The sequence below is a fragment of the Pelecanus crispus genome, chromosome 2 (genome assembly GCF_030463565.1).
Source record: "Pelecanus crispus isolate bPelCri1 chromosome 2, bPelCri1.pri, whole genome shotgun sequence".
Lineage (NCBI taxonomy): Eukaryota > Metazoa > Chordata > Aves > Pelecaniformes > Pelecanidae > Pelecanus > Pelecanus crispus.
The window spans coordinates 41,433,945-41,578,123 of NC_134644.1; the positions used below are offsets into that span (position 1 = coordinate 41,433,945).

The 144,179-nt window shown below is 40.9% G+C and overlaps 1 protein-coding gene across 3 annotated transcripts; it reads right to left on the bottom strand.

Moving 5' to 3' along the window:
- Positions 1-46,491: 46,491 nt before the first annotated feature.
- On the bottom strand, positions 46,492-116,829 carry SATB1 (SATB homeobox 1). 3 transcript variants are annotated; one of them, XM_075705347.1, is made up of 11 exons: positions 116,619-116,829; positions 112,647-112,823; positions 111,716-111,842; positions 110,865-110,988; positions 92,812-92,923; positions 89,680-90,134; positions 80,517-80,729; positions 71,931-72,086; positions 50,217-50,420; positions 47,875-47,877; positions 46,492-46,994 (listed from the first exon to the last, which is right to left on the bottom strand). In XM_075705347.1, exons 1-11 carry the CDS (start codon positions 116,827-116,829, stop codon positions 46,512-46,514), a joined length of 2,265 nt encoding a protein of 754 aa, XP_075561462.1. In that variant the 3' UTR covers positions 46,492-46,511. The 3 variants fall into 3 exon arrangements, with proteins under 3 accessions (XP_075561462.1, XP_009480892.2, XP_075561461.1); XM_009482617.2 differs by lacking the exon at positions 47,875-47,877 and adding an exon at positions 49,618-49,713; XM_075705346.1 differs by lacking the exon at positions 47,875-47,877.
- Between the last annotated feature and the right edge of the window lie 27,350 nt (positions 116,830-144,179).

Consider the following 144,179-nt stretch of genomic DNA (forward strand, 5'->3'; position numbering starts at 1 on the left):
GCAGGTTTTGTCCCATAATTTGTGTGCTTTTCCTCTGCTATCTGAAGGTTTTCCTAGGTTTCACTGTATACCACAGAACAAAGTGTATGTTTGCGGCTAGGAACCAGAGCAAAATCAGCATTTGGGAGAAAGTACAATTGAGCTCCTTATTTTACAGGGAAGAGCTGCAAATAGCCCTGTCTTTCCAAGTGTTGCAAAATCCCCAGAAGAAAAGGCCTTTACTACAAGAGCACCTATTAGACTTGAAAAACTCACTACTCTTTCTGGAACAGCCTCTACTTTCAACCATACCTGTTTTTTTCTCTAGTTGGTAGACAGGAAAACTTACTTAACAAAGTTGAGGCTTCATCCAGTGACTCCTTACATCAGTGGGGATCTTTCTACTGCCTTCAATGGGAGCTGTGTGCAGCTCCTGAATTGCTATCTTTTTCCAACTAGTGAAGACACTTGAGCATCTGGTGCTGCTCTAGCAAGCTTCTTACACAGCTTTGGTGAGAATTTTGAAGCTGACATAGAAAGAATTTTCCAGGGCTCACAAGCTCTTTGTATCTTCTTTTCTTTTTAGAAACACTCCTGACACGCTTGTGATACTGTTTGAATATGAAAAAATAGAAGAGAAAGCTAAACTGAGCATTGTAAAACATTCTGGGCAAGCGTTTGCTTGAGTTTAAAAATGGACTTGCTTCTCTGTGCTTATACAATTTTTTAGCACTTTGGAAGAACTGAGATATGTGATTGCTCTTGGAACGTGGAGTTCACCCCCCCACCCCCCCACCAGACTCTGCAGGCGATATGGGTCTGGGTTGTGAAGAAATAGCCATGCTGAAAGCAGTACTGGCACAGGCCTCCTGGGGTTGCTTCTTCCTGAGTTTGGGTAGGCAGTTTCTCTACCTCCCACTGTAATGACTGATTTCTTTCATGTGGGCTGAGGGACACCAGTGACAATCATACCATGTAGCTCAATGATGTCGTAAGTAAGGTTGGGGTGCCCAGGAAAAACATACACATCTAATGCAAGTCTAATCCTATTCATCTGTACTTCCCCTTTGAAAACAAATCTCCCAATTTTTTCTGTCCTATGAAAAAAACTTATTATTTTTTACTATGATGGTATTGATGACCTAGAAACAGGGAAAACACCGTGTGATCTGCATGGTCAGTAACAGTGAAGGGGCACAACCAGAATTTGCATATCCAGTGTCAAATATTCACACTAAACTACCTGTGCTCTCACTATACAGTAAAAACCTACTCAAATTATGTGGAATGAAAATCACATTTAGGAAAAAGCAGTCTGCTCACGTATGTGCCATTAGTAGAAAGACTGGCAAATAAATTATCTACTGTGAATTACGCACTAATACAAGTGCCTATGTGATGTGTGTCTGCGTGAATTCATTTACACATGTCGAGGTATATGTATGCATATGAACATAAGTGTATCTCCTCTCTCTTTACCTCTCTTTCATACATTGGTACAGTAAGCGTAACAAGTGCCATGTTACTTCTCAGTCACCAAGAGTCCCATCTTCTGTACAGGTCTGAGTATACTTGCTTTTTTCCTCTGTTTTTAATCATTTCAGTAAAGAGGCTCTCTCCTTGATACCCACTCCCCAAACTCCCACTCACTTACTTCAGAATAAATCCAGCTTTGCTTGTACATGTGCACGTGTTGAACAAGCCCTCATAAAATGCCTATCACATCATTATTTTGTTTAAACATTTTTATTTCTCCAGAGAATTTAAAATACACAAACATGTGATTCCATGAGGAAATGATCCAAAAGAGATTATAAATACAGCTATAAATGTCAAAGTTCTCAAAACATTTCACTGGCTCTATCTTCAGAAGAGACTGTTTACAGAGAAAACCCACGTCAGTGTGTTTTATTATTGTTATTGTGTGTTAAATGTTACAAAGGCAATCTGTTTGCCTTACACGTAAACCATAGTCTCCAAATATCTTTAAGAATCACCTCTAATAGTTGTACTCAGAGACAGGAGTATAATTTAGTAGGATATTAAGCAATATCTTCAGAGCAGGAAAGTTTTTTGGGTTTCATACAACTCTCATCAGAGGCACCTATCCTTAATCTCCCCAGAAATAAGTATTTTGCAGTGGATCGTCACTCTGGGATCCATGTTTGCGAGAGGGATGGGAACACAGAAAGCTCAAAATGGAGACATTTCAAAACTTGAGTTCTTGCAGACTTGGGATCAAGCCATTTTTATTTAATAAGAAGAACCATCAGAGGCTTTTTTTTTTTCCTATGTAATTTTAAATTTCTTTCTGCATCTATCTTCAAAGTAATGTCTAAGAGACCCTTACTACAAAAAGTTCATGCTCCTTTCCTTCTTTGACAGAAGAGGCTATCTCCAGAAATGAATGAGTCTGAGTTAGAAGAATGAAGCAAAGAAGCACCAAACCTCTTCTAAAATACAATATGCCTAAACTTGGCAGTGTAAGTTTAAAATCCACCGCATGGAATGAATTCTAATACAGAGGACTGGAGTAGCACATATCTGAAATTTGTCATGGATGTTTAACTTGTTAGGAAAAATGTTAAGACTGGAAGATCTTTTTCTTTGGTCTACTTGCATGTTGATCACAGCTGTTTGCTGCAATTATGGAAGACAAAGTATTATTTAAATCTCAAAATTTCTTTTTAAAAGCTGTATAGGAATGTTGGACATAATTTCCCCATAGTCACAGGAACCTATGGGAAACATTTTGTCTGGAGGGTGGTCACAGAACATCCATTTTATGTTTCATAAGCTGCAAAGTCTTTCCCTATATCCTCTACGCTTATTTAAAAGCAACATCCACAAAATTAGAATGTGCCACAAGGGGACAGCAGGAGAGGACAGGGACATCACCTGTGCACTAGCCAGTTGTGAGTGCATTTATTAAGAGAAAATACCTCTGGAAGAAGCTGTATCTTACTACCAGAGAAAGCAAAATTCCTCCCTATTCTCTAACAATCTTAAATAGGAAAAAGAAAAAATTCCTTCCTGACCGCATATCAAATTCAAATTCCAAATTATGTAAATAGTAAATTATGTAAATACAGGCTTGTGTGTCCCTTGTCTTCTTAATGTTATTGTCCTTCACCTTTCTTTACAACAAGCAGCAGAAAGGATTTGAAGCACACAGTATTTCAGCATGCTTCATTTCAGTATTGTCTGGAATGCGAGTTGTGCTCATGGTTTGGAATGAGATTGTGCTCCTAGACCCTTGAATTTCATCAGTAGCTACAGGGTAAAGTTTCACTCTTAAGCATTCATCCTGACTATGCTCTAAAATATCAGGACCTCTGAGGAGAATAAATAGAATATGGGAACAATCTGACCACAGCCCCCTCCAGACCTAGGGCCCTATGGGAATAGTGCACAAAAGGGAGAAAATCTGACAGCTCAGTGGGGCCAAATAATTTGCTTTTAATTTTTAGTAGTGAAATTTATTTATTGGCTATGGCTCACTGGCCCAATAGTCCAGGGTTAGAGGTTTATCTCCTGAAAGTGGAATGTTTAATTCTAGTTTTGATTTTACCCCAAAACAAAGTCTCTATAATTCTAGTTTTATGATTTATTGGCTGCAGTTTTCCCGAGATGAAAGTAGGAGTTCAGCAATCTGTTCTTGGAAATCCAGCATTTTGCAAGGATTCTCTGTCAGCAAACATGTGATAAGCAAAGACATTTTCTTGAGTTTCAGGCCAGTGGCTTATTCACAAGATATTTTCCTCTTTGAAAACAGGTCTTTGCTCTTACTGTGTTGCTCTATTGATCAATCTGTTTTGAGAGAGAGCGAGAACTCAGAAGAAGGAAGTTTCTTTTTACCACATTAAATCCGCTGAATTTGCCTGAGCCAGACATGATTATCCTCCAAATGGAAAGGGTTTTACCCTAAGTATCTTGTAAGCTTTTCTGGATTCTCCTGCAACACACAGGGAAAGGAATCAGCTAAGCTACCAGAGACTAACAACTTTGCAGAACAACTCCCCGTGGCAGAGGGAATGAACACATTGCCTCCTGACACAAGTCCTTACCTACATTAGTGACTATTTGGTGTGTGTACTGGGAAGGGAAGCAATGAAAATTTTTGATTGGGTTTTGCCAAGCCTGAAGTGAAGGGAGTATGTGCAATACACAGCCTTCAGAGCGATCCCAGTGCTACTGCAGCCTATGCTGCCGGTGTACATGGGCACGCTTATTCCCACAGGGCTCAGAGTAAGTGCTTACTCTTCAGCAGGGCAGGAAGAGGCCTGGAAGTTTTGTCTTTATTTTTCCCAAGGAAATGACTTCGTAAAGGATTTTCAAGTCCTTGAGGCCATCCATGGATAACTGATCCACATAGGGAAATTTCCTGCAGGAATGTGGTACATGGCAATGGTGAAAGAACATTTTCATCTCTGATTTGTCCTCAGCTTCTTCTGGACTTCTCTAAAAGCTCATCTTTTTGTGTCTTACTTGTCCACATAGAATTAAAGCTATATTAATTTTTCATCCTGTTTATGCCCATTTGGCCTCTCTGGGGCTAAGGATTGAGAACTTTGAATAAATCTGTTCTTTGTTCTAGTTTAAAGAATTACTTGATAGCTAGTCTGTGACTGAAAACATAAGAGCTTTGGTCTGTGGACTCTAGCAGAGGTGCATATCATTTAAATTCTGGTAAAAAAAAAATCCACTCATGGCAACATTGCAAACCAAATAATTTTGTTTCCTACCTTACTGTTCAGTGAGTCTGGTGTTTGGTATCACAGGCAAAAATCTTGCTAGTAATAGAGAAAAATCAGAAAATTTTGATGCTTACAGAAGCCAGAGGCCCATTACCAAAACCTACCTGATCTTCAGAATAGTAATAGAAATTTGTCATGAACAGGATGCTTTTATGAGACCGGAAGGAGTTCTTTCTGCCCTCTGGGCTGAAAACACTAAACCAGTCATACCACTTTCCAGACAGCATACCACTGGACAGCTACAGAAACTCCAGACACTTTCTGGGAGAAAGAATGAGGTGGAAAAAGCATGCTTTTAATCTTTCCTCCCCATTGCCACTCACAGCCCCTGGAATAACTAAAACTAAACCAAACTTTTCTAATTCAAAATTTTGTGTCCCATTTTCCCATATTACATTTTATCAACCAAAGATTTTTAGATTTTTTTTTTTCTCCAAATTCCCAAGATGGAAGATGTTGGAGAGAATTGAATGCACTTGAATATGTTTTTTTGCTTCAGCTTGCAATCCTGAACAGATTATTCCATTTGCTGTACTTCAACTTTCACTCTTGTGAAAATCGGAAAGAAGAGCTATTTACTGCAATTATTTCCCTACCCTCCATTCATGTCTAAAACAGTGACAAAAACATAATGGATCACTTTGTTCATTGAATAAACAACCCACAAATGCAACTTTATAAGGTACATTCCCAGGAAACAGATCTATAAACCTGGTAAATGCACCAAGACCCCATCAGGGATGTTTGAACTAAATCTTAATTTGTCATTCATGAACACTTCACATGCCCCTCTAAATGAGTTATGTACTGCATCATCGACAGGAAATATAACAGACTGCACATTGGAGATACCAAAAAGGGCTTGTGGGAGTGTTTTATTGAGCATTGCACAGGTGTTAACAATAGAGTGGGTAACACAGATCAAAGGATTGTGCAGAAGCCACTTGATAGGTTATAAACTGTTCTTCTTCTACCTTGTCTGATAATAAACTGCATGTCCACTCTGGCTCCTCTGCTCACCCCGTGAGTGCTACCTCAACAGAATAGAGGTGAACAGCAATGATATCATTGCTAACTTGACTCTACAGCTTCAATCCCAGATGTTTTTTATGACAACATAGAGTAAGTTTGAGGCTGACCTAAATTGTGATGGTAAGTCTGGCAAAAAAATGAGCCTGCTCTAAAACAGACTCAATTTTCTAATCTTATCAGGCCTTCTGCATGGTAGGGATGGCACAGTGCTGGCTGGCAGATAGCCCAAATGAACAATGTCTCAGCATCATGGTGAGACTGCATACTCAGATATCTGGAGGATCTCCTCAGCAGTAGAAGCCCGCTCGGACAGAGGAGTAAGGAGGGAGTTACTCAGTTTAGGAGGGTTGCTTCCAGGCCTCCAAAGAACATCCTGTGGAAAAACTGGGCAGTAGTAAGTTAGTTTTCAGATATGGACTTTTCTTCATAACAGGCACTGATTTATAGGAGGAGAGAGATTTGAGGTTACTAGGTGATTGACACGAGGCAGTGGTACCCTAATAGCTGTACAACCACTTTCTTTATCTTCCCTCCCTCCTTTTCCATCCACACTGGAGCTGTATTATCTGTCCTGATTATCAGATGAGGGTGTGAAAGACAAAATGACTGGGGTCATAGCATCAGCTCGGTAAGTTTTGTTAGAACCCTAATTTAATCTGCTCTGCTTTTGTTTCGGTTTGCAGGCTCTCTCCCCAGTTTTCTGTATGCTTGAGAACTTTGCTTCAGATCAGTAGTCATGGTGGCAAGTGCTGGGCAGTGGGCTGAAACAATTTTATCTTGATGTGATAAAATAAAAGTGCATTACAAATGGCAGTGACAAGGTTTTCGTATTGGCAGTCTCGCTGAAAAAAAGGATGTGAAAAATGTCTGCCCACTGGGCCCAGAAGTTGTTACTGTACTGACTATGCTACAGAGGCACTTGTGTTTTTTGAGACCAAAGAAACAGATGGAGACAGAAACACTGATTTCCATGTATACATTCTGTTAACATCTTCTCAGCTTAAAGTTCGCTTCACGTCCTTGAGCCTTCCAAATAGCACAGTAATGAATATGGAAGAAAAGTGCATGGTTTTGACTCAGCGTCAACAGAGTACAACTCAGTACTCTGTGAAAAGAAAAGTACAGTGAAAGAGCCATCCTCCTAAAGGTTATTATTATTTTTGTCTGAAGAACAGAGTCACATAGCAGGCAAGGCACACTCTCCAGTGTGCTAAACATTGTGTTGACAAACATTAGGGGCAATTCTTACTCCGAAGACCTTGCAGACAACTTGGGATTCTTTTGCTTGCTTTATAAATGAGCAACAGAGGGAAACAATGATTGAGGGTCTGCATCTTGTTCCAGTGTCCAAACCACAGGAATCGTCCTCTCTCTCACAGCTCCCCCATGTAGGAAGTATCTGCTGATTGTTGATGCCCAGTATCTGAGCTGGAAAGAGAGGTGCTTCATTTGGAAAAGCCCAACCTACTAACAGACAGGTCAAGAAAAAGGAAATGTTGCATCCAGACACTTGCATTTTGAAGTTTTGAAAGAGGATTTTTTTTTTTTTTTTCTGGTCTATTAATTTGTTCTTCCAATCAGTCAGTCCCACAAAGACGCAGCTCCCCAGGCACACACCCTGCTAGCAAACCTGCATCTGCAGAAGGTCCCTCCTTACACTATATGCAAATCCTTCTGGAAGCTCGGAATCATTTGACTTATGAGATTCCTGTCTCCTATACCCAAGTCATTCATCTAATTTACATGTATTCAGAGGCTTTTTTGTTTGCTTAGCATGCTAAGCATCAGTTTTTAGAGATTCACCATCTATATATGCTCTTTACAGGATGTGCTCACGTGTTACACAAAGGCTGTTTCACTGTTTATCTCCTGCTGACTCCCTGGAGAGGATTGTGATGGGGTCTCCTATGCACCATGTGAAGAATATTTCCATGCTATATAGAATGTATGATAGCGTGCTTCTTTATCCACCCTTGCTGTTGGCTGATGCCTTTGTTCTGTGGTCTTCTCTCTCTTCTTTTCTTGGCAAATGAGACACTGACATTGTTTTGCATTCTTTATGTTCACCAAAATAAACAAAAATTATGAGCAGTACACACCACAGCAGGATGAGTGGGTCAGAGAATGGTCTTACACACTGTTAGAAATCACCGTAAGAATGGCTTCGTAAATTCTTCCAGGGAAATTTGGTCTCTAGCCAGAGCTGAGGCATAACCCTTGGTGACATATAATATTAAAAGTCAAGTTCAGTCAAACAGAAAGTTGCCCTTAAAAAAAAATACCCACCATCTAGAGGGAAATTAAACAAGAGACAGTTTCCTCTTTCTTTTCATAAAGAATATTTTTCAAATTTTCAAACATGGTGTATGAAGAACATGTATTTGTACTTGGGCACCTTGAAAAAAGCAGCTAGATTTTCAGAGATGCTGACTCAACTTTCCACTGATGATAATGGGTTTTGGATCAGGCCCTCTGTTTGTACATGCTTTGTAGGTAAACAGAAACTTTAACATCTCTTGCTTGTAATCCTCTCATACATGCAGAGAACAAAATTCACCATGTGAAGTAAGGAAGGAATAAAATAAACATACAGGTCATGCTTGCCAACAAAAGCAAACAGCAGGCCCTCCAAAGCAGCCTAAAAAACCTGCCTGTGAACAGTTCTGGAGTCTCAGTGCCGTTTTAACATAACAAACCCCTTCTGGGACTACCGTGGTAATTGCTGCAAGAAAAATCATTTTCATCTGGTAGCTAACTATGCTGTATTTCAAGCCAGTGCCTAGATTATTCTTAAATACCTTTGACCCCAGGGAAATTTAAATTTAACCTTTTGTAACATTGCATTTGCCAGTTCCAAATTACCATTACCATTATTTTAAGTTATATGTCTGATAGACTATGCAACCTAGTGTAGATAAGATATAATTGAGACTGGTCAAAAGTAAACGATTGTTTCACAAGCTGCTCTGGGAACTGATCAATGTGTTAATGTCATATCTTGCAGAGTTGATTGATCAAGTGAAAAAAAAGAAGAACAAGAGACATTTTCATCCATCTGCTTTCACAGCTCACCATTTCAGCCTGTAGCCCTGACTCCCTCCCTATTTACAGCTGCAGCTAACTCCTGGCTGACAAGAGAGGGGCAAAAGGCTTTCTTCTGAAGAAAAGTTGCTCCACATATTGGACTGTAGCATATTCAAGATGAAAAAGACATTGTCCACTCAAACCACCTTGAGATCCAGAAGGCACAAATGAAGGGTTCATATGGTGCCTCTCTAGCTACTGCATAGCATCTCTGTAAGAATGTTGTCCACAGGGTAGATGTTATTTCTCACAATGCTTTTCAGAAAGCTGTAGCATAAACACCAGAGTAAGTTCAGTAACTCTCATATTGAGGGCAATGTGAACTGGGAGAAAAAGTCCTACAGCTTACAAAAGCCTGGAGAAAAACCTAAGAGTTGTGTAAAAAAATGCTAGAATTAGTAAGAATCTCTATTTGCCCTTCAGCTGTCCTCTCTTTTTTCTATTAAAGCTTTGGGAAAAAAAATGACAACAGTTCATCTATTTTATTAACATCTTTTCTTCCCAGGAGAATTAGATGGGTGCAGACAGAAAGGATGGAGAGGATTATTTTAGGCTAGTACCTAGGGTATTAATTATATACCTAGGGTATAATTAGGGTATAGCTAGGAGTCTTGGGATAATTATAGGAAATGGAAAACCAAGGCTGAATATTTGAAAAAAATTCTTTCTGTCTGTACTGAGCTGTAGAATAGTTGCCCAAGAGAAATGTTCATTGTTTTGCATATGTAAAAAGTGATGGACTATAAATTGGGAAATATGTCTTATAAATGCCTTTGCTTTCAAAACATGCTTCTCATTTTAAGTTCCAGATGATCCACATCTGTTGATGTCCTCTGGTTTTCACTTGTGCCTTGTTTATGTCAGAAATAAGAGATCATGGGATTGAGGTTAAAGAGCTGTTCCTGTGCTTGAAATCCTGAATCATTTGATTTTCCATGCATCCCTTCTGCTATTGTTACTGTTTCAATGACAATCGCTCAGCTCTTTTCCCCATATGGTGTCTAACCTGTTGCTCAGGGAAAATGCAAGCTCTTCTGGGAACTACGTCACAAGGAGCAACCTTTCCACAGAAGGAAGATGGACAGGATGCAGGAACAAACTCTCCTAACTCTAACCTTGGGGATTAGCTGAAAATTATAAGAAAAATTCAAGAGGAGGTACAGGAGGAGGAAAGGAATGAGTCCCCCTACTGCTAGCATAAAAAGGTCAGCCAGAATGAAGCCACCACTCATTTGGCTGTGAAAGAGGTTGTATCTGGCATGCCATCTATCATCTTGCTCAGCCAGCAGCATGGACACGAGCAGAAACTCTTCCAACTGCATTAGCCACAGGAGGGAGGACTTACAGGAGCAATACCATGGTAGCTTGGCTAAGTGCTTCAGTGCCTCCTTTTGCTGAACACTAACTCCACCAGTAAACTTCGCAATCCACTGATCTGTCTGAACATCTCTGAGGGCTTTCTGCAGCATCTGCAATCATCCCTTGAAGGTGCTCAGGAGCTTGCAGGCTCTGATCTGCCCCAGCGTGTGAACCAGGGTATGCAGGTGAAGCAGAGGCAAAAACATTATTTGAAATGTCCTTTTAATGACCATGGGGCTTTGGCCTGTGCCACTAGTATTGACCAAGACTGGATTATTTGCATACCTTTTCCTCTGGTGGTACCTGGTAGTGCATGCCACTTGCTTAATCTGAGCGTCTTGAGGGCATAGAAAAGGGAAGACTGAAAATTAGAACTAGTATTTTGAACTGCAGGAGAGTGTCCTTGTTTTTCTCTTGTTCTTTGCAGGAAGCTAATTGCTGTCATCTTTCTAGGAGAAAGTGCCCATACAATTGAATCTCGGGAGTTTTATAACATGTCTTAAAAATGGTTTGTTTATTATTTTGGGTTTTTCCTGTTGTTCCTCCCCTCTCTCCACTGATTTGCTTCAGAGAAGCGAAGTGTACCGTACATAAACAGCTACAGCAAAAACTACTTTCTGTTGTTTCTCCAGATTTTTACATACGTTTTTAATGACTTTCAATCGGAGACAATCTGTAGTTGTAATAAAGCAATGGATGTTTACTATTATTGCTATTACATTATTATTATTATACTGTACACTATTATTATTGAATTGCAAACTTGAACTCTGTGGTGCATTTTTACAATTTTCTGTGATTTGCAAGTGTTTGGGGGTTCATTTACATAAAATGCAGAACTGATGGAGTTTTCATGCATCCTACAGTGAATTTCGCTTTGTAGATTTAAGACTAATGTCACTCATTTTTGATTTCCTTAGTAATTTGCTCTGCCTCTAGTTGGTCACAATTTTAATTTAAGGAAAGGATTCGATGTCTCAGAGACACTGGTGGATCCTGCCAGTGAATCCCACTGCCTGTGGGAAGTGCTGATTGATATTCAGAGCTTTAACACTTCCCATTTTGCTGAAGGAGGAGCTTTATCACAGACATTCTAGCTCTTTGGGCCCTATTTTTCACTTTTTTACATCCCAACCACATGTCTCGTGCCGTGCCACAGCTACAGTACTGAATTCCTCATCAAAGAGCTCTCCGAAAGCAAGATAATACTCCCACAGTCTCAGCAGTTACAGTGTCCTCCAGGAGGTAAAATATCAGTTGTGGGGATCAACAGGACCTGCCTTCTCCTTGTTTTCCTGTTTTCCTTGGTGCAACAAAAAAAACTTTTCAAAAAAAACTTTTCTTGAAGACAGGGCATTTGTTTAAGGTTGTACCTGTTGCCATGCCCTGAGACAAATACTAGTTACCAAATAGACAGAGTTCAAAGCCATCTGGACATCTGTATGGGTTACTACATGGAGGGCAGCAATCGTCCCTGCTGCAGTCCCGGGCTGATAATGGTTTTGAAGGGCTTGCAGGCACACCCACACGTCTGTAGGGTATAGCAAGTCACAAGACACGTAGGTATGAACTGGAGCTGAGCAAAGGCAAAGGTTATGGCTCTAGATGTGAAGCTGACGGTCCTGTTCTTTCAGCTCTGGGTGACAGATAATCCATTTTATAGGCATTTGCTGAACGGGATCAGTCAAGGGGATGTTTGAACACCTGGGATGGTTTGACCTGTGATTGTGTCACCCCTGTGAGGAAGCTTGTCACTCTCATCTGCTCTTTTGCTGCTTTATCCACCAGCTCTTTCTCACATATCCTTTTTTGCTGGGTGAAGTTTATCTGTTTTAACCATATGGTAACCAGCCATTGCTTAACTTAAAGTCTTACTGCTGAGCAGAAAGCAATGCACGGACTCTGCTTTTCCCTTCAGCACCACATAGAGATGTTAGAAACGTCTCTTTCATGCTCACAATTTCAGCAGCTTCCCCCAGCCAGCTAAAGGCTTAACCTCACGCTTCCTTCTGAATATGGCTGACACGGACGACGATGAATGTGGCGCTGGAGCCATGACAGTTTCTGATAATCTCAGCTTTTTTTTTTTTTTTTCTCAAGAAAGACATTTATTTGTATTTTATCTGCTTTTGGCAAAAGCAAGCAAACAAACAGACAAAACAGCTACTGTGGAAAGGTGGGGCCCAAGGCCTGAAGGAAGGCAGCAGCTTCTGGCAAAGAGCTTCAGAAAAACCCCAGGGGTGGAAGCGCTCTTTCAGCATTTTTTGGAGATTTGAAAAGGAAAGGACAATGGATTTAATCTCCAGGCGGGTTATTTCTATTAAAGCTCACAAGACAGTAAAGGCAGGGGTGGCTCCATAAAAAGCTTGGGCAGCTTTGCTCCCCCAGAGTTCCCAAGAGGAGATGCCACCACAGCCTGATGCCACACGTGTGCAGCCTTGAGGGGTGGGGAGGCAAAGGCAGCCCTGAAACCGAGCTCGTGTGAGTTAAAGCAGTAAAGTGGAGAACTGCAGTCCCCAGGGCGAATGCCTGGTGGAGGACGTGCTGGCAGCACAGGGCTCCCAGGGAGCCGTATGGCGGACCTTATGGTCAGAGCAACAGGTAGCAAATAAGACCAGCAGCCATAGTGGGGTGAGCAATGGGATCATGACCAGCGGTTTCTCAGCTGAGGCAGTGAAGCCTGACATCCAGAGCTGCGGTAGCTGTGGAAATGTCGCACCTCCACGAGGGTCAGTGGGCTGGAGGAGGAAAGCAGTGACTTGTCACGTGTGCTGTCACTCATCCTTGCCGAGGGAAGGCTTGGACTATGGCCAGTGTGCGCTGGAGGCTGGTAGTTAGCCCTAGGGGATTATTAACACGTTCTTATTTTCCTTCTATTTTCTGTTCCCCTCTCCCTTTTGCAATAGATGTTCTGCCGTTTAAGTCCATGTGCTTAACTCATTGCGTGTGAAAGTGCTCCATGTGCACCCAAGCCACAGGTTTTCTTAGATTTCTGGGTTTGGAGTTTATGCCAGGGTTTAAACATTTCAGGAAGAATTCCCTAGAGGCCCCTCGCGGCTGCCAAAAAGCATCCTGGCAGATGGGTTGCAACTCCATGACTTGATGCAAGCGAGTGGGAGGACATGCCTGCTCAGCATGTCACGGCCCTGACGCCTCCCTGCATTCACGCTGCTCTTCAGCAGCAGCCGTGCTGCTGGGCCCACCCTGCCCGGCAAGGGGAACGCTCCCAGAGAAACTCTCCTTGCGTGCAGCTATTGATCTCACCAAGAGCTGCTGTAAATGATCCCTTACGGCGTGGTCTGTAATCAGGATGAAGCTGAGATTTATTGAAGTGTCCCTCCTCAAGGGCCAGGGGTATTTATCTGAATTCAGTGGGTCCTCATTTGCCCGGCGACAGGACTGTGCAGGTTCTCAATCACAGCCTTTTTATTTTCGCAGCAGCAGACTCTTTTCTTCTTGAAGACTAGAAGGGCAAAGCCCTTCGAAACAAAAAAACCTCGTCAGAGGTTAAAAAAGCCCCAAACACTAATTAAAATAAATAACTAGGGACATAGTGAGAATGTTTGCCCACAAGGCAGGTTCTTGCAGGCTGTATTTTCCAACATTCCAGAAAATAACCACTGAAAATTTTTCTTTTTTTCTTTTTTTTTTTTTTTTTTGCAAGCATCTACTTGCAACGTCCTTTCAGTAGCATGGTAGTTTCTCTTAAACATTTAGCATGTTGCTGTTTGCAAAAAAGGAATGAATATTTTCTTAGCACATTCTAAATTATTTTAAGCTTTTTGCTAAAATAACAAATTAGTGCTCACCTTAGCCAAACCCACAAATATTTGTACAATTAAACAGCAAGCTTTGTAGTCAGAGTAGGATAAGCATTCTCTTGTATTTTGTGGCGCCAAGCAGATTTTTTTTGTCCCACTAGATTAAGTTAGATTAACCAATCAGATAAAAAGAGCAACATTGAATGTATGAAACAATAAATTAAAGCCTTCTTTTTTAGGAATGCTTGATTCATTAGCTTTGATATTTGGAAAGACTGAAATGCTGTGGACGTGGGATGGAGATAAGGTCTTATCTGGCAATCACACCTATGGGTTTTAGCGGATTAGAGAGGGTAACTGTAGCATGCAGGTGGGTCAAAACCAAGGAAGTAGAAAGAAAGCAAGGTGGCATGCTACCTTCAACTATGCTTCTTAGAAATATCTTTTTTAGGCCTTATGTAAGTTATTGTTATGTAAGTGACCTGCACTTGGTTTTGCCTCCTGTCCATTGTAGGCAGCTGGGAAAAAGGTAGAGGTGAGAATAGAACAGGTTAAAAAGGGAAAGGAGAAAGATGAACTATTTCCTCAACCCAGAGCAGACCCAAGAAGAGCTCTGAAGGTGGGGGCACTGTGCCAGCCGGAGATTTCAGGAGACGACTGGCATGCCAAGAAGGGAGACACTTTTCTGTGTGAGGAAGCAGGGAGCCTCTGCTGTAGGCAGAGGGCAATGTGTGTGTGGATCCTCCTCCCCTGGTCTGCAGGACACCCCTTTGGCAAAGACCCTCCTTGCTGGAGCAGGACAGCTTTGGGATTTAGGTTGTGTGTCAGAGCCTGCTTAATTTACTATTTCCTGTGATGACTGAGAGGTGGGAAGTGGGAGTCACTGACCATCAGAAGTGAATGTGCTATTTTATGTACGATACATGATCCCTTTATTGTTAGATAAAACTCGCTCACTCTCTCTGCAATTCACTAAGGACAAGTGAAGGCCAAATATTTCAAAAGTAGTTTTAAAGTGATGCACGTAGCTCATAAAAAGGGTGTAACCCCTCTTCTCCAAACTCCCGCCCCTGCCCAAAGAAACACTGCTATTTTGTGGAAAGAGTTGACATACTGGAAACTGTTCCATTGCTTTAATATAGAATTTCAGCCTTTCTGTTTCCAGGGATATTTTCATAAAGACATGGTCTTTATTGCTTGAGAGATCATCTGCTCCTGCTGCTTATTCATCACTTGCAGCCATATAACACACAGTCCTCTGTGACATCATAATCATCTCCAGAGCAACTAATTATGATGCCACAATCACAGGAGTGACTTCAAGTGAGGAATAAGCAGCAGGAGCAAATGAACTTGCTAAGTAACAAATAGTCTGTTTTCAGGCAAATGTCCCTAGTAATAAAATAGGAGAAGGGGGAAAACCTACAGAAAACATGACACATGGCCAGAAATGTTCGTAAATAGAACATTTAACAAAGTTTTTTGCAAACGCCTCTGATGTCACATGCTGTAGCTAGCTTCTCTGGGCCAAATTCTGAAAAACTGGAATACCTCCAAGGATTTGAGTCACCTGTATTGGCAAGGAAACAAAATGCACCAGATTACTTCACATTTACCCCAGTGCAACTGTACCTACTATGGAAATAGAATTAAAGCAACTTCACAAAGGGCTTTTACGTTCAGATTAGGCAAAATACAGGAAATTTGTCATAATTCTCAAACAACAATGTCTTTAAACAGATTTAGTTAGAATTTGGCTTTGTAGAGTCAATGGTTATGCATACATAAGCATGAAATAGAAACCACCCTTTCACCTGTGTTACAAGGTTACCATAATCTTGAAAAGATGGCCCTGAATAAGAAGATTAAAATGGTAATGGCGACTCTGGTGAGAAAACACCATGGCAAACCTCAGGTTTGCTGTGAATCAGCTTGGTTTCAAATACAGGGAAAAAAAAAAAAGAAAAAGATTTTTTGGAAACTGGAAACTGAAGACTGAGTGAAGAAGTAGTGCTTTTTTTTTTTTTTTAATTTACAGAAAGTATACTCTATATTGAACAACAACAGATGTCCTAGGAGTGAATGCGGGGCCATAATTCACTCTCAAGGCTCTGCTGCTGTTCATAAACTGCTCAGGCGCTGTCTGACATCGGCAGAGTCCCGCAAGTGAATTACAGTCCCTTACCCACACTGGGGCCATACATTATTGGATGCAACGGGCAGCCAAGACACAGTTGGCTCATGTCACCAACTGGTTTGCAGGCAGACTGGTAGTGAAGGAAAAATTTTTATTAATCAGAAGTATTTTTTCTAAACACCTTTGTTACTTACAGGATATGTTCTGAAGCAAGTGTTGGTATTGCAGAGTTGTCTGCATTAACTTAGGGACTTGCTGCTAGAGTAGGAGCAAGAAGCTTTGAGGAGCATGTTAAACCTCCAGGAGAACATGATGTCTGAATTTCATTCATTTCTGCCTGTGCGACACCATGAGAGTAGGAAAGGACATTAGTGCCCACAAAATGGTCTGGGGAACAGGTGTTACAGCCGATGGCAGGTTAAAATAGACCTGGAGGCTCCAAGAAATAGCCATTTCCCAACTACTAGAGAATAGCCCAGATGGTAGATATTCTGATATCAGTGAATCTTTAATACTATCTCATAAAGATTTAAAATGCAGTTCAATTTCAGCACAGTTATAAACCCACATCTTACAGTCATACCGAAAGCTCCCTTAATACAATATGGCTGCTTACACTAAAAGCAACTTAAGCTAAGGATCACTAGTAAATCATTTGTTTTATGCTCAATTTCTCTGAAAAAGTATTTCCCAGATGTAGTAACTTTGTTCCCAGCATTTTTCTTCTGGGATTTAAGTAACCCACAGTCCCTTCTCATCTTACTAGATACCTAAAATGCTACATATTGGAAGAAAATTTGGCCAGAATTCTTCACTTGAAAGGAATATTCGGTATATTTTAGAACCCTTAATAACTACAGAAAACCTCCCCAACCCCTCAAAAAAGCCTTTACTACCACTCCTGTCCCCAGGTCCCATTGCCACACCTTCCATAATTACCAACCCCCAGAGGCTGATTTTGAAGCCATCTATCTGGAACAGGCGCAGCTGAAAGGAGTGGGAGGAGAGCAGTGACTCAGCACTACAGACTATAGTGCAGTTTGCTTTCTTTTTATTTCCACTTCACCATGAAGAATTTAGCCAGAAAGGTTAAAATAAGGGACATGGCAAGAGTCAGGGCAAAAGTCAGAACTGTAAAGAAAATTAATATTTTTTGTGTTTACGTATTTTGCTGGGTTTTTTTTTTTTTTTTTTGCAAAGCGTTGGGAAAGGATTGGGCTATAAAAGCCTACCTTTTAGGTGAACCTATTAATATGGGCCAGGTAGTTGCTAGGAATAAATTAGGGAAATCCTGTATCATCGATGTGTTGAAGAGTTATATTTTAACTACTTCTTTGTTTTCCACACAAAGGAGCTGGTGTTAGGCATCAAATTTGGAAGAGGAAAGAAATAGTATGCTAATGTAATTCATGGTCAGATGATACAAAGTCAAAAGAAGTTGCAAATCTGAGTGAAGATAGAAAAACTACAATAGGCTATAGAGAGGCTTGAAGCATCGGCAAAAACAGCATAAAGGGATTCAGTGTGGGGAAAAACAGTAGCTCAGATAGAACAATAGAGGCAAGTGATCCAGAACATTGAAATTCAATGGAAAGCAAAAATATGGAAAGCAATTGCTCTGTAAAAAAGGAAATGTTGTTACTGGGCAGTAATTAGATATGGGTTTGAATTGCAAATAAATCAGCCAAACAAAAAAAAAAGAAGGACAAGTGCAATATCAGGCTGTATATGTCAAAGTGCAACAAGAGCAGAGACAGTGGTTCTTAAGCAACTGTGTTTGGGTTGACTCTTCCTTTCTGAATGTCACACTAGGAAAGGAAAAAAAAATCCTAGCAAGTCATTAACTTCTTTGAGTCTTTTGTGAGGAACTTCAGATTCGGTTTATCTTTTATCCTCCAATGCCTTACAATCAGTGAAGGACTATTCCACTCTGATTTGAAAAATGCTCTTGCCCAAATTGAGTGCAAGAGAGGAAAATTTGTTGGACTACCCCGAGGCCTGACTCTCCCCACCCACATGCAAGCACCGAGTGTTCTTCCAGGTGCCTCTGTTATTAAATAGCCTCTCTGCTGACATCCCCATACAAACCATTACTGTGGGTTTTTTCTGTCTTGAAGAAATACACTAGTCTCAAACCAGTCATCTGCATGTTAAGCTGTATTTAGAACAAATCATTTTAAAACAAAACAACAACAAAAACAACAAAAGAGCCATGCTGATTTTTTTCTAGATTTTTAACAAAATGTTTGATGTTGTAGAGATTTCCAAACAATTAATGTGAAATTGGGGATTGTTGTTCCCATGATTTATTTACCATCTATAGAGAACTCAGCTGTGGTGCTGCTGCTATTGCTACTTTTCCCTCTGCATTTAGAATTGAAAACTGGTAAGCAATTTGTTGGGGCACGTTTCCATTGACTTAAAGTGTGCTGGAATTGCAAGGTTCAAGTAATAGCAGTGTGAAACTGTCATTTCAACAAGACACATGCAGAAGAGGCTGGCTTGGGGTCTTTTTTGCCTCTTTCTCTCCCTGATACACTGTGTAACCTTGGAAAGGCCTGAAGAGTCATGTTTTTAAACATGACTTGCTTTTGTGGTAAGGAAGGTAGTGCTGTTCCCACATGAGGAACAGGCAGATCACCTGTATCCAAGGGCTGTTGCTTGGGGACACTGTTCTCCCTGCCTGTTGTATGCTCCCCCCTTGCAGTTAAACAACTCATCCTCAAGGGCCATCTCCTCTTGTAGGCTTCACAACCCCCTCTAGAAAACTGCAGTAGTGAACTTGTGACATGCTCCATTTGTGTCTAAAGAGTGCAAAACAAAAAAAGCAAGGCAAATACCCAATTTTCCTTGGAGCACTGTGGGCTTGCTGTCAGAAAAGGTGCTTTTCCACAGACGAAGAAAATGTCCAGGTTGCAGCAGATGCAAGGAATAACTTGCAGGATGCCCTGAATTTTTGTTCTGTACAGCTTAACAGGAAAAGAGTTGTGCCATCAATGACGCATTTAAAGTGAGCTTAAGTAGTGGCGAATATTTTCACGTCCCACCTTACCTGAATTGCTCTAATTTTGCTCCAGTAAACCCATCTCAGTGGAGGGAGGGAGACACGCAAGCAGGCTGGTTGCAGGTTCGTTGCAGACCACACCGACCGTCCACCCTCACCTCCAGCAGATCACTCTGAGCCACTTTAGGGAGAAAATCTTTGTCCTGGCCTAAGAGACTTCTTCAGTTACTAGTTTCCTTACAACATGATTCATCTGGAGCTGCAAATGTTGAGCAGGGCTCAACAAATGCAAATGTTCACTGGGCTTTCTTTTCAAAAAGGCAAATCTCAGAGGGCAGGGGTAGCCGCCGGGCCCCGGCTGCTTTCTGCTTGCTCCAGCCGGAGTCAGTCCTTCCCTGTCCACACGCTTGATAAGCACCTAAATTACCAGATTTAGTTCCCCCTACACTTTGCCGGTCCCCCGAGTTGACTGACTTGTTTCTATCTATATATACGATAGAGGCAAGTGATGCAGAGATTTGTGGCAGAACTCGGGGGGGAGGAGGATATTTTGTTTGTCTGTGCTTTCCTCAGCTAGAAAAACTTTTTTTTTTTTTTTTTAACCACTGCTACTAAGAATCCTATTTCCCCTGTCTCTTGTTTTAATACTGTAGGGCTGCTTTTAATGGTGGCAATGTAGCCAGAATTAGATCTAATAACAGCCATTGTATAGAGAATCCTAGATGCAGCGCCATATAAATAAACCAGACTGGGTATTCTACAAAACTGTAAAAATGAAATAAGGAAGGTGTGAAGTTAGGGGGTTGATTTATATGTGGAAAACTAGTGCCAAGAATATTGTTATGGGCCTGGCTCCTAGAGGCAAGATTTGTTAGCAGAAACTGTCTCTAAATATTTATGCTCAGCTAAATAATTGCTAAATAATACCAGTTCTCAGCTGAAAATTCAGGATCAGGCCTAGCCTGAATGGGTGGCTGAGTAGGATGGTATATTGGTATTTTATATAGCAGTCCTCTTACTCAATGACACTTGTAACTTTCAGGATATAATTAATCTCCTTTTATAAAGTGCTCTTCATGGTCTGTCATTGGAACACTTCTTTTAGGAGTATTTCTTTAAAATAAATGAAGCACTTAAAAGCAATATATTCGGTGTTATTTATTTGGGAATTAGTGAAGAAAGTTGTGCTTTTCTGCTCTGATTGTGTACCCTGCTTTGCATGAACTCTATTTTTGTCAGTTAACAACTTTGTGTGTGAGAGTGAGATTATGCTATTACTGCCATTATTTAGGCTTCCGCAGCTTAGGGACAAGATTCTTTTTAATGTTCTTTTTACCATGTTGGCTAATACTTACTGTGCTCAAGATTAATGGTGGGCTCCCTGTAAGGAGTTTTTTATGGAGAGACTCTAGAAGAAATTACCTCTTATGAACATACAGGGAAGAGAGAGCCTCATCACTCAATGCAGCTGGGAGACAGACATCTACAGTACAATATTCTTGTATTTTCCTCATCTCAGAGCAGTGTTACAGTGATGTGGCAAAGGGGACTATTTTGAGTTTATGATCATGAAACAAAGAAACATTTTAAAGGGACCTTGTCAAGATTGGGAATTCTGATATTGGTACAGGCCCTCCAATGGACCGGCTTTTCGTTACCTCTGTTCTCTCCCCCAGACCATCCTCTCCTCCCCACAAGACCCCTTCTGTAAATCTGTTGAAATAACCCACTGTTGGGATTTATAAAAAACCTGAACCCAGCAAAAGGGAGAAGAATTGCTTCCGGGCAGTTAGCATAGGACCGCCAAGGCCTGGGAAAGAGCAGCGGGCACTGTGGGCTATCCTACACATGTGTTGTGGGATCTGAGGGCTACGGATACCAAATGGTGTGCTCCTGACATTAATGAGTCAATGGCTTAACATTTTCAAAAACTGAGCCCTTATCCTCAGAGGTGAAATGGCATTGATCTCTCTTGAAAATCAGATGCTAGGAAGAAGATATATTTTTCCCAAATAGAGTCTGGGGGATTTGTCCAGGCTTTCACATGCTTTGATCTGTAACTCACTGACACCACCAGACTTTTGGACAAACCTGCCATGGGTTGCCACAGCAGAATCAAAATCCTCATCTTCCCTTCTCTCAGATCCCTTTTCTAAAGCACTGGACTGTCAGAAGCACTCCCTCTCCAAAGGAGGGAGAGACACTTCTGCGACATTAACAAATGACTGATCAAAAAATGCACCCTAAAAACTTAAGACTCTCAATCTTCTGGACTCTAAGACTTTATTGGATTTATGGAAGACAAGGTGTCTTGTATCACTTGCATGTACAAAGCAGCACCTATCTTCTGAACCAGATATATTTTGAATATTTATGCAGAAACAGCTCCTTTATGCATTTTCAAATGTTCCTGATCTAGTTTAATCAATTAAAACAACATTAAATGCATTTGAATATCTCAGCTCTTTCTCTTATCAATATAATTCTCAAATGTTTTCTTTTCAGAGCCCAAGGTGATGAAAAATAGATTCATTTACTCTATTACTTCTTATAATTGTGGCTCCAAGAATTTTTTTCCCTAATTTTGAAGCCACAAGAAGACTTTATGTGGCTCTAAAACTGCTGTTGGTTTTCATACCACAATACTCAAGGGCATATCTCTCCTTCAGGCTGCTATTGTTTGCAATCTGGAGATAAAGGCACACTTGATAAAACTCTTTTAATGATGTTAATATTAATACTTTGGTGGAATACTCTATCCTCTAGTAATAGCTTTAAAGAGTTTGTTGAGATTTTGTCATCTCATACATTTTAATAGAAAATTAGGTTTGTGATTAACAAGAAAAATTTATCTACCTGTTACTTTATTTTACTTACAGTGTCATATAACGGCTGCCAGTGGAATAATGTATACCTTGCACCATATGTAGTTCGGCACTCATGGTGAATACTTGATGCTTCAGAGAGAAAGCGAGGTGCAAACTAGTTATGAGCATTAGCATAGGCCATGCTGTTCAGTGTCAGTCCCTTGGGAAGCTCTGCACGGAGGTAACCTGCTCTGAGGGCAGGGTGTGAAGCACTTTTGTCTGAAGGAGGGTAAGCTCCCAATTTCATAGGTAACCCAGCTGCTCCGATACTCGCTTTGCAGGGAGAAGGTCATTTTCTTACCTGTAATCCAGCAGCTCTGTGTAGGCTCTGGAGCTAAGCCAGAAACTCATAGTTTGTCTCTCTCTGCTCCTTTGGAAAGTTTTTATGCTCGAGGAAGTAGGACCGGTGGCTTGACAAAATTTAACTGCAGGGCCATGGTGAGGAGGGCAGAAAAGTCCCCAGCAGTGGAGGGCTTTGTTGGCTGGAAACACTGCTGCTAACTGTGGGTGATTGAAGTTGCTGAAGCTGTGCAGTGCCCCCATGGAAGAAAGCTCAGGTTAGTCTCAGGGCAGGGAGATCCCACACTGGCTTCAGTGCCTGAGGAGCAGTGGGGTCCACTCTCATAAAAGCCCAGAGAAAGAAACAGTTCAGGGGATGCTCAGTGCTTTAGAGACATGCCTTCACTGCTGCATGTCTAACAGCCATGATCCACACTCTGCTGACTCCTTTGGTTCCCACTTCTAACCCACTTTTGCCATATTTGTCATGGATCTCCTGAGTTTCAGCCAAACCAGCCATCCTCTGGGCTTTAGGTTCAGGTATCACAGTCACATTTCACTACGCTTCCTGCTTTAGAGATAGGAATACTGATGAAATTAGCTATTGAATCTGCATCCAGTTCTCCAGAAAGTACACAAGGAGGCTGAAGTAAAGGCTTCACTAAAGGGACTTAAGACCCTACAAAAGAAGTCCTCCTATGGACTGTAGCACTGCTTACTAACAGGGTTTCTTAAGAAACGTGAAAGCAGACCTGCTTAAGGGAAATCTTATCGGGACAGAGTCACTGGTATCCAGTGCTATTGCTACATAACAAGACAGAGGCAGCGTTCGCCAAATAGGCTAGATTTACTTGCATGTGGGAGAGCAGGGGACCAACCTCCGGTCCCCTTGGCAGAGGGGAGCACTGCTCTGCCCGGCATGGGGTTCCATCACAGTGATGTGAGCAATATCACTATCCTTGCACGGGTCAATCACTTCAGATGCTGTTGCATTCCCACCTGCATAATTTATTGTAGCTGCCACGTGAGGGCTAGTGAAGACAGCCAGAATGAAGTGCTGTGCCAGTAACAGCCTTGGTAAATTAAGTAGTGATGGGCCTGAGCAGTAAGATTTTGATATGGATCTGAATTTTGAACAGCTCGAGTTCAAGGGAGCTGGGATCCTGGTTTTGGGCTCTGTCCCATTTAGAATTACAGCAAATGAACCCATCACCATTTTGAACCCAATGTTTCACACTGTGATAGTGGCTGTGGGAACACTTGATCAGCTGCTGTCAGTCAGAGCAATAAATTGGCCAGCTTTGTGTCAGCTGATGAAAATGCTGCAGGAAAAAGTGCAGGCTTTAAACATCCTTTGGTCTTTTTACTCTCAGGCCAAAAACCAAAAGATCTTCATAATAATATAAACAAGAATGAATTCCCCAGATTCCCCTCTCTTTCAAGCTGGTAAAACAATCATCTTCTTTTCTTGCAATGCTCATCAGAGCTCAATTCTTTGTGTTGCAGCCAAGTATAGCAAAGCCACTGCAAATTAGGGAAAATAAACATTCTCTTCTTGCTTGTCATTTGAGGTTATCTTAACCTGATTCTAGCTGAATGCCACTTTTCAGGGCCTTATTACAAAGCCCAACTATTTCTTCACCTGAAGGAACTTGCCTTCTCCTGAAAAACTTCTCAGAGAGGAAGAAGTTTGCATCCCTCACATATGGAAGGATTTTAATCTTGTTACTAGACAGTGTGCAGGATTCATGCCTCATAATGAGCTTCCACCGTGAATCAGAATGGGACTTTAAAACTGTTAGGTGTGGTGTGATGTGTCAATAAAATATAATCCTGCTTGGAGTTCCCTAAAAAGACCTAACAACTGTTGGGCAAACCAGTAGGACTGACTGTGCTGGTAGTTCAGCAAGCTCAGTCTGTACGAGTCTTTGTTTGGGCAGTTCCGAGTGTGCCTTTTTATCTTCCAGGTACATTATCCAGTGTGTTACTTCCAGGTATACTTAACCTGAGAATAAAGCTTCATTGAAAAATTCAGTATATGTTGGTTACCTTGCAGGAGCTGCAGAGAAATTCTGCCAGGGAGTATAGCATGACAGGAAGCCTTCAACTTGCATTAAGAAAATACGATATAGACTACATGGTAGCCTTCTTTTATTTAGTGAGGAGCTGGACTATGATTTCCACTAAGCTCAACAATCTCAAGTATTAACAGTCTCCTTGGCCCATGTTAGATGTCCTATAGTTATGTGCATGAGTACTAGAAACACAGAGCTAGCGAAAAATGAGTGATTTCTTGCTGAATGCCCAGTATTCATGACACTAACTTTTTCCTTTCTTTTCTGCTGCCCCAGGATTAATTAATACTATTTTCTAGACCTCTGTGGCCAGGGAAACTATTTATCAGTTCATTTATTGTTTCATTTTGCTATTCTAGATGTAATTGTTATTTCTGGGATTTTTTCTTTCTTTTCAGTTTTTCTTCCAGCATCATTTCTCTTCCAGATAGTTCACATTGCCCAGTGTAACCTTGCTATCAACGATAATGGACTTTCTGAAAGACTCTTTAAGTCCCTTCTTCTTATGAATAATCCTAATTGCCTAAACAGCCCATATGGCTTCCATGAGATTACTTGTTCAACTAATGGTTTCTCTCTCTTGCCTTACTGTCTCTTTCAATCCATCTGGTAATCCAAGGTTATAATTGGTCACAAATACTTTGTTAATTTGTTTTTGCAATTAAAAAAGAAAAAAAAAACACTAAATAAATGGTTCTTCTTTGCTCACCTTGTCAGGCTTTCAGTCTTTGACAATACAAAATTCTAATGAAAAGCTCTAGCAAAATTTTGAAATATTTTCATCTTCTTGGCTCTTCTGACTAGATTTTTAAACTCCATTTTCCCTATTATAAATCTACTGGACTTATCTAATGTGTATGCATGACAGTAAGTCTGGCAATATCAGCCTACAAATATGATTTAGTAAACATGGTTATTCTGAGGAGGGTATTTCTGTCTTGACAGTACCATCATGTATTGTGGTCCTTCACTGTCCTACAGTACCTTTTAAGCAGTCGCCTTTTTCCAGTCTCAGGAGAACTTTTCAAGTGTGACGAGGTGATAATCTATAATAGGATTTCTGCCTACAGAGTATTCACAGGGTTTTGAAGCTAATAACTTTAACTAAAGATATTAAGCATTCTTGAAGGAAGCATGCCCAAGGAAAGAGTAATCTCAATTCTAGTGTAGAACAATAGATCACCAACTTAAAGGCTAACTGATGAGTGCAGATGTTCAGGGATCATAGCTAATTACATCAAAAGCTGGCAACCACTGGATTCTAAGTACCATATGTTGTTTCTCAAAAATAAGTGATGCTGCTCCTATCCAAGAGGCTGCCACCACTGTCAAGAAGCTAATAAAAGAGTTTGGGGTCTCAGTGGATCTGCACTGGAGCCAACAATGTAACTTTGAAGCTGCCACTTTACAGATACAGCCTAATGTTTGTGTGCCCGAGACATAGACAGTAGTGCTCCAGTCACAAGTGTGAGAGTTGCTGTCTGTTCCTCTTGGGAACAATTTTGCTTGCTAGTATTTGATGGGAAATTTGGTAGGGAAATAGGGTGCCTATGGTAACGATAAAATGTTACAAGTTTATTACAGGTATTCTGCAAATACTTTAACAGTCCACCATTTTGTTCTGTGAATCGTATCACCAATCAAACCTTGGAAGAGTTTTATCTGTTTATTCCATTATGCATGAATATTCAGGATATAAGTCTTCCTCCCACAGCAGCAAGGAGTGGATTGACTCTGTTGAGCTCTGTACTCTTAGCTGTGCCTGTCTGCAGGCAGGAGTTGCTCCTCCGTGTAGTCTGAAACAGTTGTACCTGCCCCACTGCATACTCATGGCTGATGTTTCAACTCAGTCCAATTTTCTGCCCTCTACAGGGGTGAGGTTCCCCAGGCACAAGGGTGGTTTGTCTCAGCCAGGGAGTTAGGCAGGCTGGGCAGGTGGAGACTCTGAGCTGGAGCACTGAGCCGGCAGGACAGCGTAGGTCTGTCCATGCTGGCTGAATTCCCTTTTCTTTCAGTGAATCTTGGAATGGACCCCTGGAGACCTATGCAGATAGAGGCCCATGGGTATTAGCTGTGAAGGAAAGAAAATATTCCGCAGTAATTTTACGCTAATTTTTTCAAGTAGCCCAGTCACAACCATCTGTATTCTGAGACAATATTTGTGCAAGAAAAATTGCATATTTGATGCAAAACAGTGACCTTTTTTATTGTTGGGTGGATGTTCTGATTTTCCATACTCACTGGTTTTGCCTCTTACATTGAAAGCCGATCACAGAAATTAAACACCTAGCAACTGTAGTGAAAAAAACTTAGGGGGGAAAAAGAGTGAGTGCTGAAGGCTCTGAAGTATCAGTTCCTAAACATAAGACCTCATCTTCTGTTTCATTACAGTAAATGGCAACTTGACCAGCAATTTGGGGAATACAGTCCTTATGAAATGCAATGTTAAACATCCATTTTTTAAAAGTCCATTCTGTGTGGTTTTTATGATACATTATTTTCTCTGAATTTCATGTATCAGCTGTCTTATGAAGGAAACACTTTCTTTGAAATAGATATAAATGGAGGATAAAAATATGGGGTTTTAGCCAAGACCAGACACTGTAGAAGTAACTATACTTCAAGCAGGGGGAACTCTAAAAGGGCAACATGGAAAGTTACTATAATAAATACCATCAGAAAGTTTCAATGAAACAATATGGAATTTAGTACTTAAAAAGGCAAACCCTTTACCTGTTATAAATTATGACAGTAATTTCTAGCTCATAACACCTCACATAGTGATTCCTATCAAGAAAATCTTCATTTGGAGTGAGAGATGCCTCATCAGGTGTGCTGGAGCACTTGCTACACTTGCACCTTCCTGAAATTGCCTATAACCATGACACTTACTATCCTGCTGTTTACTCACATTTAAGATTAAGAAATTATTCATTGTTTAATACAGCATGTAATGCCTCCCCTAGAAAACACCTCCTCTGTGCAAACACACCATGTATTTATTATGAATGAAACTCATTAATAAGTAGTGCAATCAATATTTGAGCTCTCGCAAATATCAAATGCTAGAGGTTGCTGTTTGGCTGCTATTCGTCTTAATGTCAGGATTTGGAGAACAGGTTGTACTTCAGCGGAGGTATCAATTTCCATAAGTCAGAATCAGAAGTCATGTCACCTGTTTTGCCATCTATCTGCTAAATCTTTCATCTGTCTCTTACACACACACGCTGCAGTCACTGGTTATGGCTGCAATACTTACTGGCTTCACTTTTACAGGACTTTTCCCCACCACTGGGTTTATGCCCAAGTCAGGAAGATCTTGTTCAAATGACTCCCCATTCAATTCTCTTCTACTCAGATTGGTTTCCTCATTCTTAACCAGACTCTCATTGCCATCCACACTTCATCATGTGCCAGGCACTTCAGTCTAGTCCAACTCTCAAAAACTTAGAAAAAGTTGAAAATGTAAGTAGGACTGATCAAATTTTTCAGTGTAAACCTCTGTGTATTCTTCTGTTGGCTGTTTTTCTTACTGTATTTTTCTATTGTGAACTCAGTGCATGGAGTCTGCCTTTTACATCCAGACAAACCCAGACCTGATGAACAAGCAGGTCTGTAATGTGAGAGGTGAGTGAAGCGAGTATGAGTAAATGACTAAATCTGTAAGAAATGAGAAATGATCCCACTGGCTGAGCTATTGGCAAGGTGTGTGATTTAGGATGATTAGAGAACGACTGTCTTTAGACCAGCTAAAGCCTTCTCTGAATGTGGCTGGAGGTCTCACAGAGAAGCAGCTCTGGGCGTCCTCAGATCGCACCTGGTCTTTGCAGGTCACTGCACAGATTTTGGTCCTGGACACATGCCCTGCACCATAGGGCGAGCAGCTCCTATGGTGAGCAGTCCTCTACCTTCCCCGTCTTCTGTCCCTACCTCATCCTGGCAGGGATGCTCACCGCCCTGCTCTGCAGGGCATGCTCACTACCCCCTGCAAGAGCCCATCCTCTGATGGGCTCACCACAAAGAGCAGGTGCCTCCTCCAAAGGTTTGTGCTGTGCTGTTTTTTCTGGTGTAACCTTTCATGAAGAAATACTCGCCTAAATAAATAAGCTGTACACTTTGCAGAATGTTTCCCAAGTACAGCTTTCTTTACTACGGTCAGGACAAGAAATACTGAATTCCATGCAAAATTAATTCAGCTGTTTTTCAGTGTTTCTTGCATTTCTGCTGACAGGTCTTTAGACTTTGAGTGATGTCCTTTTGAGTGATGTCCTTTTGGGACCCTAAAAGACTCCTTTTTGTAACTTCTTAACCTTTATAAGCTCAAATTTCTTCTTTTGAACATGAAATGACACATATTCTGTTCCTTTTTTGTTCTTTACCCTTACATGAATTCTTTTTAAATGTCTGCTCTACATGTCTTGTCTTTGTCTTTTTTTCTGAGAGAAGAAAACCCACTGCACCAAACCTTATTCTACATAAAGCTGGGCTGGAGCCATCCTACTATTTGTTAAGGCTGGTCTGTTCAGATTATTTATTTTATTCAGTTTATGAGCAATGTAATACCTGACCCATTCACAGACAGACATCCAGGCATCAGGCTTCATAGCCTCACCACAAGTAAATGTACAATACAGCAAAAACTAAGAATGTAGCAAGGTCAAGAGTGTAAACAGAGTTCATAATGTCCAACTGAACTCATTAGTTGTATGAAGACAGATATCCCAAACCATCACAGGAATATATATGCATGCAGTTTAATTCTGTTATACAAATATTTTAAAATGTCATTGTGGCACTTTCTAAATTGAAATTTCAGTCTTTTATTCTGGGGCTGTTAAGCAATCAAATACCTATGTGTTCCTATAGGAAACATAGGTAGAGATTTCCTGGCTCATTTTCTGCTATAGACATAGAAACCTTCCCCCACTCCTTATTTTTTCACATTTTTTTTTTCTTTAGGTGTGTAAGAAGCACATTTGAACAGCAGTCCAATACAGGCTGTGTAAATCAGTGTCACTCCATGCAAATAGGCAGAGTTATACTGATTTACACCAGCTGAGGCACCAGCTGAAGATGGTCATAAATTTTGTGGTGGTTTTTTACTTCAGGCTTCCTCCTTTCTCAAGGATATGTGTGATGAGATCTCACATGTAGACCATGGACAAGCACACTATGCCTGTCCTTTTGAGAAGCTGTGTGGGTCTGTAGCTGTGCTACATGTAACTCCTAAAGGTGTTTTTCACTGTTCTTGATTGTTCTTCTACTAAGTCGGCAGTTAAGCATACCTCTGCAGAGACACAGTTTTCTTACTCTGACTATAGTTTTCCATGCTTTATCTTTTTGAATATTGACATCCTTAATGCACGACATGTTAATCGAATAAATACTACTTCAAGCAGTGCATATCTGAACTTAATTTTTAAGGAAGAATATTCTCCTCCCTTAAGCATCACTGAAAGCTTATACATGGAAAAAAAAACAGTTATCTGCTGAACTGTATCAGCGTCCTCTGATATAGCCATCTTTAAAGCACTCCTTTGGGTAATAGTACTAATTAAATCCTGCAATGCTTATTCAGTCTTCTGTCCATAAAAACTCCCACTGATGGGATCTGAGAGTCCTCTGAAAAGCAGGGCTAACTTTATTTACGTGTATAGATATGGATTCAAATGCCTAATATTACACAATCTGTTGGAAAATGTTGGCCTCCATGCTCAAGGACCACAGAGTAAGAGACTTCAGAGCTGGACTGACAATCAAATCAGGTCTTTCTCAGCCTCCTACCAGTATAAAGATGCACAGTAAACTACAGTGTATACTGCTGGGTAGAACTGCTTTCTTTCAAGGAAAAGAAAAAAAGAAGCATTGAAATGATAGAAAAGGAAATCAATAGTGACTGATTCCATGGTGTAGAAGGAATTTGCGGGACATGAGTTCAAGGTAATGCACAATTACAAGACTAAACTATTTCAACTACTCATACATAATGCTCTGTTCCAAAACATTTGTAACTGCTCTGTAGAAAAGCTTTGCACAAAGCTATCAGTACCAGAAAAAGTGTCTTGTTGAAACATTGTTTTGATGAAAAAAACCACAGAAAAGTGAGCTATACCATAATGTGAGCTGGTCCTATTGTATATGGATAAGTCCTTCTTGAAATTTTGTCACAGTTGGCTGAATGGCACATCACACAATGGTGATTCTTCTATTAACTGTGGTTTGTTATCTCATGTCTTGTCCTGTCCAGATTTCTGTGGTTTGAGCAGTGGAGCATTTTTCCTGGCTGAAATAGATCTTGTTAGGAAGTGTATTGTGGTCTGCCTGGATCTTACCAGTTTTTGGGGCTAAGTCCTATATTCTCCATTGCTCTTTACATGCCAGGTCATTGTGAATGTGACGTTCTTCAAAATGTCTTGGTAATTCCACTTAACCTTGCCAGATCCTGGCACCCCTGTTTTTAAAAGCCTGATGGAAAGTCAGTGGGACTGTGACTCCTAAGACACAGATTTTCAAAGCTGCCTGTTTACATTTTGATGACTTGGATTTCTAAGTCCTGAATGTTAAGCATCTAAATCCCTTTGGCCTTGCAGAGCTAAGAGGACTGAAGAGAAATGGGGATGGTTTCTGTATAGCACTTGGAAGAATATCAGGTAGTTTATTTTTGCCTGTTCATCCAGCTGCTCAGCCATTTACCATCCTAATAAGTCTAAGTAGGCAACCTTCTGTTTCCCTAAGGAGTCTAGATTGCCTGTGGCTACGTGGATTGGTCTCTAATAGACAAAATATCCTATATGCAGAGGAGGTCGTGCTGGTGCATTGACATTTGCTCGAGGAGGGGAATTTGCGATCGTTGTCCATCTCCTCAGCTGTTTTGCAGGTCATTTGTGTCCCTGCTGCAAAGGCAGTGGATCGCACATGGTAGCCCCCCTACCTCCCGCAGAGGTAAGCCTTTCACCTCTGCATGTGTCCTGGCACTGTCCTGTCCTGGGATGTGGGAACTCTGCACCCCGATGAGGGATCGGGGCCCCGATGTAGCTCAGGCATCGCCCCAGAAAGCTGCTTGGCATGCAGTGTGCCTGCTGCGCTTGGCAGCCCGGTGTTTCATGGCTAATCAGCATGTGCTGGAGCGCAGACAGCACAGTTTAGAGTGGAACTGACCCCCAAATGTCCCTTTTTGGAAAAAAGCAAGGGTCAGATTAAAGTAAATCTCATGACTGAGGTGGCTAGGCTGGAAGTTCTCTTGAGTCTTGCTCCTGGCTCCAGGCAGCCCCTAACACGGCAAAGGCCAGCTGGGAGACCGCCCAAAGAGAAAGACAAGACCATCTTTGGCCCCCCCCAGCAGCTGGCCCCCATGGCCACGCCACCCCTGTCGACAGCCCCTCTAGGCTAGTCGGTGGGCTGGCATGCCCACGGAATAACCGTGTTCACCCCTTGGCCTGCCACAGCTTTGTCTCTGGGGACAGTAGATGTTTATCTGATGTCAGCTAGATCAGTTTGACATTAATATCTCCAGCAATTAGTGCTTTTACAAATCAGTCATGAACTGCACTTTTAAACTGATTTTAACAAGCAGAGCACACTGCCACTAAGAAATGAAAGCAAGTTTTTTGACAGCAATATTTTAATGAATAGGAAAGAGAAACTGACTGTACCTGCTGTACCTGCTGCCGAGTACTTTGTATCGTGTTTTAAAGAAAACAAGACTTTTGTTGCATTTCTCTTTTTTTTTTTTTCTTAGTAGTACAAGATCAATTTTTCTGGCTGGACACAACACAAGAGAGAAACTCTCAGGCTTGTAATTCCCTCGAACAGGTAGTGAGCTTGCAAAGCAATTATGGGCTTCTGTGGATTAGGATAAATAACCTCTCTGAACTATGGTGTTGCTACATACAAAACCAAAGTATATCCTACAGCAATCTCTGCTGTGCTTTGGTCTAGCTTGAACCTCCCAAAGACTAACTTGATAGATGACTTTCTCATAAGCTTAGCAATAAGTAGATATTTTTACGAAATTTCTAGACTAAAGAAATGCTTGCTCTTCCTCACTCCTATGGCACAAAGAAGCTCAGTGGCACTGTTTTTTCCTGCAAGAGGGTCCAAGGAGATACTGTTTTAGCTTGATGTTATGTTCTCATGAGAACTCAGAAGGACCTGGACCTGTGTCTGGGGATGGCAGGAGACTGGCGAGAGCAAAGCAAGAGGACATGAAGAATTCCTTTTCCCAATGAAATTTTGAAGGAATTTTAGGAAAACAAAAAACAGTCTCAATATTTCTGGGAAGATGCCAGGGTATGTGATTGACTGAAGGTCTGCTTGGATCTTAGTAATGCGTGGGTACCCAGATGTCACATCCTTGATTCCTCTTTATGCATCTATCATGACATTGCTTTTATTCCATGGCAGAGAAAGAGATGTGCCAATATCCTCTTTCAGGCTTTTGGGGGATCTCAGTTGTAGGGCTAGGAGGAAGGAGCAGATCCTGTGTTTCAGTAGTCTTCAGGGAACCCTGGCCTCCAGACAGTGAAATAAGGAAGCGGGAGAGCTAAAGAAGGCAGAGGACAGGGAGCAGCAGAGTGTTCCTTAATGCACAGCTTTTCTCCCAGGATCAGGCTCCAGCCCATGGCTGGAGCTGCTGGAGGTGTGTGGGAGTCCTGCTGCCAGACCAGGGTGCTTCATCTGAGCCCTCGTCCACTTACCATCATTAAAGAAACCACAATCTTTTAAATGAGACATGACTTAGCCATTACTTTCTGGTTATGTTCCAAATGAGTAATCATATTTTACACAGGTTGCACACTCTTCAGGGAGAGTTTTTGATCTATACTTAGGATACTCACTATTAATAATGGGGACCTTTGCAGAGGTAGGTGATAGCTCATTAACATTCTTCCTGGGACCTTCTATGTTTAGATGTTGTGTTGATAATGCTGTCTTTAGTATAAGTGCTCAGAAATAAAACTCTAATATAATCGGCAAATTAGCTGCAGAATAATAAGCTTCATTACAGCTAGCCAGCTACTCCAGCCTTCTGCTTTTATCAATGAATTAAAAGCTCTTCATCTGCAGTTATTACTGTAACATGACACGGCAGCAACGCTGAACAGTTGAGAAGGCGATTTTGCTGCGATAAGCATGGTCCCCCACAGACTCTGTGGTTCTGTAGCATGCATCCCTAGCCATGGGATTGTTCTCCATAATCAAAGATTTCATTTAAAAATAAAACTGCATTACATCCAGTGTGCCTGTAAAGGCAGCTTTTAAAATAGCCCTCCAGTGTAGGACAGCATCAGGATGTCAGTCTGAGTCTGCAGGCAGACAGGAAATTATCAAGCCTAATTCAGTCACTGCAATCCTCCATGTATTTTGTGCAGGGGACAATGAGAAAGTGCTCAGGTCCCTGCACAAAGAGTAACCATAGCAGTTGAATGTTTAGAGAAACCCCAATTTCTCTTTGGACTTCTGGATTTCCCAGTGGCTCTTTGTGGAGCATGGGGTCTTCATTGTTGTCAGTGTCCTTTTCTGAGGTATTTGTATTTGTCCTAGGTAAAGACTGTAACTTTCAATCCTTCTCCTTTCTGAGATTTAGAGAGCTTTATGCTGATACTTTCTTTCCATGATGGATTTCCCATTATGTCTGCTTGAGTCCTTTCTGGCCTTTTAGGGTTCATATGACTAAATAGATATACAATGAAAAACAGTTTGAAAAATATTTTGAAGAATAATTTAAAAGTAGTTGTCAGCTCAAAATCTGATTGGAAATCCCTACTGATTTCAGCAGAAGTTACCCTGGGCTTACGTCTCCCAGGTACCTAACTACAACTTTGCTTATTTTGAAAGGGATCTTGTCACTCCTGGGTTTTGGCAATAGCCAAAACCTCTCTTTTCCAGAGGAAAGTCCTTTGAATGGCGGTCACCAGACACAAGGACACAAGGGCCTTGTGGGAGTGCTGGCAGAATGGATGTGTTGTGTGCTTGATGCCCAGGCCTGAGAAACTCTATCTGAGGCAAGAAGTCCGCAGAAAATTCTACTACATTTCTCCTATAGGAAGTCCTCCTGCATTTCTTCTGCTCTGGGCAATGGTAGCAGTGATATGGCATTGTGCTGGGTCTTCTTAAGGTTGGGAACTGCTGTGAGAAATGGGAGGACAAGGCAAACCCAGAAGAAGACAAGAGAGAGTTGTTATGCTCAGGGCAGACTGCAGGCACCCTCTCCCCACAGAAACTTTTCTCAGGTTTAAAAAAAAAAAAATGCTGAGCAGTGTAATAGCACACTAAGCAAGCGGGCATACCAAATCTTTTTCTGAGGAGGAATTTCTCTTAAAAACCTCATTCTCCCAAGCTATCTCCAATAAATCTAGTGACAATATTTTTGTTAGTCTTCTCTGCCTTCTTTCTTAAACTCTTCTGAAAACGTTCCTGCATGGTACGTTAGCTGAGGCACTGGAAGTAGCCTATGTTAGCTAAGTACAACTTAATACTCCTTGCTGGCACAAATAAAGGGCTGACATGAAGGTGCGAATGAATATCCAGCAGATGCTCTTTAGGCTGCATTAGAGTTCAGGAAAAGTTGTATGTACTCATATGTTAAGAATTTAAAACTGTGAAAAAGCCCATTCCTTCAACATCTAGAAAGTCCTTCTTCCTTTTTGGAAGTTTCTAGCCTTTAAGCTTCTTTCTGCAAGGATAAGCATATGCACTGAGCGCACCCTACGGAGTCAAGAACTTGGAAGATTTTTACAAAGACCTTAAATCTTTTTTAAAATGAAAAACCTGAAAGGAATCTCAGCCTGAGTCTCAATGGCTTTTGAATGCTTTAGACACGACTACACAGTTCCGTATCTGGAAAAGAATAGCTGCTTTTTTTTTTTTTTTTTTAAACTGAAAATTGTATTCTGAAATCAATGCTTTTGCTGCATTTGACTTTATGTGTGTGAGAAAAAGCAACATTTTTCCAGTGAAAAAGTTCAGCTCCTGCACAAGAATGCTTGAAGAAAAAGAATTTTTAGTTTGCATGACTTTTTTTTTTGTGCATGTATTTTGAAATACCAGTTCAAAAATGAAGTGCAATTTTTAATTTTTTCCAGACTTGCCCTGAGAAAACAGAATTTTTCTAATAAAACCATTATTTTTCCACTGGTTTGGTTTTTTTGGTTTTTTGGGGGTTTTTTTTAGGAGAAAATATATGCGGCTTTTGTTGCACTGTGTTTTGTTTTGTTTTAATCAGCTTTAATAATGATTAATACCAGACATCATTTTATACCAGGTCTTTTTTGGCACATGCCACAGATAGCACGTACATTATATGCTGGCTTCAGAAATAACCAGTCCAATCCAGGTAACATTAGCCTTTGCAGGTGCTGATGGAAGGTAGGACAGGAAACGCTCTGCTCCTCGGACAACTCGGCTGCTCAGTGCCAAAGAGCTGGTGCAGAGGGGGCCTGGCGTTGCCAACTAGCCAAACTTCTCATCTGAATCAGTAACACTGCTGATATGCCAGCATTTGTGGGCTTCCAGGTTTTTGGTGGCCTTCCTGGTCACTGATATCCTGTGCTGGACAAAAGCCAGCTATTTTCATCCAGGCCAGGGCAATAGTTTTCCAAGTGATGGTCTATTCAAGAGCCAGTTAATATCTATTGTATTAACTCCTTCAAGAAATTTTTATTCGGCTTCATTGGGGCTGAATGTTGGTTTGATTTCTGCTGCACATTCGTCTCTGTGTAAAGATGAGGCAGGACTATTTCTGCGCCAAGGAGAGGCCCATCATTGCAGGAGACAAGAGAACAAACATTCTCACAGTATAATCAATCTTATAGAGCAGATGGATACAGTAATTAGAGCAAAAACAATTTTGCCAAGAATATTAACATTTCAACAGTTTATCAGAAAGGGGGTGTTGACACCGGTCAATAATTTTCTGATTATTGCAAAAACATCTTAAGTTGTTGACTATTTTGTGCAAAATAGGACAGACTAATTTTGGCCTCCTGACCTTGTTTACAGCAATGGGAGGTAGCATTGCCACCAAAATCTTTTTTGAACAAACAAACAAACAAACATGTGTTTTTCCATGATTTGAAGGTATTGTAGGCCATGAAGACGTATGGGGTTTCCAAAGAGCATATTTATTTATATTTTACTCAGTCTCATGATACTTGGGTGCATGTTGCAAAAAAATTAAACAACTGTTGCCAACAGTTAGCACAAGTCAAGCCTACCCATTCTTCCCCCTCTTCCCGTGCATGGATGAGATAAACATCATACCTATGAGCCCAAAAGAAAGAATAATAATAATAAAAAAGAACTTAGAAGAATCCAAGTCCATCAAAGTTTAAAAGACTCCCTTCACTAGGGAGGAAATAGCTTCTGTTTGGTTTCTGCCAGCTGAGAGAAAAACTGGCAAATCTTTGTGAGATGTCGGAGGAAATACTGGAATAAAATGAGTATAGATGAGGGGTGAGACAGTTTATTGCCATTAGTGTATATTTCAGTCATCTATTTGTCTTTTATTTCCTTTTTTCCCCTCCTCTCTTTATTGTTTCTTCCATTTTTTCAGTATCAAGGCAATCCTTCCCATTTACATGTTTTCTCCCCTGTGCTGTTCCTCACTTGTCTCTGACACTGTTTTCCTAGCTCACCTTCACTGGTGGGCCACTAACACGCTGTTACACATCCCCAGTGGATCAGAGCATTAGGCTGTGCTGAAGGACCCTTTCATTTGCCCACTGGAAGGGATCCCTCCATGGGGCAGCATGGTGCCTTGATATAACTGGAGATTACACAGCTGGATGGGAACATTTGAGAGAAGTCAGCACAAATCCCCTGAAACAATTTGCTGCCCCAATAGCCAGCCCTACAGCTCACATTCGGGTATTGTGAAAAGACTGAAGGCGTGGATATGAATTCACTTTGTGTCTTGCTTTCCATTAATGAATCGCATGACTCGGGTTCTGGCAGAGCCCAGGAAGGAGAAATCAGCAGAAGCAGGGAATTTCCTCGACGTTGGGAATGCCCTCCAGCCTACCTGCCAGACCCCAGTGCTGAAGAAGTGGATAAAAGACCACATGGCCAGGCAGAAATCTGCAGTTACAGCTGCTCATCTTGCATGTTGCATGCAGCTTCTTACTAGCAGCAGTAACACTTTGCAGCGATAACTTCATAGCCTTAAACTATGGCAGCACAGATGGTTTGATAGTGATGAGCAGTGCTTGCAGCAAAACCAAAGAGGTGTGGGGTAGTACGGCCTTAAATCATTTTTTTTTAGCCCCAGGCTCAGTCTCAGGTGAATATAAGGCCAATTCCTACCATAAGTCAGAGCAACACAAAGATTCTTTCAAGTTTTGCTTGGTGGCCCATGACCTTTGTGAGGCCACAGCAGAATTGAGGGCTCAAGTGGCTGACCCAATGTGTTGGCCACACACTTTTTCTCCCCGAACACAATCTTATCCTTGGGAAGTGAGGTGAGGAGGTACAGTCCAGTGGCCATGAGTATGTCTTGGAAAGGGTGAAGGTTAGTATCAAATTGTTTGATTCTCCTCAGTAGAATACCTATTTATGACATGTGGCACGTTTGCTCCTTTGTTTTTCTTCTTGACGTTATTCCAGTGGGTTTGGCGAAGCCATGCCCCAAGGCAGCCAATGAAGTTCAGGAGGCAGGTCTGAAAGAGCCTGCCACAGAGCCTTGCTCAGCAGATAAGTTGGAAGCCAGGAGCTGTAGGATCCTGACTCTGAGATTGCTCCAGGTATCTTTAGATTGTAGGAATATCTGCCCCAATGCCTCTTTAAGAACAAGCTGAAGTGTGAAAACCAACAGGCAGGAAGAGCTTTCCTGTTGTATCTTGCACCTCTTACTCATTTGCTGGCTGGGTGCAAAGTAGAGCTGCCCTAGGCTCCTTTACATCACGACCACACTGGGTGGAAGCTGGCTGTGGCGTTTCACTTTCTTTTTTACAGCAGCACTGAGTTAAGCCTTTATATTATGTCTAGAAAAGAAAGGAGTTTTTCCTCGTGCCCTAGCGAAGTAGGCAGAGACCATCAGGAGAGCGGCTCAGCAGCTGCAGTAGAAAAGGGGCAGCTGCTACTCAGAGATCTTGCAGCTGCTCCATGCTGGACCCGGTGGGTTAGAAGTCTGGACTTAAAAGTCCTTGTGAGAATAATTGTCCCATCTACTAGCTGTCTGGCAGTGGCTGTGATCAACAGCTGACATATTGATTAAACAGGGGAGACAATGGGCAAGCAGATAGACTTATATTTGCAAAAATAAGAGCACATGAAACTGAAGCTAAATCACTGGAAATCTGCCCCTCTGAATCTTTAAAGGTCAGGAGTGTGAATCAAAGATCAAGTAGTGCAGGAAGTGGCGGGGGAATAAATGCCCTGAAGGGCCTGAAACAGCCTGAGTTTTGGCCTTCAAACTTTGAGCAAAGCATCTCCCAAAAGGAGGTGGGAAGGAGGAGGGCAGTCTGAAGCCAAGCCCTAGGGCAGATGGTGGCAGATGCTGCACGCTGGAGCAGTGCTCCATGGGACACGATGCCAGCCCGAGGGTCTGCCTGCACAGGAATGATACATTGGATTAGGCTATTCACCCTGGCTTCAGGAATGAGCTGTATCAAATGTGAAATGCAATCACATTGCTTTGATCTGCTTTCCCACGGTGCTTTTTTCATCCAGCAGTGTGCTTGCAAGCAGCGTCGTGCTCACGTGCTTCGCAGCACCCTGGGGAGGTACCCCCAGCTGCAGTGACTGTCCCTCTGCTCGTGGCTCCCAGACTGTGTTGCAGAAAGCCCAGTGACAGCTGGAGAAGACCTGGGATCAAACCAGTGCAATCCCCTGATTCTTCTCCCAGCCATCTCATAAGGCACCCTAAAAAGCTTAGGAGCGATGTCTCATGAGGGGATGATGCAAATATATACATCGATTTTTTCTCCAGTCATCCTGGAAACCCTCACTTGTACTTCCCTGGTGTGAACCTTTCCAGTGGGCTTTTGAAGAAGAGAAAGGAACAGGTCAACTAAACCTGAATGAAAGTGGGATGCGCACAGGGGAGCCTCAAAGAAAGGTGGTACCACTTGATAAAAAATATCCCAGTTTTGTAGACAAACAGGGTCAAAGGAGCCTTACTTTACTCTTGCTGCAGTTAGAGCATAGTTGCGAATAGTGACTGCACTGGTACCATAGCAATGACCAAAATGATTTGGGTATAAATTTTTATGCTGGCGCGTGTGGGAGGGAATGTTTTGTAAATATGAGGTGAGCTGCTCCTCAATGAAATTATTCAGATCAGTTGTTTTAAAATCTGGTTACGAACAAGATAGGAAATAAAGTGCACAAACTGCATTTAGCATACCTGACCAAGAACGCAGAGCAAATTTCAGCCCACTCAAATTCATCTCACTTGTGACTGTTAGAGGACTCAAAGTAACCATGTCCCTGGCTGGATGCTGGGCATTGTCCACATGGATGCCATCACTGGGCCACAGAAAAAAACAGTATAGCATAATCTTCACATGTTGTCCAGCACTACGGAGTGGAAAGCAGTCCTTGGCCTCTTTAAAAGAAGGTCAGATCAACCCTTTGCTTTCACAAATTCTTTGAACTTTTTTTTAAGCTATTTGTGCTTTGTATGAAGGGGTGTATATAGCAGTGAGTTCAGCAGTTAAATGTGCAGAAAACTGCTCCCTTTTGCTGTTTTTTAATCCTGATAGTTGATAATTTCAAACATTGCCTCTAGTTGTGTTACAAGAAATTTTGAATTTTCTTTCTGTATTCACCCTCCATGCACCACTTATGATTTTGCAGGTATTTGCTAAAGAAGAAAGCTGCCGCTACCTTTTTGCAAGCCTTCTCTATTTAATCGTCCCTCTGAAACAACTCTGTTACTCTGTTCACGCTTTCGGCACTTTTGCAGGACATCCAGTATGTCAACCACAAAGTGCTCCTCACTGAGTTTTTCCTGGTGGCTAACTCAGATCTCCTTCAATTTAAACTAGTCTTGCAATTCTCCAGTCATCTCTAGGCATGACTGCCCCCAATAAGTTTTTATCTAGATATTTCTTCTCACCTTTCCTCCTTTTCTGTCTCCTTCAGTCTCTCAGCTAATATTAAATCCTTATTAGGCTGGGGATATAGCATTTTGCCTACTAAGGCAAGCCAACAACACCACCTGTACTTATTTCCCGGTCCAAGCTGTCATGCTGATAATGATAAAGAATCGCTTTTCCTACATTTCCGAAAGGACATCCTTGTTTACGTTTCCCTGCCATGGTTTGCTTTAAGATAAGTTGTTTTCTAGATTGCTTTCCCCAGGTAAAAATGTTGACTATGGATGAAGGGCCATGTTTAGGTTGATGATGGGAGGGTAAAGAAGAGTTAAGCCGTTTGGGGTCATGCTACATACAGGGGAGCCCCCTCAAGACGGGGCAAGAAGGGACGCACAGCCGCAGGCAGTGCTGCTACTTATCAGGATGGTGTCCTGCTTTAACGTGGATGTGGAAGGGCAACAACATCTGTAAGGTTGTTCCTGCAAAGGCTGTTTATTTTGTAATGCGAATAACAAAACAGCGCTCCTAGCTTTAAATTCTGTTCTGGGAAGAAGTCCCCTGCAAAGTTAGTAGGACTCTGCATGAATTTTTCTGGTCCCAACAATTTCAAATCATTGCAACTGATGTTTTAAGAGGACTACAGCAGTACGAAATCTCTCTCTGAAGCCTCTTGGGGCAACTTATTTGCCCCAAAACTTAAGAACTGTGCGTGTTTATATAACTCTATGTGCTCACAGAAGTAATGCTTTTTCTGTTCTCTTGCACTGATAAACACCTGGGCCATACAACATACTTGAGTTTTTTAACTGCTGTGGCACATCTGGTCTGAGGAAGAGCAGGGCTGTAGGAGACAACTCAGAAAGCTAGGTTCAAGGCTGAAAACACGCTGCTTGTGGTTGGATGTGATCCTGGAGGAAAATGAGAGGTTTTACAGCCTGGATGTTGCTTTAGCATATTGTGTGGGTAAACAAGTAATCTGGAAAGAGAGTCCTAACTGCAGCTGCCATGGTAGCTGTCAGTCTGCAGCTGATGAAAAGAATCCTGCGTGTCCTACACGCAGGGACAGTACCAGAGGACAAACTGTTAGGGGACCTCTTTTGCCCTGGACAGCTGAAGAGGCTTTTGTGTTATCCTGGATCTTGCCTGCCAAGGCAAGTCCCATGATTGGAGACCATTGTACATTTCAGGTCAGGAACATTTTCTGTGGAGTCTTGGCAGTCCTTTGAAGTATTTCTGGGTATCACTGTAGCACAGCTTGCAAAACGAGCCCGTTCCTCCATGCAAGGGTAGCTGCTGTGGCTTTACTGATGCTCCCATCCTTCTCTGGCACCTTCCTATTTCCTTTTCCTGCTCCACTCTGTGATGCATGTCCCCCTGCTCCCTCTACTCCATCAGCTCAGAAACTACTTGCCTGCCGGTGGGTTTGCTCCAGACGGCACTCTCTTTCCCATGGAAGTGGCCTATTCTAGCAACTCTGCAGGGCTCACAGCGGGAACGGTGATGATAAAGGGTAGGTGACATCAGATATATACAGCCCTCACTGCCTCATATTAAAATGTGGCACATATACCTGAGTGCTGTCATGTAACAGGAGAGATGACATTTGGGCAAGATGACCCAGAGCACGAAGGGCGCCTGGGCCAGGCCAGTGTGAAACAATGCGGCGCGGGACAGTGGGAGGACTGCCAGCAGCAGAGCGGGCGGGAAGGCTCCCGTATGAACCTGAAAGCAAACAAACTCGCTGCCAAGTAGCGCTACTCCTGCTCCAAGGAGGATCACTTATTGCAGTTTGAATTATTAGCTCATTTGTTGTAGTAAAAGACTGTGTGGACGCAAGGCACTGTGAGGGGACCAAAGTAAAATTACATCTGTGTGCAAAAAAAGGCCTGGGAGTATATTTATATCCCTGCTTTGCTATGGGACTGTTATTCAAAGCACAATATAAATCATTATACAAAAATCAAAATACCTTTGGTCTCTGCAATGTACCTGACTTCAAAGCACACATTCAGTAGGTTAAGCAGAATTGCTAATACTTGATGCTCAAGTAGATCTTCTGTGGTATCTAATTTATACTGCTCTTAACGTATGGGGCATTTGCTTTGGCAACTGAACTTAGCAATGTTTGATGCTTTCCCAGCACACAAAGTGCTGACTCAGTAAATCACTGAAACAAAATCGCTTCTTTGGGGAAACCTTTCCTTCTTTCTCCATTTGCTGCACCTTCCCAACTTCAAGAAAAAATTAAGTGGAATAATTTATTTTAAAACCTGGATGTTTTTTTCTTCATCATTTGACCAACTTAAAGTAGCTATACAAAACAAAAATCTAAAATCCTGCATTGTAGGGTAGGTGTCTTCATAATGATAAGCAACCTTTGTATGTGTGACTGGGGCTTGAGACTGTCCCCAAGCCATGGACTTCTTGGAATCTGGGGCCTCTTTGGTTTTCTTTCAGGCTTGAAAAACACACACTGGGGACTCTAGCATATACACATAAATCTTGTCAGCTAAATATAGATTAATGGGACTCAGCAGGGAGTAAAAATACTCCACTTGTTATGGTAAACACCATAAAACATGGTAAATAGGTAAATTCAGTTTTATAGAAAAAACTAAGTCCTGCCATCCCTACCCAGCACTCAGTTCCCTCTTTTCTAGGCATTCGGCTTTCTTTGCAGCTTAGATTGTATTCCTAGTAAGCAATATTCTTTCCCCATACTTCCCTAAGTATATACGAAATACTTGTTTCATACACCCTCAGTGAAGTCTTACTCACCAGTGAGTTTTACTAATAACTTCCTAACTAATAGTGTTTTGATGCCTCAATTTGTGTTCTTCGTTACAGAAGCCCGGCCTGATTTCTTAATCTTTGCAGAAATGGGAAGTTTTTTGTAGGATTATGCCAGATGGGGAGAAAAAGGAACAGAAAAGGACATAAGGTAATTTTCTAGGTAGTCTAACCAGTCCATGAGTCAAAGTGGCATATGCTTGTAGTAGCTTAACTCCTAACAGTATAAATCTCTCTCATCCACATAAAGTTGGGATTGTTAATACTCATATCACCTTTGAAAATGCTGCTAAGGATTTAACAAAAACGCTTTTGGTCACTGAGGCCAAGTTAAAAGACTACTCGCCGCCCACCCACTGCGACACAAAAATGCACTGATTTAAACCTCTGTGCAGGTAATATGTGACTGCAGAGGCTGAACTACTTGGAAGATAACCTCAGCTAGGCTAGGAGAAAGGAAAACGAAGATAATGGAAAAGAAACAGCTATAATAACCATCTGCAAGCACACATGGCCTCTACTTCAGCACCCATAAAACTTAAAAGGATAAAAGAAAAGGAAATTGCTTTCAAAAATAGCAAAGACAATTTTATAAACATTTCTTCTTATGCTTTTATAGGGTGTTGGACTTGTTACCCTGTTTCTGGTATGAGTGCTGCATGTATTAGCTTTTAGCGTGGAGAGAGGTATGTGCCAGGAAAGTGGCATATTTGTTTAAAAGTTGTTTTGGTTTTTTTTTCTTAAGCAGCCCTATTGTAATGGTCACTTGGCACTTCAGCCAGCCCAAGGGTGCCAGTGGTATTGTCCTGCACATGAAATCAGCTTGCATTGCCTGGGCTACATTTCATCCTCTCCCATGGCTGCGAACAGGGATCTGCCCTAACACTGAGCAGCTGTGGGCCTGCACAAAGCAATGATCCCATTTGAAGTAAGTGAAGAAATCCAACGGTGACCACAGTGGCTTCCCTGGACTAGGCTTAGGTTTTGCCCTTTTGCAACCAGCATAGCTTTGGGCTATCAATAGCTTTATAGATATTACAAGTCCCTTAAGCAAGGGCATAGTTCGACTGTCCTTTTGGACTGCAATGCCAAATTACACATCCGTGTCCCTCCTAAGGCTTGTTTTCCTCCCAGAGTGATACTAAGGCTCTTTTCTTTTAACTGGACTGGATGCCAAGCCCAAATCATGGTGCAGCCCCAACACAGTCCCGGGAGCAGCCGAGAGGCGCTGCAGCTGGGAGCTGCTCAAGGAACCCCAAGGGCGCTGCGACAAGAGGACCCGGGCAACCTGCAGCAGTTTTAAACATATGGAATGAAAACCTGCTTTGTTGCCTAATACGTATCTTCCTAAAGAACTTAATGGAGCTAAAAGGAGAAATTTGCTGCAACCTAAGAGTCATTTGGGCCTTTGAAACTCATCCTAAGTTTTGCAAACTTTTAGTCATTTTAGAAGAGCTGAGCTGAATTCGACTCCCAAATCGCACTGGGTGTAAGTTGTTTCTCTCCTAGGAAAAGAGAGTAACAGTGTGTGCTTCACAACTTTCAGCTGCAGATTTCTCTCTAGCCTAGACATGAGTCTTGCATAAATTCAGAGCTCACCAATTATTATGGCTTTATCAAGAACCTTACTAGTGATCATTAAAAATAATCTTGCTTAGAAGGGGACTGCTATGTGCAAAGCCCATCTTTCCTATTTACTTTCTGACTATTAATGGGTTTTTTTAGTGTTTATACATTAGTGCAAGGAATAGTGTTAGCATAATTCTAGTGTAAAATAAAACCAACTGTATCCATTATAAGTGCATTACTGCCAGGAACTGTAAATATGTTTATGCCTGATAGCCTTTTGACTCAATAATATCCTGCTATCTCTGTTGGGCAGGCAAGTTTTTAAACCAAGAAAAGACAGGTTATGATTTTCATAACCAAATTGTGTTTCTTTTTGAAGTATGTTATCTAAATTCAAATTTTAAGAAGGTCATTAAAAAAATCTGCCCGTGATTTGAAAGGAGAACAATTGAAATGTCATCTTCAAAGTGGTGGCAAGGAGGTACGATGTGCACTAAGAACAAGTTATTCCTCCCAGATATACACATACGCAGACAAACCCTGCCATATCATACCATACAAACAATTTTAATTGTGTAGTTACAGTCAATAACCACTCCTAGTCAGAACATTTCTGCATAAAGAAAATTGTGATACACTTATAAAAACAGCCAGCTGTAACAAAATAACTGGTGTTTTCATAGCAATAAACTCATAAAAAAGAAATACACCTTTATACAGAAAATTTATACAGCTGTAGCTTTAAAATTGATTGTAAACCAAAGGAAGACACATTGCAAACATCAATTATTTTCACATTAATTGCATAAGTTTCTAAGGTGATCTATTAGTTTTATTTACCTAAGCTTATTTGCATGATAGTAAAAATTGCATACAACAATAAGAGTGAAGCTTATAGTATGAATTGCTTGGATAACATAGAGCACTTTTTATAGGCAACTGTGTAAAGCACATTTTCTCTATTTAAAACTTTTAAGACACTTTGTTTTACTGCCCATCAAAATACATTTATAAATAGAAAAAAAATCAGTATGATAACAAGAGAAGCAATATTACATTTAACGGAAACTTCCAAAAAAATTAATTACAACATGATGCTGCAGGATCTACAAATAAATAATGAGGACTAAATTGTGTTTCACATTTTCTTTTTCATTTTCTTTAAAACCATGTAACAATGAGAATGGAAAAAAAAAAATACAGTGACCTTTATTTCCAAAAGAAAACAAATCTGAATTACGGCAGTGCCATATAATACAAGGCATTTGTTGGCATATGTTATCTTTAAACTGCATTCCACAGTCTATAGTTCTTTCGTAACATACAATAGAACAAGAGTAACAAACTCTTTTTTATTTTATTTTTTTAAATAAATGTGAGTTTCCAAAGATCAAGTGTGGAGTGCTACAGTAATAATTAAAAAACAAGAACAAAACAGAAACAAAAAACAGTAAATCACAAAAGTTGTAATGCTTGTCTGAAGGCTCCAGAATCAAAATCACTGGTATCATGCTTATTGGGTACACTCACAGTGTATCCAGTGAACACAAATTAATATCAAACAATCCTCAACGCTTCATCTGTTGCTGCGAAGCAGTTTGTAAAACAGAGTAAAACATCTAGTGCAGTCTGCATTATCCTTTTTTCAACTTTTGTGCAAGTTTTGGAAGATTCATTGGCCAAACAATGAATAATAAAGGTTTTTGACAGAACGCAAGATGGAATTTTCATTTCATTAGTAAATACCAGTGGCACTGTTGAAAGAAAATAATACTTTTAGATCAGTCTTTCAATTCAGCATTAATCTCTGTGTTCCCTTCTACTGATAACTCTTCTTCTAGTTTAACTGAAAAAAGTGTGTTTGCATTTTTGTCTTGGACGCTGTCTTCTAAATCCTTGAGCAACTCTTCGTCTTTGTACTCTGCAACATCCACCTCCAAACCAGAATTGTCCTTCAGCTTCCCATGGTGCTTGAGATAGTATCGCTGGTTCTGAAAGAACTTGATAATGGTGTACTTGGGCAGGTCAAGCTGAGCGGAGAGAGTCTGGATTGCTTCTTCATCTGGGTACAGGCCTACGTCTTGTATGAAACTCTGTAGGATCCCTAGGGCTTCAACAGAAATCTTTGTTCGCGGTCGGGGTTTCTGACGATTTTCATCCTCAGATTCAGCTGGTGATGCTACTGTCGGTTGCCTTGGGGGTAGTCTGGGACCTGGTTGCTGTTGCTGTTGCTGTTGTTGCTGTTGTTGCTGTTGCTGCTGCTGCTGCAAGACAAAGCACAGCATTTTTTTTGTATGTGTATTCTTGCTCATATTTTGTGTTACCAAGAAAATCCGGGGGGGGGGAAATTGCAAAGCTATAAACAAAGGCTTAGTAAGTTTAAATGACAAAAAGGAAAAAAAAAAAAAAAAAAGAAAAAAGAAAAAAAAAGGCCCATTATTGCTGAACCAGAATTAAAATATGAGTTAGTAACTCTCTGCATATCTTGCATGTGTCTGTATGTGTGTGAGCAGAGACGAGGGATAAAGGGATGGTGGGGTACGGACAGAGAGGTAGAAGGAAAACACCGGCTTTGTCTCACTGAAAGCGCCGATGACGAGACACCGGCACGGTTTAGCTGACAAATTTTAATGAACATGCTCCATGAGTCAAGTGCAGACAAGACAAAATGCTAAGTAGGTGACATAGTACAGGATTAACTTGACCAGCTTAGCCAGAACTGTAGCAAGGGCAAAGTGAGAAAAGTGCCGGATGAGGGCAAACGCACAGGAGCTCTGCCAGCAGCAGCAGCTGCTGCCCAAAAACGAGGGCTGCAAATCCCTAGCAATAGCTGGACTAAGGGACTGGGGGGATCAGGGAGAAGGAGAGCATTTTAGCGAAGTGTGGAAACATCCCACTACTGATCTGACCTTAGCATGCACTGAAGTCTTGTCAAACTTGCAAACGTTACGACAGAATGCGTCAGCTGGAAGCGCCTAATGTCACGCTGTCAAATCCAGCCTCGGCAAGGACAAAGAGATCTGGAGGTAGGAAATCTGTATTTCCCTTTCCGGCTCTGACCTCTCTTGCCTGTGGTCTCAGAGAGGATCTGTCTTGCCTGTGCTCAAGTATCCCAACGTATAAACAGGGAACAAACATATTTACCTGCTTCTGTGTTTGTGCTGGGGATTATTTAGTTAATATTTATAAAGCACTAAGATGCAAAGCTCTAAATAAGTTGCACTATTATTATTAGAAGGGAACACGCTGCATTCCAAAAACTCAGGCAATAAAAATGAGCCAGTATGCACATCAGAAGAGTAAGATAAAGCAAATCATGATGTAAATAATTAACAAGAGCTTAAAATGAAGTTTTGCAAGCATGGATTCAGAAACATTCTTAAAAGGTGAGGCACTGAGCCCCAGGGACAGAAATGTTTTTCTCATCCATCACTGGAGTACAGTATATTATAAGATCATGTTTAAAATCAAAAGTAAATTTATCAGCTACTGGTTTTGTTGACAATTCTTTTGCTTCACAGCACAGGAAGCACTGGTTAGTAAGATATTTTGGGTCAGCAAATTTCTTGTCATATGGTACAAACCACCAGTTATTAAAAAACAACAGCAGCAAAACAAGCAGTTGCTATCACTACATTTCATTTCCCTTTGTGAGTCTCCCCTCGACAATTTTTTGTGTGTCGGTAGTGGTTTCCAAGCTTCCAGTTGCAGCTCACTTGCAGACCCTAAGAAACACAAAATACTGTACGAATAGTATAAATATTGGAGGAATTACAATTCTGTCCACAGTGCCACTCGTGATTATGGAGACTTCGCATATATGTGTCTCAACACCCGGTTTAGAAGCCACTGCTTTAAGTCATCTTCTTGTAAGATCTGACACAAATGCTAGTGGAATTAGGGCTCTTGCCTCATCCCTATTCACATCCTTTCATGTTTTATGGTCTGTGAACAGCCCCATTCAAGGCTTCAATCCCAAAGAGATTCAAGACTACTCCCAGCACATTAAATTCTTACAAGACTGGAGGCTTTGTATATACAGTTTGAAAACTTGTGTCTCAGCTACATATTTATGCATCTACAACAACTACCATGTAGAAGAGCAGAGACAAAACTCAGGCCCAATCTCCCAATCCTTACTCTTACGTCATATCAAGATATTACAATGCAACTCCTTATCTGAATAGTATTTGTGAGATCAAACACACAACTTTTATCAACAAGGCAAGAGAATCTAAATAAGTGGCATAGTGGTTGAATGTTTATACTGTGCATAAGCTTCTCCTTTTATCCCCTTAAGAAGCGATTTTATTAGAAACAATGTACATTTTCAAACAAGTGCTGTTTTATTACTTAATATAGATCTTTCTCTCTCTTTTTGCTAAATCAAACAGCAAGTTTCCAGGCTTTCACAATTATTTTAGTACTTGATATCCTAAGGGATTGTCTTATTCAGTTTGCTTTATCTTTAATATACACTCGTGTTGTTTCTGGCTGCGAGATAACTCTATCCTTCCTAGCTTCGTAAATATTTTTCTGTATAGGTAATACAAATGATACACTGGGTCTCAGCTGAGGTTGGGAAAGCACGGGGTAATACCTGCCCTTTAAGAGGGAGCAGTTAAAAGGCTGACCTCAGGTCTTTCGTGAGAAGGGATTAAAGGGTCCCCAGCTCAGCGAGGCAGCAGTCCACACTGAAGACCTGGGCTACAATATTTAGCAGAACAGCCAGCCACGCTCCCGGTGCACGGTGCCCGTGCAGCCCCCGGAGGAGAAGGCAAAGCCGGGGCTCCCCTGGAGCGGAGGGCGGCTGTTTCCAAGCCCCATGGCGTGGGTCCTGCGTCCCCTCCTCTGTCTCCCTGACACGGTGCCCTTGTGCCAGCTCACCTGTGGAGCAGCACCCAGCCAAGGTCCAGCGGTCAGCAGGCCTGGTAAGAAAGCGCCTCTATGCTCTCCTTTCCCAAGGGTGGTGGGAGAGGGGCTCTGAAGGAAAAACAAACAAACATTCACTCACCCCAGCTTCGACTGGGGTTAAAGTGGGATGAGGAATCCCCTTCCCTTCACTCCTACGCGGGGCGAGCCGCCACTGTTGAGGGCTTGAGCTTGGCTTTGGAACAGCGGCGCAACGAGGTCCTCCCGCTTCGCTGGGAAGGCGCTTGACAGCCGGTGCCAAACGCCTCTGCCTTTCGGTCCTGACGCCTGTCTAGCCAGGGACAGCCAGCACGGCGGCTCGCCCTGCCCGGCACGCAGGTGCCTCCGTGCCACCACGTCCACGCACGTTTGTGCGAAACCACCCAACCGAAACAAAAACTGCGGGTGGTCGCACGCTCTCCTTTGGACTCTGGTGGCGGATGGCAGCGCGCTCTTATCTCGCACCAGGAGACCTGCATTTAGCCTGGCCGGGAGGAAAGAAACACTAATTTCCTTTGCTCCGTTTAAAGCTTTATTTACTTAGCGCTCTGTGGGATTGGCCAAGGTAAACTAACCTGAATCTGTTCTGCTGGCACATGGATAATGTGGGAAGGCCTGTCACCATGGTGATGAACTGCATTGCTTTCTTGTTCATAAATGGCATCACGTTCAGGCTGAGGAAGACTGAGGAACCTTCGGATCATGGAGAGATTCTCCCAGAGGGTCCTGTTCTCTGGTGAGGGATCTTCTTTCCAACGTAACAGCTCACAGAGCCACCCCTTGAAGATAACACCAGCAAAACATTAGTTTTTTTCCTCACTCCACGAGGGGCAAAACGAGGGTGAAACGTGTACTTTAGCGGCATGGCATTCTCTCACGCTTTCCCCCAGTGAGAAAGGGCTTTCCCTGTAAAGGCTGGGCTTAAAGCAAACACTGACACACTGAGAGGCTGCCACGCCATGTCACAGACCCTCACCGGCCGCAAGCGTTTTGGAAAGCACCTTCCCCTTGGTCCCGCACCACAGCGCTGTTGTTTGTTTGCTTAGAAACAAACCCGTGGATGAAGGCAGAATCGCTTGCACGCTCCCCTCCACGGGATAGGGGTTTCACTGACCCCAGTCTATTCTCTCTGCTGCCTATTTTCTTTTATGCAAGGCTACACCCATCCAAGAGCATCGACGCTGTCTTTCGGGAGCCGGTAGATTGTCCGCTGAGCAAGTTTTAAAATCCTGGTACTACTACTCAAAACAAGAAAGTACTTCAAATATCTACCCTGACTGTAGGGCTGCCTAATGTAAATCATAGCAGTAGCAAAGCTCCCTAATGTCCTTTCAAGAGACAGGAATCCTTTGACTACATGCAGTCAAGTAATATATTCTTCCTATCTGCTACCAGTAGAGGTGCCTCTGCAGGTGAACTTCTTTCAGGTGATAGATGATTATCTGTTTCAGGATTTTTCTCATAGACCCAGAGAAAAACAGTCTCTCAGTTTTATGTACACTGTTAGGGCTTGGAGGGGAGCAAGATATGCTCAAGCTTCTGATATACCCTTTATACCAAGATATGCTCAAGCTTCTGATACACCCTTTATACCATTTCCACATCACAGGACAGCAAGTTGCCTAAGATTTTACCTACTCTCATTCAGACATGGTTTGGGGGTACATACTATGAAGCTGGCTACAGGATTCCCTGCAAGAACTGCAGCAGTTGCTAATTTGCTTCCAAAAGAGGCATACAAGTTCATCTTGAAAATTTAACAATTGTTTTCTTACGTCTTCTTAAAATTTAATTGAGGATTCTTTTTCTTAATTGCGCACTGGTAGTTTTAAAAGAGTGCAAATGCTCTAGCTAGCACAGTATGCATCAGCAGCAATTTTTTGGTATATTAAAATTTAGAAACAAAATATTACATATATAAAACATGCATACTTCCTTTCTTTTAGCTTCAAGGATCTGTTTTCAAAACTAGGTCCATGCAATTTTATTTCTTAATGCTGTAGGAAAGATAATGTGACATTTTATTGAATCAACAAATAATATAAATGTACAGAAGCTTTTAGATCCTTTTTATATGTACTGGTAGTTGAGAAGTGGTTTATCCAGACTAGTTTACTACTAGATACAATAGATACATAGATACAATATAGATATGTATTTTCTTGAACACATTCATATCTTTAGCTAACAGTTAATAAATGCAGCGTAAAAATATTGCCACGATAGGAAGAGGTGAAAATAAACAAATAATCTTAATGCATTCATATTGTATAAGAAAATATTTAGTGAGGTGTGTATAAAAATTTGAAGTATATTCTCTTGGATACAAGTGGAAAACTGAACAAATGACACAGGAGAAAACGCCCCCGAGAAATAGAAATAATCAAAATGACAAATGTTAGAGACATGGTAGTACCAGAGCTGAGAAAGCAAACATTTACACGGGGCCAAAATCTGCCGGGTGCTCACTAGGTGTGCTAGGGAAGGAGGAGAGAGGGAGGAGAAGGGTGGCAGCAGAAGGGCCCCCTTGCACCCGAAGGATGGAGCGCACCCCATTCCTTGACCATGCGCTAAGGGTGCATGCCGGGTACCGCCCCAGGGCTTAGGAAGCTGGGCCAAATGCCTTCATATAGAGTGCATAACGTACAGCCTGTCCCAGCTGGAGTCATATGGCACGTTTTTAAAACAGTAGCAAGGGTCTGTGAATTCTCCCTCCCCGTCGTAAGGCGCCCTGGGATGCATTAGCAGGTTAATGTATGAACTCTCCCTGCCCCTAATAAAACCAACACCTTGCTAGTGGTTCTCTGCCCACCTTGCTTCCATGGGGACATGTGCTGGATTATGCTCAACAGCTGTATTAGTTTTCTGCAGCAAGTTCAAAGATGTGCAATCAGAAAACACGGGTAGGTTGTTGGTGATGGAGGGGAGAAGAAAACGAAGAGAAACAAATCTAGATTTTTTAATTGAAATGCAGTTATAAAACTTTGAATTAAAAAAAAACCCCAAAACCAAACAGCCTGCGCCGAAGCATGAAAATTGCCCTTTGGTTGTCTGGAGTCTGCACTGCTTCCCATTGAAACTGTTGGTCCTCTTTCTAATGGTGGTGAGACAGAGAGCAGAGCTGACTATCACAGCAGTTCTTCTAAAATTACAGTGACAGAAATAATTTTTTTGGTCTTCATGGTTTATTTCTGGAAATATTTATCAAAGTCGATCTCAGAAATATTCTCAGGAGAGACAGTGAATGGGTAGTTACAGAGGCTATAGGGTTTTACTTTGTTAGGAGACTATAAACTTTATACCAATATGCTTTCTTTTGGTTCAAAGCAAGCAAATAAAACCGCAATTATCTCCTTTCATTTCAGGTTCAGAATTCTCTATCTGACATAAAGGTCATTCATAAAAGTCCACTAAATGAGCATATATGAAATGTTCTTGTAAATTTTAGGAAAAGTAATCACAGAGACTTTTCTAACGGTGATTTTTAAGTTACGTAAAATTTGTAAGTTTTGTTTCCATTTGATCTAAAGAAGTATGAACTGTTGTAGTTAATGCAGTTGAATTTACAAGTGAACCTAACAAGGCTGATTTTTCTCCTCTTGCACTCATTTAAATCTAGAGCAATCTCTGTCTAGTTCAAATAATTTATTCTGAAGGAGGGCTTGGACCACTGTTTTTTCATGTCTTTATAGTCTCACAGGAAGTGGAAAGGACCATAAAATAATAAGGAAATATTTATAACTCGGATTAGATCACAACTGGTTTATACAGCATATATATATAGTACATTGTTAAATAAACACAGCCTTAAAATAATTAAGCCGATACTTCTATGCACCAAGGCAAACCCCCCAAAACTCTGCAATGACATTGGGAACAACCTTGATTTTAAAACAGAGTAAATTTGCCAGGCAACATTACACTGAATATAAAGAGAGTACAAAGCAAAATATAAACATTAGCCACATGTAAATATGTTTGGAGAACTTTCAGGATGTTACTACTTTTCAAACTGACAAAGTTTAATTTGACACCTTCTGTTCTAAAACCTTTGTTTCTATTCGAAATCACGCCTTTAGCTGCTATCAATCACTATGCTCTCCCTATTACTTAAAATACTGGCATGGGCCCTGGATAAGCTGAAAATGCCATGCAGATGAATTCTGAGATAATATGTTCAAACCTGTTATATACAACACAAATCCTGTAAAGTTATGTATTGTAAACCTACATTTATTGGGAACTAAAAGTCTTAAATCCATCTGCTACAAAGAAAATACTGTTATGCACTTTCAAGTAACCAAGTACCATCTGCAAAGGTCTTGCTACAGTAAGCAAGAAAATGGTGAAAAAAAAAAAAGATGCTAAACCTAAGATATTTAAAATAAATAAGAGTCTTCTGTCTGGTTTTCTGATAGGGATTTAGTTAAGAAACATAAGACATTAGAGGGAAAAAAACCTGTGAAAGCTGAACTGCCAAACTATTGCAGGAAAAGCGCAAGGAGGATAACTGCCAAACATTACTCTGCAAGACCCATGAGCATGCTTATTTTAAGGACAGCATCTATGCATTTCATGTATGTATCCAAATGCTATTTTATTCAGTCTGACCTGTGCTGTGTTTAAATAAAACCTTCTGCTCTTTCACATAGAGTTTCTAACAAACTATTCTTGTATTCTGGTATCTTTTGTATTAAAAGAAAAAAAAAAAAAAAGGATAACTGAAATCTGCATTTAAGGTGTATACACCAATTCTAACTAGATCAAAGAGGGTAGCGTTACCCTCATGAAAGATGTTTTCTGGGCAAGGCTTTCCAAATCAGCAACAAACACATCTAGTCTGGGAAGAAAGGGCTTCAAGGTGGAGCAACTGAACTCTTTTGTTTGGTGAATTTGTGATAGTGATAATAATTTGCCAAATTATGAATATTTCTTACAGAATAACTAACAAAGACTCCAACATTTTTTAAAAGAGCTGTAATTTGAATCTAAGAAGGCAAAACAATTTAGAGTATCAATGCTAAGATACAAACAGTTTTTCTTTGGTATAGTATATCTAAGATTATTTTGTATCATTCTCTGGGGCATATAGTATAATAAAAATATACGGTGTTAAAAGAAATCAGTCTAAATAGGGAGGTATTTGATACAAACATTTTAGCAGAAAGTGTGAATTGCATTTCAGCATCTACCGTGAACAAAGACTAAGTACATAATCCATTAAACAGTACTTCTAACTCAAAAAAATTGAGTATTGTAGACTAAACTAAAGTAAGCATTTTGAATGAGCACATTTTCAGCAACTAACTATAAAGCTAGCAATTTATCATTCAGCAAATAATTTTCTACTTTTAAAAGAATCTGTAAGTGTTACTTATGCTAATGAAGACTGTTTTTAATCTGCCCACAAACATGCTAATAGAGGGCAATTTTTTTTTTATTTACAATGCTGAAGGCACTCCAGTTTATAGAACACAGATATGAAATTACACTTGGCAAAATGGGCTCTTAATTGTCTGAGCAACCCAAATCCTTCACCTTTAACACAAAAGCTTATAGACAAAACAGAGGAAAAGAACTCATGAACTAAACTTTAAATATTGACTTTTTCCCCTTCAAAAGCCATCCAACTTGCTTTACAAATCTCATTTTTGTTCCAAATGGCTGCATTCATCATAGATATTTCCATTTCTTTTCAAAACAGAATCCACGTACAGAAGAGAAGAAAAAAGGCCGACATCACCACTACAGTACCTGCACATAGTCTTAGTCTTTAGTATTAAACTTGTAAGCTGCTCAGAAAGGTTGCTTTTGGAAAAGTCATAATACTTTGAACGAGATACATAATGGTAGCAAAGGAGTACTGAAAGCATTTTAAATTATTTACTAGGTTAAAAGGGTGAAATGTACTTTAAATACATCAAATTTCATCATCTGGGCCATTTTTTGGTGGCAAAGTGGTATTGATCTTTCCAAATGCTTAAAATTAACTATTTCCAGAAGGTCATTATTTGATTAAAGGCATTAAAGTTGAGGGCAAGAAATGATGCACTTTGTCTTCTTTCCCATTCAAATAATCATGTAATTTAATCAGAACTATCCTTTCATGTCCTGTAATAAAAATGTTTGTCTTAAGATATTGTTCTTTACCTAACATATTAACCTTTAAATGTTATGAAGTTCTTAAGAATAATCTCTGCTTAGAGAAGATTCTTCCATAATGCAATGAAAGGATCTCCAGCATTTAAATTGATAAGGCCAAATTTCCCCTACACATTGATTGGAAAACGCATTAAACCCTTCAACTGAGATTCCTCACGGTGTTCAAGAGGATCGAAAATTCAGGGAGTTCTGAATGAGTAAGCTCATGCATATGGCATTGAGAAGCAAAATAAACAAACGTCATTTCAGCACAAACAAATACGACAAATAAGTAACAATGGACGCTGCTTTAATTTATCTGGGAAATGCTGTTTGTGTTACATCTGTATTATCCAGAAAAATAGAGCAGGGAACACCCACCACAGGGTAAAAATAGAGCATTTAATTCAAAATTCATTTTCAGGCTGAGATTACCTAAATCTGACTTCTTTCTGGGTAAAATACCTGTGGTTTCAGACATGGGAACAAGCCTAGATGATGACAGCGGTCCTTTTTAGCCTTAAATATTCTTCTGGAATTTCCTGACTGGAGGAAAATTTATTCTGACTGCAGGTTTATCTTTCCTAAAATACATAAATTGTCCTGGTTATCTCCTATGCAAAGCTGAACAGACCTGAATGCTTCACAGAGAACTGAAGTCTATTAAAAGAAAGACCACTGGATATTTTTATAAAATTTTTGGAAAACTAATAATCTACCAGATTTAGTAGTTTTTGATACTGACCAACACATTTGTTAGTGAAAACCTTTCCAGTTTAGCTTTTATTTTCAAGTAATTTTAAGCACTGACTTCTGTGAGGCACACACCTTTGAGTAATTTTTGAAACTGCTGTGAATGTTCAATACCATGGGATTTCCCTATTTCTCTCACAAAACTGTGTGTCTTTAATTCAAGAAGCAAAAGCTGTTTTTCAGCCTGTTCCAGAAGATGAGTAGGGATACCACAATACAAATGCCTCTTCTTGAGATGTGGCCTAAAGTGATAATAAATGTTCCCAGAAAGATGGTTGCCTTAGTATTTTATTTACACTAATCAGCCTTAAGTTTCAGACTTTGCCTTTGAGCGTTCCCCTAAATCAGAGAAAGTTTGAAACCTGAAGCTGTCCTTTATCTCCAGATATTTCTGGTTTATCTGTTTTACTGGCTTTCATTACTAGAACATTGAAAGGGGAAGCCAGATGTGAATTTTAAGTAAATCTGTATCTGCCATCGTAATAGATGAGATTTAGCAAAACAAACAAACTGAAAACCCCACAACCTCACAGGGCTTTTCAGAAGAAAGGTAAACTTCACTAGCAGGAAGAACTTCCTTTGAAGAATACTGAAACAGATTATGCCGTTTCCTTAAATTTCTTATCCAACCTACTATTCAGCTGCACCATCTGTCTGGATGTTATCTCCACCTCTTCTTTGGGTTGTGAAAAACAAATGACCAAACAGCTAGCAGTGGTACTGACAGTATTTCACCGCAATTTTTTTGTGACATTTTAGGGGAAAAGGATTCCTAACGTCTCTTCTTCTCTCTGCCTTTTCTCCTCTCTAGCTGCAGCACTTAAAAATGAAATACATATTTCTATTCTTGTAAACAACCAAACAAATAAATAGGAAAAGGAAGCTTGCTAAAGCCACCTCTAAAATTCAATGACAAGCAGCAAACAAGTACAGAAACAGATGACCTGGAGAGCTGTGGCCCTGTTCCCGCAGTCTCGTCTGTCATATTAGAGCACTCCGTCTACCCGGAGCCACGGTGAGTGGCTAAAAGCCAGTGCTAACCGAAAAACTTGTCAGATTAATGTCTGAGGCTGTACCAAAACTTGTGGGTACGTTCCCTGTGTATGAGCACTTGAGATGTACCACCAGCTCGTGGAAAGAAAAAACCTAACCCATAACTCTAAAATGTTTTTATGACTGAAAACATACGTATCATTACTTTTTAGTTGAGTACAGCGGGAATTGAATAATCTAAATGAAGGGCTTCTCCCAAGCTTGGTTTCTCTGCTCTCAGCCTCCTCCACCTTTCCTTGCCCTTGTTCAAATGTATCTTTTTTGCACTACTGCCTTCAATTGCCTAGCAATGATAAATAGGCATAAGTCCTAATCAAAAACATAATATGCATGCCTTTGAAAATCTTACATAAAGTGCAACTACATTCGTATGTCAGAAGAAGGGGGAAAAGTAATAGATGCAAAACAACAGCGGGCGAAGCTTTCTCCTGCCTTCCTCTACTCCAGATCCTTCCTCTTTCACAAACATGCTTCAATTTGCATTGTAACCATGAGATACACACGACAAAAATGGACTTAACAATGAAAAAAAAAATCTAAACAAGAAACAACTGCTAATTATTAAATAAGTCAGTCTTAGTTTGGTACATTACTTTTTATAGTACAGGCATATAAAATGGGTCAGTGGGTTTCACAGAGGGTGACTGGTAATATATGGCCCTTTATCTTCTATTTAAGTAGGGAGAAGTACTGGTTTCACTGCAATACCGATGCTTCCCTTGAAAGTAAATACAACCCTAAATCCAACCACGACCCTTAATAGCCCATATTTATTTATTCTTAAACATGCAATCAATTTTTGTATGGCAGCTATATCTGCAGTTTAGTTAGAGAAGAGTCTTTAATAGAAAGAGCCTGGCAATTTTAAAAATCTTTTTTACTACTATCAATTTACAAGTGAACAGCAAATGTTATTATTATGTAGCTTACAGAGATTTAACATTTGCTTTGGGGGAAAGACCTCCAGTAAAAAGGCCACAGGGCCAAAGTGTCACTTCCGTAATTACTTATATGTGTGTATATCATGTTGTTAGATTTATTTTTTTTAAAAAGATTATAATTTCCCAGAGGGAGTAATTTAAATCCGTGGCTTCTTGTCATATGCTTTTTCTTTCCAGAATTCATTTTGGATCAGGGGAAGATCTACCACACACTAAGGAATCACAGGCTCATAGATATTTGGACTTCATTGTAAATTCAGTTCAGCTGACAAGATGTTCCAACAAGCAACATCATTCCAAAACATACACAGCTCAAATCCATTCTCAGACATCCCTTCATATTTTTACAGACTAACTAAATGTTTTCATATAGATTTGAATTAGACATTTAAGTATTCTGAGAAAATTTCTTTTAACTTGCCTCTTGCTGTTCAGCTGGCTTCTGTGGCTCTCAGTTTCGTAGTGAAGAATGCTTAATGCTCTGATAATGCCAAGGGTGAGGAGAGTCTTAAGAAAATTGAAAAGAAACTTTTCCCTAACTTTCCTCCAGATTTTGTTAACCACAGAAACAGTCAGAAAATTAATAACGCCCATTACTTCAACGCAGTTTAAAAAAAATCTTTAAAAACCACACCTGTGAAAGACACAAACCTTCTAGCAAATGAGAAGGGAGCAGCCAGAAGCATACATCTCACCCATGGAAAAACAAAAGGCAGCGAAGCCCTTAGAAAGCTAAAATACCCTTACTTGTACCATGGTTGCTTGGGGCATAGACTTCAAAGAATAGGAAAGATGGATCAGAAGGGAAGCTGGAATGACGGGGTTTCTTCCTCCTGGCTGGCCGAGGGTGGGAACCAACACAGGAGTGTTTTCAGGCAGTTTGCCATCAGGCTGGGGACAATAACAGCCACAAGGGAAAAGCTGCTACAGAGAGCAGCGCTTAGTGTTAGACTTTTCCTCACTGGCCAAGAAAAGTGCCAGCCAAGCTGAGCCCCAGCCGTATTTCCAGGCAGCAGCTTCTGCCCTTAAATCAGGCGCTGCATGGAGGAGGCACACTTCTTCCTGCCCTGATCCCTCCGTCCCGTCCCCTTCCCCCAGGTGAAAAGGATCAATCCCCTTAGTTAGGCTCTCTCCTCGTATTCAGTAAGAGTAGCAAATGATTTCTTAGACGTGAAGCAAACTGGCCTCCCAAAGCAAAAATAAAAACAATCTCATTTAAGCCCTTCATAGCATTTTTTAAAAATAACTGGGTTTATATAAACAACGGAAAGTTCTATAACTGTGGAGCTTTCTCTTGCATGTTACAAATACTAGAGATGCTAAGCACCAGGCTCAGCAAAATACCTAGTCACCTAAGTAAACCCACAGATGTAACCAACAGGTGTGCAAATCCAGCGCAGCTGAGGTCCAAAACTTCAGGGAATTCTGCTACGGACCACTCAGTCCAAGCATCTTTACTTCACAAAGATCCTGAAAACTATTTTCATCTGCTTCTCAAACGCCATCCTGAAGTAAGGGAACATGACACTGCACAGGAATAAAAAATGAGATGACCGCTGAATAACTATGTGGATTCAGATAAAGTTTGGCAGATTTGGAACGAGATAAATATTTGCAAATTGGAATTTCTCCCCACTTAGCTAGCTGTGTGCTTGCACTAGTCTATTCATTATATGCCAACAGTTTGGGGTAATTCATAACCAAAAAATCTGAAGTTTGACTTAGAGGTTAAATTTGAGGAAAACAAACAAAAAAATGGACACAATGAGAATTTATTAGGAATGGTGAAATTAAAAATTATCTGGAACGAAACATTGTCTCCTTTCTCACCTTGCACCTAGAAATCCTGTAACGTTCTTTCAGGTGTTGTATGTTTTGAATTATCCAGCTTAACATTCAGGGAGAAAACACTTATCTATTATTTCTTAATCCTTCCTTTGCCCAGCAACCCTTCACCTGGACTGTAATTGGTTGCTCTTTTAACAAACTGCTTCTCGGACTGCTACTGTGTATTTGTGTTTGCATAAGAGGCCTTTATTCTTTGCAGTAACGTGTTTAGCAGCTCTCGTTTCTTCAGGAGGAATTTTACCCTGTTGTTTCCTGTGTAGTTACGGGTTGAGCTCACTTTTATTTTCTGCGCTGTTTACTCGGTACCCTGCTTCCCCCATTGCGGGAACCAAGGGCTGCTCACTACCTCCTCAGCATCCCTCTCGGCTCTGGCACTACGGCTTTGTTTTCGTTTCTATACGTCATTAACTCGCGTACAGCTCGCTCAGACTTCCCCCCCTTTTTGTTTTTTAACAGTGCTTTAGCTTCTTCATGTTAAAACACCGATACGCTGAATCTTCAAAAGACTCCCGAGTCAGTGATCTGCCCACAACAGGCACGAGCAACCTGAGAAATCAAGAACACGGCTCTTTTCCCGGATATCTCCATGCTGCCATGTGGGGGAAGGAATGATGTTTCACCCACGAAGCCGGCAGTGGTGGCAACCAGCCCTTGGCTCCCCACCACCCAGCAAAAGCCCAAAAGTGACTGCGCGAGGGGGATGCCCCCGGGGTGGGATGTCCTAGGTGCAGCTCCAGCACGCAGGAGACAGCAGTAGGGCAGGAGAAAGGGGCAGACGGAGCGAGAGTGGATGGTGAGGGTGGATACGGGAGAGGAACGGCCTGGGGAAAAAGTCAAAGAAGGGCTAAGAGGAGAGCTGTAACGAGAGGAATTAGCGAAGGCGGCGAGAGGAAAACAAAACAGAAGGTGAGGATACAGAAAGCAGGAAGAGAGATTAAGAAAATCCATCCTGCCAGAAACAGCACCTCTTGTCAGGCAGACAGCAGGTGCCGCCTGGGGAAGAGCTGATTCACGCATCTGGAGTGTAGGAACCGAAACACCTCTACCTAAGAAAGGAAAACTAAAAATAAAAGACTGAAAGGAGGTGGGAGAGGGTGCTGTGCTTTTTTAGTTTTGGCAATCCAGTGCTTCCTGACTGCATGACATTTTTCAAATAGTTCTGTGAAGAGACGAGAGCTGGATTTCCGCACCCTTGCAAGAATCCTAATGGTCCATTTCAGCAGTGTCTCTTCCGACGCGAGCCCTTCCTGCCCTCCTCTTCGCCTTCCTCCAGACTCATTTTTGAGACACCTGCAGCCATAGCACCTCCAGGGCTTCAGCTGCACCTCCAGGACAAGATTTCCCCTTTGTTCGGGGTCTGCACGGACCCGGGGGAGTCAGCAACGGAGGTGGCACTGCCGTGCAGCAAGCGACGCTGACGGCACACCTACGCTGACCTACTCCAGCTCCGCTCTGGGTGACTAGTAATGCAGTCAGTAACTGCTGGCCAAGTGGCTCAAGCACAGGTCTTTAGCCCTCTCTGCAGCAGTCCGGGGGGCCATCTATGTAGCCAAATTTTCTGCTACAAACTGTGCCTTCAGTGGCTTCCAAAAACCGTCCTGTTCACCTTCTTCTGACTGACTTTGAACAATGAGTCTTAGTTCCCCGTCTCCTGCACTTTCAGTATCGCCACTGCATCACAAATCACTGGCAAAGGATAAAACAACCTCTTACTAAAGCTACTTTTTTTTAAACCTTCCCCTGGAAGCCTTATTACAGATTAGATTTGATGAATTTCTATCAGATGCACTGCACCACTCGTCTAGCCTGACAATACCTGCAACAGCTTTTGGGGAACCTGCTCAGTTGCATTCTACACACCTACATTTTTTTTCCTTGCTGTAAGAATTGTTATAGAACTGCATAATTAAAACTTTCTATCAAAATTGCATTCATTTTTTCTCTGTGTAGGAAAAGTAGCCAACAGTGATCTACTAAAGAGCAGACAGTTTCAGAAAAAAACCTCACTCAGTATTGAAGCCTATTTAATTAGGGCAAGCTGAACAATTTACCTGAAAAAATGGATTTATAAAAAAAGCAAAACAATTTACAGACAACATTTAGTTTCCTAAAAACTAACCATAATCTGTTTCCATAAGAAATACTGGAATGTTTTCATAAAAAACCCCAATTTTCCATTTGCCAAAATTCTAGACACTTTGAGGATTCTTTTTTAAAAATAATCTTTTCCCCAAAGGAAGAGGTAAAGGGAAGAGTTAGCAAAGAGACAAAATTTGTTGTGAAAAACTTTGGCAGAAAATTTTATTTCTGCCACATTCAGGTAGCAGTGAAGACTACATTTTTGGTTAGAAGCTCTTCTTAAAGTGACGTGTTTGCTGGCATGTTATTTTGACAAACAGCACAGTAGGATGACTTCTTTAATAAGTGGACATAAAACCCAGAGATTAGAAAGTCTCAGAATGAGAGACAAAACCCCTGTGCGATATCTGATTTCTTTGCCAAAGCAAGGAAGGGTTTTAATAAAGGTCGTGGAGAAATAATTTCCAAAGGCGGCACTGTCTCTTTTCCCCCTATATGTTCACTCTTTTATTTCACTCCTTTACAGTGAAAGGCAGACCTTAACACGCGCGCGCGCACACACATGCACACACAAAAGGAAACAACAACCAAAGAGGAGGGGGGGAAAAAAAAAAGAAAGGAGCCTGAAATTTTAGTTACACCACATGTGGTTTTCATTTGTGAAAAATGAACAAGCTGTTTGTGGTTAAACTGTCTAATCTGCTGTTATCAATCTAGCGCTGCATTCAAGATTTACAGGATACATCAGCTTCTGTGCCACATTAGCTGTAAAAGGGAGAGGGGGTGGGAGGAAAAAGGAGGAGGAGAGAGTTTATCCTGAGGAATAATATTTCCAATGCAGCCACACTCACACTACATCTGGTTGTGCTGGTAGCGGCAGTTAAATTGAAATATTTCACAGCGTGTGTCAGAAACATGCAGAATGGTAATTATGACAGATCTGATTAAGCCTGAGTGCCACTAGCTCCCTGGCCAGCTCCGGTTGTGCAGGTGTGACCTTGTGCGTGCCTGCGTGTGTAAATAAAATTAATTACAAGCGAGAGGGCGAAGGCTTCGGTGACATCACAAAGCGGAGAAACTCCCAAGGGGGAGACCTAATGGAATATTTTCCCTCAGTCTAATAATACAGTTCATATTGACTTGAGGTAATTAGTGGGATCATTAAAGCAGTTTTCCCGGCGTATTTGGCTGCCTGATCAGATTAGTGAAAATGTTCTTCAGAACAAGCCCTGTGTGGTCTGCCAGAGAAGGAGGAAATAAAAAGCAACAAAGCATATTTTGGAATGATAAGCAGCGCTGGACTTTTTGCACGGCATTTTGCAGGGCTGGTCTCGGGAGCCTGGGACCCCGACTCTCCTGACCGATTCAATCTTTCATCCCAGGCGCACGTGCTCCCACTGCGTGTCATCTAAGACTTTCGAATTTTTGTTCCTCTGTCCTTCAAAACTACACCGTCCTTATCCCTCACTGCTTAAAAAAACAGATAAAAGCCTTGTGGAAGTGCTAGCTTTAGAAGAACTACATTAAGATAACTGGGTGAAGGAAGAAGAATAAATAGGTGACCAGCAACCCCCCACCTCTCCCCAAAAAGCTAACAGGAGACTGAAGGCACCGGTTTGAGAATTAGTAATGTTTTCATTTCCTAACAAGCTTACCCCAGCAAAAAAAAAGGGAAAAAAAGAAAAAAGTTTAACTATCGTATAAAGTCTTCCACGGTAACAGAACACAGAGCCCTAATCAAGAAATGGACCATTTGTTTAAAAACAGTCTATTGAGCATGCTCTACCTTGCAAATGGAATATGCCAAGCTCTGTCACAGATGGCAAGCTTTGACAGTTCCCATCCGTAGCGTCGATACTCGACAGTTCAGCACAAGATCAGTGACATTCTGTCTCATTAGAGCCACGCTAATTATCACAGCTAGTTTCAGGGGAAACCATGTGTTGCAATGGTCAATTTGAAGGAGTCTGTGCATCAACAAACTGGTAATAAGGATCAGACACCTTATTATATGACAGCATGCTGCCTATGATCTGATTTACTGAATCAGAGGTACTGAGGCAACACTGAAGCCTGATGGGTTATGGAATCGCGTGTACACAATGCGTATCTGAAATACGCTTTAAAAATAAAAGGGAGCTATATACAAACAATGCAAATAAAAATTTTAAAATGGTGAAGTTATAATGAGCACTTTTTTCATTTGTCATTAAGACATGCAGAGATGTTCAAGATCTTGTCAGCCAGTTTTATCTTTAATCAAATCATATAAGATAAATAATTCAAAATGAAAACTGTAAAATTATGGATTATGCTAAATTATAATTCATTCCATACTCTGATTTTTCAGTTTCAATAACATGTACCAAACATTCCTTATGTTGTGCCGTCTTGCTGCTTTAACAGAATTTTATATTTTGTAAAGAGCTTTCTCTACTTGGCTCTCTTTTTTCATTTGTACATTTAGTGACTTAAACTTGTACTTCTCCTAGCTTCTCCCACACATTCGTGCTCCTTCCACCAGACAAAAACCATCTAACCGAGAGCCCCGCTTTGCTGTTTCTGGCCACCTGCGGGGCCGCATCCTGCCAGGCGCTCAGCGGTCCCAGCCCCAGCGCCTCCCAGGGACGCGCTGCAGGCTGAGGCCGTGAAGGCGTTAAGCATTAACTCCCAACCAACGCAGGGCAGGTGTGCACGGCATCCCTCCAGGGAAGCTCTCCTTAGGGCTCAAATATACAGCGCTTCCTGAAGCTCCTACCAGTTCTTTCAATGGCCTCTACGCGGATCGTAAGCGCCGTTTGAACAGCTAGCGCTGCCACCCGCCTGGCTGGGAACCTCTAGCCGAAGCTGATTTGACCCCACGTGTAAGGCGCGCTCGGGAAGCACACTTTTTCATCGGTGTGTCAACAAATCCAGCCTTTGCCTTATGTGTTGAAAAGGCTGCCTGGCCCCAAGGAGCTGTTTGAAGAGGTCAATATAATCCTTTTACCAGTTAAGTATTTTCCATTCTGTACCTTTTTCTTTGGCATGAACTATTTCAGGTTTTAATGCTTTTTTTTTTTTGTCCCTGCATGCAGATTTCCATGGGCAATTGCACACTGATATGAACCACCTCGGAGATTTTAAGGCAGTTTCTCTTCAGTGCATCTTTGTCGATTCAAGAAGTTGCTGTCTACTTTTTATTAGCGGGAACCCGAGACTCACTGAAGGCAACCCACTCCACCAAGGTCATACCCGTAATGTGGGATATGGCCAGGATCAATGCCGGCCCTTCTCCAGTTCTACCCAGATCGAGTGGTAAGCAAGTTAACTGAACTCAATTTTTCTACCCCCTTTCTGAGAAATAATTTAAAAAAAACATTCCTAAGGAAATTTCCCGAGGCTTTAACCTTTATTTCTGTGAAGAGATGTCGCAAAAGAAATTAAGACATGGGACAGAGGAAGGACCCGGAGTACTCTAAGCGTTCATTTTATTCCTGCAAGAGAAACCCGAAAACCTCCTTCCCTCCGACCCGGGCAAGACAGAACACACTATGACTCTGCAACACGATATTTTGTGAAAGAAACAGATCAGCTCGATCTGCCAAGTTTCACAGTTTCACTGAATGACACGCCGCTTTATGGGGCAATTCTTGATCACGCACAGAAGCCCATCTTGCTTTCTCCGTTCACACTCTTCCTCTCCCATCCGCGCTGACACCCGATCCCACCCCACTCCTGCTGCTCATGGCACCTCTTCGACTGCCAGAGCAATCACCCCCTGGGTAGCGGAGGGGGGAGGAAAATAAAGAAATAAAATAAAATAAAAAAACCCAGAGGCTGTTGTGTGGTGTACTTTCGCTGCTAACGTTTTCTAACCACTGTATCTCGCCTTCCCGTGAGGGCGAGGGGTTTATTTCCAGGTGGACCCATGAACCGACGGCAGACCTCAGAGCACGTTTTGTTTCCACCTCGCGTCTCCCCGTGCCGTATCCCTCCCCACTCCACAGAGAATCCATTGTATGCCGAGGGAGGGGAAAGACGGTTTTTAAGCCAAGATTTAAACCCAGGAAGTGACTCAGCTGCTCTGAGGGAGACAAAGGCGGGAGATGACTTGACAGAGAAGCAGGGTGACGGGTGAAGGACCGAGCCCCCTCCTGCCCCGCAGGCTGGACCCCACCAGGGCAGCCCGAGGTGCAGCGCCCTGAGGAAACAGCTTTGGAAATAAATTTCAAGACCCCCCTCTTAAAGCCACATTGTTACCAGAGGGTTACTCTTGGTGATAAAAAGGCTTCTCTTCCCCCCGCTGGAAAACAGTTGAATAGATGGTTCTATATCTGCGGTAATGGCATGTTACATCTTCGTGCCAGATCCACAATACCATGCTTGTTCAGTGTGGGAAGCTGTTTAAAACTGACTTTCCTATTAGAGTATATAGCTTAGCCTCTAGATGGAAAAAGCCAGATCAAAGATATAGCATTTATAAAACTGCTGGTTAAAAAGATAAAAGTGAGATAACAGACATCAATTTTTCACTATAAATCTCTGGGTTTACTACAACATTAAAATTTCCAGTAAAAGCAGGGTTTTATATACCTGAACTCTAATGGCCTATTCTGAAAATATTTATGTCAGGAAAAGCATGGTATTTGCATGCCAAAAGCAATTTTAGTGCCAACGTTTAGCATTCCCTTCCCATTTAACTCCTTCTCACCTACTCACGAGTGCTAGATGCTCTGCCTAATGCCTACCCGCTGCACCTCCCCACGCAGCCTTTCGGAGGACTCCTTAGGTGTGTTCTAAGGCAAAAAGTAGAACACTTCTAAAAAAATACCATTGCACAAAATACTTGCCTGGTGGCTTAGGATGGCGTTTCTAGCAATGGTTTGAACCACTGATTCTACCTCCCTGTTTTGCATGTGAAACTACTCATTTCCAAGGGGCTAACTGCCTAACCAAAGTGAAAGACAGGGACAGAAGGACAGGAAGTTGGGCAAGATGGTGCAACAACTCAGAAGTAACAGGTCAAAACTTGCTGTAATTAGATGAGGTTTCTGGAGGTATGGGTAGTACTCCATTAGTTTTATACTAAAATTAAAATCGGAGCATGATTCTGAGAGCACCAAGTGCGTCGCCTTCAACATACGGGCATTTTGATTTGCTGAGAAGGGAGGGCATTTGGCACCTACCTGGCCGTACACAGCAATTGGCAGGACTGACGCTGCAGAAAAGTATTGATTTTACCTATTTACTCTACTAGAAAGTAAACTTATTTAGCTATAATAATACAGGCTAACAGCCTTACACTGTAGCACATGGAACTCTCAGAGGTACGGAAGCTGTTATTACTTCAGTTTTTGTAAACTGTAATTTCCTAAATTTAAGAAAGCTTTAGCAACGTAAGCTGATTTTCAGCAAAGTTTTGCTTTCTTCCCTACTTCATACTAGCATGTGCAGGCTGCAGCTTTTCAGGATAAGCCATTAACATAAATGTAACTTCTCAAAATACAGCAAACATGCAGGAGCACTACAAGCCTTTACTTGCATTATCTCTCAGGGCTCTTAGGTTTGGGGTTTTTTTGTTTGTTTGTTTTTATGGACTAAAATTAGATTTCAGCATCTGTCACCATCAAGAAAAAACCTCATCCCTGGCTCCCACATGAAAATATTGTAACCAATGCACAGTTACTGAACCATGATGCCTTAATGATCATTACACAAATCAACTTTTTTTTGTTTGAAATAACGAAATTAAGAATGTGCTTTCGTAATTACTTGAATCAGACTGTCAGGTTACAAATTTAATAAAACCTCAATATGATTGAATTGTAAAAGTAACGCATACCACACAAATTTATATATGTGTGGATTCTTTTCATTTTGACTTATTCAGGTGTGCTGATTAAATTTTAGTAAACAATATCGTTAGTATTGCTGTTCTACCACTAAAAAACAACAACCTGCGAGCAGACACAAAGCACTTGGTAAACCTTTCTGTCTTCCATTTGCATGTATTTTTCTAAAGCGCTCTTTTCAACATAAGCTAACAAAAAAATATGTAGACCTATTAGGCAGACAACTTGCAATAAAAATGTAAGATTTTAAATACTGACGTTAGGTGTTTTGCCAATTACAATTCTAAAACTCCCCAAAGATATGATGTATTCAAGCAATTTGAATTATAATATCTTCCTCAGCTCCTCAGTATAACCACAGTAACTTTTACAGTATATATTTTGAATTTAACAGAATTTGAATTTATTCTGCAGACAATATATCGATCCCTAAAAACATAGAAATTTCAAAAAATATACAGAATGCATACATTCCTATACAGGAAAAGAATTCAACATTTGAAGGAATCTTCTAGCTATGTCCCTAAATTCATTCAAACCCGTGTGCCAGATAGTCCCTTGTCTTTGGGAAAGCCAACAAGCCATCAGCAAAGTGCATTGTGAAACTACAAGTACGCAAATCATCACTCACCTAAGCCAGAGCACAGTCTCACTAATATCACTGCAATCTCTTCCTGCTCCCCGTCACCCCTTCTTTGCCCTGCGCTATGACGTCTGCCGCACCGAGCTCCTGTAGCCAGCTGGTTTGTTGAGCGTCAGGTCCATATGCGGTCCTCCATCAATCAGGTAACTCTTGCCAAAGGCACTAACGCAGCGCAAGGGAAGATGCTCATTTTTTACCTTGGCGCTACCTAAATAGAAACTTCTGTAGTGCATCATTTAATAGCTCTTCTGTACAAACTGCTCTAGTCAGCACGACATTATCTGCAGTCTCCTGGCTCAGGCAAGCCCAGCCACCTTGCAGATGCTGGCTGTTTCAACACCCAATCTAATGTTGACCCAAATCAGTTCCTTAAAAAAAAAAATAAATAGAAAGGCCCTCCAGCAAACAACTATCTTTGTCCACCGGCAGAGCTGATTTAGGTCACATACTGGTTTGTACCATAACTCCAGACTACACTCAGCAGTTAATCAAGTTTTTATATCCAAAATAAGAGCAGCAACGTTCAATTTTTTTGATGTTTAAAACCAAAACTGTTAACCAACGCATCATTTTCTAATACGTGTCCTCCAGACTTTTCACTATAACTGGAAGAGATTGTCCCAGGATTTCCAGTTCTGAGCAGGAAACCAATATCCCCAAATGAAAAAAAAACCAATGGACCTCTCGCAAGAGAGGTTCTCTTAAAGAATATGTCTAAACAAGCCTCTTTTTTTGTGCAAGAGAGACTTCTCTGCCCCAAGAAATAATTGTCTGTACCGCAGACAAGCTCCAATGCAGAAATTTTACAAGACAGGTATCTCCTTTAATATACATGCTTTGCTAAATATTTAAAATTTATTGATTGGCTGACTAGTAGTCAACTGGTTAGAGAAGACCCAACACATTCAGTTTACCTAAGAGGTTACTTCTGTGATGCAGCTTTCTACTACAAATGGTGCTTTGGCTAACTACAGACCCAAAAGCTTGCTTAATACATAAATCAACATCACATTGCTTAAATCCAGGAGAAAAATAACCTCTGAGAATACAGGCATAATCTCCATAATAAAAGGGAAAAGAGCTATGTGTTTGGTGATGTTTGTTTTCTACACTTGATAGCAACGTTTGTACAAGAATCTAAATTTTATACCAATACTCTAAAAAAAACCTGCACTGCATCCTCTGGAAGCTTTTGTGCTTCACTTTGATTACGTGTCCCTTTTAAAGTCAGCGTTGGAAGAGCTGTCCCGCCTAGAAATTTTAAGACTACACACTTAAATAAATACACCACCACACAAATCAGATCAGATCAAAATTACGTGGACCGATAGACTAGCTTCATACCTTAGTTTTGTAGAGAACTGCAGTGGAAAGGGGAAGGTATAGAAAACGGACAGTTCTCTAACCCCAAGTCTTGACATGTAAATAAAGACATCTGAGGAGCACACAGGTTGAAAGCTGCTGTAACATTCTATCATAATTAGAAACATTTCAAGAGCCCTGTAATTTCCAATCAAAATTACAGTAATTTCTGATATACAAGCCATGATTCATGACAGAATTTTTACATTCCATGGGAGATTATAGTGGCCTGATGTATGACACAGAGTACAGCACTAACATAAACAATTCAGTTTAATGTTTAAACAGCACTTGGTGTTTAGAATCCAACAATAAAAGAAACATATTATTGTAGAAATTATCACTTTGACAGTGATTGAAGGGTAGGCAGGCATGTGGCCTATAAAGCTGTAATTTTTACAGTCCACAGCTTGAGTTTAATCATTTTGATATAACATTTCCAAAATATCCCTTTAAATGCTCCTTACAACATATAACTTAAGAGACAACATCCTTTCTGTACAATGAAATGGAGTAAACTCCAAAACGTGAACAACGCACATGTCAAAAGTTAAAGACTGTTAAAAAGAAAACCAGCACTAAAATGCTGACGGCCCAAGAAAGATCGGTCTAACTGATCATTATCAGCTTTCCCTGGAAGATGCTGTATTTTTCTACGAAGCAATTTCAGAAAAGTAAAGGAATAGTGACTAAGTGGACTTAACATGTAATCTAACATGAAAATTCAGCATTGCAAGCATTTTCACCTTTCTTTTAACATTTCTTTCAAGCGTTGGTATAGCCGTGGTTCTAGTCTTTCCCATTTTTCTATATATTTTTCCTTTACTTACTTTTTGAGTACATTCTCACTTAAATCAACGCTTTTGTATACTCTGGTGATCTTTCTCAGAAGACATGTCACTTATGATAATCACACCCAACAAGTGCTTGCTGATTTCCCTCTCTTGCCACTAAACTTGACAGAAATTCTTCAGCTGAAGAAAACAGAGTAGGAAGCCACGCAACAAAGGCTTAAAACTGAATATGCAATATAAACGTAGGCACACATGCAGGTAACCAAGCAGCCATCATATTCCACAAAGATCATACACGTTTTCTCAGATGTAACTTGTATAACTGTAATTTGTTGGGTTTTTTTTGTTGTTTTTGACGTGGACGGTGCTGCCCTACCCCCCGAGCACAGCCTCACCAGTGGGTCTGACTAAATATTTTTGCAAAAACCAGAACCCCAGTGTGCCTTGTTACAGCGCATGTAACTGCAAAACATCAAAGCCTCGGGATGAATTCGGCAGCAATATATAGAGCTTGCCCACAGCTTTTGCCACGTCCACGCCAGCTAAGAACTGATGAACCAGATGCTTTCTGAGTTGTGCGAGACCCACGGGCGCGCAGCGAAGGCATCTCGCTGGCGGGGAAGAGGGAGGGATGCATCTCGGGAAGCCTCTTCTCAACCCTGCCTGGGCAAGGGTAACCAGAGGTTACCTTTGGACTCAGCAAGGAGCTCCGAGTTGTGCCACTGGGCTGGCGTGCTAACTCGGCCACTCGTTGTAACTCACACAGAAACAGAGAAAAAACAGGGCAGGGGGAGGAATAATCACACAGGACACGGAGGCTATTGCGCCCTGGGAACTTTACCTGGCTTTTGGTTGCCGCAACCTTTGCAAACAGTGCTTGAGACACCTTAGCTCTCTTCATTTCCTGCTGAATCTCATCGTAAATGGAAGCATTAATGTTCATGGAATTATTTTCTGTTTTTCCATTCCTCTCTGTAGCAATAGTAGCAGTTTTGACCTAGAAAATATATTTTATGAGACATTTTTCATTATGAAAAAGTTATTTCCCTCTCTTTCCCTCCCCAAGTGGTTCCCCTTTCCATTTTATTCCTTTTATTCAATCTTGCTCTGATATTCTTTCAGCTTTTCAGAGACTTAACATTATAAGTTATCCGTGGTTCAGGCAACTGGGAAACAAGAAAATTCAGCATATTGTAAAAGGTGAGTGCATCTGAAATATGAGTTATCATTAACTGACCACTGTGAATTTCATTGTCATAAAACAAATTAGGTGGAAACCTGTCAAACAGTCTTGTAGAGACTTGTGAATCCTTACATGATTCTTTGCCCCGCACAAATTAAGTGAAAATTGTAAGTGCAGCATAAAAGAATCTCTAATTAAATAGAAACGTGACAGATATATCTTGATTCATGCCTTATGTCTGGTACAATCAAATGCATGATAATATAGAAAAGTTGTGACTTTAGATTTAACTTTTTAAAATATTATCTATCAGTTTAATTCTTAAGCTGTTTTTAGGAAAGTGGTAATTTAGAATAATGCATATTTTAACCACTCACTCATGAAATCAAGATAGGCCTTTCTTAAAACTATTAATTCTAGTTGTATTTCACTTACATATATCACATATTTATTCTTCTCGCAGTCCAGGTTAAAAAAAAATAACATGAAAACAAGACAGAATGATTACACTACTATGTCTATGCTGCACCTGCAGCATTAAGGAAAACAACAAAAAACACATCAGTAGTGACATGATGTGCAGAAGACTATTCTTTTCTTCATCCTCTGGAAATGATGGAAGTGATGTTTCAACACCAAGAATCATCCCACCAAGGTTACAGTGCAGTTTCTGCAATATCAGTTGACAGGTACAAAAAATCAGCAGGTACTCAGCTTATCCTACAATACTCTCAATAGTTAAGGATAATGTCTTTCTTCAGCAGCTACTCTTGCAATGCTTGCCCAAGATTAGTGGACCTAATGGACCACTAATCCTAAAGTGGACCAGAGGAAAGGAAAGACTGGATTTCTGCCAAGAACCCACAAGGTGATGATGCAAAATCAAACCTTTAGATTTCGATTCAAATCTACTGGTTCATACTGAGGTTGTTGAGACCTGAATTAATTTAGCCATTCAGAAGTTACACGTCTAGTCTAAGTTAGTCATTCAGGCTACCTCTAAATCTAATGGACAGAGCTTGGCATTTCCAGAGGGTGATTCAGCCTACTCTTAAGTATGTGTCTAAACCCACACTTTCACTATCAGTTTAATCCAGTGGAAGTCAGCATCTTCCTGTGCTCTAAAGTCCTTTGAGGTTCAAAGGGAAATCATGACAACATGATAATTCATCTTCTAATCTCACTCTCTATGAGCTTTCATATGTCACAGGTCTCATGATACGAGAGTCAAAGGGTTTGGGTGAGAGACATACTCAGGCAAATCATCAGCCCATTTTTTCCTAGAAATGTCACGCTCAATTTGCGTTAACTATTCTCCACAGTGCTTTTAAAATAAAATAATCTAGCCCAGAAACTGGGAGCGCATGCCACTTTTGCTGAGCCTGATTTGTCTATCAGGCTTTTCAGGAGCTGTGCTAACACATGCCTATTAGCTGCAAGGGGCAAAACCCCAGCAAGAACAAGGTGTCCACACACATTTCCACCTGCTGCCTCCTGGCAGGCATTAGCACTTTCTGGTATCTGAAAACAGGAGTCCCAAATGAAAACAGAAATGAAGAAAAATCCCAGAATGTGGCATACAGTTTATCACATGATTTGCTTTCATCTGAAAACAACTAGTACTTTGCAGCAGTGACCTGGAGAGTGAGGCATTTCCTTTTCTGCAGTGTGACATTTTCCAGGCGACACCACAGTAGAGCATGGCCAAGCCTCGGCCAACGGCTGCTCAGAAACATTTAGGGCACCTGGCAGTGGGCAGCATGAGGAGCAGCACCATGAACCTCCTTTCTTCCCATTGCAGAGTGGGAAAAAGCATGCCTCACACTGTGCAAATCAGCATGGGGCTGCAAAAGCAGGTGCATCTCCTGAACACCATACGGTGAAATCATTTGAAAAATTACAAAATCAGTGGCAATTTTATCACCTTTAAATGAAAAGGATTCACTAAAAGGTAACTGACAACCAACGGGGATGTTAAATGTACAACTGGAGACAGGCTTCCCTGCTTGCGTGTAAAAATCACGCTAAGCTAAATTAGAAAATGAAAAAGTGATGGCTTTGTCAACACACCTTCTTGGACCTTGGGTTTAAATTTTGGCAAAGTTATTTCAGTCCTTCCCAAAGAAATATTTCTAACTTGTAACTAATCTTTGAGGGTTCTGAGGGGAGGACAAGAAAAGGAAGGTATTCGGATAGGACACACAAGTCCATGGTATCTTTTGGGAAGGAAACACTTTGCTCTTGTGATCCTGATCAAAATGCCTCTTTTCTGTAAGCACGCTGCCGTTTTTTATTGCTACTCAGCTTCAAAAGACAGCTTCATGTTGTAGCAGCACTTCATAGACCACTTAACTGAGCTGTGAACACCCAGATCATCAAAACACAAGACTCGCGCACCACGTTGGAGACATAATTTAAATAATGCATCTTGGTCCACACTTTTCAATGCCCAATTTAATATGGATATACACTTAACCCAGGGGAATTACTGAAAATCCTCATTCTGGTTGTCAAATCACATCTATCTTTACACAGGTACAACAAACTCAACAGCATCTAATATGTCACTGAAGTGAAAAAAAAAAAGATTACTCCTATTGCTTTCTGTTGATATTGAATTAGGAAGTGAACAATAGAAAACACTAACATCTGCATCAAAATGTCATATTAGCCCAAAGAGCTTCAAAAGTATGAAGTCTTAAAGTCATAAGATCACCATCTTTGGGGATTTATCAAGGGATGTTTGGGGATTATCAAGGGATGTTGTTCACAGTCATAGCCTCTCCCTCTCCAATTTACATCATTGGCCAAGAATAAAAATTCTTCCCCCGCCTCTTAACAATTTCTCTTCAAAGATCAGGTATAGACTGTGGCTGGACTAGATGGTCCATTGGTCTGCTCTGGTCTGATGAGTTCCACGCAATAATGCTAATTAACCTCTTGGAGAATATCCATACATAAAACTGTTTCATAATTTATACATAGCATCTAGGCTGTTGTGTTGAATTTAGAATTGAGTTCAAGACTGAGGCTGTTTGAAGCTGGGTTGAAAAAACACCCTCCTCCTCAAAAAAACCCAAGAGAAAACAAAAAAGCCCCCAACAGTGCAACTTCAGGATTTGGGAGAGGAGGTGGAAAAAGCATTCATTTTGGAGAGAAAAACAAAACAAAACATCATCTCTCATCTCATCCACACTTAAGCACAACCTCTCACCCCACCCACACTTATAGCCACATTTTCTGTTTAGGAAAGAAACCACAGATCAGCTAAATTTTTTTTTTACAGTAACCAAATTTTGCAAACACTAACTGAACAAGGGAGCATTATTTTACAAACATAACACACCGAGAATCAGAAACTTGTTTGGCCATCTTCCTATCACCAATCAATTTAGTCGTTTAGAAAGACTTGAGAAAAAAATAACACATCCATCCCCTCCTGGCCTGTCCAGATATAAATCTTCTCATCAAGTAAGACTGATCACAGTAGCAAGAAGTTCTGGATTAATTCAATTTTCCTAAACAAAGGACAGGCTGTTATAGAAGGAATAACCAATCTGAAGAGTTTTTCACAAACATGGAAGCTCATTTCTTCCCCATCAAAACTGAAACAAAAAAATCTTTTATAACACATTCTCATAAGTACTGTTTTAGCTTGGGAACAAAAATCTTCTTTAATCCTGGTTTAGCTTTTAATATTACATCGTACATTAAAATTCATAAAGTAGTTCATTCCAGGCAAAACAAACTACTTTTCAGTTCTGCTCTGCAAATAGCACAGGAGGTACAATAAATGCTGTTGCTTTCAGAACAGCTTTTATCAGGACAAGGTTTACTACTCCATTATTACAGTGGCGCCTGGAAGTGCAGTTATAGTTAAGTGTCAGGGTTTCCATTAACTCTCCTCCATGGTGGTTTTCACAGGGGGGTGAGAGGGTTGCATGTGTTATTTTGTTCATTTTTACTTTCATTAAAATGCAACTTGGCACAAAGACTATGAACCTAAATCTCTAATTTTGCAGACTTAAAAATAAAAATTTTGCTGGTGGTGACGTATGGCGTGTGCATGTGTTTGATCTCCAGGGCTCCACCGTCAAGTTTCACGGGAGCTGTGTTATCCAGAGTTCCTTGCAACGGAGGTTCACTGGTCCTCAAACACCAGCAAATCAGGGTCCTCCTCAAGATCTGTCTTTCAAGAGTGCCATCCTATCTCTGCAACCCAAGCTGGAATTGCTTTAGCATGAAGGAACTGTAATTTATCTGTAGTCAGAGGGAGACCAGGATTATATTTATGAAAATGAAGGTTTTTGTCAATTGAGTACCCAGAACCATGACTCATGCAAGATTTGCGGATACTTCTTAAAACATTGCCTTGTTAAAATTATATTCTGCTCTTGACGTTACACATACTCTGTTTTTACACAGGATGATGACAGGCCCCAAGAGTTAGCACAAATTTTCTTTGGGGAATATGGGTGGTGAGAAGGATTTCTTCCTCAGCTCTGCTGAAATGGAGATTACTTGTCCTGAGAAGGAAGTCTTCATAACCACAGGATGGCTAACAAGCTTTAACCAGCATATTTTGGAAAAGAAAATCTGAGACTTGGTCACCTGTCTCCATCCTCCTCCCAGGTTGTACTAAAGAGGAGGGAGTCCTCTTCCCCTCACCCTGAACTGCCCCCATGAGAGAGCGAGAGAGAGAGGCCATCCCTAGCACCTCCCTGGGGAAATCCATCCACCCTGACCAGAGCTCCACACTCAGCGTCCTCTGAAGTATCCCCACATCCTCTCGTTCCAACAATGTGTAATAGACTCATCCTCTGAACTTGACTTAGGGATACCCAGAAAGGACCTCTGTGCGGTGATCTGCAAGATGAAGGTGTTGAAGAGGGGAAAAAAAAAATATTTAATAAAAGAAATAGAACAAGAAATGACCTTTTTTAAAATTTCTTCTAGGTTGGAGAGGTTACACTGTGTCTCCCGATGGAGATGTTAATATTTATAAACACCACTGCCCCAGGAAAGAGCCTGACAGACAGGCTTCTGCCCCAGGAAGTGGCAAGATGAACAACATCCAAGGGAAAAATTCTTGTGTATGCCATCTCCTCATGCTCAGTCCGCCAGTATGGAAGAGAGTAGCAGACTTTTACAACTTGACCAGCTTAGAGGGCTATACACGTATCCCAAAAGCTCATGCATTAGAGGCTAATGATTTCAATAAAAAAAAAAAAGTAAGATTTTGCTTTTTTGTTTAAGTCAGAGAGAAAGGGAGAAGTAAGGGGGACAAAGAGCTTCTTAAAGGATTTCAAAAAAGAATTGGAAACAATCCAGATACATTAGCTCAAGTAGCAACTAGTAAGAATGCTGTAAAAATGAGATAAATTCAACACAGTTTCTTCTAACTCTGGCACCAGGGTTTATGCTTGGTGAGTTCCTACTATCCTATCAGACCTCCAAGGTCACACTTTCTGTTTTTGCATGCAACAGTATCCCAAATTCACACAGAACAAGCTCAGCTTCTAAATGGTTAAGTCTGCTCTACTGTCTGGCCACCAGTTGGCAACACAAAAATGCAAAATAGATCCTTTTCAGGATGTTTATTTTCACATCCTTCCGAAACTGATAACTTGCAATTGCAAAATAAACCTTCATGTGCGGCATATTAGCTCCCATTTTTCATGGTTTCATAGTTTAATTGTTTCAAATGTTACACTGGTCTAAAGACTTAATATTAAATATGTTGGCTCTTGTGTAAATTCTGTTGTCAGGATAAACGGTCTGTTTTGTCTTTCAATACTTATCCAAGAAGATCACAGCTAAGCTAGAAAAATATTATGCTGTATTCCTGTATAGTGAACTTTAAATAATTGCTTATAATAAATTTAGTAGTAAGGATGCTAGTGGTTTTATTTCCTTAGTATCACATATTCAATAAACTGTGGACATTTGGGGGGTTATCAGAGTACTAGTTTGCATTAATAATTTTGCAGTATCCTGACTATAATTCATTTCTGCTATGATTTGTAAAGTTATACTTGCCAGTGCAACAACAAGAATAATTTCATTATTATTTCTAGCATTAAGTATTGTTACCAACACGGATATTTCAATTTTCAAACTTAGGGCTCACACTTAGTTGCAGGTGGCAAGTGCGACACGTGTTTATAGGTGGGTAATTCTGGCAACATGTAAAAAGGTCGCACAGAATCCCAACTCAAAGGTTTCTACATCCTCAGTCCATCCACTAGGTAAAGTGCATATCTTTTGCTGAATGACAGAGCACAATATAACAACTAGAAAAAGAACTGTTTTGTTCTGTAGACCGCAGGTATTAGTCTATAAGGTTTCCTTGTTAACCTGTTTTCCTTTCAAAAAGGACCAAACCAAAACCGTATGCTGTTTCCACTTTGAACCGTCGCGATTAAGTTAACTATATTCCTGACTCCCACTAGAAAAATGAAATGTAATTATGAACAAGAGCACAGTAGAGACAGATAGATTCCCTGCCTCCAACCCCTAAATTTGGACTTACAGTATATTTTGTCAGTAAAGAAAACCCCTAAGTCTCACTTTCTTTCTGGCTGCAAGGGATTCATACGGTTTAAAGTGTGAATTAAAACCAATACAAGGACTACCTCTGACTCGACATCCTTCTGGAAAGTCCTGTAATTAACTCTGTTCTTTGGCTGTGAAATTGCCCAAGACCACTTGAGACAGAGTGAGACATTACCTCGGCAGAAAGAGATAAGTTAAGAGGGAGGGTTAGCCTTCGCTCTGAATTACCTGGGCTGTGGGAGCAGGTACAGATATTAGAACAAACTCAATTGTTATTTTAAACACAGTTATCTATATTTAACTATTTCCCACTAAAGCATTACTATGTACATAGATTCTCATCTTTTATCTTGAGGAGTATCTGTAGTGGATTTCACAGACTAAACTCGGTTAATGATAACAAAACTAGACCATTAGCACAGTCTGTTCTTTCTGCTAAAAATTTTTTCTCTTCTTGTGAAAAGTACTGCAGCAGGTCAAAGTGATCTTCTGTCCTCCCTTTTCCTACAATTTTGTTATTCGTTAATTCAGTGTGGTCCTTAGCATCCATTAGCTGCAAGAAAATTAGAAAAGTAACCTGGAGGAATTTATAGCGTTCAGAATGGGTATGGAATGTAGTCATAGGCACATGCTTGAGCCTGGTTAGTAAAAAACTGCTCTGTGTTTATACGCTCAACCATGACAAAATTCCCACAATCCCAAAGCCTTGCTTTGTAGACCAAATCTGGACTGCGTATACTGCACAATTCCCACATACCCGAGGATGAGTTTGTTTTGTCCTTGCATAGGTACAACCTTGAGCCACAGCAATGCGGAGGATTTCAGAAAAGGTACATTGGTTTTTGGAGTGTTTCATTCACAACCGTGTTTCTTCTTTGTGGAAATACTCTGCATTCCTATGGCTCACACCTATATTTCTCACGTACCCTAAAACCAGCTTCAGAGTTTCCTTGACAGACACAAGGACTACACCATTGAATTTCTGGATCCCACTCTTTCAAACTTTATAATTTGGGGTGAGTTAAACCAATAGTCCCACTAGATCGTACAGGAATCAACAGGAGTTTAATTTGAACAAACACTAAATGAAGCTTTAGTGAACATATCCCAATCTTTCAGAGCGATGGATATAGCAAGTCTGTTATGTTATCCCGTTGTCAGTAGCTCGACCTGGTGAAAGTGTGCCCAGCATTTTGGGATGGAGTGCTCTTCCCCCCATCACTTTAGTTTTAGCTGTTCATTTTCTGGAAGATAATTTTTAAGGCAATACTATGTACTCATACTTCTGCTTTCGTTCCAAATCAGTTTAGTGGTCTAAAGCCTTCAAAATCCCTATTTGAACCTCTAACATTAAAAACAACACCTGAGAGTTATAGGTGAAAAAGACAGCTAAAAGCCAGCATGTTCCAGGCCCAGTAAAGCTCGTATCTCAATAAAATGAGCAAAAAACCTGTAGGGGCCATAATGGATAGAATTTATCTTAAAACTAGAAAATAGGTAGTAATAAACTGCTACTATCATCCATTATATTTCTTAAATTTAATTTGTGATATGCACTGCAAATAATGATTCTACGAGCATTTAGAAAATGCAACAGTAAAAGCTTTCTGCTTTTTAAGACAGGTATCACCCAGCAGGACAGTGAGAAAGCACAACGAGCAAATGCAGAAGACAGAGAGAGTGGCTTACTTGTGGAGGCCGGCTAGGCGGTGTGCTTATGAGAGGTGCGGGGCCCATTGCAGAGGCTGCGTTCAAGCTCCTTTCCCTTTCGTCCTGGTAAATTCGATCTCGTTCGGCTTCTGGCAGCTGCAAGAAGTTCTGCATAGCCCGAAGGTTTACCAGTAAGGACTGCGAGGCAGTCTTGGGATCCTCTTCCTTGCGGAGGATTTCTGAGAGCAAGCCCTGTAGGGAGGGAGGGGAAAAAAAAAGTACACTGGAGAGTTAGCCTAGGTGAGTGCCCGTAAAACTGTGCTCTGCAGAGCCACTGCTTATCAGTCCTCTTTCTTCTTTCCACTGGGCTGAGAACGAGAGCAGCAAATGCACTACTCACTCCACATAGGAATATATTATTGGCAATTTAGGTAGCAGAGAAGAGAGCCTCAATTGTACCCTTAATTTTATTAAGCATCTGTTTTACATACAACATAAACTGAATCTGCCTAATAGGTCTCCTTCCTTTTATTGGCTTAACTTGCCATGAAATCCTTCACAGTCGCCAGACAATCACAAGACGTTAAGAAAAGTGAAATACAGATAGTCCAGAGGCATGACACGGGGGTGTTCTCAGGCTTCCCAGACAAAACACATAGCCAACCCAAAGAAACACTTTCCACATTTCTAGCAACTTAAACAGCTTTATGAAAGGAAGTGATATTTCACAACTAATCTGAGACGATAAACTCGCAACATTTCTAAAGTACCGCTTATCTGACTGAGGTCCATATTTTTTTATAAGGCAGTATTTTGGTTTGAGAGTTGTATATTGGAGTTTAACAACAAGTGAGGAAACTCACTGTTAGATGCTCCCCCTCCTCCGCCTTTCTCCTCCTCCCTCCATCCCCCTCTCCTCACCGGGACAACCCTAATCCTCACCCGGTCCATCGCCTGGGTTATTTCTTTAAGCACCTGCTGTGCAGGTCCCATTTCCTAAGTCCGTTTACCATTGCCGTCCTTTGACCACTTTCAGAGTCCAGCAACGACAGATAAAAGCGAGCACTGGGGAAAGAGAGGAAAACAGCATACAGGGCATCCATAGCAGTGGGCCAGAGATGGGCAGGCTGCAGACGACAGCACGCTGCCCGCAGCTTGTACAGAGCGCACCAGGTTTCCTACGTAATCATTGCATCTCGGTTCTCAGCAACGGAGCAGGCTTGGCGGTCTGCGACACCTAATTACTCTAAAAGACGAAATATTTATGAACCTGTGAGTGGAACTGGAACTTTAATGTCAACAGGTTCTTGAAATCTGCCCCCCTGCCAAATTCTCCTTTTAAATATGCCAGGCATACAAAATGCTCTGCTGTCTTGAAGTAACACGGCGGTGATAAGAAAACTAACTTTTGCAAAAGCAAATGTGAACTTCTTTTTAGAATACTGTTGCCATGCTGGGACAAGGAGAGGGTTGGTATGGCAGGCTTTTATTGCCAGTGTAACAAGAGAACATCGATGTGATTTTAAAGAAATAACACAACCCAATGCTTCTTTTCCTAAAGAACTGTTGTGAGTTATTTGGTATAATGCAGGGGTGAATGGGGGGGTGGGGGGAGCAATAAAAAGCTAAAACCGAGAGAAGCAATCCTGACTGAAGTTATCTATTCCTAAGGGAGTGCTACAGAAGACTACAGCCCAAGCTTCAGCTCCTGCCACCTCTGTAGGGAAGTCTGATGCTCACCTCTCCCAAAGGTCCTATCCTATCGGGCAAAAGTACCCTACGAAGGTGCTGTGGCAGAGGTACTCTACTCTTAGGCAGCTGTGCTTAGGCAGGGTCAGAGCCCACCCAGTCTGGCCCTGAGCTCTGCATTTGCCCCGTCACCCCTCCCTCTCTCAGGGACCATGAGGATGGAGGTGCTAACCACTACACTGGGGCCAGCGTGGTCCTCATCGCCCTGTCTATACCTGCACATGTAAGAGGGAAATGGGATGGAAAACACAAACCGCCTTTCCAGCACTAAGCATGAAAAATAGTTTAGAGGAGGATTTAAAAAAAATAATCCTGGGGGATACTTTTTTACCACTATTCTTCATCCTTGCTCTTTTATGGTATCCAGGCGGAAAGTCCTCAGAAGGTAAATAAGTCAGTTACAGACAAAAGTGGTATTTGGGTGGAATATAAGTTTTTAAATTTTTCTTAGTGATTAGTCTAATAATAAATTTACTTATTAGCAAAGATGGAAATTAAATTTTTGTCTATCATTTTTTTTCTAAGCACTCACTCAACCCACAGTTACTATTTGTCAGTGGTAGGGTTACACAACCCATCCTCCAAGGGGGGCAAAAAATGATTTTGTGCCACTGGAGACAAGGCAAAGCTGTCTACAGAGCACAGGATGTATGATGGAGGTGTAAAAACATGTGATTTCTGACTGCTACTGTGCTGAAAACAACTGCACCAGAATTAGAAAGAAGAAAGAAAAACTAAACTCAAGTGGACTGATCATTGGCAGGAGAGGAGGCTCCTTACTAACAGCCAGCCCACTGTCAGCCACAGCAAATGTCCTTGAAAAATACTTTAACCCATAATGGAAAATATTTGCTTGTATAAGCCTTTGCCACATAGCGGGCAGCTAAAAAAAGCAGAAAAGGCTGTTTTTCTTGTGTAACTTTTTCCCCCTCAGTGAAATAAGTAAACAAAGAAAATTGGTTTTTGTATTTTTCATGGGTTTGTCAGTATAGCCATTGCTGCAGGACACCTCTTGGTGATTAGAAATGCTATTAAGTATTCATTCCCCTCTCCTACCCCCATCACTGCCATCACTCTTTGCATGAGCTGGGAGCAGACCAGAGGACACAAATGTGGAGAGAGGAGGGGAGATGAGTGGGGAGAAAGCAGGGAGGAGGTGTTTGCTTCTAGGGGCTTTGAACCTAAAGGTCAGAATATGTGAGGAAATAACATGAAAAAAAAAAAAAAAGGTGTAGTACCAGGTGCAGGCAAAGTCTTACAATACAGTTTGTCTGCTTCAAATATTACTTCATTGCTACTGCTTCAATTTTCTGAGCACCAAACTTCAGCTAAAGATTGTTAGGCAAGATGTAGAATGGGAAAATCCTGAAATTGTACCTCAGGTTGCATAAAAGCTAAATGCTGTTTTGCATAGGGCTTACACACACTGCCAGGCCGAGTCCTCCTCTCTGCTCCTCCCTTGTATTCTTTTCGCACTGGAAATGTATTTTCTTAAAATGTTACCAGGTCCCATTGAAAAAAAGAAAGTTTACACGTCATCACAAGTATAATTCATTACTAATTGCACAAAAATGTTCAATAAATATTATCAGGGCTTTCAAAAGCTAATTATGAATTCTTCAAAACTGGAGATAAATGAAAGTGTCTGCCAATATGAACAAAACCACTGCCTGTCTGGCCCCCAGTTCGTCTCTTCTTTGAACATAATCACTGATTCAAATAGATTTTATCAGCCTGATAGAACTTCAAAGCTCCCAGAAGAAAAATGCAATTTGCCCAAACCTCCCCAAAACACGCAGAACATCCCTGAATGCTATCCCTCTCTGTTGCAGGGTGCTCCCATCCCATGTCCAGGTGGAAGATTATTTGCAAGCTCCACCCACGAGCCTGGATCCCTGCCAAGTAAGTTACAAGCAGACACATTTATCTATGTCGCTTAGTAGCAAGAGGAGAGCTGTCATGATAGTGTAATAGCACCTTTTTACCTTTTATTCAATAGTGATATGGATAGTGTGCTTTTTCTTAAATTACACTACGAAGAATTATATGAATACAGTGGCAATTTCTGTTATACTTAAGCAGGCAAATTTCTCTCTACCACATAATTTACAGAACTCAAATTCAATAAAACATTACATGATGGTCCATTACTGTTATCAATTTTGAATAATCCATCTTCATTTTTCATTTTACTGGAAAATAAAGTGCGCCAAAGAGAAAGTGGAAGCAAAAAAAAAAAAAAGTGCCTGAGAAGGTGGTTTGTGTAAACTTAGATTTTGTTTCAAAATTACACGGAGCCGTTTACTGCATCCAAGCGTTCTCCCTCGAAATAGCAATTGCCCAGAATTAGCATGAGCACAATCCTAAATACACAGAACTCTTCACATATGAGAAAAGGCATTATACAGGAACGAAAGGCAATGTATCCTGGCAGCTAAGATTTTAAACAAGCATGGGGGTGAAGTAGAAAGGAGGGGGAGAGAAAAGGTATCTGGCAGAAACACTGAGAAGTACTCAAAAACCTTGAGATGAAAAACTGTCACTGGTGGGAAGAAGAAAAATGACAATAGTCAGACATGGCAAAAGCAGCAAAAAGCACTCCCCCTCCTTTCGTGAAGCTGGAGCCGAGAGGTCACCTCCGTACAGCAGCACCCGAGTTCATGCAGCAAATGTTATGGTTGAAAGCGTACACAAACAGAGACAGGCACCCCCGAGTTACAGTTCCAACCACAACCATGACTAACACGATTCCTTGCTCGTACGTACATGTCACCCTGCCATGCACCAAGTTAAGCTACGCCTTCAAGTCAAATGTCAGACTTGCCTGTGGGAACCCAAGCTTTCCGTTTCCTGACTCATGTTTACATTTGCAAACCCACGACAGAAATGGTAGAGGAGTTTGTTTATTTGTTTAGGGCTCCGAAGGTGGTTCAGCCGAACAAACGCCGCTGCTCCGCTCCAGCTCTCTCAAGAAGAACAAAACGGAGTCGAGAACCTCCCAGTTCAACCGAAAATTTGGCGGGGCAGGCTGAGCCTCTCTGCCGGTGGGAGGCTGCGGCAGAGGCTGGCGTGGGGCACCGTGCTTTGGGGGGCTGCCCCGACACATGGGTGCCGTCACCCCGCAGCTGCTCGGTGCCGCCCGGGCTAGTGAGCTGATGACAAATGCCATTTTCTGACCAGCAAAGCACAGGAAAAAACTGAACTCACTCTTTCAAGAGAGCGGAGGCGTCTGCACAGCGCACTGACATCAGCTGGAAAAAATACTACGTTTACTAATTCAGCTGAACGGCAACCGAAACATAACCAGCTCAATTTACTGAAATTACCCTAGCAAACAGAGAGTGGTACACGCATTTGGTAGCCACGCTTGAGGGGGAACTCGGATCTGCTAGCACAAATCCTGACTCAACAAACTTTTCCATGGTGCACTACAAAGAGGTGCTAACAGGATTCAATCTGTTTCTTTGCAGCCAGTGAGCTGGAATGACAACTGCTGAAGGACAAATAACACTTCGGACCCCACTGCGCTCTGAAGCCTTCCTAGAAGGACCACTGTGAAATTTCTCATGGGGAGAGGTGCTCCATCCTCCGAAACCACTTCTGCTCCCGACAACAATTGTTCTATTGTGCCTGTACAGACGCTAATTTTCATTCAAGTTATAGCTTTCTGGACTCCTCTTTGATTAAACTTTGCAAGGCACATTCCTGAGAACTACACATTTTTGAAACTACCATTCTGAAGTTAAGGGTAGGGGGGAAGTTATCCAAGAGGATATTAAGGACACCCTTTCAGTTTTCTGAGGTGTGGCTTAGGGGTTTTTCTGCCTTATAAATAGATGATAATTTAAAAAAAAACAGACACCCTAGTTTTCAGAACATTCTTTCCTTTGAGCTGGGAGGAAGCAGATATATTTCTAGTTAACATTTTTCCCCCAAAAGAAAAATTCTTGGAAATTAGGGCCAAGTGTTGAATTACAACGCTAAGCTGGCAGAACACCCTCTTCCCACCTAAAAACCCCACCAAATTCTGTATTCATATTGCAGAGCACAAGTCTGTAAAACAAGAGGTGCCAACATCTTCAGCCAATTCAACCAAAGTCCATTTTTATTGCCAAAACATTAAGCTAAATTACTCTTATAGTTCACTTCCTTCCTTAACTTTTACGCGGAAAACAAATCTCTCCCCTCATCTGAGACTGTATCTCGACATTAGGGTTTTTTTGCACAGAACTTCTAACCGATTTCAGTGAGATCTTCTGCCTTCAGAAACTGATGGCATGATATGGTCCCTGGACACGGCTCAAATATGATTATGACAATTTCAAAAATGTCAGTGGTAAGCCTGAGTTAGCTTTTTATCTCAGAAAACAGTAGATGAATTTAAACAAGCATTTTCACTTGCTCTAGCCAAAAAAAAAAAAACCCAGACAAAAGATATTACGTCAATATTAGAAAATAACATCTAAATATCATCAGTTATTAAAGTGCTGCCCTAATTTTAGTTAAATGTGATGTATCCTTGAATGACCAAAGATAAATTCTGGAGTACAGCAAGCAAAACAAATTTAAATGCTTTCTTATAAGAATCACAGGTGTCTCTACCTGTATTTATAATTGGACATTAGCTGTTGCTGTGGGTACAATTAAAGATTTTCAGTTTTGCAAAGGTGAAACGTGCCTACAACAAACTCCTCTGGATTTCAGTGGGGCTTCGCTTCATATTAAAAGTATGCTGAGATACTTCGTGGCAACACTGAGACTAATATTGCCTAGGCTCCTAGTATTTTTCCTTTCTGTTCCCTATGTTTGCCACAATACATAACAAATACTGCAAAAGCTCATGTAGCTAACTGCAAATACTAATTTGACTAGCTAACACAATTTCTAGGATATAGGGATACTACTCTGTGTTCTTTCAAGTAGATTTGGTTGAAAATTGCCAAAATATATTACATATCTATTTCATATCTCTTCACAGGATTTGTTTTCAATGTTCATCTTGGGGTTTCCTCCCAGTTTTGGGTCACTTTGAATACATTTTACCAAGCTGGTTAAACACATTGGCTGTGGAAGAATTGAACTTTAAACAAATATTTAATAACATTTGTAGTTGTCCCAGTTTCAGCTGAGATAGAGTTAATTTTTCTTCCCAGTAGCTGGTATAGTGCTGTGTTTTGGATTTAGTGGGAGAATAAGGTTGGTAACACACTGATGCTTTAGTTGTTGCTAAGTAGTGCTTACACTAGTCAAGGACTTTTCAGCTTCTCATGCTCTACTGACTGAAAAGGCTGGAGATGCACAAGAAGCTGGGAGGGGGCACAGCCAGGACAGCTGACCTGAACTGGCCAAAGGGATATTCCATACCATATTATGTCATGCTCAGTATATAAACTAGGAGAAAGCTGGCCAGGGGGCCGCTGCTCGGGAACTGGCTGGGCACTGGTCAGCAGGTGGTAAGCAATTCCATTGTGCATCACTTATTTTGAATATTATTTTATCATTATTATTACTATTATTGTTATTATTTTCCCTTCCTTTTCTGTCCTATTAAACTGTTTTTATCTCAACCCATGAATCTTACTTTTTTTTTTTTCCTTCCCAATTCTGTCCCCTATCCCACTGGGGGGGCGGTGAGCGAACGGCTGTGTGGTGTTTAGCTGCCTGCCGGGATAAACCATGACAGTAGTAAGAAAAATATATAGTAATCAGTAATCGCTATTTGCACTAGAAATCTGGTTCTACAGTTGCATTCACCACATCTCAAGACCATCTTCTTATACTGTGTCATATAAATTCAATGTCCAGTCAGAACCAATTGTCCTTGTATTTCAGGTAAAAAATATTGTTCATGCACAAATGACAGAGACCAAAAGCTGTATGCAAAACTAGCTGACAAAAAATGAACAAATGACTTAGGAGGGGGAAGGAAGCTGAGAGAAAACAACCTGCTTTTAGGCAAGTCTGAGAAAGAAGTAAATATCTAATAAACTATTTATTTTCTGAATTACTTGCTTGGCTTTTTGCCAAGGTAAGATGGCAGCTGCAAACCATGGTAACTTGAAGCTACTATTATTATTTCAATACTTGATAGTATCAATAGTTAAAATATTAAACATTGCATTAAACAAAACTCTATGTGACTTATTTGTAAGTATAACAACTGACACTGCCTGAACCTAACTTACATAAATAATCCTTGCATGAGTTCATGTATCCCATGAAATTTGGTGTGAAAGACCCAGATCTTGAAAACCTCCTCTGCTGTTAAGAGGAAAGACACACACACACACACAGAGCTTTACAGAGAATACACACCATGACTCTACTTTCTTTTAGCTAAAGGAGGATGTAAAAATTTTTAAGGCAATAATAATTCAGAACAATTACAAATGACATGCTGATTCAAACCTGGTACCAGTGCATTTGAAACAGAATTTTTATTCTCTAAGCTATGCAGGGAGAAACATCAACATTTCAAGAGAAGCCCAAATTATGATTTTTTTTGCTATATTCTACAATGGACAAATATTTGTTCCTTAAGTTTAAAAAGGTGGAATCAAAACAAATTTACCTACATCTTTTTTAAATATTTCCTTTAAAAAAAATCCTGTTTTATTTTCTGTTAAAACAGACTTCTAAAATTTGGAGATCTTATTGTTTGCATTGGATATACTGACATTTCTTCCATAATTTCTGCTTGATTAAATTCCATGCAACATGGCATTAAGTTAAATTCCTAGAGCAGAATAAATTATAACAGGGTTAGCTTCTAAAACAGGTGTAAAAAATAACACATTTTAGTGTTACTTATCAGCTTTGCTAGGGCTAGTTTTTTCTGCATTGAAGAGCTGAAGTATATGTTCCGACGTGGACATCGGCAATCTCAGCAACTACTGTTTTTGCAAGAAACTACAAAAATACTTGAAAGGAGTAGGTGGTCTAAAAATAAAGCTTTTAGTTTTCAATCTTTTCAGAAGCCTGAAAAGATGTTATTAAGACTTTCACTAGAAAATAATAAAAATAAATGCAAACAAGAATAAAAGACCATCTCGGGTACACCTGTGAAAGAAGACAGGTTGTTCAGTGCATGCATGTGGTCAGTACGGATATACCTTTGCAACACAAAAGGCAATCTGTTGGGTGACTTTGTGAATGGTTCTGCATAGAGCTGTTCATGTCCTTTCCAGGGAAGATTAAGATATTCATAAACCATCACAACTGGAGAGGAACCAAGGCAACTGTAAGAACAGCGGGTATTGCCACAAACCAATCACTGAAGATTTCTTTACTGTATCAACATGGACACTGGTCCTGCAAGGAAGCATGGTTCCTTCACAGGAGCTAAGTGACAAGGCAGAAATGAGGAGAGAGACTTAAAAGGTGATCATTACTAAATAGAGAGAGAAAGAAGGGACTCTTAGATTTAAAAAAAATAAGAAAAAAGACAACTGACCTGAGTTCGGTTAAAAGCCACACGTGCAAATACTGCCTGTGAGATTCCTGCTCGTTTCAGTTCGTCACGGACCCACTGGTAGATTTCGGAAGACACCTCTGTGTTTGTTGAGACCTGCTGCTCCAACGGCTTGTTCATGGATCTACTGACAGGAGGAGGATGGTTCAAGTACTGTTGGTTTAAGGACTGCTGGGCTAGAAGTCTGTTCACTGCATACTGCTGGTTCAGCAACTGGGCCATTACCAGCTGCTGATTTACCAGCTGAGGGCTAATGGGAGTAGATACAAGTCCAGGGTGCAGGTTTGGAAGCGGGGTCCGAACTGATGGTTGACTACCATGAGAAAGCTGAACAGGGGATGGAGGCTGTTCGGCTGTGTTCCCTGGGACCGGCTGCTGACCGAAGTTGACATGGTTGGCACCTTGCTGGGATAGTTCAGAAAGGCTATCCATCTCAACTACGGTGGAAAAGAAACATTGAAAAAGCCAACATAAGACTGAAATCACAAACTTCATGCTCCTTGCAAGATGTGCTAATAAAAATAAATGTAAAATGGCACATTCAGGTTCAAGCTTTCTGTACTCTACAGCCTAGATCAGCAGGCCCATAACATCACTGTTGCAGCTATTTGCCTTCAAAATTTACCTACAAATAACGCTGTAGTCAATATGTTTTAAAAAAACATCCAACAAACTGCCCATCATCATCACCGGGCCCTTGGAGGACCCAGCAGAACATCAGAGGCAAAGCCACATGCTGGAAACGACATACGGCAAAGGAGAAACTTCCTAAGAGTTCTGCAAAGGCACGACGCAACAGAACCACGAGCACGCGGCTGCAGAGCGCAGCCCTGCAGCGATGGATGCAGGGGACTTCAGACAAGGCAGCGAGCAACTAGAGAGGGGGCAAAGATGAGAGAAGGGAAACCACTCAGTGCGCTGCAGAAGATGCAGGTGAAACGGTGAGTGCATCTGCGCAAAGGGTAAGGAGGGCTGTTATGGGAAAGCGCACCCCGACCAGAGAGAGAAGCCCCCGGTGACTGATTTTGTTCCTCCCGTGGTGCCCCTGCCACGACATCTGCAGTTCCCAGCCACTGGAAATCTGTAACAAGCAGGGTGGGGTGTGGACCTCCCCATGCTCTGCTAATTTCTAGATGCTGCATCAATTGTATAGGACTGCTAGGAACTAGTATAATTTATGTAAATTACACAGATGGGCTGCTTTATCTTGCAACCATGTATGCATGGTTTTTTCAGTGACTTGCAACATGGTTGATTTTTTTTCTTATATTAACTCATCTGCCTTGACACACCCTCCTTTTTAATTAACACCACAGTTTTTTAAACTACAAGAGTTCTTCCAGCTCCCCTCTTGTGCGTGATAAGACAATATAAAATAACTCTAGGCTGATGTAAAGGAATCTCCTTTTTATCAATGTATGTCACTTTTTCATTTTAAACAATCTCAGTTCTAGTGCTTTGGCAATGCTGGTCTGGAAATAGCTTTGAGAAAATATGCTTTATTTAAAAACCAAAACTCCAGTATCTTCACAAAAGTGCTGTAGCAATGTTTTTCTTATACTAGTAAAGGATATTTTTAAAAAAAGTCAGTGTCTGAACTTTTCATTGTAATTATGATCTTCACTAACAGTCATTCAGTGCCAGACCACCCTTTCCTCCACAGGGATGAGAGCTAGAAGAAGAAATCGGCACCTGGATTCGCACCCACAGCCCCTCCTTCCCCCTCTGTCCTATCATGGGCAGAAATTAAAAAAAAAAAAAAAGAAAAGAAAGCGGGTTGTTCTGCAGAGAGGTCTGGTGCCCATAGCCTGGATCAGTCCACCAGCAGAGCACCCACTGCTCCTCACACATGTGGCTTTGAGGGCAGTGTGGCCTCTCCCCCCAGCATTGGGCTACACAGGAATATACACACACACACGCATGCACGCACACACGCATGCACACACGTTTCCTGTGCACTGGTTTCATTGCCCCCAAATGAATGGATGGTGAACCTGTCTTGGCAGATCATGTAAAGCAAATTTTGCAAGGGTTGCCCCACTCAAGAGTGCTGCAGCAATAGAGGTGGGAGAGGATTCTGCGGAAAGGTGTGTGTCGCCCCCCCCATGCAGGCGATCTGCTGCCTTGGACCACCTGAAACCAAGTGAAGTCTTACCACCAACTTCGGTGGTCTCAGAAGAAGGGCTCAGTGCTGCACAGAAGGTACAAAGTAGATAAAGGAAAGAAGCTGCCTTTTTTCACTAGTGGAAAGTAGAGATCAACCCAAGTGGGCCATTCACTTGGAACAGTAATTCAAGCAATTATCACAAAAGTGATGCATTGTCTTCATTACAGCCTTAAGCTATAAAAGGCAAGGAACCTGTTTGGGTAGATGAATGATTTTGCTTCAAATACCAAAAGCTAAGTCAAGCTCAAAATTCAATCCAAATTGAGGTCCCATTTCTTCATTCTGTTGAAAACTACGTAGAAATTTTCTGACATAAAGTGTTCAAAATTATCTTAACAGGTTTAAGAAACAGTTTTAAAAAGGGACAACACAGAAAGATAAAAGGTATTACAGAATTAATATGGCCCACTGATAGATTTTTTTCCTCCAGTAATTTACTTGTGCTTACTACAACAAAGAAACAATTGTCATAACAACTATTTGTCAAAATGAATTGAAATCAGGGTCCCAAAGTTAGAGAAAGCTATGAATTTATAAAATTAGAGCATTCTTGTTGGACGACAGTGATAGTTATAGAAGCCTGTTTCTTTAAATACACATTAGCCAGAGCAAGAAAAAAATACATACATTAAAAAAATCAGTCCGTCACAGTTCCAGGAACAGGTTTTTTAAACAATTATTCTGGGCGGTAGAAGATCTCTAGATTTACAGAATGACAGCTTTATATCTCTGGCAACCCAAGTCAGTTTGGCTGTTTCAATAGCAAATATTTATTTAAATGAATTCTTTCACTATATATGTACTTTCTACATCTACTCATCAAAAGCATCCTAAACTTATTGTGAAGGGACCTGGCTTCTTATATGGCTGTGACAGACCTCAACGTGACACATAATGGTATGTATCCACCATCATGGCAAATTTTTTTTTTTTTTTTTTTTGCTTACCCATCATATCTTTTGCCTTCTTGAAATGTTTATACCACCTTCCAAATTCCTGACATTTTGCTGCTGAGACATTTGCATAGTAAGTGCTGTTCACAATGGAAGAAATCATACTCTGTGTGAAAAGGGGAGAAGAAAAAAAAAAATCTGTAATACAGAGCAGTACAAGTCAAATCACAAACTATTTCAATTGTTGAAACCATTATATTTTTAGAGTTTGAGAACCATATCACATTTTTAATCCTGTCATCCCAAGCCTTTTAAAAAACTCATTAATTGAGCATAAAAACAATCCAAGGTATATTGTAAATGGGAGCAAAAAAACCAAGGGAAGAACAAAGTTATCGACCAAGAAATGTCAGGCAATGGGATGGGCTCTGGAAGGAAGATGCTGATCTTGAAAGTGCATTTTGTTGGTACTATTTCTGCTTTTAAATTTGATTGACCCTTCACGTACCCATACAAGTTTACAAGCGTACAAATCCTACACTGACTCCAAAAATGCAAACAATGCCCCAAGCTACCCATGCCTATTCCTTTTGTGCCACTTATCACAGGGCAGACCCCAGAAAATTGTAGATGAAAGTTTATCTGAATGACCTGTTAGTAGGATGAAATAAGGGGGTTTATAGTAGAATAAAATATGTACGTAGCAACCCAAAAAGAACCCAGACTTGCTTTTCGTAAACGGGGTATTTTAAGTGATTCGCAGAAACGGGCTCATGAAAAGCTCTTATTCCCATGTCTAATTCTGTAACTGAATATTAGCTGTAAAATAGGCCAAAGGATGATAGAGACGATTTTTTCTCAAAGGTTCTCGAGATATCAGATAGCTACAGTGAGAAATTTACCTTCTGCTCAGTTTTGACCAATTTTAAAATAGTGGAATTTACAATGCATGAAACTTTCAGTTCCAGTACGTTCTTTTACAAAATCAATTAAGACTAAGCCTTGCAAAATGAGATAATGCTCCAACTTGAAAATTATACTCAGTATATGATGTATGAACAACAAAATTAGCAAATGTAATTTCAATAGACTGAACTTTGCTACCCTTTAGATTTCTATGTGGAAAGGAGTTACTTTTAGCTTAACTACAGGAATTGTCCAGTGTATTGAGAAAATGACAGTCAAGAAGACAAAGCCCTGATTATTATGTTTCTTTGCTATTCAGCATGTAACTTTTAGTTATATCTGTGCTGTCGCAAAATCAATGTACAGCACCAACCCTTTGTTACACAAACTGCAATAACCACTAGAAGAAAGGGTTTGGAGTAAAAATGCAATAAATAGTACTGTAAGTCATCTTTTATAAGGCTAGTTCAGCTTCTGAGTAAAAGCACCTTGATTATTGATCTTAGTGAAGTTTATTATAACCATTTTCTAACGTATTACTCAGTAACATGCTATTTGTGGAGGCTCAGAACTGCTAGAATGAGGCAGTATTATTTATGCCAAATGTGGATACCCTCTACTCACCAGGCAGCTATTTTAATGTTTCTCTGAATCACCAAAATTTTTACCATTCCTTGATATTAATCTGGCATTTCCAAAATTAGCTAGGAGCCTTTTGTCAGTGCTATAAAAGGAGAATGAAATCTTAAAAGACTACTGCAACTCTAGCCTGAATGACCTGAAGCAAGCTCAGCTGAACCCAATTTCAATTTCCAATATAATAGCACTATCATTAATGTCTAATACTTACAAAATAATTGTTTAAGCTCTTTTACAGATTAAACCATTTTAAACATGGGCACATGATACATAAGGTGTGATTTAAAAAGTCCTTTGAATCTGAACTGGTGAATTATATGAACGCACAGTTACTGTACATGCAAAACCTGCAGATGCATGTGCAAAATGGAGAACCGCACATGCAATGGGCCACCATCTCATACTAGCTTGTGTGTATTTTGTGGATGTCATTCAGCCTTCAAAGTGGTCTTCTCCCATTTTACTCTGCCCCTTTCAGATGTCTTCTGCCCAAATAACTTTAGTAAGTATGAAAACATGTATATTAATAACAATTTTAGTAAGTTACCTATTGTTGATGAAGATATTTGTCTAGGATTTCCTAGTCCTCCCTTCCATGTCATTTTACAAAGAAGATATGCCAGTGACAGTTTGTGACATCCCCTGCTTCTTCAGGAATAAATTTAATGCCATTACTTTATTTTACAGCCAAATAGGGAACTGGTCTGTTTAAATAACACTGCTAGGAATTTTAGCTTCTTTGACACAATGTGAATTTCAGGCTCCGATGGCTAATATTTGGATTTTACTCCAGCTCTTCAAAGTAGATAAAAAAAAAAAAAACCCACAGACATTATCAACACATTTTAAAATGAAAATTATCCTGCTTTTTCTTCGAGAACACTTCATACAAACATTCAAGTGATATTACCTACGCTAAGAATCCTCATCAGGAGGAATCAATGATTTATTTACTAATTCACTGAAGGCAAAATTTTACAAGCCAGATAAAATATTACTACCTTGTTAACTCAGAAAATAACTTGACAACATTGAATTTCATTGTTTCTATGCTTTATTTATTATATTGTCATCAAACCTGCAGTCACGTCAGTGCAGAAAAACGCACTTTGCTGTAGAAACTCCTATATAATTCCTATTGCTGTAGATTTCCTGCATGTTTTAATGGCAATCTGCATATACGAATGCCCATTATGCTTAGGGCCTAAAACAGAAGAGTAACCCTATGAGTTAGTGGTCTTCAGAGATCTACAATCTAGCCTGGAGGCACACTTAAGTTTTTCTTATTTCCCAGGTCACTACACGTGCGGAGCTCCCCATGTCTTGGCTTATACTTATCAATAATCAAAATGAAAATTATTGTATTTGAAGCACGTCATGTTCAGGTACTACTGTACATAGGCATTCCTTATCTGTGAAGCACAGAGGCAGATGCTTTCCTTGTACAAAGATGACAAATATAAATATATCACACAAATATTCAAATGCATCATATTCATCACTCAATCTGATTTCTTTTTCACAAGTCAAAAAGAAAATTGATAGAACACAAAAACTGGTCACAGATCCGCAGTCTTAACGTATCTCCTAGAAGTTTATCCTTGAAAGTAAGTTGCGAGACTTCAAGATCCCAAATTTCCCTCTTTCCACTCTCTCCATGCCTCCCCACCCCCAACCACATCCCTTGTAGTCCTGTTCTGAGAATCAGGAGATCTCATCTGAAATGGTGCCACCTTCACAGAAATCCCACTATTCTGGAATGATACCATCTGCTGCAGCCCAAGTGCTCTTTTTTAAGCCAAATAAGTTAATTATAATTAGGCACCCAACAACTGTGTGGAGGTAGGGGTAGAATTCGTTCTGAAGTTGAGCTGAGGTTCACCCGGTGTAGTTTGAACCAAATCCCATTCTCTCAGGAAGATTAAATACCAGAGATTTGAAAAACAGACGCCATCATTTCTCAAAGAAGTTGGGGAACTCCCTGGGGAAATATCCTCAGTCTCAACCAGAACCCTTTTCAGATGCCCATCAAATAAAATCCAGCAAAATGGTAGAATCAGACGCCTTTCGTGTTGTGCCAGAATCTAATGCAAGGTGCATCCTGCAAGACACAGGAAGGACCCAAGCCTTTCGTGCCGGCTGGTCCTGCAGCCACCGCCGCAGGTGCTACCAGGGAAGCATTTCTGAGTCATTGGCTCTAACGCTGATCTCCAACCAGGTGAAGTATTGTTCGATCATCGCTAAAAGTATACTGTTGTCCTTTTTGCAAAACAACAAAAACAATGTTAATCAGGTTAATTCAATCATCTAAACCAAAACTGTTCATGCTTTTCTGCCAAATCAACCAACCACAGCAAAATCTGTTATCAGTGATTGCTCAGCTTCCAGTCAAAAAAGCTTTTAACCCCCACAGTCCCAAAACTTCCCCTAAATAACCTTAAAATTATTTTTATATGGGCAGAATGAGGTTGTTTTCATGCGTCATGAAGGGGTAGTTGGGCTGCAGTATTTACACAGAACAAATACATGCTAACAGACTTAGCAGAGAGTAACAGACACAGCAGCTTCCTAAAACAACTCGGCTGAATGAGATATTGGGGATTCCTTTGCAAATGAAACATTTCCCTCAAAAGAAGCACTGTAACCAAAACTTATTTAGGCTTTCCAGGTTGTTTAACTAGGAAAAAAAAAAAAAAAATCCAAGCTTTTTTGCAACCCATTCATCAGTGTTTAAAGCTTCAAGCTTGCTCAGTGGAAGGGGCAAGGGCTGCAACAACTTATTTACACAATTATCTAAATACGATTAAACAGCTGATGGACAAATATTAAACTGGAAAATGTATAGTCATTTCAGCTTAATGTAATCCTCTTTCTGTAAACACCCAAGATGATTTTTTTTCAACCAGAACAGTCCTGACATCTCATAAGCCTAAGGGTGAATAGCAAGAGATTGTTTTTGATAGTTATAAATATTCAAAAGACATGCAGACCATCTGCTTTCATAATACAGGTAAAGCAAGACTGAAATGGTGACTGCTGTATAAAAATGGTTCTTTTAACAAAGTCTTCCTCTCCTCGAAAACTATAAAGACAGATGTCAAAAACTGTTTACACAGGGTAATCAGGAGCGTGCAAAATGTAATATTCCTTTTACACACAGTGCTTGCTAAAGAGATTTTTTTTTTCTTTTTCTTCCCATCTGTGTGTTGCAACACATTTCTACAAGTTAAAAACATTTTTTCAAACAGAGATCTCATGAATACCCAAAAACATGCTATCTGGTTTCTGAATGCTAATTAATTTCAACTAAGGAATCTGATTTTTTTTCTGTAGGAAGGAATGCATGCTTTTGAAATGGAGTACTTCAACAATAACAGACACTGAAAACAGAACACCCCACAAGTTTAATTTTGCACTAGTTTGACACTGGCTATTTCCACAACTGTTTTACATTCAAACCCGCATCTGCTAAATCTGGCTATAAGACAGAAAGGAACTATTCTCCCGCTTTTCAAATGAGATTTTATTTATGTTTTACTATTTATCAAGTTTTTCAGTATAAAGCCTTGTAGCAACATTACGGTTTTGTCAAGCGGTAAGTAGAAGATACCTCATCTTCCAAGCAGAATATGAACAGTGCTGCCCATAAACCCTACAGTCAATTTTCAGAGCTGAAACACTAATCTTGACAGTAACCTTTTAATGTATTATATTAATGGCACAGAGGCGTTAAGCACCTTTTTTATAATTCTCAATAAAATGAACATTTACTGAACAATCTGTCAAACTACTGGCTCCATTTTTTAAAGCCAAACTTTTAAGGCTCTATTCTATTTTGCCTTCCATAAATCCTCCACTTTACATCCCTCGACACCAGCAGGGTAGCATGTGCCAATGCTGCAACCCTAACATGCCTTTTAAAAAAAAAAAAAAAAAAAAAAGAAAAGAAAAAAGCTACAAGCCTTTGTCCCTAGACCTAGTTTGAATAGTGATAAAGTGCAGAAAAGAATAGAACTTAAAGATCTGGGGGGGGGGGGGGGGGGGGGGGGGAGATCTTTTCATAAAGCACAGAGGAACTTTGTTTCCCCAATCCTAGCCACTATCAGTGGCTTTTGTTTGCGTAGAAATCGCAATTATCAGTTTTAATACAAGCCAAACTCTGAGGAGTGCTTATTTCTCAGAAGACTCTAAGTTAGCGTTTTTCAGATGAGAAGGGAACATTCAAGCCCCAACCAGATAACACAAAATTATCCCCAAATCAAAGATTTTAGCCTGCCTGAACTTACGCCGGCCCATGTACTGCAAAAACCCAACCAGGGCAAAATGTGGTTCCTAGTGTTCTGGTACATCAGAGAATTATCATCTGCCACTCCGAATAAAAGCAGACCAAATATATCCAGCCACTAGCTGGTTTTTGGACAAGGAATGATGAAATGGACAGTTTAATTGCATATGAAGAATTATGTTAAATTCCTTGGTCCATTACCTTGAACTATAGCAAGTAATGCAGTGGAATTTGTTGTCATATGCCCTATAAACACGTAGGATAAGGGAAAAACCCACAGATGGACAGAGAAGAAAAAAACTTTTGTTTGTGCCTTTGGCATTGCACTTGGATGGCTATCTGACCTCCATACCGTTGCCAGGGTCAGAAGTAAGGATCTGCATGGCAAATGCTGGTCATATAAGTTAAAACTGCCTAAAGGCAGATTGAAAATGATGGCACAGGCTTGTCTTCCAGTACACAAGCACATCTTTCCTCCTTTCTGCTGTCCTTATATAGCCTAAATTATGTCCTCCTCCTTTTCTGCCTTATGTTGTCTTTAAGTATTATAAATGTACATATTAATGTAAACATACAGCTACATTGAATGTAATGAGGGAAGATATAAAACAAAAAGAACCCCAATTGTATATACATACATATATACATGTATTTATATATGTATAGAAATATACCCACACACAAGAAGATTTTGAAAATCAGAAATGAGGATTCAGCATCTGAAGGAACTGATCCTTGCACTATTTTTACCATTTTGTAATGTAAATTCCCAGTTGCTGCATGACAGAGCAACATTCTCCCAATGTTTTCCGAGCATCTCCCACTGATGGATATAAATAAAGCTCAAATAAAAAGCTGCTTCCCAAGATACTAGTCTTATATCTACAAAGGTTAAAAGCTTAAAAGAGAGAAAGATAGGTAGGTGGGAAATGTTAATTCAGATGTGAACAACTTCATAACTGCTTTATAAGCTTTATGGCATAGTGTCTGAGACTTAAAAAAAAAAAGAAAGAAAAAGAAGTCACAACCTCAACCTATAAAAGGTGAGGAGACATAAGACATTTTTGTTCTCATTGTCAGATGCCCAACATGAATCTCTTTAAGAATCCTGATTTTTATTGCACACTATTTATAAATGGCAGGTACTTGGTAGTAAAAGTCCTGGCTAAATACTTCCTAAAATCAACCTGGATAAAATATAAAATGCAAAATAATCAGTAATTAATAAGTTAATTCTTGGTTTACTTTGCAGAATGACAGTGGTCCTATATTTTGAAGGGTGTATTATTACACCCTAAGATTTTGATTCTGCAAGTGCCTTTGCCAGAAGAACTCTGAAACCAGGGAAAGCACTATCCATTTTAGCCAGGAATCTCTTTGAGAAAGCTTTTATGAAGTAACTAGATTGCTTTAAACTGCTCTTTCAGCTTGAACTGAGAATGCAATTTTCAAGGGCTCTCCACCCAGACTTTGGTGCCCATCACAAAGCCATCTCAGGGCACACAGTAGGAATTTCTGACAGATTAAGCTAAACCCAGAAGCTGTGCTCCAACCATGGCTGGACTTCAAGTACACAGGACAAGAGCTGAGCTACTCCAGGGTAAGCTCCATCCCTCCTTCCCAGTCCTGTAATGTGGAGGCAGGGTCCTCAGCCCCAACCATTTCCCTCTGCAGGCTGCTGCTTTCCCATGCTAGGCAATGCACTACGTGAAGCCTGCGTGCCTACGCGCACCTCTTCTCCGTGGGACACAAGAAACGAGACTAGAGGAAGCTGGAGCCCAGGAGGACAATCCAGATCATGTACAACAGATGTGGACAGGGCAAACCAGCATTTCTTGTACAGGAAAAAAGGTTGGGGTAGGTGGGTGGGGCCTTGGAGATCTCACAGACTGATCTGGTGAAAATCTAGAGTAAGAGACACCTTCTGCCTTCCTCTCAGGTGGATTGCTTTTATTTCCAACCACTCTGTCCAGCCAGGTCAGAATGCTTCCGACTTGTTTGTCACCTGGAAATGCTAATCCTGATACACATGCTTCCAAATGCTATCCTAATGCAAATGCTGCATGTGATAGGGGACATTTTAGATATATTAATGCATTAAATGCAGCTTTGGGCACATAAAACTTTTCCACAAAAATTAAGTATATACATTCTCCTGATAGAGATGTTGGTAACTGTTCTATCTTCAACTGACCGCAAGGGTTGTTTTCTACTTTTTCCAACTTTTCCAGTTTTTGTAAAAAGGCTCTTCAAAATTGTTTAGCATTATCCACTACGCTAAGGAAGATTTCCTTGCTGGGAAATAGGACATGATTTTCAGCAAGTCTCTTCTCGGATTCCACTGTTCTGCTAGGCAAAGCATCAGATGTCTGGCATGAAGTTGAGCCCTAAGGCACAATGTCCAGACAAGAAGTCATCAGACTCCATAGCACTAACAGTTGTCTTGCTGAATTTCTTTTGGTGTTTAGGATAAGCCTTTTATTTGATCTCTTCTCCTGTTTCTACACAAGTTTTTTGCAGATTTTTAAAGCAAAAAGGGACCATTTTGAGCATCTAATTGGACTCTACACAAAAACAGACCCTAGAAGTTCATCTAGCAGTTTCTGAATTCAGCCAAGTTACCTGTGGCTGAGCTAGAGCAAACATCTGATATTGATCTGAAGACTTCTTGTGCTGGATCTTTCACCACATCCCATGGTAATCTCTTTCACTAGATACATACTTTTTTTAAAAAAAAAAAAAAAAAAAAGTATGACTAGCTTTTAGTTGAACGTCATTAATTTCCGCTCCTAGTCAGTGCATCTAGCATGCCTCTGATTGCTTGCTTAAATACCCCTCTAGTGCCAAATGTAACATCCCCTGCCTATCCTTTGTTTAAATGGTTAAGTGTCAGATTTATTATTTCAGGCCATGTGCCTCTTTATGAGCCACCTGTACTTCTGATTATTCTTAATCATATAGACCCAAATTTTTGTGAGGATATTTATGCTGCTAAAAACACATGAACAAACTTCTTTCTGTCCTGAGAAAAATGTAAAAAAATGCCAGGAGAAAAATGAGTTACAGCATGAAATTTGCTATGGATTCTTAACTTCTGCTAAGTTAAATCATATGAAGGTGACATTTTAAGCAGCTGTGTTAGCCAAGATATTAGTTTTGCTTCTGTGTTGCTGCCTTTCACTGACAAGACTGACTTTGTGAAAAGTATAGATGCTCTGAAGAATTCATAAAAAGATGCAAAACTCGATGAAGGTATCTCGAAAGAGAAATGTTCCAGCTAGCTTTCCATGTGGAATATGCACATGCATTTTGAGGGTCTATTTATTCAAAATGTTTTCTTAGTTACCCTTTATATTAAAATACATAAATTAAAAAAAAAATGTAGCTAGATTAGGTTTGGCACACAAAGCTCCTCCTTACAAAATGTGCAGAGTAAGGAACACAGCTTTAAGACCTTGGGGACATACGAGCTGGCAAGTGTATTTTGGTGGGATTTTATTGTGATACACACACACACACACACATATATATATAAAAAAAAAAACCCTCCACAATTCTAAGAGCGCCTGGATACACTGATTCAAATACAAACACACTAGGTAAACTTCGGGAGCTGAAATCTCCTCTCATCTCTAGGAAGGCCACTGACACCCATGTCCTCTGCATGTGCCTCGTTTTTTATCATCACAAAACCCATTCTTTTCCATGACAGTTTCCTAAAAAGTATCAAATCCTTTGGGAAAGTGGTACAGCCACCAGGCACAGGTTATGCTTTAGCGCAGTTTCCCCCCTCTTCTGGTGCAAGGTTCCGAAAGAACTGCAACTCTCAGTGTAGGAAATCTTAGTACTTAGAAAAATAAAACAAACATAATTAAGAGACAGGTGTATACGAGGAGAACCTTTCATGTGTTCCCACCCCTGGGGAACAGAAGTTTTCCCTTTTGAGTAGTTTACTGCATGGCTTGGAGTGAGGCAGGTCTGAGGTTGCTGCTGTCCTGAAAAACCTGTCCTCCGATCACTGCTGCAAGGCACCAGGGGAACCTAATACCATTTGTGCTGTTCTTGAAGAAGTGTCCAAGGCAAGAGAGACAAAGCTTACCCTCATCTTAGGTTTTCCTATCAACCTGTTTAGTAATTAATTATTAATTAAAAAAGGAAAAAAGTCAGGGGGAGGGAGCAAGCTTTGAGAGTTTTGCTCAGGGTCTGTTTGAGAAATGCATCTCTCTCCTTCTAAGTGATGATTACAGCCAAACACTGCAAAGAGTCTGGTCTGACAAGGTGAGAGTTGCTCAGCTCTTAGCACTGCCTCTCAATAAGTGGGTCCTGCTTTGCTTTCATTCCTGTCAGGTAAAAGATTATTACCAATTCACGTAATTCTCTCCAGATGCATCTTTATGCCTACACCCCTGTGTCCCCTAACACAGACGTACCTCAGCTTTAAATCTGCTGACAGTGACGCTAGAGCACCTACAGAATTTGCTTAGCTTTTGGGTAGGTTTTATAACCACACTGATCTCTGTGCCTCCCACCACTGCTAGTAATAACTGAACCAGTCAGGGAAGGTCTCTGCAAACCAGTCGCAGCAGTGATTAAGATGTAGACATACGTATCTCCTCGCCCTTTAAATAGAAGGCTTAATTGGCGATGTGGATAGCAGCTTCCTAATGGACAGAAATTAAACTCCATTTAATTCCTGAGCAGACACTTCCAATGCACAAGGTTTACCACACATTTAGAGCGGGGAGGGAGGGGGGAAGGAACGAGCCGCACGCACAACTCTCTCTACCTCTGACAATCACCGAGGAAAAGCAACATGAGGACCAGAATGGCATAAGTGTGGCAGGTGTGAATTGACCTGCACTGGCAAAGCTGCGAGCTGGGAAACTTGCAAATCACATGGTTGTGCAATACTTGGCTCCAGTTAGTGCTATCATGTTCTTTATAAAAAGTAAAATATATAAAAAAAAATCTTAAAGACATGTACATCAAGTTAAGGGATTAACTGTCAAGTGACATTACTGAAACAGAGACAATATATTTCTTTATTGTTAATGAAATTCAGTTAAAAGTGAAGGAAGTGATAAAGAAAGTACTGTTTTGTAATGTATTTTACATAAGAACGTAATATAGAAAGGGAAGTGCAATTAAATCTTAATGTGGACTTTTTTATTTTTAGTTTATCATCTGGTTTACATTTTGAGCCCCTTTGCAGCAGTAAATTATGCTGGCATTTCTTAGGGAATAACTGCCATGTTAATTTAGTTTAATAAAATAACTGACAGAAAAGAGGGAAAAGAAGCAAGAAGAGACAGTACCCCCCCACACGCACTCCTTATCTTTAGCTAAGTATTCAAATGCTTTCTATATGAATTGTCCGTGGTCCAACTCCAGCACCATGTAATAATACAATACATTACAACACAGTACAATACAATCTTGGGTTTCTGTAGCGCCCTTCATGCAAGCATCCCAGGGTGCTTTACAATCATTATGAGTTAAAATTAAAACTGAAGCACATACAATTCCTAATAGAATAATTTTAAAAATGCTAAACAGAACAAATAACTTTTAAGTCTAGATTTAAAAGTCCCAACAGCCAGAGCTTTCCTTACTTCAATTGGCAATGAGTTCCAAAGCTAGGGAGCAAAGCGTCTAAAGGCTCTCTCATGTTATGTTAAAGGATCTCTCATGTTGTTTATACTTGTGCAGTACTCTACAGCCAACAATTTGCCAATAAGAAGAAAAAAAAGTCTTATTTGCAATCTTGCTTTAAAGAACACTGGAGGAGCAGTTTGTTAAATCTCTAATAAAGTTATGGAAAAAATTAAATAAATTGGGGTTCGCGCTTGGCCATGACTGTGTTAAAAAGTATTCGAGAAACATGAATGAATGAATACAGAATTTTGTAGCAGTGTATTACCTGACTGCCTCTTAACCCCTAAATGTAAAAAGAAAAAAAAAGCATGGTTATATACATGGTTTTATATATATACATAGTTATATATAAAAAAAAGAATATCACCGCAAATATTTAAAATGTGAGTTATTCTATATACCATTCCCAGGACCACCGAGTGAAAACAGAAGTCGAGTAGGGCTCAGTTCTACAACACGTGCACATTTTAGAAGGAAATTGTATCAGAAGAGAATGTGCTGTGTTCCTTTTTTATTCTGTCACTTCCCTAAAACTTGAAGTCCATGTGATGCAGATAATCATTCACAGCAGTTCTCAAAATTGCTGAGACACAATCCCAAGTTGTTAGCACACAAAGTGGGGAGCACAGCCCCAAAAATGTTATTCCCTTGAAAAGCATGAATTTTGTACTTTGTTCACAGAAGAGCCTGGGTGAAGACAGCTGCTTATATCTCCATACAGCTGACTTTAAAAAAAAAACTAAAAAAAAATCAACACTAGCACCATCCATCTATTGGACTCTTCTCCACTTTTTCAGAAGCAGAAACACAAGACCTCATGACAGAACAGATACCAGGTGACATGCTGACACCTTACAGAGTCCTCAGAAATCAGAAACTGCATTTATTTGAGAAAGAAAGTACGTTCCCCTCCTCCCCACAATAAGCCGTAACTATTTTGGAAAGGGAGGACTTTGACACCCTCATCATAGTTGATTCTAATGAAGAGCAGAAAAAAAAAAAAAAAAAAGCTATGTATTTTCTCCTTCAGTAGGGCGCTGCCTAGATAAAACAGTTGTAGACTGACATAGCTTTAACACTGAGAGTGTTCAGATGCATCCAGAGAACACAGATCGGTGACCAGAAGATCAGGCTACCGAAAGGTTGAGCATCCCTGCAAATGTCCCCACACGGCTCTACCAACATGCACATTTCATCCTCCCCATCCCGTCAGCAAGAGGCTCTGTACTGCCTGTTCTATCTGGATGACTGAAAATCACAGGCGCAAATTTTAATAGTTAATTGCGAATGTTTTAAAAATCCAGATACCACATCAGCTTGAAGAGACATCAGAGTGAACGCTCTTGAGCAACTGAGGGGTGGGTTGAAAGGCCCTGCCTGCCAAAACCTGAGCCCAGGCCCTCAAGGATTTACTTCCCTGAAATAATTAATGACATCTTTAAAATCTAAAGTATAGTAACTTCTAAAGTAGAAAAAAGGAGCTGCATTCCTTACTCAGGTTATTAATTATTGGGGGAGGGGGGGAGGAGCAAGAAGAGAGAAGGAAAGGAGAGAATCACAAGCAACAAAGAAATCCAGTGACTTGATCTCAGGTCTAGGCAGGTAAAATTGAAAGGGGAGGGCAAAAAACACCTTTCAGTTTTGTAAAGCGTGAATTAAAATTGCTCATAAAAAGCATGCATTTTGGCAACTCTTAATAGCGCGTTCCTTGGTTATTTATAGGTCTTTTAGGAAATTATCATTTTAGCAAATGCAACTGGTTTTGGTTGGTATTTTGGCGGGGTGGGGGAGTCAGAACAGCAGCGAGGAAATGCCAGAGGATTTCTATTACACTGCTTATTTGCTATGATGGCCAGGTGCCTTCAGATCAGGTGAACTGAGAAACACTGATGTTCTGAGCAAGCTTTCTGTCTGGCGTCTCTGCCAGATCACATAAAGCCTGCACAATGTCTGCATAAAACAGCATGCAAATTCAGGGCAGGATATTTGAACAAAAAGGAAAAAGTATATGATCTATATTGTGCCCGTGTCAGATGCAGACAGTCATTCACTACAGCACAGAAGTTTGATCAAAATGCAGTCAGGATAGCTATATTTATCACAAGTGCAAAACTATTCAGACTTCAGTATCATACCAGCACTTGTTCTGTGTGCTCATACGTTTTACGGAATGCAAGCGTATACCCCTCTAACTGAAAAAAAAAGCGATTCCCTCATCATCAAGAGCACACAAATATCTTCAAAAAAAATTCAAAATAGTAATACAGTGCACATAAATTACTATGTCCATAAGTATCAGAGACTGGATATATTCCATGGAAATATTGCATGTCCCCTACAAAATATTTCAAAACTTAATAAACCATGAGATTTGAGATTCTACTATACATCAGGCCTGGATTTTCTCATCTCTAATGCACTGGCTACTGGTTGTCCTGAGAGTTAGGCTAGCTATAACTATGGGGGAAGAGAAAGAATGAGTAACTTGCTGCAGAAGTGCTTTTGCAGTGGTTTGATAAAGTGCAAAAAAAAATTTATTTTTTTTTTTAAAAGCCAAGCCTGTTTGTGAATACTAACAACAATCATTTAGAAAATCTTTTTGTAGAAAAAATTCAGGTGAGATAATACCACTGGGAAAGTCAATGTCATTTGATCACTGCTGTATTTTCAAAGCAGTGCCCAGATACTAATTAATCTCTACAATCTCTTCGTTTGGTAGGTGACTTGTTATCTTTCTTTCACGGAAAAGATTACAGGAATGCAAGATAAGGGGTACATCTAAATGTTCAAAAGCACACAATGAGTTTGTTCCAGAATTATCAAAAGAATTTCCAGCCTTTTCTTGGGCCAACAGGCCATGTTGCTCTCCTCTCCCTCATAAAAGCTTATCTAACTCTCTCTCTCTCTCTGATAATTCAATAGCGACAAAACAAAAAAAACCCCTTACTAATATCAGTATAAATAAGGTCTGTAGTATTTCAGTCATTTTAACTGTGGAAGTAATAAGAGACTTCTGCACTAAAAACTAAAACAGAGCAAAACTCTGAAAGTGAAATATGAAAATGCTAGGACTAAGGCTGAGTAGAGAGACGGAAGGACTAACATTAAATAAATAAATGCAACAGACCTGCCTGCCTGATCACTTTAGAGCAGCTCCCAACAGACTGAGGTAGAGTAGAGCTTCTGTGCAAGGGGTTGGAAATAAGAATTGATGGTAGAACAATTTCTTTACAACCCTTTGGAGACTGAAGAGCCAAAACAGGAGGGAAATGAGATCTAGGCCACTCGCGAGATGCACCAATTTAATGGAATGCACAAGACAGCCCAAAATTGAGCCCTAAATTAAATTCCAAGTTGCCTTCCCCATCAAAAGAGGTCTGGAGAGGAAGCAGAAATGAAGCGAGCCGTATGTATCAAACACAAGAAGTCTTCAACCCGGCATCTGTGTATGCTGCTAGTCTCTAGCAATAAAATCTGCAAACCCGAGGTAAAGCATGAAAATACACACTACAGTGCATAACTCAGAACAGGCTTGGCTTTTCCATGTGTAATTTGCCACATCCTTTTACCTTGCCTGCTTGATACCAAAAATTTGAGACTAAACCTCTGGACGGATGCTTGCGATTCCATGGCAATTCAGAGCCATGCATTTGCTCTAGTCTGTCCCAAGCCACGTCAATGGGGATTGCCCGCGATGCGGGTTCGTACACTGAGCGATAAACCTGGCCTTCAGGGGTGGCCACAACAGTCACAGAGCGAGACAATTACCATAGCTTCAAAACAGACCATGTATTCAACTCTTCTAATGAGAGCAAGAGTCACAGTGGTATTTTACCAAGGCAGGCACGAGGAGTTCATACCTGTACGCCCCAAGGTTTTAGTTGGGCAAGAAAGCAAATAGCAAAAAAACTTAAAAAAACAAAACAAACAAAACAAAACCCCACTCAAGTAGATGATGCTGTGAAGTTTTCAAGACTCTACAATTAAGACAAACTGGATCTCAAAGTTTGTTTGCTCATGTATTTTCAAGCTATTAAATATATCTGCGCTATAAAAATAGTTTGCTTGCATTCTTTTGCAGGACATAGAATATCAGTATTCTGAATAAATATGAGCAATTTTTTAACACACAAAATGCAAGATTAATTAAGAAAATACAGTAAATGCTAAGTGAGGATGATAATTCTCAGTTTTCCATGCTTAGCTAGGACTTCGGAGATGCCATGCATCGAGCACGGCAACTTAAATACTTTACAACAAATCCTTCCGTGCCTACACAAAATAGAGTACTGCTAATGACAGTGACAAAAACCTATATCTACTCTCGTTTCCACTTTGAGTCATTTCTCTGTGGTTAATAAATTATATCCATAACAGTGTTAATAAGTTATGGTACGGTGTCACTGCATTAGTTTGCATTTGTGATGAAGCACTTCATATGGCATTACCTATGCCCGTGGAAGTACATAACAGGAGAGACCACTTCTCTGCTCTCAGAAGAGTCTCCCATGCTGGCATTTTGACAGACTCTCTAAGGAAACGTTGCCTGCCGACCTCCGCCTTGCTCTTACTTCTCACCTCTGTTGCAGCAGCACGCCACACCACTGCGATGCAAGTCTCAAAATTTAATATATTTAACATAACACAGACACTCTTAAATCAGTGTCCTTTCCATAGGAGCGATATGCAGTGAGTTATTAGTTAGGCAAATACGGGAAGCATTCAGGTCAATTTAGTCATGTGAAAAGGACACCGTCAAATCAATGCGTCCTCCCTCAAGCTCCCAGAGGGAAATAGGAAGATTTAGACTGACTGATGGGCTCTCAATCAACTGCTATAACAGCTCGTTTTTCCGAAAGTTAAGAATAAATAAATGTATTTTAAGCTTAATGTGATTTGGTCTTTAAAGAAAAAAGAAAAGCAGAAGCTATTTAAATTCTTGCAACCCAACTACCACAGCACTGGTGAAGACAGAGATGACAAAAGTAATAAGCATGCTTTTAACAACAGGAAGAAGCTCATGGCTTTAAGTATATTCCTTTACAAATAAAGAAGTGCAAAACAGCAAACAAACAGCCCCAAATCAGAGTTCTGTAATCTGGGGTTTTGGTCGTCTCAAGCGCTAACTTCGAGAGCTGTTATTAGGCAAGATGGTTTTTGTCCATTAAAATTATTGTATAAAAATTCAGTATAGTTTAAAAACAACTGTTTAAAAGAGTGTAATTATTGAATTGTCTCCAGTACAATACCGTCTCTAGTGAAGTATTCCTTTTAAAAACTTTTCTGCTTTATCATTTCATCATCTACATATATACAGAAGCTGCTACGTGAAACACTACGTCTAAATAAAAATGAAATATTCCATCTCGATAGAATTTACTTGCTTTCCATCAGCATCAAGTAAAACCTAGCATTATTAGATTAAAATGGAGAAAAATCCCAAATTATCCGCAGCCTCCATAAGCCAGCAGTGCAAAAGCTCACATGCTTTTATAGTAGGTACATACAATATAACTTTGCAGACATGTTACTGGAATGGTTTTCAACCAGTGAAGATAATTTTGATTATTTCCACTTCAAAACTTCCTATATTGGAGCCACATCACTGAAAACAATCTAACCTTAGGGGAAAAAAAAGTGATGGGAAAACAGTCTGCTAATATATACGCTGGAAAGACAGAGAGAGAAAGAGAGTAGTTCTCTATAGATGAACTGAAGTCTTTCGGAGACAAAGACTCCAATATTCTGAGCAAGAGAAATAAAATCCCCACAAAAATACCTTGACTTCCTTAATTTCCTTTTTCCCCTCCCTACCACAACTAGCATCATTTATTTGTACACTCAATTTGTCTCCACTGCACCACAACAAAATACATTTTAAAAAGGTAAAAATAAATATGACGTTCCCACCACAGCATCACTGGACACTGTACTGCATGGAAAAATAAGTTGTGCCTTCACAGTAATTTGGCAAAAGAATGAAAAAAAAAAAAAAGGCAAAAAAGAACAATACGACTAAGGCTTGAGGAAAGCATCAGTTCAATATTTAGCAATGCATAAATTGAGGTTTCATTATGTTTAGGTATATTTTGATTAGAACTAATAAATGGCTGATTTTCCTTTGGTTGTTTGCAACACAACACATCATCCAAAGAGCTTTATTCTTTATTCCCTTCTCATATAGCATGCCAAAGACTGTCTCATTTTATGAATTAGCATTTAAAACTACTGTAGGTTATCTAACAAGCATTCAGATTCAATAGTACTTTTGACAGCAGTAAGTAAAGAGCCTTTTAACATCTTGAACACATGTGTTTGAAAAAAGTAGTTACATCAAAGCAGTTCAAAGACTGAAGACAAAAACCAGTTACAATCCAGTTTGCTGTGAGACAATTTTAGTGTGGTGTAAACAACCTTTCACAACTCCCCATGGGAAACATTGTAAGACTATGTTCAAAATGAATCAGGCATATTTATAAAAGATCATGAAGTGGTCAAATGAATTTGCATTTTTGGCAGATTCACTCCACGGGTACTACTTGCTACAGTCTGTAGAAATCTCAAATCTCACATCAGCGTTGCCTATAGTGCTTTATTATTTATTACATGTTATGCTAAGTACCTGTGAAAGGGGACATTCCTTGGCCAATGAACTCTGGTTCATATCCTTCAGTAAGTCCTTCAGAGCATTTCTTACTGTTGTGTGAGACCATTGTTCAGGAGGCAAGTCTTCTAGTTTAGGGCAACTATTTGAAACACAGATTAGAAAAGGGATTATTACAAGATTGCATCCTGCTGCAGAACATTCCTTTAAGACAGACAGATTTCATTTTGCGCATCAAGCAGATGCATCTGGAGATTGCTCTCGGTCTCCTGATTGTTCCGATTAGTTAATTACTTTATACAACACATCTGCTGTATTGATGCATGAATTATACATCAGCTGCATGTGGCGACTATTTTTTCATGTTACTTCTACCTTCCTGCTCTGATGCGCTTGGTAAAACAATTTAAGGTGTAATGCTTTCTCACGACTGATCATGAAAAGCATTAATATATTAACCATTTTTTTCTTTTTTGTTACCGTGAAATTTAAGAACCTAGACAGCAACAATAAGTGTGAGCAAGTCATTCTTTTACAAAATGCACACAGATGGTACTGTTCATGATATGCAAAAATATTTTTCTCTTAAGTAAACTTTATGTAAAATGCCTTCTTGTAATGCATCATTTAATTGACTAAAATGCAATATAGTTTTAATGAGATATCCAAAGAAAATCTATGTATCAGAGCTATAAAAGTTTTCTGCAATAGTATACTGTAAGTTAAAGAAGAATTAGAGTAACTAAAAAGGAATTTAGATAAGCCTTTGTACTTTGAGCACACAGCACAGTGGGAATTAAATACAAGCAATATTAACAGTAAGAGCAGACAAGTAACAGTTCACGTCCCAGAACTGGTATGCAACTTACCTGTGTAACTGGATTTTCAGTGTGACCACATGATACACATCTTGCAGCATGTCTGCTACTGTAGCATCAGGGGCATCTGTCACATAGGAGAGTGGAACTGGATTCCACTTCCCAACCTGGATAAGCCCTGCAGGATTTTTATTTTTTAAGGGGAAGGGCAGTGGGCAAGAAGGGCAGGAAAAATTGAAAAAAAGTTATTTACCTGTTAATTCCTAGGGGCAAAATAAATACCTGATTTTAACAAGATCGCCACCTTTGTATCTAGCCTCTTAAATCTGGCAAAACAAAAGAACACCCCCCCCAAAAAAACCCCACCCACACACCAAGGATATGCTTTATCTATATTATGAAATTATACAAATGCATTACAGTAGAGATTTTTTAATATGCCTAGAAGTGTATTTTCCTAAGTTCCCATGAATTCAGCAGGACTTGATATAATAGTTAGCATTCCTCTTAATAAATTAGAAAGGATTTTGCAATGCAAGGACCGAGTTAAAAAAAAAAAAATACTTTGCAGTCTATAAAACCATCAGGAACAAAATAAAAGAAACAGAGCTGGATATTCAGTCATAAATGCAAGTTGACTCTCAACAGTCCATCTGCTCAAATATGCTTTACACTTCCTTGTGGATCCTCAGTGGAGCAGATTATTAAGGTCAATAAGCATACTAATGATTCAGTTGAAGTCTTTTTTTTTTCTTTAAACAAAAGAAAAAAAAAAAAGAATCTACCTCCACATTCCCCACGAACAAAACGTGCACTAACTAAACAAAAATAGTAAGGGGGAAAAAAAGAAAAATACAGAGACAGAATCTGCAAGAAGTTTAAGAAGTAAAACCTGCATTGCATTCCTGAAAGAAATCCTGCCCCTCCCCCAAGACCCCACAAACAAACATAATTCATCGTACAATTTCATAATCTTATTTACCTTTTGCTTGGGCAGCAGAGCTGTGAGAATATCCAAGTGATAGCAATGCCATTTCAATCAGTTGGTTGAAAAGCATATCCTTCCTCACCAACACAAATTCTGCATGCTCCTCCTTAGAATCATACTCAATGGCATTTTCATAATGTTCCACTACACAGAAAACTGGAAGCATACTTCCTATTAAAAAGAATTAAATTTAACGTATTAAACTTGAGTTATAGTAGAGTAGGTGGGTCTATACAGCGTTATGTAAATAAAACCTGTACGAACAGGCAGAGGAGGCATCAAGAATCATCACAAATATTTGATAAACATATTCCCCGAGTCCTTTCCCCTCACCCCACCAAAAAAAGACAAAGTTCTACAAAACATACATCTCTCTGAAATGCAGAAATGCAAATTTATCTCGCTTGATCGGATACAGATTAAAGAATTACCTTCTATAGAAATAGACTGAAGGTTGACTGAAGAGAAGTTGATTCTCTCTGTCCTGCCTGATTTGTTGTGAGTAGCAGGCAGCATGAGAACCTAAATACATACTGCAGATGTCTTCACTGTAAGCCATTTTAGTACCAGCTACATAATTTTGTTCGTTAACATTAAAACTTTCTTAGTCCTGCCAAAAATATTTAATTGCCTTCAATATCAACAACAAATCACCTTGCGTGTTACACATTCGCTCTGAAAAGAGTACACAAGGAAACAAGGCAAAAGTTAACACTAATTCATGCCTCATTCATCGAGTGCACTTGAGCACTACTTTCACTCACATCTTTAAGAAACAAATCATGATTTCAATGCCATTTTAAGAAGTGTACCTGCAGTTTGGGCTTTTTTTTTTTATTGCCCCCTGTACTTTACGTTCAACATTTCTGCTATTCATTGCTATTTTGGTATGCCTGAAAGTAATTACTAATTTCTAGTTTTATAGCATCGCACAACAAACCCTTCCCTACGCTGCACGGAATATTAAGCAAACAACCTTCTTCCCTTTCCTTTGGCTTTTTTTTTTTTTAATTTTTTTCCTCCCTTTTGACAACAGACAGAGAAGTAACAAATGACCCCAGCTGTTTTAGGGACAAAGTCTCTCCCGGCAATCAGATTTCTAGACTTTGTGAAAATCCCTCCTGGCCTCCCAGACGGATGCGAATGACACGATGACCTCGGACCTGCGATTTTAGGGCCCGGTCCTGTCCCGCTGTCTCCAGCGGCGCAGGTAAGGATCTCGTAATGACAGAAAGCAAAAGGGTTAAAAGCAGATGTACAGAACTGTCTTATGGCAGCCTGCCAGAGGGGTATCATCTTTAGCATAAATGATGACAAGGGTTATTTTAACAGGGCACCCAGGAACTCCAATTAGTCCTACAATGTTAATGCCTCTATAACCACTGCCCTCTAGACTTGCGGAAACCTCCTAACCTGCTAGGGTGCACCAGACATACCACAGTCAAAAAAGAAGATTTACTCTTGACGATAGACACACGCTTGAAGACCACGTCAGTTGATTTGTACTCTAACATATAGCAAGGAATCACGATAAAAAAGATACCTCTTAAGCACGTATATTTAAACTACATCTGTTCACCAGAGAGTCAATCTCTGGCAAACAAACCCCTTCAGGCTCGCTTGGAAAAGCTCACAAACTCACTCCAGTTTGCCCAATAGGCTCAGCATGAAAGACAAGACTAAAAGCTTGCCAATATTTATGTAGCGCAGGAAAGAGCTGCGCTTTTTTTTTTTGTCTTTTTTTTTTTTTTTTAATCTAAGTGAGACTGGTCAGAAAGGGAGAGAAGACCAAAGCAAAAGCAGTACATGCAAATTGGTGATTTCTTCATTGGTTTTAATTAAGCTATGGAGAGCTTTCTAAAACACACACACATGCTTCATCTGCAAAAAGGTGGTGGTTTTTTTTTTTTCCTTCCAGGCTCTCACAATTGATGTTTGACCTACTACCGTCTGACTCAGATTAAGGGCTCAAAATTCTTAACAAGTTTCACCATTAATACCTGAAGATAAAATGTAAACAAAGCTTCATTTTAACAAACAGTGCAGATACGCTCAAAACCAGCTAAAGCGTATTTGTTTTTTTCCCACTTATCAGTTCCTACAAATTAAGCTATGATCAGACACAAAACTAGCAATGCACAGGTACTTCGCTGCACGTCAGCACACTTTTTGCCGGGTACAGGGTCTCGTGAGTTGCAGCGTTCTGAAAAATGTGGTACTTTAAACAACCCGGGGGAACCTCCTGGCCAAATTTTGATGTACAGCATAGATTATCAGAGGTGGATCCTGGTAGTGCGACACAGGTATCATCTGACTACAAATCAAGCCACTAAATCTTTTAGCAAACTGTCACTAGTGTCCTTCTGTTAATGTGAAAAATGTTATATAGGAGAGCACAATCTCAGCTGGCTGATCACTCCTGCTAGTACTTGGCAAGACCTCCAAGTGCAGCAACTTCATAACCTTCTAGTATTAAAGGAGAGAGCATTGGTCAGTGCTCGCTGCTAAAAATACAGCATGATTTAAACCTGAAGGCAGTGTTAGAGCTTTTGCTGAAGGTTTACGAGTCTGTGTAAACAGCACGTCTGCCATAAGGAGCAGTGAAGTCTGTAGAATCCTTGTCTAAAACTGTCCTGGCATTAAAGTTTGCTGTGCAAATATCACATAATACCAGAGACAGCTGAAATCTCCTATTTAGGAATTTATGGAACTTATATGTTTGCAGGCGTCAGAAAGTCCTTTTTATATAGCCCCACTGCTTCACTGTACAATATTAATGCACTCTGCTTGAAAAGCCGTAATAAATTATATTTTTAATGCTCTTACCCTGGCTTTCTTAAGATGCATACATTCTTGGCAAACAATCAATAAATAGGGTAATCATGAGCAGAGGCCAAAGAATTTGCTGAAGTGCTGTTTTTCCATTTTTAATAGATAAAGATCTAACAATACGGACTGCTGTGTCTGTTCATTTCGGGATCAATATATTCTTTGTTTTCACCAAACCGAGGAAAAAATAAATGATTGTACGATAAATGTTATGCATCAGACACAATGAAATTCCTCTGCCTTCTAACTTTGTGCGTTTAATAGTCTTGGTTGCATTTTGCACTTTGCTTAGCAAATGCAAGAAAAATCTGGATTATAAACATACACCAATTATACTGAGAAAAGTAGAGGCTGTTTTAAAACAAATGCCAAATTACATGCAGCATATTTTGATTTAAATTAGCAAGCCTACAGGACATGGTCAAAAATACTTACACATTTTGATAAGCAAAATTTATAGATTATTGTCCATTAAAAGTATTTTCAATGCAAACAAAAGCCATCCATATACAAACATCAATGATTCTAAATGTGCCTTTTCCTTGTGTAAATGTCTAATTACAGCAAACCAGCCACTGAAAAATATGACACCCAAGTTGTTCATTGTTCAATAATGAATTGTACTTAAGAAAATAAACTGCGAAGATTGACATCATAAATGACTTTTCCAATGTGATACCTAAAGATTTACACTCTCTCCTTTAAACCAACTTGCAACTGTTAATGGAAATACAGCTGCCCTTCCAAGTTTGGACCATCATTAAGAGGAAAGGCGAGAATTTCTTTTGGGGGTTCAGTATTTCCTCTGACATGTTTTCGCATTTCTTAGCTCAACACTTACTCAAAGAATTAATGCATTACATTACTTCTATTTCAATGTAGGAATTTGCTTTAATCAGGGCAGCTAGCCTTTACCTTAACAAAAATCAGACTCCACCCTGTAAAGCAAGATGCTCCACCCAAGCATGAAGCTTACATTTCCCAAATGTGATTTATATCAGACTTGGGAATATATGGTATTTTAGAATGGAGATTTAATCCTGAAATATAAATCAAGTAGAGTCTGCAAAAGTATGCTTCCCCCCCCCAAATATTATAAAACATATTTCTCTTATGCAGAATTATCAAAAGTGTTACCTTTTCTAATGTTAGTTTTCATCAGGTGTCCAGAGTGTTTTAAAGGCACTCCTTGCATTTTAGTTCCTGTACTTCCAAGTCTTCCTCTTCCTAATGGGCTCCCATTCTGTTCCAAGCGCGCAATTTTGGCTGGTGGACCCTTCGGATCGCTTACATTGTTAGACATTTCTGAATGTTCTTTCCCCTGAGTTGCCTCGTTCAAATGATCCATACTCAGTCCCGCCTCTAAAGATCACCTGCCATGATTCAAAAAAAAAAAAAATATATATGTTGTACACGTGTGCGCATATATATACGTACACAGCCTGCACATGTACAGAGAGAGAGATATGTATCGTAAGCTCATAAAGAAGAATAAATAACTATTTTAACTGGAAAGAAGACACCTTTTTTAAAAGAAACAAACTTACTCTCCAAAAATGACCTCATACCCCAGTTTACAGACAGATCGCATCATAATCTGGTGGAATTACTTTTTAAAAGCCACCTAGAGTACCCCTTTAAAAAAAAAATCTTCAGAGATATTCTACTAAATCTGAGAGAGACTAAGACTCATATAAATGATGATGATTGTCAAGGTATGTGCTCCAACACAGCTATTGTTACAAATCTCACAGAAAGGTTTGTTATTAATCCCGGGTGTTGTTACTGTGCTAAGAGAGACAGAGACATAGAAAGAAAAAGATTCCAGTGAAACATTTCTCAACCTGCTTGGTTAAGAAAATGGATGCACAACAATAGATTGTTAAAACTTCAGTTGGGGGAGCAACAGATTTACTAGAGGTGTAGAATATTGTCCATTTACAGTTCCTCCCCCCCTTAAAAACAAAAGTTAGAAGAAAATTTAACATTTAACTTTGGAAAGCAGTGGCGGAAGATGGTTGCTTTTGAGTTTCCTAACCAATGTTATACAAAGAGTTTATCAACTTTTGCAAAGTTCAAAATATGCACGTGAAATTTTTCAGATGTTAAGCTTTAAGTGTTAAATGGAGTAGTTTATTGAATTAAGAAAAATAACTGAGAAGGTAGCATCTCACAAAACATAACGCTGGAAAAAAACCCCACAATTTCTACAGTACTTTTGAAGACCTCTAATACAAAAAAATCCCAAACAAAAAACCCTGGGTGATGCTGAGTTACGTGCTGGCACAGCTATTTGAAACCAAAAACCAGAAGTAATTTCAATAGCAAATTAAGAAAAGTTATATGTTAAGCATGCTTATATTTCCCTTTTTATAAACTTTTGAAACCTCCATCCACGAATAACAATTCCAGTTAAATCACTAAAAAATCTCCCAAGCCTGGAACGTAACGGAGTAAGTTTTGAGGGTTTTTGTCACTCATCAGAACCTGTTTTGCCAAGTATATTAAAAAAAATCAGTTGCTGGGAACAGAGACATCTTTCTGGTTATGACTGCATTCATCAATACTGTTGTGACTGTTAGGTATTTTACCCTACCTTTCTCTGACTGAGAAAGGTGTGACTACACTGACAATTATGTTATGTATATAATATAATGACTAAGGACAGGTGACTAGACATTAATTTATGAACTAGCATTTACATTAGCAAGTACAAATACGAATACTGGGGAAGTCATATTTAGAAAGACTGGTGTGAATCTGGTAATTGCTACTTTCTTTCAGTTGCCTAGTAATTCAATACATTTTTTGCACATTTCATAGCATATTAAAGCTTAAACATCTTGGGGGAGAGGGGGGGTATATACTTCTATGTCATTGGTATATATGACAACGACAATTCTGTAAACTATTTTTTTCTTGTTTGAACACCATGCCGCTTTTCCTGATACGGTGAAGAAAGAGGTAATATATTAATCTGAATGTTTACAAGCAACCTCAAGAATGCCACCGAAGAGCTAAAGTTCAGAAAATGGTTATTTTTCCTTATGCTGTAAGGTGACAGGCTAAGGTTTACCATTCATCTTGCTCCCATCTGTTTTAGGTCGTGTGTCTCATTAACAGTAAATGTGCCTATTTCAGCCACTTTTCAAAAAGATTTTTTTTTTCTTTACTCTGTTAACTGCAGCCTAAGCAAAGAATTACAGACCCAAAGCGTTAACATCTTCCGACGTTTCTGACGATGCTAACATACTATAGGACTACTTCTCTGAGACTGGTCTCTCTCAAGAACAAGAGAATTAACAAAAAAGCGAAAAAAAAAAAAAAGGGGGGGGGGAGTTAAAAACAAAAAAGCTGAAACAAGAAAATCCTTGTCACTTTTGGCAACTTTAGAAGTACTCTAAGGCACCGAGGTTCTTTGCTACAAAAAGTATCTAGTCATCATGAGTCAGAATCGCACTACATCATGTACAGTGAATAAAAGTGATAGATCGCAGTTTAGTTAATCCACTGACTACAACCAAAACACCAAATGGGTCATTTTCGCTTGGCCTGAGAATACCCACCCATCGGCATCCTTTCACCGCTTAGTCATCTTGTAAAAAGCTTTATGTTACAAAGCAAAATTACATGCACATAAAACACCTAATTTACTCGTTTAAACTCCATGCCCAAGGCTAAAGTTCACCGAAACCTCAGTTTGGAATAGTGATGAGCAACAACCAGCATGGCCTGCCCAGGGAGAGGGTTGCAGGGAAGAACTATCATCTCCACCGGTTCCAGGCCGAGAGTTTCCCCGGCTTTCGCATTTAGGCATCTTTCACAACTACAAGTTTTCATCACAGGCACCGAGAGAAGAGCACAATTTCAAGGCACAGTTTCCCAGAGACAGCGTACACGTACGGGCACACCGCGCAATTTCTGAATGAGAGTCGGTGCCGTATCTCCTTTTGTCGCGATGTAACGCCGCCGGTATTATATTATTTCTTTCTCTCCTCCTGAATCAGCCCCCTCCCCATGCCTTTCCCCTCCTCTTCCCTCCCTCCCCCATAAAAACCCATAATCACATCTGAGAGAGGCTCCGCACTTATCCGTTCCATATGGCTCTCACAATCCAGGCCAAGCTTTCCCTGTGACCTTTTAAAGAGACAAAGAAGCAAAGTACTTATCTAGAAACAGAAACACTGCAGTTTTCTGAGTGAAATTAGCAAAACCGACCCGAAACTCACCACTTCAAAACTTGACAGCATATAAATAACAAAAACAAAGGAGGTTTCCTTTGCAGCCCGAGCTCTTGAAGAGGAAGAAGTTCAAGACTGATGTTTTCTAGGCCCCCCCCTTTTTGGAGAGGGGGGGAGGGGGGGGGGGGCAGCAGACCTGAGGACTACTTCCCCTAATATTCTCTTATTTTTTCTTTTTTTTCGTGGTGCTATTTTCCTCTAGGCGGGGAGGGGCAAAAATAGATAGCGAGAAACAGAGTAGCCATGAGCAAAAATGGCAATGGACAAAAAATACAGATTAAATATCTTGTGAGAGCGCCAGTTTTCGAGGTTTAGCAACGGAAGAAGGAGCTGAAGATCAAATTGATCAGACAAGTGTAACGCTCAAAACGAGGAATTCGTAATAATAAGAATAAAAAAAAATAAAGTAGCAGGTTTAAATTGAGGTGGAGGGTGACTTAAGCCTAGCTATCCTTTCAAAAATAAAACCAATGCGTACAGGAGCAAGTGAGAAAGGGGGTTATTTAAAAAAAAAAAAAAAAAAAAGAAAAGAAAAAAAAAAAAAAAAGGCAGCTTTTCTATCCAGTGTGAAGAGCAGAAAGTCTACTTCTAGGTTGTCACACTATTATTCTCCAATAGGCACCCAGAGGAGCAGCACACACAGAAGGAGCCCGCTCCCCTCCCCCTCCGCAAAAATACACACCGTAACAGCCCCCAAACTTTCTGCGGAAACCTCAGCCCCAGAGATCGCTACTGGAGATTAAAAAAAAAAAAAAAAAGTGTAGAGAAAATTGCAGGAAAAGGCACTTAAAATGCCACTTTTAATCTCGCCTTTGCGGTCCGGGGAGGGGAAAAAAAAAAAAAAAAGAGCGAAGAGGACCTGTCTCCTCTCATTTACCGGGGGCTGTTGTGCGAGTGAGGGGGGAGAGAGGGAGCGAGAGAGGAGGGGAGAGAGAAAAAGAACAGAGGGGAGGAAGGAAACACACACAACAAGGCACACCACCACCACTACAAAAAGTGACGAGGTTTCACTCCCTCCGAGTCCAAAACCGGGAGAAATTCTAATTTAAAAAAAAAAAAAAAAAAAAAAAAAAAAAAGAACCAACCCTCTCTGTTTAAAAAAAAAAAAAGAAAAGAAAAAAACCCAACAAAAAACTGGTTCTGCTTCTGCAAAGAAAAAAAAAAAAAAAAAAAGCAAAATCTGGGAACTCCGAGAAGAGTTACTCGCAAGAAGGGGTAAAAAATACAAAATAGAAAGGTTGCAAAAAGCCAACAACAACAAAAACCGAGCCAGCGAAAAAACCCAATAATAATTGAAAAAGAATAATAATGGTAGGCTTTGTTTTTTTGTCTCTTTTTTTTTTTTTTTTTTTTTAATTCAATTCTCGTTTCCCCTGGCTGGCAGAGTACGGTTGTTATTTAGGCCGGTTTGGTGGTTGTTGCTGGATGTTACATGGATATATGTGTGTGTGTGTGTGTGTGTGTGTGTGCGTGTCCCCGGACGGAGCTGCCTCGCTCTGCTCTCCCCCCCTCCTCTCTCTCCCTGTTTCTGTCCCCATTAAATTATTAGTTGACTCATCACTACTCCTCCTCCTGCTGCTGCTGCCGCCGCCGTCCCCTGCTCACAGCCTCCTCTCCTCCTCTCCGCTACCGCTCGCTGCTGCTGCTGCTGCTGCCGCTGCTTCTTCTTCCTCCTCCTCATTTTAATACAAAATAACACCGAGGCCACCGGCTTTTTTTTTTTTTTTTTTTTTTTTTTTTTTTTTTTTAACAGCCCGAGACGGGAGGAGGACGCAGCCTCCCTGCTGCTGCCCGGAGCCCTTCCCCGGCGGCCCCGGATCATCCGACGCGTCCTGGGAGAGAGAGAGAAAGTGGCAGAGGAGGAGGAGGAGGAGGAGGAGGTGGTGAAGGAGAGAGGCGTGGGGGAGGGGAGCCGGCGAAGTGTGGGGGGCGGGGGGGTCGGGAGAGGAGAGGTGGCAAAGGGGGACCGCAGTGAGGAGCGGGGAGGGGGCTCCGGGCCGGGCTGGGGCGGGGGGCGGCCGCCGGCGGTAGGTGAGCGGCGGGGGGGGTGGGGGGGGGGCCGGGGGAAGAGGGCGTGCGGCTTCCGGGCGCGCACGAATTTGCAGCCAGCTGGGTGCGGGTGAGGCGGCCCTGCCTGCGCCGCGCACAATGCCCGCCGCCCCGCGCGGGCAGGCGCGCGGCAGATGGGGGCCTGCGGCGGAGGGGGCGGACGGGCGGGAGCGGGGCGGGGGGGCGGAGGGGCAAGCGTGGAGGGTGGGGGAGAAGAAGACGACGAAGAAGAGGAGGAGGAGGGGCGGGGGTGAAGGCTGAACAATATCCTGCCGGCGCCGCGCCAGCGCAGCCCCCGCCCCTCCCCGCGGAGGCTGCGCGGGCCGGGCAGGTGCACGGCGGCGGCGCTGCCGCCGAGCGGGGTTTCCGCGGCGGGGAGGGGGGGGGGCGGCGGCGGCCGGGGCGCTCGGCCCCGCGCCCCCGCAGGTGGGGGCGGGCCGCGGGGGCAGCCCCCGGGGAGCCAGCAGGCCGCGGCGGGGTGGGGGGGTGGAAAGAAGTCCCCCGTCCGCCCCCCCCATCGGTACCAACAGAGGTGAAAGAGAAGCACCGGGCACGTTAGAAGGCGGCGAAGGCTGGGCGAGCGTGGCCCCCTCGTTCAGTGGAGGGCATCGGCCACACGACGAGGGTGAGGCGGTGGGCGCCGTGGCTAGCCAATTCCCCCCACAACGCACCCTAGGTAACAGCAATAAATCACTCCCGCCTCATAACGGCGAAGGGCGACGGCCCCACCGCGGTGCGGGGCGTCACAAAACCCTCCCTGTATCCTGTCAGCAGAGCGGGACTGCAAGCCACCGGTAAAAGGTGAAAACTAGGAGGTGGTAACGTATTGACAAAATAAATAACTGCGAGACGGGCATAACTTTTTCCCACAATGCAGCTGGAAAAAAGTAACCCAACTAGACAAACTTGAAAGCAACAAGTTTGTACAAGCTACGAGATAAGAGAAAAATTAAACTTCTTTATTGATAAACTGCATACTGTTTGAATATACTGTGTCTAAAAGGAAAGTTGCATCATCAACGACAGAAAACATGAACTGTTGCACAGGCAGATACATGGCTGAAATGTTTAGGGTAGTAACTTTTAAAAAACAACAACAACAAAAAAACCCATACCAAACTTACGCAGCAAAAGTAGGCACGTGGGGAGGCTAATACCAATTCTGTAATACGCAAAATAGCACGGGCTCTGAACAAAGAAAAGGCAAATCAATAAATCTATGAAGAGCAGAATTGTCGCTACTCATACGTAACTTACTATAAAACAAGAGGAATGCATCGAGACTAGGTAAAGAAACAAGCTGATGTTTACCAAAATAAGCACAAACGGCATACAGGGCATGCAGGAAAAAGAAAATGGTAATAGGGTGAAATACATGAAATATTTATCGTATTCAGCAATGCACAAAATAGATTATAATCTCAGAAGCAAAGAAATGCAACGCTCGAAACTGAATACGCTGTTACATAATACTATTATTCAAAGCAGAGCGAGTGGAGGTGGCATACATAGGACACATGAAAAGTTGTATATATGTTGCATGTCCTGAAAAAGGTTACTAAGTTTGTTACCAAGAGTGCTGAAAAGGAAAAAAAACAAGAAACATGTTTCACAAAGAAAAACAAGGGAAAATGTAGATGACATCTTCCATAACATATGATCAAGGGATAACTGTCTAGCGGGTTGTTTATTTAGAAACCAGTCTTTTTCCAAGATTGAGTATTATTCAGTTCCTCTTAAAAAAAAAAAAAAAAAAAGAGAGAAAAAAAGAATTATTATTTCCCGATACATCTGAATACTTGGAGAAAAAACAGTGTTAACTAGTTGAATTCAAACTTTGCGGGCACAATGGAAAATATCAACATTGTACCATTTTTCATCCTTTTCAGGAAAGCCTGATACAGTAAATTTCAGCAGTGAGCAAGACTGACCACTAAAGAAGAAAATCATGAAGGATGAGAGAGTTTCAGCTGGCAGTATGCTGCCTGCAGTATGATGAAGGAAAAGGACAGTGAAGATAATTTGAGATGCAGAGCTGATTAGAATAGAGCAGATATTTAAAAACATGATTTGGAACAAGATTTGGGACTAAAACACCACCTTATAGAAATGATTACAGATAGAACAATAACAAAAAAAAAAAAAAAAACACCAACAACCCCCCCCCAAAAGATTAAAATCTGTTCTAAAATAACTTTTGCTTTGGTGTTCACAAACCATTCCCTTCATGGTCAAAAAACCTTCAAATGTTCAGATTATAACAAAGTGATTAATCTCAAAAGCAGAGACAGTGAATTAAAGGAGCAGGGAGATAACAATCTGATAATACAGGAGCACAGAAGGCCTAATAATGATATTATTATGCACACTAACCAAACACTGACAAACAAATATTCTGTTAATTATATAATCATGCATATGCTTCCTATGCTTGAGATAAATGGTTATGGAAAATAACTCTCTTCTTGAAACTGCATATATGTACTAAACCTTATAAACTCCCTACAACATGGATTAATCTAATTCCCGTACATCACTTATGCCTGGTAAAGTATTTACTACAGACTTGGAAGGCTGAGCATGGAACCCTTGCTTTGACTAGAAAGCACGAGTTACTGAAGGCTGCTACATCTTGACATACAGACAACAATCAGAGTTCTCTTATCAATACCAAACTACTTGGAATAAATTCAAGATACAGATATCTGATTTTCATTAGACCTATGCCAATTTGCACTTCACTGTGTCAACTTTGATATTAAAATGTTCCACTAGAATAAAGATATTTATAATAAAAACATATATAAATAACAGAAGATGAATAGATATTGTCATGGATACATATGCAGGCAATCATTTAAACATGCAGCAATAGTAACATCACATTTTTCATAGCTTCTAGTCAACATACAGCAGACAAATATATGCTTAATAAAGCTTATTAATCCTTAATAAAGTTGTGGCACTGTGTTTATGATATATAAATGCATTTTGCACTAGGTTGTGTTGAAATAAGACAAATACTTAAAAAGTTGGACTGCGTTTTTTCAACCCCATGGTGAATTAACTCTGGAGCAGCAGTCTCGGTAGCTGCAAAACAAAACAAATTCTCCAGTGTGGCATGCTGCCTCGGTGCCTCCTAAGGTCTCTATTCCAATCTTTTCTTGTTGAAAATAAATTAGGAAATATGGGCCCAAATCTTGAGGCTTGGCTCTTGTGCAACGCAAACAGAAATGACCTGGCAGCAGAGCAAAACCAGCATGGCTGTGTATTCTCTTTTATCAGATTCCTTTGGGGAGATCAGGCTGATTGGGTTTTATACATGCGTGCTTCTGACAACTCTGCGGCCATTTGGGTAACTCGTAGGCACCAGCCCGTGCTGGAGTTGATGCAGAGCTGTGCAGCGGGACTGCCCGGAAACTCACTTCAGTGGGGATTTGAACGCGTTTTCCCCGCTGCAAGGGGTGATGCGTGCACATCTACGGCTAACGGTAACTGCTGGACAGCAAGGCAATGAAAATACCAATCCATGGCTTTCTGAAGGTAAGTATCTATGGCCGAAAGGTGGATGGCTCCCCGGTGGGCTTGTGCCTAATTGCCGCATGGGTTAGACAGAAGTGTGGGTTAAGGGGAAGAATGCGCCCTACTGTCCTTTCCCACGTCTAGCTCTGCAAACCTCAGCACAGCCACCGCTGCGGTGCGGACACAGTCCCACAGCCCTACAAGTTTTGCACCTCTGACTGAAGTTGTTTTTCAGCCTCCTCAGACTGACTTCCCCTCCGTTTTGCCCTGAACAACAATACTTGCCTGACACCGCTCAAACGCTGTAGCCAACAACCAACCTGACTGCGGCAATCTCAACTTACATACGACCCAAGAATCCAATGCGCACCGATGTGAATCACAGCATTCCACGACATCCCCCACGCTGAACTCGAAAGTTACATACCAACCTAGATTTTTTTGACTGCAACCTGCGCCAGCCTGGTTAGGATGCCTGTCAAAAAGCAAAAGTGCTATGAAATGAAATTCATAGCACTGAAAGGCATCGCACACAAGCTGTCGTCCCCTCTCACATTTTGCATGAGCAATTTCTGCTCGTTTGTGTTCTCTCACACACGATGTCCTGAAACAGTTACGTAAAATGAATATTTAACTTACACTAGTCAGCTGTATTGAACTGCACTTAATTGCTTATTAAGTGAAGTAAATTATCCTTACCATATTCGTCAGAGGTGAAAAACCTACATATATGGCTACATGTAGTGCATTCATTAGTTTACGGACCCCAAATCCCTTGGAAAGTATCAGATATCTACACAGTGTCCCATGGTGCAGTATTTTGTAGCTGGATGTCTCAGCTAGCTTGCAGATATGTAAAATCATATACAAACAGACATCTCCCTATTGATTGCCTCTGTGACGAGGCTCGTTTACTCCTGCAAACATTTTCTGCAGTGTATTTCAATCACGGAATCTTCTTTTAAAAATAGAGTTGAATAAGAATTTGCAAAATGTGGGTTTGGATGAAACAAGTTACTTTTAGTCAAACTACCGCACCATTTTGCGTAAGTCCCTTTGATAGCTGTACGCCTATTTTGACTAAGATGCTTGTACAACTGAAGTAAGTACATACACTTGCTTATGTGGCCCTAACAGTCATTTCAGTTTGCCCCTTGGTGCCAAATGAGTCAGAGAGAGGTAAAACGCTGGAAGAAAATTATGGAGTAAAACCCAACAAAACTGTTTGGCATGATGAAGTGAAGGCTGAACACGACCGCTAATGAGAATAGAGAGTCTTTCACCTCTGGCTGCCATGAGAAATCCTAGCTGGTTGAAATTGTAATAGACAGGTGTCCACTTTCCCATAAAAGATCACAGCAATGAATATTAATGGATTAATCACATAAACCTTACTCTGTAGTTGCACAGTCTCTATCTGCTATGTGGACAAGCTGAGTTCACTTCCTAAGTGTATCAGCATTGCAACTTCCACAAACGCTATCTGTTTGTTATTTAATATAAGCCAATATTTTAGTGACTATGGATTTCAGAACTACTCCAAATAAAAAGCTTCAACTTAAAAAGAAAAGCATTTTGTGGACCATATCCTCTTCCATCCGTAACAGTAGCCTAGATCCTTGATGAGTCATGCTCGTAATTTCCATGTGGCAGCTACAGCCAACTGCTTCCACCAAAAAGAACAAACAAAAAAAATGTAATAGAACTTTATAGCATAATATTTAATGTAATTAGGCAGCTGGAAGAAAGGAGGAAAGTTGACATCTTAGGACCAGCCAAGTTACCTATGTCATAAGTGTAAGTTCAGCAGGTCACTAATTTCACAGTTTTCTCCCCAGAGGTATAATTTTTAGGCCTATCATGTGAAGATGTTCAATGTGGGACATGGGTAGATGAAAAAAAGAGTGGTTCCTGTTAAAACCCTAATCATCACAGCACTAGATAACTCCTAGGCATGAGATGGGCATATGATTGTTACCTGAAAGAAGAGTCGGTTCATAAGCAGTTATTTTAGGGATGTGTCTGAATAGAAGCCCTATTAATTTGATAGTATGAAAACCATGATCCCCAGACATATAAGTCAGTAGAGCTCCAGTTATTTTTACTTGTTAAAAGCAAAGTAACACCAAGTCACCGCCAAAACGTTTTGCAATGTCATTGACCGATTCTGCTTCTCTTCGCCTTCCTGACTTCTTCCGACCACTGCGTTTCTCTCCCAGTCAAGAAAAGGACGTTTTTAGGAATACAGAAGTTTAATCCAACAATTCTGGGTGAGGACGAATTTCACACAGCCCAAGCAAAGCTGCATATTATGGTAGAAAACAGTCTGAACCATTGCAGTTAGCACTACAGAAGGATTATTCAAGTGTTATTAGCTAGAGCTTAGATGTTTGCGCTGTTGAGCTCAAACCGCAGTGACTTGTTACGTAGGAATACTTCATCAACAGGAAAAGCAATCATCTTTTTCTTTGACATGATAGTATGAATAAAATCTACTGATAAAAACTGAAAACATGGAAGAGTTTAAGTCTAAGGAAATGGTTAGAACTGATTGATGACTTGAACTATGTCAAACTTTCATTATGAAACCCCAAACCACATGAAATGTCCTGCTTCCAGTTTCATTGTTAACTCAGAACTCTGCCCAGGTTCTGCTACACTTTTTCTAAGGTTCAAAACCTTTTAAGTAAAACTGCGCATCTAATTACGGCCGAACTTGACAGGAGTCAATATTCATTGTACATAAAATACATGCAAAATGTGTGGTTTTGGTGTAAAACAAATTGAAAGTTGGTGGTTTTGGCCGAATTTGTTTTTTCTTCTAGGGCTTGTTCCAATCTCAAACCCAGATGATTCCACAATAGACTAAATGAATGAGTTTTTCACAGTTCTTTTCAGGAACAATTAGCTGTTAATATTCACAGTTCTTTTAAGGAGCAAGGTACCTGTTAATATTCAGGCACTAACATAAAAAAGGTTTAGCATATGCAGTGTCACTAAGATAAAGGTCATTTATACACGTGTCAGAGTATGCTTAGTTTAAATGCAAACAACATAAGGCAAAACCAAGTCACTTCAAAATGTTACTCCAAGTACCCTGTAAATGTTCAAAATGCTTGTCCTGATTTACAAAAACAGCAAAAAAGGAAAAATTAACAAAAACATATTCCAGTATTTAATGTATTTATTTGCTAAAACAACCGTATTTCTAGATTTCCTGCTAAGTGGGTATAATGGACACAGACCGAGAAGGAGAGCAGCAGGTGGGAACCCACTAGAATACAATATTTTTAGGGCAAAATAAGGCTAGTATTTATGACAGTTCATTTATACTCATGCACGCACTAGAAGGAAATGCCTGTATAAGTGCGTACAAATTAGTTCCTGAATTAAATAAAAAAATCTGGGGGAAAAGTTTGTATTTTATGTTGACATAAGAATAGCTGAGTAAGAAGAAACTGAGGCATGCACATGAAGTTTCCTAGCAGAGCTTCAGCTGTGATAGAAGAAATAACATTTGAAACTAATTATTTTTTGCAGCGTCTGTGTTCATTTCCTTAGGATCTCTTCTACATAATTTGTTTCTGGCAGGTTATACTACAAACTCCTTCCTGTATTAGATTTTTTTCTTTAGAAATGTTGGTAAGACACTCATGAGAAATTTTCAAATACTCTGCTCCTGAAAAAGATGTGGTGCATTCTCTCAGCTCATTCGTCTTTTATAGGTATACAGATGGAAAATCTCTCTGTGCCACATCTGAAAATGTGCCACTTCAAAGGTGGGTGGAGCCAGGTGAAGAAATGCTCCCAATGATCGCAGTCATAGAAAAGTAATGTCCAAATCAACTTACCCCCGTGTTTCTGAAACACGGGACACCTTCAAATACAAGAATCCCCCAATAAACTGCCATGAATGAAATACACAAAAAACCTGTGGTCTCATATCCAAGCCCACGCTTAAAGCTCTTTCAGATTTTCTTTTCTGTAAAGAGAGAGAAAACATATTTAGCTCTTCTTATACTTCATACCAATTGGTTGTTGCTGTGGGCATGTCGCAAAGGGTTATCATCTTGCTTGCTTGCTTTAGGTCTGTGAAAATCTTTCCACGACCAAAAGAAATATTACGCCCAGTCCATACTGAACTTTTTAATAAAAAGCAGAAAAGCAATCTGCTTCATTGTCAAATGATTGAAAGAAATTTAATTAATGCCTTTGGAGGGAACGCCTATATAAGTATCACAATCACAAGAATGTGTGTATATGCATACATGAATACATATGCAGAGCCACCGTCTACCCTGTTGCTTTAATGTCATACCACTATAGGCCATGAGCAGCTGAAGGCAGAAGTGAACACATACAATTTAAAATATCGTGCTGACATAATTTTAAGGTTAAATGACATTGTATAATTTATTAGAAGATTAAATGTTGGCTTCATCACAGGACAATTTAGCCCTAGAAAAGGAAGGCAGTATAGAAATGCTAGCAGACAAACAAATTAAAAATAGTAAATTAGAAACAGGGGAAAATGAGTTTATGCCACACCGACAAAACCTAAAAGAAACAAAAAAAGCCCAAACCCAAAAAGCAAAAAACACAAAGATGCATGAAAAGCAGTATGCTATGTTAGATGTTTATCTATACATAAGAGACAGGTGTCACAAAAACAAAACAAAAAAATCACGAAGCTAAAGAGAAACTTTAACTCACCAGTTTCCATCTGTTATATCTGAATTCATGCATAATTGATTATCCATGACTGGTAAGTTCTTTTTTTTCACTAGCCTAACACAGTTTTCTAAACATTATGTGTTAAATCACCACCAAAGTAAAGGGTGTTTGAGAAACCGTAAGGGCAGAATAAAAATTTTTTAATGAAAAATAACATGTCAGTTAATAATAGAGCTGACCTATGTTTAAGAGAGAAATTTTAATCATGTGCATATTAAATATTAATAACCTATTCTGTTATTGTTATAATAAGGTTAAGTAAGCTTCTCCATGCTTAAGGAAAAAGAAAAAGTAGGAATATGTAACAGTGAAAAAAAGCGCTGAGAAGCAGAGACATAAGGAAAATGTGTCAACAATAAACAAGAGGAAATGAGAAAGAAGGAAAAGATGAAGGTGGAAACTAATCTCTATGTGTCATTATGACTGCCAGAGTACTGGCAAAGCAGCAGCATCCTTTTATTTCAATTTTAATCATTTCTGAATTTTAATACCCTGCTCCTTTTGTAATTCTCCTGGCATTCCCTATATGCATCCATCCCAGCCAAAACACCAGTGTAAATTAAATGGCACGCAACCACACCACTGATGTAGTTCTCCCAGTAGAACCAATTGAGTGACCAAAAAGCAGAGAAGGTATGACTACTTTGTGTCCCTGTGGACCACTGGCCAATTAAGTGACTTAATGTTCTTCAATTCCTTTAATTTTGAAAAGAAGGGCAGTGGTTAGGTAACCCAGCAATATAGAGCCATTAAAAAAAAATAAAGCAAGCCAGTAGTAATACAATAATCAGTGACCATCAGGGCCTGGAAAAATGAGTTTGCTCTCACTGGCACTAAGGAGCATCACATGATTATTTAATTACAGCTCTAATTTTTGTCTCGTGGATGGCAACATATCAACAATTAATAGGGCAAATAGAGGAGACTGCATTTTTAAAGAGACAGAACCTATATGAAATACTGCTTGAAAATGCAATTTATCAGACAGTATAATGCTTCTGAAGGCACATCTGTCATCATGCCACACATATAAAAAAATTCTACTGGTTCAATTTTCTTGCATGGTATCTAGAAAATTCTTCTGGAATGCTTAGCAAATAATAACTGCACCTATAAGTATCCTAATTGTCACTTTAAGTGGCAATGCAGAAGTCAGTTTCTCATAGGACATGCAATCCAAATAAAGTAGTGGAATCACAAGTTTCAAATATAAAAATGTTATTATGAAATTACTACATCTTTTATCTTAAAAAGATTATTACAAAATTCTTCAAGAATCCAAAAGGATTATGTATTCAGCGAGTCAAGTGAAGAAAAAAGAAAGAAAAAGAAAGTCAATAAAATACAGTCAATGGGACAGAGATTGATTTTGATTGATTGATTTTACTGTGAGATTTTCTCACAAAGCATACAGAAACTAGGGGCTCAACACCAATATTGTACTGTTCCTGCACAATACTGCTCGTTAAGAAGTGAAAAACAAAATCTGAAAGAAGACATACATGTGATCGATCAAAAAGCTCTGCTCTACAATGGTTGGATGCGGTTCCCATCGTGCCTCGTCCTGCAATGACCGCAGTGCAAAACATGGGGAACTGTGGGAAGTTCAGTATGTGGAGGAGCACTTTTCACAAGATGCACAATTACAGGAATCTGCAGATCTATCAAAAGACAAACTCTCATTTTATGTACCTGATCTTCCTTGCAAATGTAGTCACTTTTCCACAGCAATGCGTGGACCAATTTACGAATCCCATAAATTTACACTATCCATGATGTGTTTCACACAGTATTCAATATCTGACATGGGAAAGGCAAGCTCCAGATTTCCTCTAAACATTATGCTGTACATGTGAAAAACCTACCAAACTACTCCTAGATTTTTTTTTAATCTTACTTCTCAATATATAACTTAAATATGCTTTTTTGTTTAGTATTCTAAAATCTACCCTTTGAACATGCAAAGAAATGCTGAGTTTGGGCCCTTGCACAGAAAAAGAAAAAAAAAAAAAACCAGCTAAACAACAGTTCAAGGATTATTAGGAAAAGAAGTGTAACTACAGAAGAAATGCTGTTACAATAAATGCCCCATTCCTCCTCAAAATTACGTAAAATTAAGTTGTTTTCATTGAAGACATGAACATTCTGGATTGGAGATCTTAATCTATAATCTGAAAAAGAAAGCTGGCAAGCAAGAGCTTGTATGTAAAAGTATATATCATTCTTTTCATGCACTGGTTATACAGATAACATGTCTCACAAAGACTGTAATTAAATGTCTAGTGCAGAAGTAGCACTAAAAAGCATACAGTATTATTATATTACAATGAATCCTTAGAAGCTAAAATTGTCATTTTTAAAGTTTTAAGATGCCTTTAATTATTTAATTTAATTAATTGAGACTTCTTACATTTATCAAGGAAGCCCACCTATGACGAAATGCGTTAGTGATTTAAAAACTTTCTAATACGTCTCTCCACAAAAATATTAATTTAATCTTTGATTATAAACATTTTAAAACTCACTCTGCAATTTCTCTCCACTTCCTTTTTTGCCTTTGGTCCCTCTGTAAGTTTGCGTTCACACACACTCTCTCACACTCTCCCCTCCTCTCTTTCTGTCTTTTATTTAATATATTAGAATTAGGAATACAGTGTGTGTATGATATTTAGTATTTTTCTCCTGTTCATTGCAAATGTTTTTAATTACCTGGTTGTTACAAACAAACATATATTCTAAGTGCAGTTACTGAAGAGGAAATACCTTTGTCGTACCTTTGCATGTGGGTTTGAGTTCAGAGCAGCAATTCTTTGCACTTGTGCTGTACAATGTTTTCCACTCTAGGACTGATTTACAAATATAAAGAATTAATTAATCCTTCAGTGTTCTATGAAACATGTATATTACTAATTTTATAGCTGGGTAAATAAACCAGGGGCATATTAAGGCCGCATTTATAGAGGGATTGTGCGCTGCAGCTTCCTTTTCTTTCATATGAAGTTGCGAGTGCGGAGCATTTTCAAAATCAGGCTTACGGCATTAAGGATTGCAAACACGGCATGGTCAGTTATTTACCAAAGACGACACACTTTTGTCAGGGCTGAAACCAGACCCAGGATTCCAGACACCAGAAAAGATTACGAGACAATCCTGCAGGTACATACGATCCGAGTGCATCACCACTTCTTCTAGTGAGCAGCAAGTGGAACAACACACAAATGATTGCTGCTGGCCAAATAAATCCTGTCAGAGCAGGATCCTGGGAAGATGAGATGCACTCGAGGTTGGAAGCACCTCCCTCATCTCCTCAGGTCATATCATGTCATAATGTGCCAAGGGAAAGAGATAGAGCAGATAGTTGCTGGGAGTTATGCAAGACCAACACAGCTGATAGACGTGGCCCATCCTGATGTTCTGCACCCAGGTGCAGCTGGGGTGACTGAGGTCCATCTGCAGGCGAGCAGACTCTTCTACCTGTATAATCTGCAGCTCACAACAGAAAAGCACGAGGTGGTGAGAGCTAACACTTGTGAACCTACAGCTGTGGAGACATGTTTTGAACGATGCTTTACAACACCTCAGAGAGAGGAGCTAGCCTACGCTCCGGTGAAGGGAAGCCTTCTTACAGCCTATCCTAATCCTGGCACACGCAAATGCACACAGTCTCACAGGAAAATTGATCTCCAAAGAGATCGCTGCATATTGGTATTCTAAATAAATAGCTAAAATGTGAGCCTGGCATAAATACTAAGTGTTGGTGTGTCCCTCAGCCCATCGGAACACCTAACACTGATCCCCTACAAGAACTGTAAAAACAAAGGTCTACCAACCTCTGCAGTGATACACCAGTGTGCATGGGAGGAACGTCAGGCCCAGCAAGTTTAAAAGGAGCTATTTACAATTCAGACTGTGCCTGAGGTACGTTACTATGCTCTACTACTGCACTCTACTATTACTAAGCCATTCCTACTACACTGCACCAGATTACACAGATTAAGGGTAGATTACAGCTGGTACAGGGCACAAGGACCAGATCAGAACATATGAACAAAATCAGTACTGGCAAGTCTCCTTAAAATTAATCTCTATCGAGATTTATACCGACTGAGAGCAACGCAGTGCAGAAACCATTAGAAAGTCGACATTTGCAAAGCAACAAAATGGATATGATTAAGTAGTGAAGTGTTGGTGATAACTGTGGTAAACTTAGATGCGACAGGATGGCAAATGTTTGAAAACACCTACATTTTTGAAAGGAAAATTATAGTATATCCTTTCTGAAGTAACAGTTACAAGTTGTGGTCAGGGCTGTTGAAAGTTCATGACACCGCTCACATAGGAACTGACATACAAGCTAAATTAACGCTAAATGTAATAATTTCAGAACCTGAGGAAAAAATGGACCTCTCAGGTAGAGGTTATTAATGGAATCCTCCGACGGAGAATTTAGGGAAGCTTTCTGCAAACCGTGGGTCATTCTCTCTGCAGTCGTCTTCAGTTCAAAAGCCAGCTACTTGGATGCATTAGTCCAAGATTAAAATCAACATCAGTGGGGTTTTCTGACATGGACTTTATAAAGTTGCAAAATTTCAGTATAACAAGCAATGAGAACTGTAAGTTACTCTTTAACCGTCAAACTGTTTTACTTTTTTTTTTTTTTTTTTAGAATCAGTAGCAACTTTGTGACAACTAAAGTTTAAAAAATGCACTTGATTGCATAGTGACAGATTTGCAGAACATTTTTCATCACACACACATATGTGCTTTCAGTTATTAATAAAATGCTTCTGCCCTTAATCTGCCGTTGCCTGAATATACAATTTCAGTGACTTGGATAGACAAATACTGTTAAGGAATTCTGTTTTCCCTGTTTGAGATGCAATTCAAATACACCAAGTAAAACTGAATACTATGTCTTTAAAACTGGCTTCTGCATGCCACAGAAAGGAATACCAAATCACTTTTCTATTAAGTTCTTCTTGGAGTGGAATGATAACAAAACTTTCTTTTCTTGCGCCCCCCCCCCCCCCATCCCCCTCATTTTAAATGAGGAAGAGCCAGCTGCCCTGGATAACACCACAGGTAGATATTAAAATGGAGACAGCCATTATTTAGTGGCGACAGGAATATAAATACATGCACTAACCTATAAACTGGTGTTTACTTCAGGAAAGTAAGTCATATTTTTCCTCTGATTGCCGTGCTGTCAGTTTAATGCAGCGTAAATAAACAGTAGGTGCATGATAGCTTTAAGTAGAAAGTGTTCATTCCACAAGAGGAGCAGATTACTGAAGCCTGATGCCTATAATGGCAAAAGCAGAACTTCCATTTTACCTGAAAATATAGCCACCCGTGCTAAGAGACTTGTGGCTTTTCTATTAAATTAATTTGTCAGAATTCTATGAAAAATATTACGTAGTCAAAGAACTTTACCAAAAACATTAATTTTTGCAGCCCTCAACTTGAACCATTTGAAAAAACAAAAGCCAATCACTCCTCTGTAATTTCATCATCCCATCGCTCTAAATGAAAGCTTTATATAATCAACCTAATATAACAGAAAATAAAATGATATATAGAATTGCCTATACTTTGAGTTATTTTGTTCTTATAAATATATTCCCTGACTGAAAGTAAAAAAATTCCCCTTTGGAAAAAGCAATGATTTCTGAGAAGATTGTATATACACTCTACATCTATTAACATAAATTATAAGAAAGTAAAATGTTCCAGATGTGTTTAAACTGTTGTAGAAGGAAAGTTTGTGGCTTCATTGGATATATATTAAATATATCTAGAGAGAGCAATGGCAGTTATGTACAAGAAGGCAATAAAATGCTTCAGTAGTATCTACGTTAAAATAGCGTAGTTCCTAGAAATATGACTAAAGCATTTCAGAAGTCTGATTTCCTCCAGTTTTAATTCAGAAATCTACTTTTAATATATTTTTTCTATATATTGCAAGCTATTTTGTTAATAAAATAGACTAATCTTTTTTTTTTTTTTTTTTTTTTTTTTTCTCCCAAATAGAGCTGGAAACCTTAAGAAGGACTTCAAATTTATCTGACAATGCTTAGGTTAAAAAATAGGTGACAACACAAAGGTGACAATACTTCCAAAAACTGAGTAGCCGATACAATTAAAAGATTTGGGTTTTTTTTTCCCCAAGAACACCAGACTTCAGCTATCATCTTCTAAACGGCAGTCGCACACATTTAAACCCCTCTCTACCCCAAACCTGAAATGTGGGATGAGTTAGTGCTCATTCGGGACTTTGCTACTCTAAAGAGGTTTTTGTGCTGAAGGGGTTGGATGTGCTCGTGTTCCCGGCAGGACTGAACCTGGCGGTGCCTGTGGGATGCTCTCAGGGCTGCAGGCACGCTGCCTGCCCTGCCTTGGGAAACACAGCCGCAGAGGGCAGGTGCTCATCAGCTGACCCACTGGGCCTACGCTGCAAACCAAAAAGGTGCCCTGCTCGCGGGCAAGCTCAGGCTGCGGTGGCAGACCCTCTCGGCTTCTCATTCTGCCACAGCACTATGTCCCATCAGCGATTTACAGATCGACTCCGTCTGCTTTACAGTGCTTTCTGGGGAGCGCGCAGCAGCGGGTTAGGATTCGTGCGTATCACTGAAATAACAGGAGAGGAGAAACTGCAAGAGTTACTTTCCTATTTAAAGTATGAAGAACAAAGAATATAAAAAGGAAACAGCCAGTTTTTCAAAGTGTACGCACAAAAAGTATTCCATTTAAATATTTTTTGTTCCAGTAAACTCTTTTGCATACAAAGGACTTATTTATTACATATTTGAACTTGTGGGAAAAAGGGAAGGAATGCACTGATTCCTGAAATAACTCTATAGTCTTTCTGGAGACTTCACTCTTCTGTGCTCTTGTTCTGCTCAGAACAGTTTTATTCCAGGGACGGAGGAATTCCTTGGAGTCAGTTGTTTCTTTTCCACTAGCTGTTTGTATTCAAGAGTAGGCACACATAGCATACTAGCCAGTGATTTTAATTTCTCTTCTATTGCCTTATTATGTGTGTGTGCTATCTGTTTAGAAGCATGCTTATACGTGAACACGTTGCATTTGCTGCCTGCTCGTTTTGTTACCTACTCTACGTTATTACACGTTTCTGTGCAAACCATTGCTTCGACTTGAAAAGCAAGGTAATAGCAATAACAATCTCAAATAGAAAATGAATTAGAAAATGAGTGTATGTATAAATGTATTAAAGAGCATATAGGAATACGGGACTGAAAAGAGCACTCTCAAATTCTACAAATAGTGCTGCAGAGTAATTAGAAGACACAAATTGCAGAGAACATCCTACATTCATGTCTTTACACTCTACGCTTACTGTTTCAAGTTGTTTTTGAATAGTGCGCCTGATTTGACACATTTCTATCTGGTGATTGTGTTAAATGCTTGAAGAGATAGTGAAATATCCAAGCATTCCTTGTGCTAACTACAGCTGAAATTTTACACTTATTGTAACCTTTTCTAACAATGTGAGAAAAACAGAGTAAATATATTAAATTTGTTTCACAACAGATGCTTAGGTTGTTAATATTTAAGATGCCTATTCATGCTATTCCTGTCTGCACATTTGTCAAAAATGTAAGCTTGAATGCTAATGTTTGCCAGCAGACTACAGCAGACAAATATACGAATGCACGGTACCAAAACAATATAAAGTAGAAATAAGGGACTGCTGCTAACTCCCACCCAAGTAGCGCGGACCAGAATTGGAAGGGCACTACCAGATCACGCGCCCTGGAGTCTCTGCATCTGAATTTGTGAATTATTTTCACAGAAGCGCTGCGCTCAGTTGGATTGACTAAAACCAGCGGAGAGCCTTCGTCAGTTTAAACTCACTTCAGCTTAGGAGCTGGTGCAAAGTATTTCGTCAAACTTGCATTTTAGCGAAGTTTCTCTCGCAGTCAGAGAAGCCTGGAGGCTGGCAGAGGGAAACTCCGGCCCGGGCAGGTGCCTGGCAGGAGCGCTCCCCCCGGGCAGCGAGCGGAGACGGCGGCAAAAGGGACGGCGGGTTGAGCAAAACCTCGGGTGGCGGGTTTGGAGACGGGGCGGAAAAAATCAAAAATAAAATCCTGGAGCACAGAGGCGAGTTCCTGGCACCGCTCCCCGTGACAGCGGCAGCGCCGGGTCGTGCGGCGGGCGGCCGGGGGGGGGCCGGCCGTGCCCCCCACCGCCACGGGGCCGCCCCCGGCGCGGCGAGCCGCCGCCGCTCGGCCGCCCGCGCAAGCCCCGCGCCCCGCGGAAGCGCCCACCCCACGACCCCCACCCCCCCCACACGCCCCTCCGCGCCCCCCACGCCCGCTCCCACCCGCCGCTTCGCCCCGCGCCCCCCGACCCGTCGGGGCTGCCGCCGCCCCGTCGCCCAGCGCCCGCCGCTGCCGGGCGGCGCGCGGGGCCGGGGAAGAAGTTTGCCAAACTTTTAGCTTTCCCCCCCCCCCCCCCCCCACCTCCGCCCTCCCCCCCGCCCCAACTCCTCCGCTCCCCCCGTGTCGGTGGCGGGCGAGGCGGCGGCGGGCGGAGGAGCGGAGCGGGGCCGGCGGCCGCCAGCGGCGCGGCGGCAGGTGTGAGCCCGGGCCGGCCGGCGGGCTCCGGCAGCGGCGGCGCCAAGCGCAGCCCACCCCCCCCCAACCCCCCGCCCCGTGTCTCCCCCCGCCCGCCCTCCCGGGTCGGCACCGCCGGGCTCGGTAAATCAGCGCGGCGGGTGCCCCCGGCACGGCCCCGTCCCCCCCCCGTCCCCGAGGAGCCACGCCGAAGGAGCGGGACCGACTCACTCATGGGAGCGCGGCGGGCGAGGCCGGCGACACCTCCGGCTTCCGAGGCGCCGGCGAAGTTAATTGCACTGAAGTTCAAGTTGTCTTTTCACCCATCAGGAGTGGGCGTTTAAAGGAAGGAGAGCGAGGAGGAGGAGGGGGAGGGGGAGGGGGGAGAGTCGCTCTCGCTCTCGCTCGCTCTCGCACACACACACACACACGCACGCACGCACACGCGCGCACACACACACACGCGCGCACACGCACACGCACACGCACACACACACACACACACACACACGCCCGCCCGCTCGGCTCCGCTCCCGAGCTGCCTCAGCGAGGAGGAGCCCGGACGGAAAACACCAGGGCAGCAAGGTACCGGCGTGGGGCAGCCCTGCCTCTGTCCGTGTGTCTGTCCGTGTGCCTCTGTGTCTGTGTGTGTGTGTGCCTGCGCACCCCCCCCCCCCCCCCCGCCTCGCACGGCCCCTCCGGGCGGGGAGGTGCGCGCTGCCCCCGGGGAGGGGGCGGCGGTGCCGTCGGGGCAGCGCGGCGGCGGGAGGCCGGCTGCGGCGGGGGGGGGTGGGCTCCGCGCCCGCTCCGCGCCCGCTGCCTCCTGCCTGCGCGGCGGCGGGGGGCTGCGGGAGCGAGGGGGGTGGTGGGGGGGGAGCCGAGCGGCGGCTGGAGCGCGGCGGCTGCGTGTCTCTGTGCGTGTGTATGCGTGTGTGTATGCGTGTGTGTGTGTGTGTGCGCGGCGTCTCCTCCTCTCCGCCCGCTCCCGGCCCCCCGCGGCGGCGGGGCTGACCTGGTGGAAGTGCCGGGGGGATGCGTGTGTGTGGCCATCCCTGCCGCCCCCCCCCCCCGCCCTCGAGAGGGGCCAGAATCCGCCCCCGCGTTGCATCCCCCCGGCGCCGCGCCCCCGGCCCCCTCCCCGCTTTTCCCCTTCCCTCCATCCTTCCCCCGCTCCTTTATTCCCACACCTGCCCCCGCGCCCCGTGCCCGCCCCCCGCCGCCGCTCCCCGCCACCCGCCGGCGGCCGCTTTCGGGCAGGCAGCGCCCCACGGCCACCGGCCATTTAAGGCCGCCGAGGAGGCAGCTCCGCGGCCGCGCTGGCGGCCTCGGCGGGACGGGGATGCCCGGGGTGAGGGCAGGCATCCCCCGGGGTCGCCGCCCGCCCGCCCGCCGCCGCCTCCAGCCCCGCTGCCCCGTCGGGGCCGGCTCCCGCCGCGCGTCGCCCCCCGGTTCTCTCGCCTGGGGTTTCACCTGGCACCACGCGCTCCTCCAAAACGCAGTTTCAGAATTGCCTTTATTCGTGTAACTTCTCCTCGGGGAGGGACTTGTTCTCTCTTCTTTTGTTTTTTAAAACCTTCTTTCCCATCTTCGCTGATGCAGGGTTTGGAAGCGAAGTTCCTGGAGAGTGAACCTGGCAGTAAGCGCGGGTTTCCCTGAAAGCTGAGGCTGTTTCTTATTCCCCAGGAGGCTGAGAAGGGACCCTGGATGTCAGCCCAATCTCCGGTTTTTGTTTGTTTTGACTTTGAGGCAGATTTCCTCTTTCAGCTCTGGGAATTGACAGGTACAATTCCTGTAGGCACCTTTGCATGTCTCAGAAACAAGACCGAGAACACGAAGTTGATACATCAATGCTTTTCTTAGTTAACCAGTGGTATGCCTTTCTATTAAGTGCTATTATAAAGTGCAACCTTGTAGCACAGTTATTGAATAATCATTAATCCGTGGAGGATACACAAGCCCAAAGGTTAATAATAGGAATAACAATTAATAATATTGACCTTGCCAGTGGGGAGAGTATTTTTGTCATAGTTATTAAAAGGCACTCCTATTTATACTGTGTGCAGTGGTGTAAATTTGGACCCAATATGTTGAGTACCAAATTACGGCAGCAACACCAGAAATTAATTTACCCCATTATTTCCATGTTATCAGGCCTCTGACTTTTCTCCCTTTAAAATGTATCATCCACTGCTCTCTCATTTTAAATAGAAATGCTAAGTCTTTAATCAATTCTGACATTGCCACTAGAAAATAACATCTAGCTCTCTTACAGAGATAAAAATTTATTTGCCTGCAGCTGATTTGTTGTAGTGCTTTGGACCTATTCATTTCTCAGAGAGGACTTAGCTTTTTATGGTCTTTAGGTACCACGGGGTAATAAATAGAAAGTCCATACAAAGGGGATATTCTCACTTCTACAAGTTCAACTCTGCTCCCTAGAGCTGCCTCCTCTCACAGCTACTCAGACTGACTGACTGACTAACCGGCACCCTTCTATTGTCAAAGACCTATCTCCTTTATTTATATCACACTCTTCTGACTGAATCCTAATAATAATCATGTTTCATGTCTCAGAAATCTAATAATCGAGTTACTCATTCTTATAAATTGCAGCTAAGCTATTTGGGTTAGTCGCGTTATCCCCACTTTAAAGGCAGGGAAACTGAAACGGGAAAATTAACACATTTGCCTGAGGCCACACATGGATTTAAGAGCAGATCCAGGACTGGAACTGAATTTAGACCAAGCTCCCTCTTAAAGATCCTCAAGTACACCGTGGAAAACGCTCCTTTAAAAAAGAAATGTAATATAAACCTTCTTTTTCATCAATTTTGTATATTATTCAAAATACACACCCCTTTTTTAGATCCCATGGCCTTTTCTAAATACAAGATTTGTCCAGCTCTTTAAAAAGTGTGGTATCTTTCAACTACATAGGACAGTTTACTTTGGAAACAAGAAACATTTAATATGAGATTGTAAGCAGTAATGGGAACAGAATTGCTTGTTATTAGGTTACTGTAAACAATATGCAGTGGATGTTATGGTGTATTTACAGGCCAACAAAATATAATGAGAAGTCCAGCATTAGTATAGATAAGGAGCTATTGCTTACCTAGTGTGCACCGGTTTTCACCATAATGCTCCTTCAGTGCTTTCGGTATCAAAATACTTAGCATGGGTCTGAAAATTGAAAAACATACAGGACAACCATATACTGTGTTCGAGAGTTATGATTTATATCATTAAGCAGTGAGTTTTACCAAGTTGTGTCATTCATGTCACTGAAGCAAGATGTGTATTGTCTGCCCTTTAGCTGCGGCACGTCATCAAAGCTACATTATGGTATGACTGAGCGCAGATGGCATGCCTAAAAAGCAGGTGTACGATACAACTTTCCTATTACTGACACGTAGATGTTTCCTCTTCCTCAATGTCCACTCCCAGATGTTTGCTTGCCCAACCTTCTACAGGAACTATAGAAAGTCCTGCTTGTCCTGCTCATCCCTGATAGCTGGAATTTTACAGTCAAAACCCTATACAGAATAAGCGTTCACATATATTTTTATGTATTTATGCTGACAGCTCCATTCTGAGCTTTTGTAGAGTTCTGAGGGAAGTGGGTGCAGATCTCATTCAAATAATCATTTTTCAATACCATTAGCATTACCTGCCAAAATGAAAGTGGCATACGAATCACAATAATCCACTCATGAATTTGTGGATTTAGAGCCTGCCAAGGAACACCAGAAATCCACATGATTTCAAAGTCCCATGAGTTTTTAGGGACTTTGAATGGTGTGTAAAAGTACATTTATCCAAAGACCATCTTATTGATGACCCAACCTATAAGGACTACAGGCATAGCCGATTCAAGTGAAGGACAGTATTAACTGAAAATATTTCTGTTCAAATCTTTCTCTTTCAAGTGAGGTAGTGAAAGTGGTGAATCTGCTAACTGAAACTATGTCAGAGGCTCTTCCTGAGGTGCCCCTTATTGAACTGCTACTGTGACATAATGGTGTGGAAAGACACTTTTGTATGAGAAGAGCTATCAGATCGTCTGGGAAATATCACAGATGCTTTCCAGTTCCTTTCAGACATGTAAATATCTTTATGTTTAGACATGAGTAGAGAGGGGTGGGAAGTGAAGTAGAGCAAGGAGTGGAGTGGGGTTAAAAACATCCACATAGATCCAGGAACCAAATAAATACATGTGGGTTTTTTTTCCTGTATCTGATGTTAGCTGGGGCTTGAAGTGAAATGTTCATTATTAAGAAGAAACGCGGCATGAACGTGTGCATACTTGAGAGTTATGTTGACCCACGGTTGGTAGAGGAGGCCATCTTCTGCCTGAAATTACAGATGATCAACAGAACTCTAAGCAATGCTCAGATACTTAACGTTGTTCCCAAGTAGTATGTACCTTATCAAGTATGGTTTATTTCCAGCTTGTACTATATGGCTAATGCTATGGCAGTAAGAAACACTACCTGCCACCTAGCACTTCCTATGATAGCTTGCTTGCTTCACGGTTAGCTTTAAGCTAAGCATATCAGAAACTGAAAATAACATTGGAGTTGTTTTTTTCCCTCTTAACACACAAAACCAGCAGCCTAAGTTTTGTAATCTATTTATATGTTAGTACTTGTGAAACATAGCAAAAAAACCTGCTTACTAGCATGGTCTACACAGAGCTGTCTCAGCAGCTTAATGAAATGTTAAGTAAGACTTGGTTTGAGTAACTATGTTCCAACCTGTATCAGTGTTATCTGTCGCAGATGAAAATGGCAGTGAACAAATGCAACCATGCTGGAGTGCCCTTCTGTGCGTATTTTAAATGCAAGTGGCCATTATCAGCTGTACCATAACCGTGTCTGTTGTTTCATCTCGCTGGTGGCTAAGTGGAAGACACACGATATTTTTTTCTGAATGTGGCTGCTGCTTTCAGTGTATTTCTGAAGTCTTTTGATTATTCTACCCTTTGTTGGTTAGACACCAATCTCCTGAGCTTAGGCCTGTGCCACTTCAATACTGGAATGTTTCCCCTGAAAATTTGTTCACTGAAATGGGCATCATGTCAATAATAACGAATTCATCTGTCCGTCTCTAGATGGCTGAAGTGTCCTCCAGTTATTCATTGAAGGTTCATGTTTCCAGGCCCTGATGCTACACAGTACCTCAGTCCATTCAGCTTCTCTCCAAGATGGTGACAACTTTCTGCTCCACATCTCTGTTACAGGAGATCTTTTGATTACCTAAAAAAGTAAACTGCATCCTGTAGATTTCCTCTTAAAACTTCTGCTTTACGGAAGAGAAGATCAACTTGTTGCAGGTGCATCAGTGACACCAAACTCACTTCTGCTTTGCCTGACTGCCCGCTCCATCTTCTGTCAGTCTAAAATTTTCATTTTTTAAAGGATTGAAGGAGTTTTATTAATATTTGTGTGAACCACTTTTCCCGCACACTGTCTGTTCTTCTTTTCTCCTCCTCCTTGGTGTCTGGTTCATCTTGGCTGCTTTTAAAAATTCTGTTGCCTTTAGTGAGGGACTGCCAGATTAAACCAGTGAAGAGA

Excerpts from the sequence above, each read along its gene's own strand:
- SATB1 (XM_009482617.2), bottom strand. The coding sequence starts at position 116,829 with ATGGATCATTTGAACGAGGCAACTCAGGGGAAAGAACATTCAGAAATG. Across the intron at positions 112,824-116,618 it reads GAAAACTAACATTAGAAAAG|GAAGTATGCTTCCAGTTTTC; the intron begins GTAACACTTTTG and ends TCTTTTTAATAG. Across the intron at positions 90,135-92,811 it reads GAAGGCAAAAGATATGATGG|TTGAGATGGATAGCCTTTCT; the intron begins GTAAGCAAAAAA and ends TTTCCACCGTAG.